This window comes from Salmo salar, chromosome ssa14 (assembly GCF_905237065.1).
Source record: "Salmo salar chromosome ssa14, Ssal_v3.1, whole genome shotgun sequence".
NCBI lineage: Eukaryota > Metazoa > Chordata > Actinopteri > Salmoniformes > Salmonidae > Salmo > Salmo salar.
In genome coordinates this window covers 19,050,265-19,194,443 of record NC_059455.1, presented here as the reverse complement: position 1 = coordinate 19,194,443, position 144,179 = coordinate 19,050,265, and the positions used below count along the sequence as shown (strand labels likewise).

Here is a 144,179-nt window from a genome sequence, read left to right as displayed (position 1 = left end):
GTTGAATGACACAGGAGAAGTAAAGCAAGAGCTGTCATGTAATCTATAATAGGCTACATCATGCAATTCTGTTCAAATCCACTCATGTTTAAGAGGCGAAACGACATACGGTAATGAGAGACACTTTGCTGAAACCATCATCAGTATACAGTATCCATGCACATAACTCAATTCCGGGTTAGCCTAACCTCTCAACTTTATGTCTGCCCTATGACAGTGGACCAAAGAAATAGTCAATGGCTCTCAGATAAGCAAGACCCTTCACCAACGTCACAAGACTACCGTCAAGGCCTCTGCTTCATAAGAGGGTCTTGGCTCTACTCTCAGTATAAACCACTGAAGAGAGCTGGGTAAAAACATCTGTGACATGGAAATGAAATGAAAGGAGATGGATGTAAACAACCTTTCCCTGCTGATGACTGCAGATCAAAATCTTCTCCAAAATAGCAATGTGGGAAAACACACATGAAAGAGTTGGTTAGAGAGGGGGATAGAAAAACTGATCTCACTTCACTTATCTTCCCTTTAGTTCCTCTGGTGCATCATAGCAATATTTCTCCAATTCGCAAAATAAATTAAAAAAAAGCTCTAAATAGCAAATATCAACCCACACTGAATGTTGACGCTTCAACAATGGCAGAATAAACAACTAGCTCTTTAAATGATATAGTGGAGGGTAAAAGCCTAACTAAAATGAGACTAGATGATTACTCTGTAGATAGACAGATATACATACTATATAACCTAGACAGATTTCTCAATACAGTCAATTCGATTGTATTTATTTACAAATGTGGTTAATTGTATGGATTAACATGCTACTGTAAAACAAGCATATATTTTCCCCATCAAATGTTTATATATTCATCGTCATATTTGAGTATTCATAAATTCCGGCCACAGGCACTACACGAACTTAAACCTTTGTTGCCTGCATATATTTAAAGGCATTTGCATAATCCACTTCATAATCCATAGCAGCACTTTCCCCATACAAAGATAAGGAGGGGTAGACAGTGTTTCTCATGGGAATGCAACGGAGATAAAACTACACTTTCTGCTCATATTATGTGATTAAAAAGGATTTTTTAAGTTTTATGTTACAGGGTATTTCCCTTTTAGGTTTGATGTACGGAATATCCCTATTTGTATTTCTGTTCATTATATACATGGGGTGTGAAGGTTATGTGAAGGCTACATCACTAGAAAGAGGGAAGGCATGTTAATCAAAACAGTAATTTAGCTGTTGAGATAAAATAGACATAGGATGTTACAATGAATGAATATGCTTCGACAACAAATATTGAACAAAGTCCCAAGAGTACGCCAAAGACAATCACCGAAAGAACGACAAATGAGCAGTAACTGACGGACTGAAAGAACCTACTGTGTAACGCATTGTATTAACCAGCTACTAATGAGGGGGTCTGTGTCTTTGTCAAAGCCACATTCAAGAGACATGGTGGTGGACGGAAATGGCAGGAAGTTTGACTAAGGCAGTGAAAAGCTCTTTAAGTCCACATCTCTCCATCCAATGGCCCTTAAATGGAGGCACCCACCACCCAACACCCGCCCCTACCGTGTCTCTATACACATTCCTTGTGTTTTTGGACAATGGCAACACTTCCCTTTTGGCCTAATGGGCAGGAAGCCCCAGCCACTGTGGCCTGATTAAGTTGGCCCATTCAGGGCTCAGCCTTTCTAATTGCTGTGGCCTTGTGTGGCTCTCCTTCCACTACTGTAAGAATGAATGAGACATAATTACGCACCCTACGAGTCCCGGGCCTCAGCCAATCCCTGAGTACCTACCCCCCATGAATAGCAGAGAGTGGAGGGAGAGAGCGGCGGGGGGGATAGGAGGGAAGAGAGGAGGGGAGAGGAGGAGAGAGAAGGGAAGAGGAGTAGACGTTGGAGGGAAGAGGAGGGGAGGGGGAGAGGAGGAGAGAGAGGAGGGGATGGGATGGAGGAGGGGAGAGGAGGAGAGAGAAGGGGAGGAGATGAGAGGGGGAGAGGAGGAGAGATGAGGAGAGAGAGGAGAGGATGGGATGGGATGGAGGCGGGGAGAGTTGAGGGGAGACGTTGAGTGATGTGTATTCTGAGAGGGAAAGAAAGGCTGAAGTATACAGCATGTTAAAGGGACCTTTGAGACCGGCCCGTAGTCTGACTCAAGAGGGAAACGTTCCTGTGTTCTCCAGGCAGGAGCACAGTGTGGGAAGCAAGCTAGATCGGTTCTGAGGAGGTGTTGGAGCTATGAGCAATAATGAAGGGAAAGTCTCTCAGAGTACATCCCAATGGCACCCCTATTCCCTAATTAGTGCACTACTTTTGACCAGGGCCCATAGAGATCTGGTCAAAACTAGTGCCCTTGGGAATAAGGTACCATTTGGGACACACTCTCGCATCTTTACAGAGGAGCTCTGACTAGGACAACTCACAGAATTGTTCCCCTGGCTGGAATAGTAATGTTATTATTCTCTTTCATTCAGGACTGGTGATTTTGAACAGTTCTCATGTGAAATAACATAGCTCTTCCTCTGTCTGGTGGCAGACAGACTTCTCCTGAGAATGACACCTCCCATTGTTAGACTTTCTGTCTATCAATTCATAGGCAAAATGTCTCTGCTTGCAAACTTATCCAGTCTCACATGCATTCTTCATCTGTGTGGACAGCAAACCAAAATATATATATAGTAGGCCTTAAGTTCTTTAGGGGTAATGATGACAAAATATTCTAGTCTATGATGGGTATCAATATCAAATCAATCCAGATTCTCTACTGTCCTTTACCTCATCATTAATTACCACAGGATATAGCTAGCTATTAGATTGTAATTATTTTAGAATGACTAGAAACTTCTAATAACTCCAAAGCCTGAGGTGAAGAGCTGAAGATTTTCAGGTTGGTTTCCAGCATTTGTTTTTATAGATTGGCGCTTGAGTAGAGTATAGTAATTTATTATTCTCTATGTTAATCCTAAGACATTCAGGAAAGTAATTTCAGTCTTCTGGCTGTTATTTTATCTCAAACCCTCTCAGTCATATCTCTTGCCTTTGGCAGATCGCAACAGTGAACGAGACAACGATCTCAGTGAAATTTCAGTCTGTCTGCAGCTCTCTCAAAAACACACTGCTCTCACTCTCTCTCTCACACACACACACACACACACACACACACACACACACACACACACACACACACACACACACACACACACACACACACACACACACACAATAGTTGCGTCCCAAATTGCACCCTATTCTTTATATACGGAATAGGTTGCCATTTGAGATGTAGTGTCTGGCCCTATGTTCTTTTAGTGTGTGCTGCCTCTCAACTCCTGACTGAACCCCCTTTGTTTCCCCCGTGACCCTCTTTAGCACAGGTTGCAGCCTGCAGCCATTCCACTTTGGATTTGGACCCTATCGTGTATCATACTGCTAAGTAGACCAGGCCTGGGCCTCACTCCATTCAGCCAGCCAGGATGGCCAGTCAGTGCTGTTCGTCTGTCCAGTCCTACACATACCTGTCCAAAGGGAAGGGAACACTGCCTTGTACTACCTCTCTCTCCAACCAAGGTGCATGAAATTCAGCAACTCTTAGAGGGCAGTGGAAGTTACATTTAACGGCTTCTTTATTGTTAAAAGATTTAAACGATAAAGAAGCAGTTTTATCCACTGTTCTCCAAGAGTTGCTGAATTTCCACTCCGCATACCTGTCATCTTATTACTGCAGCCTGCCTGCCTGCCTGCCTGCCTGCCTGCTTGCCTGCCTGCTTGCCTGCCTGCCTGCTTGCATGCCTTTCTGCCTGCCTGCCTTTCTGCCTGCCTGCAGCACACGTCTCTCTGTGTCTCTATTTCCTAGCGTAGGGCCGTCAACACAGCATTCTATTCACACCAGATCCTCCTAGTTATGTTGTTTGAGTGGTACTATTGCTTTACTATAGTTGTGTGTCTCGTTGCATTTACATGGAGGACAAAGTGTTATTGGTCACATGGACTCTCCTGTGTTATTGGCAACTACAGTATGATACAACAGCAGTGCAGTAAATATGGCCATAGAACATCATGGCTTTTCTATGTGTGAAATGATAACCGTTCCACTCTGCATGATGCTGTAATCATTAACTAACATAAAAACATCATCTGACATTCAAGTCTATGGATAACGTCATCTGTCACTTTCCCTGGCTGACAATGATGTCCCATTTAAAAATGTGTAAACATTTACAGTTCTGTTGTTGCTTGCTGCAAACCAGTTCTGCATCCCAAATGGCACCATGTTCCCTACGTACTGTAGTGCACTATTTTTGACCAGAGCCCTGTGAGTCCTGGTCAAAAGTAGTGCACTAAATAGAGAATAGGTTGCCATTTGCGACGCAGACCCAGTTAGTGATAAATAGGGTCGATTTATATTATGACGCACTTGCATCAAAATCCAGCCACTCCATTGGACAGATACAGATTTACTGCAGTGTCTGGAATTTTTATTAAAGAATTCTTAATGGTTTTATTACCAGGTATTTCATATCTTTATATCCTTGATGAAGTGTTGCAAAGCTTGAAGAGCTCGACAGGTCTATCTCTATAACAAAGTGCATTGTACAAAACCTCCCTCAAAGACTATGGTGTGAATGTGTATTTGCTTGTATTATTATTATTTTTATTTTTTTTACCTTTATTTAACCAGGTAGGCTGTGTGTGTGTACACACTGCATACATTATGTATCCAAGCAAATATATTTGCATATGTCAGACTGTTGGAGATGCCTATGTGGTAAAACATGAATTATCTCAGCAGTAGCATGCGTGTGACACTCAGGAGTGTGGCGTGCCTTACAGATAGACCCAGAGGGTCCACTATGTGGCTGAAAAACATAATCGATAAGAACGGAGAACGGAGTAGAGTTCTTACTACTAGCTCTACTACTACTAGTACTATGCCCAGGGACTACAGAAAGTAGCTATTAGCTAAATCAGGTGTGACGCATAATTTCTCAGTGCTCTGGGACTGTCACGACTTCCGCCAAAGTCGGTCCCTCTCCTTGTTCGGGCGGCGTTCGGCGGTCGACGTGACCGGTCTTCTAGCCATCGCCGATCCACCTTTAATTTTCCATTTGTTTTGTCTTTGTTTTCTACACACCTGGTTTCATTCTCCAATTACATGTTCATGTATTTAACCCTCTGTTTCCCCCATGTTTTTGTGCGTGATTGTGTTTCTATGTTCATTCGGTACGTTATGGCTGGTATTTCGACGGGTGCTGTTTCCACTTGTGCGTAATTGATTACCGTTTATTGTTGGTCAAGTGTATTGTTACCTTGTGCCTTTATTTTGAGTAAAGTATGTTGCTCACTCATTCTGCTCTCCTGCGCCTGACTTCATGCACCAGCTACACCCACCGACTGACAGGGACTTGTCCATGCAATTAAGTTATTCAGCATTTTGACATGTCCCTGTGTGACGTATAGGAAGAGTTTAACCCACTTAACCCTAAAATGTAGTTTTCACCACCATTGTTAAGCCGTAGTCATATTGTTGCTTGACAAAGTCATTTCTGAAGATTATTCTTTATTTCATGTGATTAGTAAATCATGTACATCTGTCCTACATTTTAAGATCAACCGTGTTACATGAACTGAACTCTCATGTTATTATGGTGAAACTATTCGTTTAGTAAAAATGTACATTGAACTTCTAATTGTCAAATCCTAGTGTGAAAGCAGGTGAGCTGATTCTACTATTTTTGGCCATTTTCTTGTGTTTGGTGGGTCGAGCATAACGGGACTGACCAAGATGGCGCCGACAGATATGGTCACCCTGTTGCTAGCTCCTAGACAAATTTGCAGTATTTAGCTTTTTTGTGCCATTTCGTACATTATTTGCTCAAAAAAATTCTAGTAGTATTATCTGCTACAGACAAAAATAACTTTTAGACATTAGATCGGCGTTCACTCACCAGAAATTCAACTTCCCTGATCTGGATCCATTGTTTGGACTTCCCGAGGCAGACCCATTCATCCCGGGTGCTACACCAAAACATTGATGCCGTCTAGTCAGGCGGTGAGCAAACCAGCCACAGCTCCCAAGTATATTACTAGCTAACGTTCAATCCCTGGACATTAAAGTAGACGAGCTCAGGGCGAGGATATCCTTTTAGAGAGACATAAGGGACTGTAACTCTGTTTTACGGAATCATAGCTCTCTTCGGATATATTGTCCCTGTCCATACAGCCAGCGGGGGTTCTTCATTCATCGCATGGACAGAAATAAAGAACTCTCCGGGAAAAACAAAAGTTGAAGGGGCTCATGATTAGCAACTCATAGTGTGATTGTGGAAATGTACATGAAGTCAAGTCCGTTTGTTCTCCTCATCTGGAATATCTCACCATCAAATGCCGACCACATCCCTTCCTGAGAGAATTTTCTTCGGATATTGTCACTGCCATGTATATTCTTCCCCAAGACGACACCGCAACGGCTCATCAGGAAGTGCATAGAGGATGTTGTTCCTACTGTGATGATCCAAACCAAAACGCATTTAGCAAAATGCATTTAACCAAAATGCATTTAACCAAAATGCATTTAACCATGGCAAGGTGACTGGGAACATGGACGTTTACAAACAGATCAGCTATGACCTCCGTAACGCAATCAAAGAGGCAAAACAACACTACAGGGACAAAGTGGAGTCACAGTTGAATTGCTCAAACACAAGAGGCATGTGGTAGGGACTTCAGACAATTATAAAGGGTAAGCCAGCCACGTCACTGACACCAATGCTTCACTTCCGGACAAGCTAAACACCTTCCTTGCCTGCTTCTAGGAATACAACACAAGCCGCCGACGTGGGCCCCCACCACTCACGAGGACTGTGTGCTCCCAATCTCCATGGCCGACGTAAAACATTCAAGCATGTTAACCTTCGTAAGGCCCAGACGGCATCCCAAGCCGTGCCCTCAGAGCAAGTGCAGTCCAGCTGGAGTGTTTACGGACATATACAATCTCTCCCTATCCCATTCTGCTATCCCCACTTGCTTCAAGATGTCCAACATTGTTCCTGTACACAAGAAAGGGAAGGTAACTGAACTAAATGACTATCGCCCCGTAGCACTCACTTCTGTCATCATGAAGTGCTTTGAGAGGCTAGTTAAGGATCATATCACCTTACCCAACACCCTAGAGCCACTACAATTTGCATACAGCCCCAACAGATCCACAAATTGCACAATCGTCATTGCACTGCACACTGCCCTATCCAACCTGGTCAAGAAGAATACCTATGTGAGAATGCTGTTGATCGACTACAGCTCAGCCTTCAACACCATAGTACTCTCCAAGCTCATCACAAAGCTCAGGGCCCTGGGTCTGAGCCCCTCCATGTGCAACTGGGTCCTGAACTTCCTTGACGGGCCAACCCCAGGTGGTGTAGGTAGGCAACAACACCTCTGCTACGCTGATCCTCAACCCTTGGGGCCCCACTGGGGTGCGTGCTCAGCCACCTCCTGTATTCCCTGTTCACCCATGACTGTGTGGCTATGCACATTTCCAACTCAATCATCAAGTTTGCTGAGGACACAATAGTGGTAGGCCTGATTACCAAAAATGACGAGACAGCCTATAGGGATGAGGAGAGAGCCCTGGCGGTATGGTGCCAGGAAAATAACCTCTCCCTCAACGTCAACCAAAGGAAAGAGCTGATCAGGGACTACAGGAGACTGAAGAAATTCGGCTTGGCCCCAAAGACCCTCACTATGCACCATCAGGAGCATTCTGTCGGGCTATATCACCACTTATTAGGGCAACTGCATCGCCCACAACCGCAGGGCTCTCCAGAGAGTGGGTGATCGGGCTCACGCATCACCAGGTACACACTGCCTGCCCTCCAGGACATCTACAGCACCCAGTGTCACAGGAAGGCCGAGAAGATCACCAAGGACCTCAGACACCCGAGCCACAACCTGCTTACCCTGCTACACGTGCATTAAAGTTGGTACCAAGAGACTGAAAAACAGTTTCCATCTCCAGGTCATTAGACTGTTAAACATTCATCACTAGCCGGTCTCCGCCCGGTACCTTGCCCTGAACCTTAGACACTGTCACTAGCCGGCTACCACCAGGTTCTCTACCCTGCTCCTTAGCTACTGCTACACAGAGTCATTGTACACTGGTCATAATAATATTTACATACTGTTTACCCACTTTATATCTATATACTCCATCCTGTAAAACAACTAATGTACACACCTTATCTATTCATATAATGTCCATACTGTCTACTTCTCCTTGTTTTTTGTTGTTGAATACACTATATATATATAGGGATGTAGGTCTGGTTTGCAGCAAGCAACAACAGAACGGTAAATGTTTACACATTATCAAATGGGACATCATTATATTTCATGATGCTGTAATCATTAATTAAGTTAAAAACATCTGACATTCAAGTCTATGGAAACGTCATCTGTCACTTTCCCTGGCTGACAATGATGTCCCATTTGATAATGTGTAAACATTTACCGTTCTGTTGTTGCTTGCTGCAAACCAGGCCTACATCCCAAATGGCACCATGTTCCCTACATACTGTAGTGCACTACTTTTGACCAGAGTCCTATGAGTCCTGGTCAAAAGTTGTGCACTAAATAGGGAATAGAGTACCAATTGGGATGCAACCCCAGCAGTTCATGAGAAATTGGGGCGATTTATCATATGATGCACTCCATTGGACAGATAAAGATTTATTGCAGTGTCTGGAATTTTTATTAAAGAATTCTTAATGGTTTTATTAGCAGGTATATCTTTATATCCTTGATAAAGTGTTGCAAATCTTGAAGAGCTCGACAGGTCTATCTCTATAACAAAGTGCATTATACAAAACCTCCCTCAAAGACCATGTGTTTGTACAGTATGCCAGCTAATATATTAGCATGTGTCGGACTGCAGGAGATGCATATGTTGTAAAATATGGAGGGATGTATCACACTTTCTCAGCTGCACACGTATGACACTCAGGAGTGTGGCCACAGACAGTCATGTGCACAACTTTTATGGGTGTACCTTCCAGACACAGACCCAAAAGTATGGACATGGGTCAGCATGGGGGATACAATGAGTGCAAAGTTGAGTTCGTACTACTGCCTTGCTCAAAGGTTCTATCAATGTCATCAACAAATATGGTGGTGTTAATAAGCCCTCCAATTAAAATGCACACAAGGACAAAGACATGTTGGGTATGGTTGAATATTTGGGTTTTACAAAAATGGGTGTCAGGCCAAAATCAGTGTGAGTGACTCTAAAAAATAACTAAGATGACATCTCATAAAAGATCCCATGCAGGTAGTAATTGTATAATTACCACACTGTACAGTAGGTTTCAACCACAGGCAGTCCAAGTCATTAGGTGTTTCTGTCAGAGGCCTGAAAAGGTATACCCTACCTACATCTCTCTCTCTCTCTCTCTCTCTCTCTCTCTCTCTCTCTCTCTGCTGGAGCTAAATCACTTGCACGAGATAACATCACAGAAGGAAATTCCGTCTGTGTTGCCAAACTGCTCGGTTTTCTCCCTGGGGCTGACAACAATGTGTGTCGTTCATAAGCACCTCTACTTCAGCAGCGCTTCTGCTCTCCACTCCCTGTGGGCATCGCAAATGGCACCCTACATCCAGTGGAGGCTGCTGAGGGGATCATAATAACGGCTGGAACGGAGCAAATGGAATGGCATCAAACACATGAAAACCTTGTGTATAATGTATTTGATACCATTCCACCTATTGTAGGGCTCTGCTCAAAAGTAGTGCACTGTATAGGGAATAGGGTACCATCTCAGAGCCAGCCACAGACTCCAAAGGAAACTCATCTGCTTTTAGTCCAGTTACTTTTCTAAAAACAACCTAAAGAGTCAGAGGTCTGTGCATTTAATACCCATTACAATTGAATATACATTTTACATTTATCTAAACATATCATTTATATATAAGATAAAGGGATTTTCTCCATCTTCACCGTAGTGCATTATCCTGTGTACGTCCTTTATGTCCTTCATTGTTCTATGTTCTGGGATCAGGTCTTATCTGGTCTGTGGTTTGTTGTTTAGATGGGTTCTGTTGTTTTTTTCTTTATCCATATATGATGTCCATTTGGTCCAGGTATTTATAAAGGGTTCCAGTTTCAAGCAGATTGTAGCTGTTATTTTTTCCATATTTTGGATGTTGTTGGTTATGTCGGTTGATAATATGATGTTGTATAGCATTTTTTCCGTATTGTTTCATTTCATTTTCAAACTATTTGTTGATATACAGTAGTTTCATGGACATCGCATATGCTACTAAACATACGTAGCCTATGTGGAACCAGCCATAACATCAACATGACCAGATGGATTCTCTCTCATTCACGAAGGGCAACAAGCCTCTATATCACTTTAAGAGTGCCTGTCAAACATATATCCCTGAACAGTAAACACCACTTTGCTTCCTTATGTCAAGGCTAAATATAGCACCCACTAAAGAGTAACAGAAACAAAATATCCATGGTAACTAAACACAGCATACAGACAGGGCTTCTCGGATTAGTAGGTAGCAGTCTGGACTCAGACCGGACTGTGTATCTTTGCTATATAATAGTTGCTTGAACTGTATATAGAATTGTTTCCAAAATGAGAGTGAACACGGACTCTGACCTTTGGAACCTTGCGTTGGGAGCAGACTCCTCATACCTTATCTCAATGCCTGTATTGTCTAAAGAAGTCTAAAGCCATCTCCTTCTCTCTTGGTTATCCTTTGGCAACACTATCTCACTAATGCAGGGTCTGGCAACTGCACCCCTTATTGACACTTTAACATTAACAATGAGATAGTAAAGCATATTCTGGGGTGAGCAGTGGTGGAAAAAGTAGTCAAAAGTCATACTTGAGTAAAGGTAAAGAAACCTTAATATAAAATGACTCAAGTAAAAGTGAAAGTCACCCAGTAAAGTACTACTTGAGTAAAAATCTAAAAGTATTTGGTTTTAAATATTATTAAGTGTCAAAAGTAAATGGAATTGCTAAAATGTACTTAAGTATCAAAAGTAAAAGTAAAAGTATTCATAATTTCAAATTCCTTATATTATGCAAATCAGACAGCACAATTTTCTTTTTTTTTATGTACGGATAGCCAGGGGCACACTACAACACTCTGACATTCATTTACAAACAAAGCCAGATCAGAGGCAGTAGGGATGAACAGGGATGTTCTCTTGATAAGTGTGTGAATTGGACCATTTTCCTGACAAAATGTAACAAGTACTTTTGGGAGTCAGGGCAAATGTTTGGAGTTAAAAAGCACATTATTTTCTTTAGGAATGTAGTGAAGTAAAAGTAGAAGTTGTGAAAAAATATAAATAGTAAAGTACAGTACACATACCCCCAAAAACGTAATAAGTAGTACTTTAAAGTATTTTTACTTAAGTACTTTACACCACTGGGGATGAGATAGCCTTAATGACTCTCTCTCTCTCTCAGCTATAGCCTCAGCCATGCTGTCTCAGGCTGGCTAAGCAGGTGTGCATAACAATACATTTTCCAGGTTATACTCAGACTATTTCATGATAGGCAGTGATAACCCCCTCTCCCTCTCTTTCTCTCTCTCCCCCAGACCTGTCTATCTTCTCCATAACTCATTCTCGTCTGGGGAGGTGGTTCTGGAGCTCTCAGTTTAATGTGAAGCTATCAGTGTGTCAGTCAGTGGTTGCGTCCTAAATAACGCCCTATTCTCATATTGTTCACTACTTTTGATCAGAGCCCCATAAGGCTCTGTCACAGTAATGCACTATATAAGGAATAGGGTGCCATTTGGGACTTAACCAGTGTGTCAGGATTATTTATCCTGTGGACCAAGGGGCTTAGCCCACAGCCGGGGCTGTCCGGTGCCGTCTGGCCTGGATGGCTTGTCACGGCCGTGTGAAATGTGTCGAGCGGGTGCACCCCATAGGTCCCTGCACCGTGTACATGCTGAAGTAGGGCTGCTGTTAGGCTGCTGTTGGAGACACTGACATGGGCAAACATAGCAGGGCATTGCTGAAGGTTAAGCTAGTCAGTCAACGCAATGGTGATTGTTTGTGTGAACATGTGTGATTGTGTGTGTGTGTGAGCATGTGTGTGTGCGTGTGTGCGTGTGTGCGTGTTCCAAGATGGGTGAAATGAGGAAACATGACTATTTAAAAGTACAAGAAAATTATATTGGCCATAGATTTCCATGCTTCTTATTCTAAAGGGTCAGACACACTGAGAAATCTGACTGCCGGTACTTAGCACCTCTTCACAGAGTGTTGGCAGTTAACTTTTTATTGTTGACACAGAACCGTTTGACCTCCAATTTGCTTCATTTAAATCCTCCAGGACACAAGGTGGCAGTAGCTTGTTTGACCTGTGCCTGCTGCAGCTAGTGTAAGCTAACTAGCATACACTAGCTAGCTAGATCAAATTTGAAGTAAGCCCTTGTTGATACTAACCAGATGGCCACAACTAGATCACTAACTTAACTAGTAACATTATAAATAAATGACAATGAATAGCGTAGCTAGCGACATTATAATTCAATATAATTATAATAACGTTATAATTCAATCATAATCTTTTTTAATGAAGTAGCTGCCTGTTAGCTTCCAAGAGTCGGTGGAGCAGCTAGGTAGATGTCTTATGCAGCTTTATTGTTTAAGTTAGAAAAATTCTGATGAAAAGGGGGTGGATTACACTGGGAAAAGGGCCCTCTTTTTCCCTTTTTGTTGTCATGTCCATCAGCTCCCCCACATGGAGGCTCGTGCTCTCTGACTGGCTCAAAGTCAAAATTCTCGGCCACTGACGAGCGTTGCGATTGTACAAGTAGAAACAGCAGGTTTTCTAGGTATCAGGTCGGTGCGCTGTACCATTAGTGCGTGTTACATGTGATCTGATAACCATCAGCATTAGTTTCCCAGCCTTGCTGCATGGAAACCAGGAGTGGCATCCCAAATGACACCCTATTCCCAATATATTGCACTACTTTAGGCTCTGGTCAAAAGTAGTACACTACACTACATAGCCAATAGTATGTGGACACCTCGTCAAATTAGTGGATTCGGCTATTTCAGCCACACCCGTTGCTGACAGGTGTGGTGGAAGCTTACAGCCATTCAATCTCCATAGACTGAAGAGCTCAGTGACTTTCAACGTGGCACCATCATAGAATGCCACCTTTCCAACAAGTCAGTTTGTCAAATTTCTGCCCTGCTAGAACTGCCCCGGTCAACTATAAGTGCTGTTATTGTGAAGTGGAAAAATCTAGGAGCAACAACGGCTCAGCCGCAAAGTGGTAGGACACACAAGCTCACAGAACGGGACTGCTGAGTGCTGAAGCTGTTTTTCATGGTTCGGGCTAGGCCCCTTAGTTCCAGTGAAGGGAAATCTTAACGCTACAATATACAGTGACATTCTAGATGATTCTGGGCTTCCAACTTTGTGGCAACAGTTTGGGGAAGGCCCTTTCCTGTTTCAGCATGACAATGCCCCAGTGCACAAAGCGAGATCCATACAGAAATGGTTAGTTGAGATCGGTGTGGAAGAACTTAACTGGCCTGCACAGAGCCCTGACCTCAACCCCATCGAACACCTTTGGGATTAATATGGAACGCCGACTGCGAGCCAGGCCTAATCGCCCAATATCAGTGCCCGACCTCAATAACGCTCGTGGCTGGAAGCAAGTCCCTGCAACAATGTTCCAACATCTAGTGGAAAGCCTTCCCAGAAGAGTGGAGGCTGATATAGCAGCAAAGGGGGGAGGGGGGACCAACTCCATATTAATGCCCATGATTTTGGAATAAGATGTTCGACAAGCAGGTGTTCTCATACTTTTGGCCATGTATTGTATATAAGGAATATGGTTTCATTTGGGATGCAGACCAGAGGTAGAAGGGGCAACAGGTTCACTAGTGCTAAACCAAAGTCTGGCGTGTACACAGAGGGCACAATGCCAACTCCACACTCCTCTAAGAGGATGAGGACAAGGTGAGTACTAAAGTGATGGGATGCTACAGATCTCTGAAAGTTTGTGTGACCACTGCGCTCAGAACAGGTGTGTCGACCAAAATGCAATAGAATTCCAAAATTGTGTAGCTGGTCCTTACTCAAAGGAGATTCAAGATTTATTTTTAGTATTTGTTTTATTCAGGTGTAGGTAGATAGACAAACGTTTAAAATTAAATAAATACTAAAAAGAAACCTTGAATCTCCTTTTTTGAGTGTGGACCAGCAACCTGGGGCGGCAGGTAGCCTAGTGGTTAGAGCGTTGGACTAGTAACCAGAAGGTTGCAAGATTGAATCCCCGAGCTGACTAGGTAAAAATCTGTTGTTCTGCCCCTGAACAAGGCAGTTAACCCACTGTTCCTAGGCTGTCATTGAAAATAAGAATTTGTTAGTAACTAGATTTGTCAGACATGCACTTTAATACTTGAAATAAATCTGCTGGGGATCATTATCTCTGAGGTCACTACTGTTAAATCAGGACAAGATATAGCGGAGGACAGAAGCCCTCCATTACGGAACTGCTAGTCTCGCTTAGCCATCCTTCCAAATCTCGTCTCGTTGACCTGACTATTGGACTATTGGACAGTTTCAAATAGAACGTGAAAAGCCTGGACTTTCCGAGGCTTTTATTTACATTTTTTAACTAACCTTTATTTAACTAGGCAAGTCAGTTAAGAACAAATTCTTATTTACAATGACGTCCTACAAAACGGCAAAAGCCCTCCTGCGGGAACAGGGGCCTGGAATTAAATAAAATTATTTAATACAATATAACTATAGGACAAAACACACATCACAACAAGAGAGACCTAAGACAACAACATAGCAAGGCAGCACACATGACAACACAGCATGGTAGCAACACAACATAACAACATGGTAGCAGCACAAAACATGGTACAAACATTATTGGGCACAGTCAACAGCACAAAGGCAAGAAGGTAGAGACAACAATACATCACACAAAGCAGCCACAACTGTTAGTAAGAGTGTCCATGATTGAGTCTTTGAATGAAGAGATTGAGATAAAACTGTCCAGTTTGAGTGTTTGTTGCAGCTCGTTCCAGTCGGAAGCTGCAGCGAACTGAAAAGAGGAGCGACCCAGGGATGTGTGTGCTTTGGGGACTATTGAAATGCAAACATGTATAGACATTGTGTGACATAACTTTATTACTTTCCCGAACATTTTTAATTCCATTCCAAGTTGGCTGAAGTGTGGTATTTCTGCCATGCAGGTAAAGGGGAAAAACATCTTCACGGTACATTACAACATTTCCTCCTTTTCCACAAGGACTTTGCCTAATTATTCAGAGAAATTATCTCTGTGAGCAGTCTGACCACCTCCCAAATGTCACCCTATTCCCTATATAGTACACTACCTTTGACCAGGGTCTGGTCAAAAGCAGTGCACTATATTGTGAACTAGGGTGCCATTTGGGACTCAACCACTGATTAGCCTAGTCCCGGCATTCCCTCAGATGAGAGGTTAGTAAGTGCTCTAGCTGGTTTCCAGCTTGTCATTACGGTTCTAATGAATCCCTGTTTGTGTGAAGCCGATACGGCCCTGTTTCCCTTACTGAGGACGTAATAGCAGCAGAAGAAAGAACATAATTATAAAAATGCCATGAATGTTTCCAGTTGTTCCCTTTAAAATAGCCCCATCCTTCAGGGACTGATGACGTGAAGAGAACAAGTTGCAAGTTAGAAGGGAACACAGAGCACCCTAGGTGTGGGGCTCACATGGTACTAAATTAACTATGAATATAGAAACGTATAAAAAATGTATTTTGCAGAATCATGAATGTATGAAGATGATTTTAACAGCTTCAACTCTGTTCTAAAAAAACACAACCTCTTGAGTTACTTTAGCTTTCTTGGGAACAGGAACAATGGTGGCCCTCTTGAAGCATGTGGGAACAGCAGACTGGGATAGGGATTGATTGAATATGTCCGTAAACACACCAGCCAGTTGGTTGCGCATGTCCTTGAGGATGCGGCTAGGGATGCCATCTAGCCTTGCGAGGGTTAACACGTTTAAATGTTTTACTCACGTTGGCTGCGGTGAAGAAGAGCCCGCAAGTTTTGGTAGCGGTGGCACTGTATTGTCCTCAAAGCGACCAAAGAAGTTGTTTAGTTTGTCTGGAAGCAAGACGTCGGTGTCCGCGACGGGGCTGGTTTTCTTTTTGTAATCCGTGATTGACTGTAGACCCTGCCACATACCCAACACAGCCTGGAGGTGTGTTGGGTCATTGTCCTGTTGAAAACCAGATGGGATGGCATATCACTGCAGAATGCTGTGGTAGCCATGCTGGTTAACATTTACATTTAAGTCATTTAGCAGACGCTCTTATCCAGAGCGACTTGAATTCTAAATAAATCACCAACAGTGTCACTATCAAAGCACCGCCACACCACCACACCTCCTCCTCCATGCTTCACAGTGGGAAACAAACATGAGGAGATCATCCGTTCACCTACTCTGCGTCTCACAATGACACCCCAGGTTGGAACCAAAAATCTCAAATTTGTACTCATCAGACCAAAGGACAGATTTACACCGGTCTAATATCCATTGCTCGGGGTTCTTAGTCCAAGCAATTCTCTTCTTCTTATTGGTGTCCTTTAGTAATGTTTTCTTTGCCCCAATTCGACCATGAAGGCCTGATTCACGCAATCTCCTCTGAACAGTTGATGTTGAGATGTGTCTGTTACTTGAACTCTGTGAAGCATTTCTTTGGGCTGCCATTTCTGAGGCAGGTAACTCTATTGAACTTATCCTCTGCAGCAGAGGCAATTCTGGGTCTTCCATTCCTGTTGCGGTCCTCATGAGAGCCATTTTCATCATAGCGCTTCATGGTTTTTGCAACTGCACTTGAAGAAACTTTTAAAGCTCTTGAAACTTTCCGGATTGACTGACTTTTATGTCTTAAAGTAATTATGGACTGTCGTTTCTCTTTGCTTATTTGAGCTGTTCTTGCCATAATATGGACTTGGTCTTTTACCAAATAGGGCTATCTTCTGTATACCACCCCTACCTTATCACAACACAACTGATTGACTCAATTGATTGGCACGCCTGTTAATTGAAATGCATTCCAGGTGACTACCTCGTGAAGCTGGTTGAGAGAATTCCAAGAGTGTGCAAAGCTGTCATCAAGGCAAAGGATGGCTACTTTGAAGAATATAAAATACTTTGAAAAATATAAAATATATCTTGATTTGTTTCACACTTTTTAGGTTACTACATGATTCCTTATGTGTTATTTCATAGTTTATGTTTTCACTATTATTCTACAATGTAGAAAATAGTAATAATAAAGAATAACCCTCCAAACTTTTGACTGGTACTGTACCTGTTACATTGTGTTTATCATTATATTCTTCATTGTCGTACTTATCACCAAGATGGTTGTGTGTGGTGAGAGGTGTGGGGAATGTGGAGAGGGGTTGGGGGCAGACACACCTGAAACTGTTTAGCAGCAAATCTCTGGGTAAACAAAACAGACAGGGGGGTCTGCTACAACTACAGACTGGGGAGTGAATCACACATGGAGAGTGTTGGTGCTGGGGGTGTAAGGTGAAGTTAACCCTAGACGCTGATCTTGGGTCAGTTTTCCATTTTCCCCACTAATGGTTAGGTTTTGGGGGAAGGAAAGCTGATCCTAGATCTGTACCTAGGGAGAATTCACCCTGAAGCGTGGTGGGCAGTACTGACAGATATAACTAGGCTATATTTGTATATTGGATATTCATTGGATGCTTAGAACTCAGTAACAGGACCATATTCCTTCAGAGACTAAAGGTGGCATCCTAAAGACTGTCTTCAAACTCTAAAGTAAACATCATTTTGAGAGAGAGGGGGCCCAATCTCTTTTCTGGAGTCATAAATGAGACCTAATTACCCTCAGCCCTATCTCCTAATACACACATACGGTTTCAAATCAAATAAATTATTCCTTTTTACCTTGGGACTAAAATAACATGTTTATTTACTTTTCAGACATTCTGAAACCTGATTTAGTTAGACAAATAGGCCAGTATGCCCAGTTGGAATATCCCGAGAAAAGGCCAGACTAAGTGCTAAAGAAATCAATCATAAGTTGCTAATGATGGCGCCGGAGGGTAGGGCTGCCGTCTTATCGGCTGTCAACCAATCATGCTATTTTGTTTGTTTTTTCGCATTGTTTGTAACTTGTTTTGTACATCATGTTGCTGCTACCGTCTCTTATGACCGAAAAGAGCTTCTGGACAACAGAACTGGGATTATTCACCTCAAACTGGACAAGGAGTTCTTCTTCAATGAGTCAGACGCGAGGGATATACTGGAGACACCCGACCATGCCCCAATCCCCGTGATTCGCTGGAGAAGGAAACTGCAATTTCGAGGCAAAAGATCAGTATGCCTTGCGAGGGTCAGGCGATGAGTGGCTAATCTGCCCTTACCTTCCATTCCGCTAGCTAACGTTCAATCGCTGGAAAATAAATGGGATGAACTGAAAGCACGTATATCCTACCAACGGGACATTAAAAACTGTGATATCTTATGTTTCACTGAGTCGTGGCTGGACGACAACATTAAGAACATACAGATGGTGGGTTATACACTCTATCGGCAAGATAGAACACTCAATTCCACCATAAGCAAACAGGGAAACACTCATCCAGAGGCGGCGCTCCTAGTGGCCGGTGACTTTAATGCAGGGAAACTTAAATCAGTTGTACCGAATTTCTATCAGCATGTTAAATGTGCAAACAGAATGAAAATAATTCTAGACCACTGTCAGGGTATGCGTGAAGGGCTGTAGGAAGTCAGGTGCAGGAGAGCAGATAGTTGGTAGCAAAACGGAGCCTTTTATTTGGCGACCCAAAAGCACACGGCACAATCTAACACAAAATACAAATAAGGGTTTAACATAACCCAGCTTAACCAGCCTAATGTGTGCATACATGAACAGATAAACAATACCACACAAAGACATGGGGAAACAGAGGGTTAAATACACAACACATAATGAGGGAAATGAGAACCAGGTGTGTGGAAAAACGAGACAAAACAAATGGAAAATGAAAAATGGATTGGTGATGGCTAGAAGACCGGCGACTTCGACCGCCGAACACCGCTCGAACAAGGAGAGGCCTCCACCTTTACTCCGCACACAGAGACGCATATAAAGCTCTCCCTCGCCCTCTATTTGGCAAATCTGACCATAGCTCTATCCTCCTGATTCCTACTTACAAGCAAACATTTAAGCAGGAAGCATCAGTGACTCGGTATATAAAAAGGTAGACAGATGAAGCAGATGCTAAACTGCAGGACTGTTTTGCTAGCAGACTGGAATATGTTTTGGGATTCTTCCGATGGCATTGAGGAGTACACCACATCAGTCACTGGCTTCATCAATAAGTGCATCGAGGACGTCGTCCCCACAGTGACTGTACGTACATACCCCAACCAGAAGCCATGGATGACAGGTAACATTCACACTAAGCTAAAGGGTAGAGCTTCCCACTTTTAAGGAGTGGGACTCTAACCCAGAAGCGTATAAGAAATCCCGCTATGCCCTCCAATGAACCATCCAACAGGCAAAACGTCAATACAGGACTAAGATTGAATCGACGCTCGTTGGATGTGGCAGGGCTTGAAAGCTATTACATACTACAAAAGGAAAGCACAGCCGAGAGCTGCCCAGTGACACGAGCCTACCAGATGAGGTAAATCACTTCTATGCTCGCTTCGAGGCAAGTAACACTGAAACATGAATGAGAGCATCAGCTGTTCCGGGTGACTGTTTGATCACACTCTCCTCAGTCGATGTGAGAAAGACCTTTAAACGGGTCAATATTCACAAGGCCACTGGGCCAGACGGATTACCAGGACATGTACTCCGAGCATGCGCTGACCAACTGGCAAGTGTCTTCACTGACATTTTCAACCTCTCCCTGTCTGAGTCTGTAATACCAACATGTTCCAAGCAGACCACCATAGTCCCTGTGCCCAAGAACATTAAGGTTACCTGCCTAAATGACTACTGACCCGTAGAACTCACATCTGTAGCCATGAAATTATTTGAAAGGCTGGTCATGACTCACATCAACACCATTATCCCAGAAACCCTAGACCCACTCCAATTTGCATACCGCACCAACAGATCCACAGATGATGCAATCTCTATTGCACTCCACACTGCCCTTTCCCACCTGGACAAAAGGAACACCTATGTGAGAATGCTATTCATTGACTACAGCTCAGCGTTCAACACCATAGTGCCCTCAAAGCTCATCACTAAGCTAAGGACCCTGAGAGTAAACAACTCCCTCTGCAACTGGATCCTAGACTTCCTGACGGCCTGCCCCCAGGTGGTAAGGGTAGGTAACAACACATCCGCCAAACAGTGGTAGGCCTGATCAACAACAACAATGAGACAGCCTATAGGGAGGAGGTCAGAGACCTGACTGTGTGGTGCAAGGACATAACCTCTCCCTCAATGTGATCAAGACAAAGGACATGATTGTGGACTACAGGAAATGGAGGACCAGGCACGCCACCATTCTCATCGACGGGGCTGTAGTGGTGCAGGTTGAGAGCTTCAAGTTTCTTGGCATCCACATCACTAACAAACGAACATGGTCCAAGCACACAAAGACAGTCGTGAAGAGGGAATGACAAAACCTATTCCAACTCAGGAGACTGAAAAGATTTGGCATGGGTCCTCAGATCCTCAAAAGGTTTAACAGCTGCACCATCGAGAGCATCCTGATGGGTTGCATCACTGCCTGGTATGGCAACTGCTCGGCCTCCGACCGCAAGGCACTACAGAGGGTAGTGCATACAGCTCAGTACATCACCGGGGCCAAGCTTCCTGCCATCCAGGACCTCTATACCAAGCGGTGTCAGAGGAAGGCCCTACAAATTGTCAAAGACTCCAGCCACCCTAGTCATAGACTGTTCTCTCTGCTACCGCATCGCAAGTGGTACTATAGCACCAAGTCTAGGTCCAAGAGGCTTCTAAACAGATTCTACCCCCAAGCCATAAGACTCCTGAACAGCTAATCAAATGGCTACCCAGACTATTTGCACCCCCCACACTGCTGCTACTCTCTGTTATCATCTATGCATAGCCACTTTAATAACCCTACCTGCATGTACATATTACCTCAACACCGGTGCTGTCGCACATTGACACATTGATTCTGAACTGGTACCCCTGTATATAGCCCAGCTATTGTTATTTACTGCTGCTCTTTAATTATTTGTTTTTCTTATCTCTTACTTTTTAAAACATTTTTTTGTTGGTATTTTCTTTAAACTGCATTGTTGGTTAAGGGCTTGTAAGTAAGCATTTCACTGTAAGGTCTACACCTGTTGTATTCGGCGCATGTGACAAATACAATTTGATTTGATTTCTATTTATAAATCATTCGTAACATAACAATCGTAAACAAGTATCATTATTTTAAGTTGTTGAAATGGTTCATACAAATATGCAATATGTTTCAAATAACTGTGTTGTTGATTTTAATGATAAACTCAACAAGCTCAGAAAGAAACTCAAAATCGACCATCACTCAGTGTCACGTCCTGACCAGTAAAAGGGGTTGTTTGTTATTATAGTTTGGTCAGGGCGTGGCAGGGGGTGTTTGTTTTATGTGTTTCGGAGTTTTTTGGTTAATGTTCTATGTTAGAATATTTCTATGTTCGTTCTAGTTTTTCTATTTCTATGTTTAGTTTATTGGGTTGACCTTCAATTGGAGGCAGCTGTTCCTCGTTGCCTCTAATTGAAGGTCCTATTTAGTAGGGGTATTTTTACATGGGTTTTGGTGGGTAGTTGTTCCGTGTGTAAGCTGTGTGCCTTACAGGACTGTTTTTCGTCGTTGTTTTTGTTCAAGTGTTTTGTTTCGTTTCTTTAATAAATAAGAAGATGAGCATACACATTCCCGCTGCGTTTTGGTCCACTCAATACGACGAACGTGACACTCAAACGAAGCAGAACCACTCAATTCTGCTGTTAATACCTATCATTTGACTGTTTCAATTGGGGTCAACTTGCCCACAAGGGAATTACATGGCTGCCATGTTTCATGTGGTGGGAGCATAGAGAAAATACATGAGAGTTGGTCCACAACCATGAGTCTTTACAAACCTACACGTGTGTCTCAAATGAGTCTCTCTCCTTCCCCTCTCTCACTTTCTCTCTCTCTCTTTCTTTATTTCTTTATTTCTTTCTGTGTGTCTCTCCCTCCCTCTGGCATCATGAACTGTGAGAGCCCTGGGAGCATAACGAGAGAGAAGGGGGGGGGGGGGGGGGTCCCACTCTGGCCAGAGAATGTAGGCCTAGAAATGTAGTTTTAAACAGATGCAGTAATTCCATTTCCACCCTTTTAAATTTGGAAAGCAGGGGGCCCATATGTAATCCAACACCTGCTATCACAGTTACACACAGGGAGCGTTTCAACAGTTGGTTGCTGGACTGCTGCTCTATCTGTCTGTTAATCAATACGGGTCCCTATAGATTCTGATAGACACAGGCTGTGTCCCAAACGGCACCCTATTTCCAGGGCCCACAGTGCACTGTTATAGGGAATAGGGTGCCATTTGAGACGCACACACAATCAGGGTAACTGATGCAGATCCTCATCTGCTGGTCTCCATTATATTGGCCTATGACCCTGAGACTGGACACCTGTTCTTTTCTGCAACTTTCACCTGCGGTTCAAAGCTTGTGTGCATCCTAAATGGCACCCTCTTTCCTGTATAGTGCACTACTTTTGAATAAGGCACATAAGGCTCTGATTAAAATTAGTGCACTATGTAGGCAATAGAGTACCACTTGGGCACAAACCCCTCTGATGGGGGCAGGGAGAGGAGAGGGGAGGGGAAGCACTCACGAAAATCTATTTAAAATGTCAATGCAGTAGACACAGGCTGGCTTTGGAAGCATGGATCTGCCAGATTTGCTCGAAACAAAATGCAAGACAGGCCACATAAGCAGCATACCTCAATATTTTAAATGATGTGCATGTCACACTGAAAAAAAAACATCCACAGATCTAGTTGTTTCAATTAATTGATATTAAATAACTGGTTCCAAGCCTTTTTTTTTTACTCAACTTTTCGGTCTAAGTATTACCTGCCATTTTTAGTTGGCCCAAACTTAGCTCCAACATGAAAAAAACGTAGGCAAAATTCAGTCAACTTAAAAATTTTCTCATATGTTCATTCAACTAGAAATGATTATTTTGGCATCTTACCTAAAAAAAAAAGGCTGTGGAACTATTTGAGACTTGGTTTATTGAGTTTTTACCTGAAATTGCAGTAACAGCCTGAAATTGTCGCAGTCGCTGCATGGCTGCACTGAGCCACATACAACTATGGAAGCTCATCCCCACCACCAAAAACATGTCAACTGTAGATCCTACAAATGGGATATGTTGTTTAATTTGTAACATTGTGTGTGGATTTGAATTGTGGGGGGAAATAGTTATCTTGGGGACCAGAGTTTTCCCTGATCTCGTAGTAGGCTAACCTAACTAACTCAGGACCCTAGTTGTAGCATATGACATAGTAATACATCAGCTGTAAAAAGCAGTTTTATATGGGCTGTGATGGGACCAGATTATTTTTCTAATCAGGTCATAATTATGGCCCTAGGGAGGATGAAAACATTAAAACCCTTTACACAGACAAAGAGACAACAACTGCGATCGGACAAAAATGAACAGGGCTGAGCTCGCTGTTTGCTGGGTTGCATTGTGTAGGCCCTTCAAACTCAACTCTGGACCTCGAAGCCAGTTCCACTGCTTTTTTTTTTCATTGTTACCCTCTAAGCAGGGACTGATTTAGATCTGGGACACCAGGTGTGTGCAATTAATGATCAGGTAGAACAGAAAACAAGCAGGCTCTGGACCTCGTAGGGTAAGAGTTGAATACACCTGATGTAGGCCTTTGCATCTGTCATTACAAATATACTAGTAGTATGTCAATACTATTGTGTGTCAATCATTTTGGATTAAAAAGGACTAGGTAGCCGAGCCACCCACAGTGTAAATATAAATCAAATTTGCTCACATTCCCATTTTCTCAGAACACAAATAAATGGGCCTATTTTAGGCTATAAATACGTAGCTTAGGATATAAAAACATGACATTACGTTTCCCCTGGCCAGGCCCAGATGGGACAGAGCGCATAGGCTTCTCTAGACTACCTGCAGCTGTGGTTGTTATCTGTAGGCTACAGTTGATCAGACTGAAGCACTAACTAATTCTTCACCTTAACAAACCATGAGGCATTTTATTGAATTTTTGGGGTGGTGGGTATGGGCTTCTAAATACGGTGCCTTCAGAAAGTATTCATACCTCTTGACTTATTCCACATTTTGTTGTTTTGTTACAGCCTGAATTCAACGTGGATTAAATAAAACAAATTGTCTGCCCCATCTACACACAATACCCCATAATGGCAAAATGAAAACATGTTTTTAGAAATGCTTGCTAATTTATTTCAAATTAAATACATAAATATCTAATTTACATAAGTATTCACACCACTGAGTCAATACTTTGTAGAAGCATCTTTGGCGACGATTACAGCTTTGAGTCGTCTTGGGTGTCTGTATCAGCTTTTCTCATCTGGATTTAGGGATTTTCTCCCATTCTTCCTTGCAGATTTTCTCAAGCTCTGTTAAGTTAGATGGGGAGTGGTGGTGAACAGCAATCTTCAAGTCTTTCCACAGATTTTCAATGGGATTCAAGTCTGGGCTTTGGCTGGGCCACTCAAGGGCTTTCACATTCTTGTTCTGAAGCCAGCATTGCTTTGGCTGTATGCTTCGGGTCATTGTCCTTTTGGAACGTAAATCTTCACCCCCAGTCTAAGGTCATTTGCACTCTGAAGAGGGTTCTCATTAAGGATCTGCCTGTATTTGGCTTCATTCATTGTTCTCTCTATCCTTACCAGTCTCCCAGTCCCTGCCTCTGAAAAGCATCCCCATAGCATGATGCTGCCACCACCATGCTTCACAGTAGGGATGGTGTTAAATAGGTAATGAGCTGTGCCTGGTTTTCTCCAGACATAGAGCTTTGCATTCAGGCCAAAGAGTAACATTTTTCTCTCATCAAACCACAGAATATTTTGCCTTATGCTCTCATATTCATTCACGTGGCTTTGAAGCAAACACCAGGCATGCTGTCATGTGCCTTTTTCTCAGGTGTGGCTTCCCTTTGGCCACTCTCCCATTAAGTCCAGATTGGTGAAGTGCTGTAGAGACTGTTGTCCTTCTGGCAGGTTCTCCCATCTCAGCCAAGGAACTATGTAGTTCTGTCAGAGTGGTCATTGGGTTCTTGGTCTCCTGCCTGATCAAGGTCCTTCTTGCCCGGTTGCTCAGTTTGGTCGAATGGCCAGCTCTAGACAAAGTCTGGGTAGTTCCATATTTTTTTTATTTCCCAATGATGGAGACCACTGTGTTCTTGGAAACTTTCATCACTCTAGAAATAGTTTTATACCCTTCCCTCGATATATGGCTTATAACAATTTAATCTCAGAGATCTATGGACAGTTCCTTGGACTTCATGGTATAGTTTCTGCTCTGACATGCACTGTCAACTGTTATATAGACAGGTGTGTTTCTTTCTAAATCATGTCCAAACAATTGAATTGGCCACAGGTGGACTCCAATCAAGTTGTAGTGAAATCTCAAGGATGTTCAAAGGAAATTCAGTGCACCTGAACTCAATTTGGAGTGTCATAGCAAAGGGGTGTGAATACTTATGTAAATGAGATATTTCTGCTTTTGTCTAAAAACATGTTTTCACTTTGTCATTATGGGATATTGTGTGTAGATGGGTGAGAAAATATATATTTCATCTGTTTTGTATTCAGGCTATAACACAAGAAAATGTGGACTAAGTCAAAGGATATGAATGCTTTCTGAAGGCACTGTAAAACCGCACTTATTGGTGAATTCCCTTATACCCACGTTTTCAGTCACAATTTGCTTTTACCACATGTAATGATTTGCATGATATTGATCAAAAATTAAGCCTGGTTTGTTGTAATGTAATTTAGGCCTACTGTATTTTATATTCTATTCTATGAGAGGGTTAATCATTCATTACCTGATGATGACATGCTGCTATAGCAAATCTGTGATTTTGTCTTGAAGCTAAAATGTAATGAGTGCAGCCTATAGACGAGAAAATAAACTCTTTAATTGTCTGCACATACTGGACATGCTTGTGAATTGTTGATTTATTCAAGAGTGCTATTTGGTTTGGTTGCATTATTCAATAGTGTAATAATGTTTTAGAAGAAAAGTTTCTGTCATTGTTGAATAGTATGTGCTTACTGGCTCGTGGCTACTGTGATATTTACGGTCAATTTGGGCTGCGGACCAAGAATGTCGCGTTGCCAACCTCAACGAAAGGTAAGGCAAGGATGTAGTGTGAATTGAAAAGTAGAATTCTCTTTTGCCACCCCACTCAGCAGAATGAATCTCCTTCATATCTCCTAGTGGGAATAGGGTCTTAGACTATTGACACACCTCCTCGGCATGTTTGTTAGCCATTGGCAGACATTTCACTAATCACCTCCTCAGCATGGGGCTTATACAAGCACTAAATGAAACAATGGCACCTCAATTAAGATGAAAACCTTTTTCTTTAGTTTAGGACAACCCCCTGGGGTCTCCTAACTATCTCACTTTAACCCCCAGGGTCTCCACCCTGCCCTAAAGTTTGAATATTTATCTTGGGTCTATGCCTACTACAGTGTTAAAGGTTTACAATTAATGTGTTCCATTAAAATCACAGATAAACCTTCCAATCACAGATAAACCGGTCTTTCTCAAATCATTGTATCCATGATTGACTGAAATGTAAATATCATGTTGAATGTGAAAATGCATACACTGTAGTCTAATAAGGACCCTGTCAAATAGGCCTAACGTTACCCAAGGAGTGCAATGCAACGAATCAAATGGAAACAATGTTCTCAGAAGCGTATGTTAGTTAATTTAGCCACAATTTAATGTAAAAGTCCAATACAATTCACTCAATAAACTCCTCCCCCTCATTTAATAACTCGTTATGCATCGCTTTGTACGGGGAGGAAGAATAAACAAAGACCAAGCAATTAAAAATCTTCTATATAGGGGAAAATGTAAACAATCACCTTTGAAAAACACTTGATTGACTTTCCTAGTTCCCCGCCCCTGTCGCTCTGTGATTAGACGCTCCGATAGGGGGAGTGACTTCGCTGCGCCTCCCTCCAGATATATGCCATTAAATGCATTCGCCAACAACTGTTAACATGCAGAGCGAGCGATTAACGGTGGTGCCAAATGGAGATATCGGTGCGTAAATTATATTCTGTCAGTCAACAGTCCACAGCAGACGGAGAAGAGTGGTAGTATTTTACAAAATAACGTAAACATAGAATATGTGGTGTGATGTGTGAATTCCCTAACATTTTACCAGCCAGAAGACACCCGAAGGCTTGCTTATCCCCAAAAACACCGTATGCGCCAAGGATGAGTTTACTCGCATCTCTGGAATAATCGGACTCTACAGCCTACTTGCAAGCGCAAGTTCGCTGGCACTTTGAAGCAGACGAATTCAACAGTGAATGAGGATGGAGTGTCAGTTGCTGGGGTGGTGCATGCTTTTTGCACTCGTTCTACACAAGTCGAGCTGCGCTGCGGCGAAGGAGCTACAATGCCAGGAGATATCCGTGCCTCTATGCAAAGGAATCGGCTACAACTACACCTACATGCCCAACCAGTTCAATCACGACACACAGGACGAGGCAGGGCTGGAGGTGCACCAATTTTGGCCCCTGGTGGAAATCAAGTGTTCTCCGGACCTGAAGTTCTTTCTCTGTAGCATGTACACTCCTATTTGCCTGGAGGACTACAAGAAGCCCCTGCCGCCGTGTCGGAGTGTCTGCGAGAGAGCCAAGGCAGGCTGCGCGCCTCTTATGAGGCAGTACGGATTCCCATGGCCAGACAGAATGAGATGCGATGTATTACCAGTGCAGGGTAACCAAGATACATTGTGCATGGACTATAACAGAAGCGAGACAACGACTGTTTCTCCAGTTGTTGCAAAGCCCACAAACCGCCCCGTTAAACCAGTAATCCCACGAAAGAAGAATGGACACGGGCTTTCGAATGTTCCTAGTAAACACAAACCTCCGAGTTCTCCCTGCGAACCTCGGTGTCACTGCCGCGCGCCCATGGTTCAAGTCAACAGTGACAGTCATCCTCTATATAACAGAGTTAAAACGGGACAGACTCTGAACTGTGCCATGCCCTGCCACAATCCTTACTTCTCCCAAGACGAAAGGACATTTACTGCATTCTGGATAGGACTATGGTCCGTGTTATGTTTTATCTCCACTTTTGCTACAGTGGCAACTTTTTTAATCGACATGGAGCGGTTCAAATACCCGGAGCGACCCATTATTTTCCTCTCTGCGTGTTACATGTTTGTCTCCGTCGGTTACATTGTCAGACTAATTGCCGGACATGAACAAGTGGCTTGTAACATGGAGCATGATACCGAACACATTCACTACGAGACTACCGGCCCTGCTCTTTGTACTATTGTATTTCTACTCATCTACTTCTTCGGCATGGCAAGTTCTATTTGGTGGGTTATTCTGTCCCTTACTTGGTTTCTGGCTGCGGGGATGAAGTGGGGGAATGAGGCCATAGCCAGTTACTCACAGTATTTTCATTTAGCTGCCTGGCTGATACCCAGCATGAAATCGATAGCTGTGTTGGCGTTGAGTTCAGTGGACGGGGACCCTGTGGCTGGAATATGCTACGTTGGCAATCAGAACTTGGATAACCTCCGGGGCTTTGTTTTGGCGCCGTTGGTTATCTATCTGTTCATTGGGACTATGTTTCTCCTGGCAGGGTTTGTGTCACTGTTCCGGATCCGGAGTGTTATAAAGCAAGGAGGGACGAAAACAGACAAGTTGGAGAGACTGATGATCAGGATAGGTGTTTTTACAGTGCTTTACACTGTCCCAGCCACGATTATAGTAGCCTGTTACTTCTATGAGCAGCACAACAGACAGACTTGGGAAATAACCAATAACTGTTCATGCTTGTCGGAGCATGAAATGCAGAAGCCAGACTACGCTGTGTTCATGCTCAAATATTTCATGTGCCTTTTGGTTGGCATCACGTCCGGCGCGTGGGTCTGGTCGGGTAAAACTCTAGAATCCTGGAGGAAATTTTGCACCCGCTGCTGTTGGGCCAGCAAGACCACGAGCGGGTCAATGTACAGTGACGTTAGCACAGGACTGACGTGGAGGTCTGGCACTGCGAGCTCTGTCTCTTGTCCCAAACAGATGCCATTGTCTCGGGTTTGAAAAGGAAGAATGGACATCTAATTATGTTGGGATTGTCCATCAGCGTGTTCAAATTAACACATTAACGAGCACCTAATGATTTCTCTTCTTACACAATGAGACCCGCAGCCAGTTTAGAACCATATACATATAATGAGATGTGTTTCTATGCTTACTGTTGAGGACCAGTTCAATGACACACACAATACAGTGAGATTTTTTGATAGGCAGAAATTCAAGGGTATATCTACTGTTCCCTTCCTTATTACAAATAACCATATTGTCTTAAACACACCATTTATTAATTCGAAAGAGAGACTTGGGTTTGTCTCATTTTAACCTATAAAATTAGTTTAGCAAAGATGGTTTGAAGTATGCTGTCTCATACGGGTTTTGTTGGTGCTTAATGTATTTATATAATTATTCATGTAAAAACATTGTACATTTGTATATAAAATGTAGGCCTATACGAGATTGTAAATGTGTATAATTAACTTTGATAGAAGATCTTTATTTTGAGAATAAAACCATTTTTATAAAATTTTAACCTGTGCGTCTTGGTAGTCATTCTGTGCCAAAGCTGTAGGCTACATTTAGCAAATTATCTTTTTGCTTTTGTTGTCTTCCTGCCATGAGAATAGATTTTTGGCTAAGTTAGAAAGCCTATTCATAAATTGTCAAACAGTTATAATTCATAGAAACGGATGCCTACTTGTGTATGGATATTGGGTTCCTTTTGGGTAGCATTGGTGAAAACAGTACACTTTTACGTATTGTAGATGCGACCACGGGAAGGATTCGGAATAACATTGAAATGGCAATGAAAGCCTTACAGGTGGTCTGTTTGAGTAATCCTCTCTCGAGGGAACCCCTCTGTGCAACAATTATGTTACAAGCCTTGCGTCTTCTGCCCCCAATTAATACTGACGACCCAGTGAAACGTCAAATACCGCCTAGGCCTCGCTTGAATAAAGTGTAGGCAGGCTATCAGACTCTGCATGGACGTGGCACTGACCTCGTATGAATATGAAATTATAAAGATTCTACTATTCTTATTGAAGTTTGTGGGGGGCAGAGTTCAGGATACCCACTGGTGTGCATAATTGGTTGGGTGCCCCATCTTACTGTCAAGATGCCCTAGGCCTGATAATTAAGATGTCAGACAGTGAGGGAGTGGGACAGTAGAACTGGTTCCCAAAGGGCAACCTATTCCCTACAGTGCACTACTTTTGACCAAAGCCATATGGGCCCTGCTCAAAGTAGTGCACTATATGGGGAATCGGGTGCCATTTCGGACGCACGTACAAACAAGCTAGGCCCACTAGGCCGACCCTCTGCCTTCCCCGTTAGAGGGTAATTACGTCCCAGTGTGTGGTCGGTTTACTCTGAAAGCGCTTAAACAGCTTGCTTATCTTCTTAAACAAGCATAGAGACACTGTTGCATGTGAAAACTGTAAATAGTACCCCTGCTTGTGGCGAAAACACTCGTTTTTAGAGCGAGACCTGGGTGTAAAGAATCCCAAGCCTTAAAAAATGAGGCCCGTGTTCACTTTTACGCAGAGGGGCATGTTTGTGTTTATCCAATATCCATATATATAATAATACAAAATAAAAATATATTTGCAAATACATACAACTGTTTTTGTTAATTTGGACATTCAGGAGAAGAAGTGTTCATCACAAACAATTGACTTATCTATTTTTAAAAACTGTCCACCCAAACCGGGATTTTACAGCATGAAGTCATTGGGACCCAGTGGTCATGCCTCTCATTCTACTTGATAAACTGCATCCTGACTTTAGTTAAAGTTGTATCTGCAACTTCATTAAGCCAAGGCAGCTTCATGAGAGCAGGAGCAACGCTTCAGGTAGGCTACTGCGGTTCAATAATATCATACCGCCACCTTGTGGAGAAATAATTCAAATAAAATTGCATTTGTCACATGCGCCAAATACAACATGTGTAGCATGCTTACTTACAACCCCTAATCAACAATGCAGTTAAAAAAAAAAGTTATGAAAATATTTACAAAATAAACGAAACTTAAAAAAAAAAGTAACACAATAAAGTAACTATAACAAGGCTATCTACAGGGGGGTACCGGTACTGAGTCAATGTGCGGGGGTACAGGTTAGTCGAGGTCATTTGTACATGTAGGTTGGGGTAAAATGACTATGCGGGGGTCAATGTAAATAGTCCGGGTAGCTATTTGATTAAATGTTCAGCAGTCTTATGGCTTGGGGGTAAAAGCTGTTAAGGAGCCTTTTGGACCTAGAATTGGCTCTCCGGTCCCGCTTGCGGTGTGGTAGCAGAGAGAACCGTCAATGACTTGGGTGACTGGAGTGTTTGAAAAATTTTGGGGCCTTCCTGTGTTACAAGCTTTTTGGGGGACCTTCCTCTGTGTTACAAGCTTTCAACAAGCCTGTAATGAGCACTCAATAAATGTTAATGTTAATAAATAACACATTTTTTCCCGATACCAATTATAAGTCATTCATATTCCAATAAAATGTTAAACAGTTGGTAGGCCTATAGCCTATTCGGAACAATATAATGTATGGTAGACAAACAGGTGGCCACAACTAGGATTCAGCTCAGAGACAAAGTTAGAGGTTGGTAGGGTGCCATCGTCCCAAATGGCACCCTATTATACTGCAGCCCCCAGTAAATATCAACAGAGGAAATGAGGTCATGGAGGTCACACCGGATCCACCTCCTGCCAAGATAAACAGGAGGCCGTCCTTAGAAGGCGTCCCAAATGGCACCCTATTCCCTATAGTTCACTACTTTTGACCAGAGCCCAATGGCCTTGGTCAAAAGTAGAGCAATACGTAGGGAATAAGGTGCCATTTAGGACGAAAACATGGTATCCCATTTAACCCCCCATCCCCCTGAACTGGTAAAGCACATTGAATGGTGTCTTTGTCTACTGATTCAATTGGTTTTCTGTCATTGATTGAGATACATCTGTTTTAAATTGAATACAGAAGTAAGATGACGCCCACAGTTAAACACGCAGTGGCGGAAAATCCAAACGTATACAGAGCATTGTATATAAATGTATATACAGTAGATTTGCCAATATCGATACAATTCCATAAGGATGCTGCAACAAAAACATTAAAGCAAGTGTTTTATTCAGTTCTCACCTACTCATTGGCCAGCTGATCACCCTCTGTTGTTTTGTAATCAACCAGCAGAAAAGCAGGCTCTCTAACTCCTTCCCCACTATATTTTCAAACAGAGTCGTACATCATTCATGCTGCCTCTACTCTGATAAAGTGTTACTAGCTCAATGTACAATTCCTCAATACAGTCTCCACTTATTTCCCTTACACAACAGTCATATTCACGAGGCACTAAACTGAAGAAAACGTACTGAAACATGGAGGGACCACCTGACTTTGTCCTATACGAATCGCTGTTTTCGTTTTCTTTTGGAAAATGGTTTGCTATGTTTTGATATGGTGTGCACTAATGACTACTACCCAGTAGGCTTGCTGGGAATGGTCCATTGTATGTAGTGATATTTGTTTCATGTACATTTAGTCTGACAACATCAAAGGAATGAGGAATGGATTTTTTTCTGTCGCCAAGGACAACAAGCATATAATCCTACTGATCTGTCTAAACGTGAAAAGTAAGTTCAGCATTGGCAGTCAATATTTTTGATGTTCTATTATGTTCATGTCTATCACCAGTTTCATTCACCCATGAGATCTGAGTGCTCTAGGTACAGCATGTACCATTGATGGTTGTAGCATTTTTACATAAGGAATTCTTCCAAAATGGCACCCTGTTCCATTTATAGTGCACTTTCAACCAAGGCCCAAAGGGACTATATGGAATAGGGTTCCATTTGGGATGCAAATGAACAGTGGATCAATCAGGGGAATAGGAGCCAATGACCGGAAGGAGCTGATTTGTTATTTTCACTGTTTTCCCTTTCCCCTGGACACTGAACATTTTGTTTACAAAACGAATTAATAGAAAATGTAATGATTTTACATATTGTAAGAATAATGTTAGAATTTACTATTTAACTAAGGAAAAGTATGCACATGTACACATATAGAAATGTCCATAGATTTTGCCTTTCTCATCTCTGGCAAGGTGGTTCTTCTTTTCCTCTGCACTTTCATACATCTACCAGAGGAGGTCAGTATGGCTTACACTTACATATTCAGACATTATTACACCCTCAGTTGTTTAAATGGATTTCAAACATGGCTGTAACTATTATGTGTGAGGACACCAATGTCCGGCGGTAATTTTTTGTAAAAAATAAAAATTATAATATATATATATATATATATATATATATATATATATAGTACACTCAGCAAATTGGATGCAGTCTATCACAGTGCCATCTGTTTTGTCACCAAAGCCCCATATACTACCCACCACTGCAACCTGTATGCTCTTGTTGGCTGGCCCTCGATTCATATTCGTCGCCAAACCCACTGGCTCCAGGTCATCTATAAGTCTTTGCTAGGTAAAGCCCCGACTTATCTCAGCTCCCTGGTCACCATAGCAGCACCCACCCATAGCACGCGCTCCAGCATTTATATTTCACTGGTCATCCCCAAAGCCAATTCCTACTTCGGCCGCCTTTACTTCCAGTTCTCTGCTGCCAATGACTGGAACGAACTGTAAAAATCACTGAAGCTGGAGACTCATATCTCCCTCACTAGCTTTAAGCACCAGCTGTCAGAGCAGCTCACTAATCACTGCACCTGTACATAGCTCATCTGTAAATAGCCCATCTGTAAATAGCCCATCCAACTACCTCATCCCCATACTGTTATTTATTTTGCTCCTTTACACCCCAGTATCTCTACTTGCACACTCATCTTCTGCACTTCTATCACTCCAGTGTTTAATTGCTATGTTTAATTGCTATATTTGTAATAATTTCACCACCATGGCCTATTTGTTGCCTTCCCTTATCCTACCTCATCTGCACACATTGTATATAGACTTTTTCTATTGTATTATTGACTTTATGTTTCTTTATTCCATGTGTAACTCTGTGTTGTTGTTTGTGTTGCACTGCTTTGCTTTATTTTGGCCAGGTCGCAGTTGTAAATGAGAACTTGTTCTCAACTAGCCTACCTGGTTAAATAAAGGTGACATAAAATAAATAAAAACAAAATCAATTATGGGTCAACATTAAATATTGCTCCCAGCGTAATTAACTCAGAATGCTTATATTCTTGATCTGACAGATTTTTAATTGCGCCTGCCTCTTTGTGATGGAGTGGAATCACAAACAGTGATTTGTTCGTTATGTTCGCCTTCTCCACCGGATTTGCCTTTTTTTGCAACAAATTCGCCACTCTCTCAAACGGCAGTGACTCCGCCCTCTCGAGGCACAGGCCGAGGGCCTGAGACGTGAAACGAACTACCCCAGTTCACAGTCAGATCAATAGGTAACTACTGCTGACAGCGTATTTGGGAGATGCCGGGCAAAAAGCTATTTAAAAAAATATCCCTCGACTCCAATGTCTACAGACATCCCCTAAAGAAACAAAGAAACAAAAACCAACTCTTGGAGAATGAGTGCACAACTGGTAAATAGTCGCTTATAGATACACTATACACAAAAGTATATGAAGACCCCTTCAAATAAGTAAATTTGGCTATTTCAGCCACACCAGTTGCATAAAATAGAGCACACAGTCATGGCCTTACTAAAAAGCTCAGTGACTTTCAAAGTGGCAACGCCATCTTTCCAACAAGTCAGTTTGTCAGATTCAAATTTCTGCCCTGCTAGAGCTGCCCTCATCAACTGTAAAAGCTGTTATTGTGAAGTGGGAACTTCTAGGCGCAACAACGGCTCAGCCACGAAGTGGTAGGCCACACAAAAGTGATAGGCCACACAAGCTCACAGAACGGGACTGCCGAGTGGCCGAGCAGCCACACACAAGCCTAAGATCACCATGCGCAATGTCACTGGGCTGCAGTGGTGCAAAGTTAGCCGCCATTGGACTCTGAAGCAATGGAAATGCATACTTCTAGAGTGATGAATCACGCTTCACCATCTGGCAGTCCCACGGACGAATTCCAGGAGAACGCTACCTGCCCCAATGCAAAATGCCAACTGTAATTTTTGGTGGAGGAGGAATAACAGTCTGGGGCTGTTGTGCATGGTTCGGGCTAGGCCCCTTAGTTCCAGTGAAGGGAAATCTTAACGCTACAGCATACAATGACATTCTAGAAGATTCTGTGCTTCCAACTTTGTGGCAGCAGTTGGGGGAAGGCCCTTTCCTGTTAAGGCATGACAATGCCCCAGTGCACAAAGCGAGGTCCATACAGAAATGGTTTGTCAAGATCGGTGTGGAAGAACTTGACTAGCGTGCACAGAGCCTTGACCTCGACTCCATTGAGCACCTTTGGGATGATTTGGAACGCCAACTGCGAGCCAGGCCTAATCGCCCAACATCAGTGCCCGACCTCACTTATGCTCGTGGCTGAATGGAAGCAAGTCCATGCAGCAATGTTCCAACATCTAGTGGAAAGCTTTCCCAGAAGAGTAGAGGCTGCTATATCAGCAAAGGGGGGGAACCAACTCCATATTAATGCCCATGATTTTGAATGACATTTTCGACGAGCAGGTGTCCACATACTTTTGGGCATGTAGTGCATGTCAGTCAGTCAAGTGGCTAGCTGCTGGCAGAGACTTATATTGCATTGAGGTTGAAGGGCTCTGGTAGGTCTATTACTTAGCCAGCTAGAAGGATGAAGTAAGAAGCTAACGCTAAACAGTACCTCAGCAGGAGCAAAAAACAGCTCACAATAACTTTGCTTTACAGAGAGTTGGCTAATGAGACTGACTGTGACGTGGCGCTCAATGGTGAGACTGACGCAGGCTGCAATGCAAGCAGGCAGAAGCAGAGACAGAGAGTGGTTCGTACAATAGTTCTCAAACTTGGGGTCAGGGCCCCATGTGTGGTCCACTGAGAAAATGTGGACTAATCTGATCAAAGTTAGTAACTTAAAAAAATATATGTTTCAATATGAACATCTCCACATGGCCTATCCACCCAATAGGCCTACATTAAAATGCAAACATTACAGTTCTACAAATGTAATACGTTTTTGATTTGTCGCTGATGCTACGTGTCAGTGTGAATCATTTCCTCGTATTTCCTCCCTTTTCAGGGGTATAACATTACAATTGTATAGCTAATAGGCTATGTGTTTGTAGATCGACTGACGTGAATGAACCTACATCAGCCCAAGTGATAATGGCTGGAATCATTTTTACTTGTGTTTGCTGTTCTCCAAATAGCATTTTAAAGTTTTTTTAAATTCCGGACCTCACTAAAACTCAAACCCTGGTTACAGCCCTGATTTCAATGAAGGTAATAATTATGGCAGCCCCATGTGTACTAAAATGTTTAATATAGTCTGTTCAATCACTTAAAAAACAGAACACATAAATCCCTATGGTAGTTGAAATATTTTATGTAAAAAAAAAAAAAAAAAAGCGCAATAAATAAATCAAGATAGTTTGAAATCCTACACTACTGCTATTCTGTATGAAGGCTTTGGCAAGGATTCAACCCGAAGCGCACTGCATAAAGCGCATTGTGCTCGACTTTTAATTTAAGGTAATGTATGCTTGAGCAGTCATCCACGGTATTTACTGTGAACTTGATCTCCGCAAACGTCGGGAACAGTGTTGACAGTACAGTGCACTTCACTGCAACGCACCTTGGATTGAATCTCTGCCCTTGTGTATTTGTCTAGGAGTCAGGTGCTCTTCCATTCACCTCAACCCTAAGTCTTCCATCACTGGCCTCCTTTAAGGCCATTGACCTCTCCTGAGATCTCTTTTGGGTCTATGGTTTCCTTGGATGCCAGAGCAGAGTAATGTTCCTTTGTTACCCTCAGTTCTCCAGGTGACGTTGGCTTTGGTTGGGTCGGAGCATGTCAGTCTTGTCTGACTGTTGTTGGTGAAGCCAATGAACAAACATTTGAGCTGAACAACAGCTGTGTGCTGCCACCATTGTTCTTCAAGGTCAACTGGCATTGTTTAAATCACTCATTCTAATTCTGTAAGCCAACACAAACAGCTCTATAGACAGTGAACACATTCTAAGTATAAAGTCACAACAGCAAAATGAAATGTATAGCCCATTATTACATTTAGGGGGAAAATGAATTCAACTGTAAGTAATGAGTAAATCATCAACGTTGTTTAAAAAAAAAAGAGAAAAAAAAGAAAGTCACATTGTTGTTTCGCCCTTGCATAGAATTACGTACATTTAAACAAAAACACTAACTTTATTGAGCATCTGATGAGGAAGAAGAACCACTGGAGGAGCTTGAGGTGCCCCTTACCCCCACTTCCTGCAGGATGACTTCCTCCTGGAGCCTATCACGGGACTCTGCACTATCATAATGCTGCTCCAGGAGTGTTGTGTCTACCACGTTGTAGCAGCCGTGACTCCGGCCACTGTTAATGGGCGAGGGGGTAGACTGGCGTGAGACTACCACTGGGTTTCTCTCTAACCGCCGGGAGAGGGGGACTGGAGATGAATGGGAGATGTGGTTTGGATGAACAAAGCGACCGTTCGATGGAGCACCCATAGGGATGGGCTGAAATGGCGGCGGAGGCTCCATCCGTGCAGCTCTCCGTGGCGGCCTTCTCCCCTGCAGGGGTGGGGCAGCCACCCTAACCTGTGTCTCATTGTTTATTCTCACTCGTCCGTGTGAAAGGTCACTGTTTGGGATACACCTTGAGGTCGGTTTGTCAATGTGACTTTGTCCTCTCTTTAGGACAGTTTTGAGAGTGTTCTGGGCGTACAGGACTTCAATATCCTCCCCAACTCCTCCATTCATGAACAGTCCGCCCTCCTTCAGCCCCTTTCTCCTCCCCTGTGTCACCATGCGCTGCACTGAGCACATCAAGTCTGCCAGACTCAGTAGCAGAGACAGGGAGGCAGCCCCCAGCATGAAGTTGAGCATGATGGTCTTCTCTGTGGGGCTGGATACGTAGCACTCCACCATGGACGTACAGGGGGACTCATAGCACTGGAAGCGCCTGGGGACAGAGAAGCCATAGAGGTAGTACTGGCCGGCACTGAATGCTGCCTCCAGTAAGATACGTAGTATCAGGTCCAGGAGGTAGGCGCTTAGAAAGTTAGGCGTCCCTTTTGGTAGGGAATGTTGATGGGTGCACAGAGCCCCTGCCGGACTTCTGCTGCCGGGGAAATAGTTCCCTCCGATACGAAGAGCTGACGATACTTTGTGGACTATATACAAAATGAACATCATGTGAGGGAGACAGAGCAGGATCAGTTGGAACAGCCAGAAGCGGAAGAGGGAGAGGGGAGCGAAGCCGTCGAAGCAGACGTTGGTGCAGCCCGGCTGGATGGTGTTGCACACAAAGCGCTCCTGCTCGTCCCGGAAGAGGGGATAGCCAGAGAACAGGAGGATGAGTAGTCGCAGGACCACCATTATGATCAACCACGTCTTCCCTGCATAAAGAGCCAATCAATTAAATAATCACTTACACACACACACACTATTTTAACGTTAGACACCAATATTGAAAACAAAGCTATTTGCTAGTAACATTAACTATCAAAAGAAGACCATCGCGCTCTCCCCGAAACATTTTGTTGGTGCGGAAAACCTGTGACTCTAGATAAGCAATTTAATGGTCTGACTGCACTCAAAAAGATGTTGCATAAAGGCCCGAGTAACAACAACTATCCCATACATATACCATGTACATTATGTCCACCTACCCAGGAAAGTGACATTGTGATTGAAAGTAATAAAGAGCATTTCCATTAGGCGTGTCTTCTCCATGGTGTAAACAAGCAGCTCATCCCACAGTGTGTATACCTTCCTCCAATCCAGGTTACTCAGCGAGCGAGGGTCTATTTCAGTCTGATCAATCCAATCCAGTTCAATTCAACCAATTCACTTCGATTCAATTCAGTCCAATTCAAATCCAACGGTCTCATTGAGTCATAGACAAGTGGCTCCAGCGTAAGTTCCCTAGCTGTTCCCCAGTGTGTGTGTGTGTGGGTGTCCACTAGACTGTAGATCTCTCTCAAGTGTTATAAACAGCTTAGTGACAAGACGCCAGGGACCTCTCTGGGCTATTATTATCATCACGCCAAAATCATGTTACCATCAAAGCATTGCTAGGATATTTCAACAAAATACACTGAGCTCAGACAACTGGTTGGGTCTACATGAACTCAGAGTAGCATAGTGACTATAATGTTATTCAAATTGAAGGTTACCAGGTTAAATATTATAGGACAATAATGAGAATGTAGCTCTGTGCCCAAATGGTGGTGGTCTTAGCCATGAGCCTCAATATCCATGAACCTCCTGACCACGAACGTCAAGTTTCGTGCTTAAATAGCTGAGTGATTAATGACAGTTGGTGTGCATCCTAAATGGCACCCCATTCCCTGTATAGTGCACTACTTTTGACCAGAGCCTATGGTCCCTGGTCAAAAGTAGTGCACTATATAGGGATTAGGGTGCCATTTGGGACACAACCCTGCTACTCCATGCTGGATATGTAACAGTATAGCTTCTGTCCCTCTACTAGAGCACAGCTAACTAGCTAGCATTTCCATTGGTTACAGATACACTGGTAACAGGGTGATTTAGTGATTAGCATTCACAGTCTTTAACAAGTTCTCCACATATAAAGATAAATTAATACAACTGTCGGACAACCAGATTAGAAATAAGTGTTTTTAACACTAATGTGTTATCCTCTGAGATTTATTTGTAGCTTAACTGTACAAAAAAAATAACAAAATAAGAATACAAGGGAATTTTCTTTTAGTATAAACATGGATCAACACCTCCATATAAATATTTAACAATTAAGTTAATGATCTCATCACCACTTTAATACTTGTTTACACACTGTACAAAGTTGATTAGCAAAATAATTCAATTCTAGTGCTTCAGTTGTCAGTAGGGTCTTCTTGACAAATGATAAAACACAAATAAAAGTTCATCATGAATTTAACAATATTAATATTTGAATCAAAAATAATTGTTGAAAAGACAAAATCAAACTGTATAAAGTTTGAAGGAGCTACGTTATATATAAGTTGGCTCAGGGTTCAGGTTTTTGTTCTAAAAAAAAACAAAAAAACATCGTAGCTTAAAACATCCAGAGTTCTGAGACAAAAAACACAAGTCATGCTCTACAGTGTATGACAACCCATTTCTATCCTTTCATTGGTTGCTTTCTTGTCAACATAACCTACTTTGAATCCTGTGGATGACACATTCACAGTAGCTAAACATCACTCACATATCTCCAAAAGCTTTCAATTAGGATTTTAGCTGCAGATTTGAATACAACATTCTAGGTATTGGGAGGTACAGTAACTACACTAGTGGAAAGGTATTAAATATGGCCAACTTGTTTGAACATTAACAAAATAATTGTGTTCATTAAGAACTAAATGATTCTGGAATGTGTATGTAGATCTCAAGTAGAAACGCCTGCACAGCTAGAAGGCTATTTTATCTGATCAAATATTGTACCTGGGTTTGGTTGGCTGTAGCACTTAGTAGTAAAAACAACTATGAATACAAAATAAATAAAAACCTGTTCACCAAAAGCCACAGAACTGTCTTTAAAAGGCAACCATCTGTCCTGTCATGCCAGGTTGGATAGTCCAGACCCATGGTCATATTCATTAGTGGACACTGTAGCAAAACGTTTTGCAATGGCAACGAAAACGCATGTTTCTTATTGGACAATTTCAGGTCGTCCCTCCTCGTTTCAGTCCGTTTTCGTTTGGCATGATCCAGGATAAGAGGTCAAATGACATTGACATTTTGTTTTCTGACCACTTCTCTCTTGATTTGCTGCTACAACGCATAAAGCTCATGTTGCCACGGTGATCATCTAGCTACTTCTGTCCACAGGAAGCTGTGATGTCATGAGCTCTCTGAACAGTCAAATCTTTATGTTATATCACAAAGAAGCTTTCTTTTTCTTAACAGTCAGTGAAGTACCAGTCCTGTAGGGAGTTCTTCCTTCTGTGTTACAGGAGCAGCGGCACTGCAAAGGCATCTATCTGTGATGAGGACAAAGTCAGTCTGTCTAGGTTAAGGTTGCAGAATTCCGATAACTTTCCCCAAATTCTCAGGTTTTCCAAAAATCCAGATTGGAGGATTCTAGATTTCCTGCTGAGTCCGGGAATCTTCCAAGCAGGATTTCTAGAAAATCTGGGAATTTTCGGAAAGTTACCAAAATGTTGCTAGGTAAAAGACTGGATGTCCCCATGCTGGCCTGAGGCCCAGTCTCAGGTCTGGTCTATGTTCTTGGTTGTTAGGAGAGGATGGCAGGGACCCATCGCACTCCGACCAGGTTGTCCACGCTCGCAGAGCGCTTCTTGCCAGCTCTCCTAGCATCCTTGTATTTGTCGTCACACAACCTCGAGATCGCCTGCAGGAACAAAAAAAACATGAATCGCAAAACAAACTCAGATGTATCGCCTGAACTGAATTGTTATTGACCTTCTGGCATGGACTACATCTTCAGGTCCAAGTGTTAAACTGTTGCTATTAAGAGGACCAGCTGCCATCAATCAATCTATCAAATGTATTACTAAAGCCATTTTTCAGATCAGCAGTTGTCAGAAAGTGCTCTACTATAAAATCACTTTGTGACAGCTGCTGATGTAAAAAAGGGCTTTAGAAATAAATGTGATCATTGATAAAGTGAAATTGAGTGGTGGCTCACCTCTAGTCTCTGGGCTTTGTCCTGGCTCAGGGGCTCCAGAGGGAAGCTCAAGTTGTTGGTCTCTGACAGTGAGCGCAGGTCAAAGTAATACTTGGCATAAACACTCGACGGAACGTTGATGTTGAACTGAAGAAGCTCCAGAAACTGACGCTCTAGCTCGTTCCTGTTCAGAAAAAAAGTGAGAAATTATGTTTATTTTCACAACAATTGGTAGCACTGTTTTGTAGACAGCTCACTGTCCTAGAGATCAAAACCAACATATTAGGGGCATGTATCCAAAACGTTGGTGTAAAAACATGAATGTACACTACCGGTCAAAAGTTTTATAACACCTACTCATTGTATTATGTATTAACCAAAAAAAAAAGTGTTAAAACAAATCAAAATATATTTTATATTTGAGATTCTTCAAATAGCCACCCTTCGCCTTGATGACAACTTTGCACACTCTTGGCATTCTCTCAACCAGCTTCACCTGGAATGCTTTTCCAACAGTCTTGAAGGAGTTCCCACATATGCTGAGCACTTGTTGGCTGCTTTTCCTTCACTCTGCAGTCCAACTCATCCCAAACTATCCCACCCCTACCTTGTCACAACTCATTAAGGAGGAAAGAAATGTCATATATTAACTTTTAAGAAGCCACACCTGTTAATTTAAATGCATTCCAGGGGACTACCTCATGAAGCTGGTTGAGAGAAAGCCCAAGAGTGTGCAAAGCTGTCTTCAAGGCAAAAGGTTGTCTACTTTGAAGAATCTCAAATATATTTTGATTTATTTAACACTACTTTGGTTACTACATGACTCCATATGTGTTATTTCATAGTTTGGATGTCTTCACTATTATTCTACAATGTAGAAAATAGTAAAAATAATGAAAAACCCTTGAATGAGTAGGTGTTCTAAAACTTTTGACAGCCAGTGTTTATATATGCTTCTGATTTCAAAATGTAGTCCAGTGTCAGTCATAAGTCAGTAAAGCTTTAAGTTTGAGCCTTTATCCAGAAAAGTGTGTACTTTAAAATGCAAGCAGCAAAACAGATCAGCTACAATTAGCCGGCAGAAGAGAAAAGTCCCTGTTGAAAATAACATCCTGAAAATAAAATGTATCATGTTCCCATTCCAGTCATGGACATACACTCTAGACATGTGACATACTTCAGTGTCTCACATGTTTGTATCACACACACACACACACACACACACACACACACACACACACACACACACACACACACACACACACACACACACACACACACACACACACACACACACACACACACACACCTGAGGATCTGACAGTAGTCTATGTTCCATATATTGATTAACTCACATGTCCTCCACGGTGATGTCTTTGAGGATCTGGCAGTAGTCTACGTTCCACACAGCCTGATCGTCCCAGACTTTAGATGCCAGCAGGATGGCTCCCAGCAACATACGCTTCCAGTTCCCTGGGCCAATGTCTATGTCTGCATACGTCAGCAGCCTCTCAACGTACACCTAAAAAACACAATGGGAAAATGAATACTAAAGTCAAGAGGTAATTGACGCCACTACCTTTGTGATATTGGTTGCATCCCAAATGGCACCCTATTCCCTAAATAGTATGTTAATCTCCTGATAATGCACAGACAGAGCCATGTTCAAAATCTGACCCGTATCTCAAGCTTGAATCATACAGTGACCTCCCCCTCAACCCCACTGATCCTCACCCGAGGCACACAACACACCCCCATCCCTACTCCCTCTCTCACATCTCCCTTCAGCCCCCAGGGCGCTCTCAGGATGATCTCAGGAGACAAGCCAAGGATGTGTGTAAATTGAAGACAAGGTCACAACATTGGTGCACCGAAATGTCACGTGGTGTGTGGAAAATGTGTTTCTCTGATCCTGACATTAGCCCTTCTCTGCTCTGGTTGCAGACCGACTGTGTATTCCACAGGCAGTAGAGTAGTAGCCGCAGGCCTTGTACTGTACATTGATGACTCAGTGGCTTACTGGCTTTGGCCGCTGGCGGTTGGCCTAGTTTTCCTCCACTGCTGCTCGACAGTCTCTGAATCTGCCTGCCAGCAGCCTACAGACACAGGTTAGTTAGGAGGCTTCTTCTGGCAACCTATTCCCTATATAGACCTATGGGCCCTGGTCAAAAGTAGTGCACTAAATAGGGAATAGGGTGCAATTTGGGATGCACACACAGGCTAGTTAGGCAGCCTCTGGCAGACTGACTCACATGGTGATCAGCCTGAGACAGGAACACTCCAAGCCTGTGTCTGACCGGGGATAGACATACTGAGACAGGAACACTCCAAGCCTGAGTCTGACCGGGGATAGACATACTGAGACAGGAACACTCCAAGCCTGTGTCTGACCGGGGATAGACATACTGAGACAGGAACACTCCAAGCCTGAGTCTGACTGGGGATAGACATACTGAGAGAGTAACACTCCAAGCCTGTGTCTGACCGGGGATAGACATACTGAGACAGTAACCAACAGGACACCAGACGATCAAACATGTCGCTAAAGGGGATAAAATAACTTGGTGGAGAGGACTTCTGTCTGCCCAGTCTGAGAAGGTATCTGATGAGCAGTGGTGTAAAGTACTTAAGTAAAAAAATACATTAAAGTACTACTTAAGTCGTTTTTACTCCATACATTTTCCCTGACAACCAAAAGTACTCATTACATTTTGAATGCTTAGCAGGACAGGAAAATAGTGAAGTTCATGCACTTATCAAGAGAACACGTGGTCATCCCTACTGACTCTGGTCTGGCAGACTCACTAAACAAATGCATATTTTGTCAAAAATGTCTGAGTGCTGGAGTGTGCCCCTGGCCATCTGAAAATAAAGAAAACAATTAAATTGTGCCATATGTTTCCCTAAATAAATGTTTAATGTTTTATACTTATTTTTCTCCCCAATTTCATGGTATCCAATTGGTAGTTACGGTCTTGTCTCATCGCTGCAACTCCCGTAAGGCCTCGGGAGAGGCGAATGTCGAGAGCCGTGCATAACACAACCCAACCAAGCTTGCTTCTTGACCCAATGCCCACTTAACCCAGAAGCCAGCCGCACCAATGTGTCGGAGGAAACACCGTACACCTGACTACCGTGTCAGCGTGTAGTGCACCCGGCCTGCCACAGGAGTCGCTAGTGCGCGATGGGACAAGGACATCCCTGTCGGCCAAACCCTCCCCTAACCTGGACGATGCTGGGCCAAATGTGCACCGCCCCACGGGTCTCCCGGTCGCAGCCGGCTGAGACAAAGCCTGGACTCGAACTCAGAATCTCTAGTGGCACAGCTAGCACTGTGATGCAGTGCTTTAGACTACTGCGCCACTCAGGAGGCCCTATGATTTATTTTTTAATAATAAAGTATTCTTTAGTAATTACATTTACTTTTGATACTTAAGTATATTTAAAACCAAATACTATTATACTTTTACTCAAGTAGTATTTTACTGGATGACTTTCACTTGAGTCATTTTCTATTAAGGCAACTATACTTTTACTCAAGTATGACAATTGGGTTATTTTTACACCACTGCTGATGAGTTGAGAATGAACTTTTCGAAAAAGATACAGGCCTACTGCATGAAACATTGAGTATCCCATTGGTAAGCTTCCTGGTAAAAAGTAGTGCACTATATAGGTTATAGGGTGCCATTTGGGACACAAACAAGGGAGTCAACCATCCCCCTCCTTTACCAGTGTAACAATGGCACATTCTGCAGTGAGCTGAGCAGCGCTGAACAGCGTCCGGACGAAGCGGTAGATCTGCTTCTGCTCTGGGTCGTGTTTGTCATAGTCAGACGGCACTTCTGATTTCTGAGTAGAAGAACATGAAGGCTTTATGAACAGAGTCGCTATATAAAAACGACATTTATAGAGTCATACACGCATAAACACAGTGGGTCAATATGAACACACGCACGGATTGCTCCGGCTATTACCGAGAGAGGGTGAAGCTTCTCATCAAAAATGTCTTGCTGCATTCCTCCATCTGTGTCCCTGAAACAGGCCATTCAGGAAAGGTCAAATGTTTTACTGAACTGTTACACTAGCTTGCTAAACTCTCCATTCAAGGCATTGCTTGCTCAAAGTGATAGGGTATTCTTACCTGTTCTTTATATGGTAATATATTGCCAGGGATACACTGTAGAGAAGGAAAAACAGGTCGTGGTTGAGGCATGTGTCATAACAAGGACTTTCTGTACTGTCCCATAGGTCAACTCATGAAAATGCAACTGGGACATACACTCACCATTTGATGGTGAATTTAAGGTTGGGCTGACTGACAGTGTTGTCATCCAGGAAGATGGTGGAACAGGAGCTGTGTTTTCGTCTCCTTGATCCACGCTACGATAACGAAATAGAATTACAAATACACATATATGGCTACAAATATAAAAGCTGACGGTTAGAGGGCATGCTGTTATTAGAGGGCATATTGATACATGAAATAAGGTTTTTACAGTAGGCTACTTCGTCAAACGGAGCACGCGATGGACATGCATGACAAATGAAGACATGAAACGCAATAATGTATCGGCTATCTAAAGACTGTTAAGCATTTACATAATGCAGAGATTTCTTCCCTCCTAACACGTTACCATGAAGGATGCAAGCCGGCACTAACTATATTAATTTAACAGGATGTCACATGAGTTGCAACTGAATGGATCCATGGAGGACAATGTTGTACATTACCTTTGACTCGTCAATGTGTGTTAACTTGTAAAACAACACAAGGCATTATCATGGGCAATTCATACATTATGAATCAGCTACAAAGACTAACTTTCCAACATCATGAAATAATATAGAAGCCTATATTTAATAAGCATTTAATACTCACATGATTGATGAAGAGGCTCTTTCTTTTTTCACGCACTTAACAGAGAGATAAAAAGAGAAAGAGCGAGAAAGGCTTTGATCCTTGGTTATCAGCATTGCCCTAGAAATTACGTAAAGCAATAGAAAAAAAAGCATCATGGTAGATTTGCCAGCATGATCAGCAAGACATTCTGCACTGAAACAGCAAGGCTTCTATGAATCCTACCTGGAATATCTGCAACAAACTTGTACAGAGAGAAGCATTTCAAAGTGTGCACAAAGATGACAACACGGTTAATACCACATTATCAGAGCTGGTTAGTCATAAAGGCAAGTCCTAACTTCCACATACGCATTGATGTCAAGTTACATTTTGACCTAACTATTAAAGTAAAACATTCACTTAAGTGGAAGCTAGGATTCCCCCGAATGCTGGTTAGACACAGAACATTCTAGACAGACTGCACTCTGCAGCTAGGGAGAAGCAGAAGCACTCTGTGACATACAGCAGCCTAAGCTTATACTCACCATTCTTGCTAGACAATTCCACTGAAAGAGAACCAAAATCCATCTACTTCATTTACCTGTCCAACTCAAAAACACACAACTATCATTGGCTCTAACTTTAACACATGGGTATGTGTCAAATGTCACCTTTTTCTTAGATGCAGCTTCGATTCTGGACAATGTTGTCACTTAACCTGCTCTGCTGCCAGTACTGTCTTGTTACAGTATAACATAACTAAGCATGACTCAAAAGTTCTTCAAATCAGTCATAAGCATGCGTTGTTCCTAGAAAAATGCTCAAATTTATCAGAGAAAAACACAGCAATAGTGTGATAGGATGAGAATCCACAGAGGCTGCTGGTATTGCTAGTGAAACACCCCAGGGCAAGGCATACATTACCACAGAGGCTGCTGGTATTGCTAGTGAAACACCCCAGGGCAAGGCATACATTACCACAGAGGCTGCTGGTATTGCTAGTGAAACACCCCAGGGCAAGGCATACATTACCACAGAGGCTGCTGGTACTGCTAGTGAAACACCCCAGGGCAAGGCATACATTACCACAGAGATCAAAGCTGACTGTGTTCAATGGAAGCTGTGTGATCTGTGATTGTAATAGCATATTTTGTATTGTATTGTGTTAGAGGTTATACTGTACTGCCGTTTGTATCAAGCGTCTCAGAGTAGGTGTGCTGATCTAGGATCAGGTCCCCCGTCCATGATGTAATCTTATTCATTGTGAGCTAAAAGGCAAAACGGATCCCTACACTGAGATGCTTTATGAATACTGGGCCACGAGTTTTCACTAATAAACCTGGGGTTTTTTCTTTATCAAGTCACATGATCAGGAAAACCCTTGGTCTTCCCTAAAGGCCTTAGGTAAAGCCCATGTTAAATGCACCTGTTGAGGGATTCCAAAGATTGAGATTCATTGATTTATTGAGACCAACTCACCATCCGGCTGAGATTTACTGAGGAATATTGTGCTGGCCCGAGGATGGTCAGAGGGGTTGTACTCCATGTTCAACTCTGTGAAAACAAAATCACTGTCAGTTACTGGATGTCATTGTAAGCAATATCAACTATGTTATAAGTCCCAAATGGCACCCAATTTCCTTTATAGAGCACTGCACTTTAGGTTCCTGGTCAAAAGTAGTGCAATAACTAAATCTAAATGTATTTGTCACATGCTTCATAGACAACAGGTGTAGACTAACAATGAAATGCTTACTTACAGGTAATTTTCCAACAATGCAGAGTTAAAATCAAAATAGTGACATGAGGAGCAACTACACAGTGAATAACGAATAACATTTACATTTTAGTCATTTAGCAGACGCTCTTATCCGGAGCGACTTACAGTAGTGAATACATACATTTCATAATTTTTTTCCCCCCTACTGGCCCCCCGTGGGAATCAAACCCACAACCCTGGCGTTGCAAACACCATGCTCTACCAACTGAGCCACAGGGAAGGCAAGCGAGCTAGCTAGCTTTTTATTATATTTTTTATGACCAGCACTGTAGGTGCGTTAGACAACTTTACCAGCATCATAGCATACGTATCGATGAATCGTTGTGACATATGAAATACGTGACATATGAAATACGAGTGAGTGTAATCAATGTGTAATAACTAGGTAAAAAATTAAGGAACGTGTTAAATTATTATGTGACGTGCTGTCATATTCAGGTCCTGATTGGTCAACAAGCTTATTTGACGTGTATCTTTTTTGACACGCAAAGACCCAAAAAGTGTCCCATAGAAATCCTGGTTGAGAATGAAACGACTGAACAAATGAACAACGAAACAGCACAGTAAGTGAAAGAAATAGGTTTTGATTATGGTAATGAGACATACATAAATGGCAACAAAATAACTTTTTGGTCAGTGTTGTGTGTGTAACCTTTATTTAACTAGGCAAGTCAGTTGGCCGTCATTTACAATGACGACCTACCCCGGCCAAACCCGGACGACGCTGGGCCAAATTGTGCGCCGCCCTATGGGACCCCCAATCACGGCCAGATGTAATACAGCCTGGATTCGAACCAGGCACTGTAGAGACACCTCTTGCACTGAGATGCAGTGCCTTAGACTGCTGCATCCATGTGTGTGTGTGTTAACTATTTAACTGTACTAGAATGCTTAAAAGGCAGCAAAAAAAATTACTATCGGTATTGGGGTTTTTTTTGGCAAGGAAAATATTGGAATCGGCCCCAAATTTTTTTCGGTGCATCACTAGTTACAACCTGATTCTAAAACATCTCAATCTTCACACAATACCCCATACTGACAAAGCAAAAAATTGGTTTAGACATTTTAGAAATGTTGATAAAAACTGAAATACCTTATTTATATAAGTATTGCTTTGCTATGAGACACAAAATTGAGCTCAGGTGCCTCCTGTTTCCATTAATCCTCCTTGAGATGTTTCTACAACTTGGAGTCCACCTGTGGTCAATTAAATTGATTGGACATGATTTGGAAAGGCACACACTTGTTTATATAAGGTCCCACAGTTGACAGTGCATATCAGAGCAAAAACCAAGCCATGAGGTCAAAGGAATTGCCCGTAGAGCTCAGAGACAGGGTTGTGTTGAGGCAAAGACCTGGGGAAGGGTACCAAAACATTTCTGCAGCATTGAAGTTCCCTAAGAACACAGTGACCTCCATCATTCTTAAATGGAAGTAGTTTGGAACCACCAAGACTCTTCCTAGAGCTGGCCGCCCGGCCAAACTGAGCAATCGGGGGAGAAGGGCCTTGGTCAGGGAGGTGACCAAACACCCAATGGTCACTGACAGAGCTCCAGAGTTCCTCTGTGGATATGGTTGTCCTTCTGGAAGATCCTCCCATCTCTGCAACACTCCACCAATTAGGCCTTTATGGTAGTGGCCAGACAGAAGCCACTCCTCAGTAAAAAGGCACAGCAGACCGCTTGGAGTTTGCCAAAAGGCTCCTAAAGGACTCTGACCATGAGAAACAAGATTCTCCGGTCTGATGGAACCAAGATTGATCTCATTGGCCTGAATGCCAAGCGTCACCTCTGGAGGAAACCGGGCACCACTCGTCTCCTGACCAATACCATCCCTACGGTGAAGCATGGTGGTGGCAGCATCATGCTGTGGGGATGTTGTTCAGCGGCAGGGACTGGGAGAGTAGTCAGGATGAATGGAAAGATGTACTGAGCAAAGTATAGAGAGATCCTTGATGAAAACCTGCTCCAGAGCACTCAGGACCTAAGACTGGGGCAAAGGTTCACATTCCAACAGGACAACGACCCTAATCACACAGCCAAGACAAATATACACAGGCAGTTAGGAAAGCTAAGACCAGCTTTTTCAAGCAGAAATTTGCATCCTGTAGCACAAACTCAAAAAAGCTCTGGGACACTAAAGTCCATGGAGAATAAGAGCACCTCCTCCCTACTGCCCACTGCACTGAGGCTAGGAAACAGTCACCACCAATAAATCCACTATAATTGAGAATTTCAATAAGCATTTTTCTACAGCTGGCCATGCTTTCCACCTGGCTACCCTTACCCCGATCAACAGCCCTCCACTCCCCACAGCAACTCGCTCAAGCCTCCCCCATTTCTCCGTCACCCAAAACCAGATAGCTGATGTTCTGAAAGAGCTGCAAAATCTGGACCCCTACAAATCAGCCGGACTAGACAATCTGGACCCTTTCTTTCTAAAATTATCTGCCAAAATTGTTACAACCCCTATTACTAGCCTGTTCAACCTCTTTCGTACCGTCTCAGATTCCCATAGATTGGAAGGCTGCCGCGGTCATCCCCCTCTTCAAAGGGGGAGACACTCTAGACCCAAACTGCTACAGACCTATATCTATCTTACCCTGCCTTTCTAAGGTCTTCGAAAGCCAAGTTAACAAACAGATTACCGACCATTTCGAATCCCACCGTACCTTCTCCGCTACGCAATCTGGTTTCAGTGCTGGTCATGGTTGCACCTCAGCCACGCTCAAGGTCCTAAACGATATCATAACCGGCATCAATAAGAGACATTACTGTGCAGCCGTATTCATCGACCTGGCTAAGGCTTTCAACTCTGTCAATCACAACATTCTTATTGGCAGACTCAACAGCCTTGGTTTCTCAAATGATTGCCGCGCCTGGTTCACCAACTACTTCTCTGATCGAGTTCAGTGTGTCAAATTCGGAGGGCCTGTTGTCCGGTCCTCTGGCAGTCTCTATTGGGGTGCCACAGGGTTCAATTCTCAGGCCGACTCTCTTCTCTGTATACATCAATGATGTCGCTCTTGCTGCTGGTGAGTCTTTGATCCACCTCTACGCAGACGACACCATTCTGTATACCTCTGGCCCTTCTTTGGACACTGTGTTGACTAACCTCCAGACTAGCTTCAATGCCATACAACTCTCCTTCCGTGGCCTCCAACTGCTCTTAAATGCAAGTAAAACTAAATGCATGCTCTTCAACCGATCGCTGCCCGCACCCGCCCGGCCGTCCAGCATCACTACTCTGGACGGTTCTGACTTAGAATATGTGGACAACTACAAATACCTAGGTGTCTGGTTAGACTGTAACTCTCCTTCCAGACTCACATTAAACATCTCCAATCCAAAATTAAATCTAGAATCGGCTTCCTATTCGCAACAAAGCATTCTTCACTCATGCTGCCAAACATACCCTCGGAAAACTGACCAACCTACCGATCCTCGACTTCGGCGATGTCATTTCCAAAATAGCCTCCAACACTCTACTCAACACACTGGATGCAGTCTATCACAGTGCCATCCGTTTTGTCACCAAAGCCCCATATACTACCCACCACCACGACCTGTACACTCTCGTTGGCTGGCCCTCGGTTCATACTCGTCGCCAAACCCACTGACTCCAGGTCATCTACAAGTCTCTGCTAGGTAAAGCCCCGCCTTATCTCAGCTCCCTGGTCACCATAGCAGCACCCACTCGTAGCACACGCTCCAGCAGTTATATCACACTGGTCAACCCCAAAGCCAATTCTTCCTTTGACCACCTCTCCTTCCAGTTATTTACTGCCAATGACTGGAACAAACTGCAAAAATCACTAAAGCTGGAGACTCTTACCTCCCTCAAGCTTTAAGCACCAACTGTCAGAGCAGCTCACAGATCACTGCACATAGCACATCTGTAAATAGCCCATCCAACTACCTCATCCCCATACTGTATTTATTTATCTTGCTCCTTTGCACCCCAGTATCTCTACTTGCACATTCATCTTCTGCACATTCTACCATTCCAGTGTTTAATTGCTATATTGTAATTACTTCACCACCATGGCATATTTATTGCCTTACCTCCCTTATCCTACCTCATTTGCACATGCTGTATATATAGACTTTTTCTACTGTATTATTGACTGTATGTTTGTTTATTCCATGTGTAACTCTGTGTTGTTGTATGTGTCGAACTGCTTTGCTTTATCTTGGCCAGGTCGCAGTTGCAAATGAGAACTTGTTCTCAACTAGCCTACCTGGTTAAATAACGGTTAAATAAACAAATAAATACAAATAAAAACACAGGAATGGCTTCCGGACAAGTCTCTGAATGTCCTTGAGTGGCCCAGCCAAAGGCCGGACTGGAAGCTGATAGAACATCTATGGAAAGACCTGAAAATAGCTGTGCAACGACGCTCCCCATCCAACCTGACAGAGCTTGAGAGGATCTGCAGAGAAGAATAGGAGAAACTCCCCAAGTACAGGTGTGCCAAGCTTGTAGCGTCATACCCAAATGTGTTTCAAAGTACTGAGTATAGGGTCTGAATACTTATGTAAATGTAATATTTGCATTTATTTATTTTTAATAGACATTTTTACAGATGTCTAAAACCTATTTTTGCGTTGTCATTATGGGGTATTGTGTGTAGATTGAGGATTATTATTTTATTTAATCCATTTTAGATTAAGGCTGTAACATAACAAAATGTGGAAAAAAATCAAGGGGTCTGAATACTTTCCGAATGCACTGTAATAGACTGATCTGTAGCAGCAGCGTATGTAGAGCAGCAGCAGCAGCACATGTGGTGTGTGTGAAAGTGTGTGTGTGGCATTAGTATGCATGTGTAATGTATGTGTGTGTGTGTGTGTGTGTGTGTGTGTGTGTGTGTGTGTGTATGTGTATAGAGTCAGTGTAAGAAAGTTACTTAAAAAAAGAGGGTCAACGCAGGTAGTCTGGGTAGCCATTTGACTAACTATTTTGCAGCTTTGTTTAGCAGTCTTATGGCTTGGGGGTAGAAGCTGTTCAGGGTCCTGTTGTTTCCAGAGTTGGTGCACTGGTACCGCTTGCAGAGCGGTAGCAGAGAAAACAGTCTATGGCTTGGGTGGCTGGAATCTAAAAAACTACCTGGTACAGAGGTCCTGGATGGCAGGGAGCTCGGCCCCAGTGATGTAATTGGCCGTACTCACCACCCTCTGTAGGGCCTTTGCGGTCGGGTGCCTTGCAGTTGCCGTACAAAGCGGTGATGCAGCCAGTCAACATGCTCTCTGTATCGTTTTTGGAGAATCTGAGGGCCCATGCCAAATCTTTTCAGCGGCCTGAGGGGGATGAGAAGTTGTTGTGCCTTCATCACAACTGTGGGGGTGTGTGTGGACCATGTTAATTCCTTAGTGATGTGGACACCGAGGTCTACTAAAGTCCCATCGATGTGAATATGGGTGTGCTCGCCCCTCTGTTTACTGTAGTCCACGATCAGCTCATTTGTCTTGCTGACATTGAGGGTGAGGTTGTTGTCCTGGTACCACACTGCCAGGTCTCTGACCTCCTCCCTATAGGCTGCCTCATGGGGAATAGCGTGTCATTTTAAATGCAAACTAAAATATAATCTGTCAAGTAGAACTCAGAAGTGGTATATTCCTAAAGTTACAACAAAAAACACACCCTATTGCTGAATATGAAAACATTTAATTGTAGACAATTTTTTATTTGACCTTTATTTAACTAGGCAGGTCAGTTAAGAACAAATTCTTATTTACAACGACGGTCAAACCCGAACGATGCTGGGCCAAATTGTGCACCGCCCTACGGGACCTCAATCACAGCCGGATGTGACACAGCCTGGATTCCAACCAGGCACTGCAGTAATGCCTCTAACACTGAGATGCTGTGTCTTAGACCACTGTGCCACTCGGGAGCCCAGACAAACACATGCAACTGACAACTGACCCCGAAAATGTAGGGGTGAGATGACAGCATTTCAAAAAAGGTTACATTTCTACCCTACATTTTTCTCTCATCTGTGCATTGGCCTCACTCAGCCACAAGGACAGACCATAAACATGCCCTATTCAATATTAGGGTCAAATCAAGCCGAGCTGTACTGGCCTGGCCAGATTATACATCTACGATAGTTCCTGAAAGCGTGCTGGAAAGGACAATGTGAAAAGAAAATATCCAAGCCAGCACAGTACGGGTCGGCTCTATAGACAGGAGGCCATATGTGTTGTACACACAGTGTAAAGGCAGAGGGCAGCAGCTCACATGCTAGCACTGAGAAGGATTACCCGCTGGCAGTGATTAAAATGCTAATTCATAGATTTCCTAGAAAACACAGGGGACAGTCACACAAGCAGCCTTAACAGTGAAGGACCACAGGTTGCAGCCTGTCCTACATAGTGCATTACTTTGTCCAGAGCACTGTGTTTGTTGCATGCTGTTCGCCCTAGTCCTCTTTCATCTATTTGTGTTTTTTTCCCTCTTCACTGTCACAGAGACATTGGAGCATGATTCATGCTTTGTGATTCAGAGCAAATCTACATCACAGCCTAGGGATATGAGCTACGGATTGGCGTGCACATGTGTACATGTACATCAAATAGATTGTTACGCTCATATGCTATGGTATCAAATCAAAAGTGTATTGGTCACGTACACAGATTTGTAGAGGTTATTGCAGGTGCATCAAAAAAGTTGGCTAGGAGATAAGAAACAGGGTGACCGCTTGTCGGCGCAATCTTTTTGTACATTATCCTGATTGAGGATAAGGTACTGAAGGATAGTAAGTTAAAAGATATTAGTAGCTACTCTGATTCGTAAAGAAAGAAAGAAGTCTTGGCCTCACTGCAATGTGTCAAAAATATGCATTTTATACCATTGAACATGGACTCAGGCCCTCACGGCGTCACCATTCCAGAGGCAAAAACACCTCAACACACCTGCTGAACCAGGAAAAGGGGACCTTCGGACTAAAGATGCTAACTTAAATAAAAGAATCCAATCAAACCACAAAGCTAGGCCAACTTCATACTTAAAAGTGGGAAAAGTTCCTCGAAGATGCTTACGTTTCTTTTTGATCGAGAATCTTTTTGTGGAAGGTACTACACTGCATAAAGATCCCACCCCCCCCCCCAACTGGGAGCCTATTGATGCCGATCACTAAATCAGGTCTTTCCACCTCAAAAAGCTTGATTCCGACACCCACCTTCTCAGATTGTTCCGAAATCGTTTCGCTTGTTAGAAAGAGATACAATTAGCATTCCGGCAACATTACTAATAATAAAATATAATTTGATATCTGAGAAATTAAGCTAATTGATTGCATCCAAATTGTTCATTATAATTTATCAGATTAATATAATAGTTAATAAATAGTGGCTAACATCCAATTGGACCAAAACTTTTTTCTATCAATGATTAACACATGAGGAATCCAAAGGAATGGCCAAAAGCTATCCACAGACACCCCAAGCCATTTCCATCCCAAAATTGAGAATATAGGATCAGTTCTCCATGTCAGACAAGTAGCTACGGCTCAGAGTATTGTTTCTTCATCCTATGTCATCTATTCCTTGTGAATTTTACCCTGTTCAGAGACATTAGCCATTGAAGTTGTTAGGATTATGTAACATCCTACATCCTGAAAGTGTTCAGTTCTGACCACTAGATAGTGCTGTTCCTGCTATTATGTGAAAAAAGTAAGACACCCCCACCACCCAAATGTTAACCTTTTCACAGGTGAGTTCCGAATCTCTAACGGTCACCCTAGCGGGAGTTTTTTATTTTTTTTCACAGGACAGTTAACCCGTGCTGTCCTCAAACCAAGGCACACAGCCTATAGATAATTAGCAGGCAATGTTTCAACTTAAAGTAATGATGGACTGTCATTTCTCTTTGCTTATTTGAGCTGTTCTTGCCAGAATATGGAATTGGTATTTTACCAAATAGTGGGTGGTTACTTAGAAGAATCTCAAATATAAAATATATTTGGATTTGTTTAACACTTTTTGGTTACTACATGATTCAATGTGTTATTTCATAGTTTTGATGCCGTCACTATTCTACAATGTAGAAAATAGTAAAAATAATGAAAAACCCTTGAATGAGTAGGTGTGTCCAAACTTGACTGGTACTGTATGTGCGTGCCAATCAAAGTAAGTGCCTTATTTTTTGTAAATTTTGTTGTCGTTTCTACTGTTGTGTAACGTATATGTATAGTTAAAGTCGGAAGTTTACATACACCTTAGCCAAATAGATTTAAACTCAGTTTCACAATTCCTGACATTTAATCCTCATAAAAATTCCCTGTCTTAGGTCAGTTAGGATCACCACTTTATTTTAAGAATGTGAAATGGCAGAATAATAGTAGAGAGAATTATTTATTTCAGCTTTTATTTCTTTCAGTACATTCCCAGTGGGTCAGAAATTTAAATACACTCAATTAGTATTTGGTAGCATTGCCTTTAATTTGTTTAACTTGGGTCAAACATTTCAGGTAGCCTTCCACAATAAGTTGGGTGAATTCTGGCCCATTCCTCCCGGGGAAGGTCTGCCCGTTCCATGATCTCGCCATCACGGTTGACAACTCCATTGTGTCCTCCCAGAGTGCTAAGAGCCTTGGCATGACCCTGGACAACACCCTGTCGTTCTCCGCTAACATCAAGGCGGTGACCCGATCCTGTAGGTTCATGCTCTACATTCGCAGAGTACGACCCTGTCTTACACAGGAAGCGGCGCAGGTCCTAGTCCAGGCACTTGCCATCTCCCGTCTGGATTACTGCAACTCGCTGCTGGCGGGGCTCCCTGCCTGTGCCATCAAACCCCTACAACTCATCCAGAACGCCGCAGTCCGTCTGGTGTTCAACCTTCCCAAGTTCTCTCACGTCACCCCGCTCCTCCACACGCTCCACTGGCTTCCAGTTGAAGCTCGCATCTGCTACAAAACCATGGTGCTTGCCTACGGAGCTGTGAGGGGAACGGCACCTCCATACCTTCAGGCTCTGATCAGTCCCTACACACAAAGGGCACTGCTTTCATCCACCTCTGGCCTGCTCGCCTCCCTCCCTCTGCGGAAGCACAGTTCCCGCTCAGCCCAGTCAAAACTGTTCGCTGCTCTGGCACCCCAATGGTGGAACAAGCTCCCTCACGATGCCAGGACAGCGGAGTCAATCACCACCTTCCGGAGACACCTGAAACCCCACCTCTTTAAAGAATACCTGGAATAGGATAAAGTAATCCTTCTAAACCCCCCCCCAAAAAAAAGATTTAGATGTACTACTGTAAAGTGGTTGTTCCACTGGATATCATAAGGTGAATGCAACAATTTGTAAGTCGCTCTGGAGAAGAGCGTCTGCTAAATTACGTAAATGTAATGCAAATGTAAATTCCTCCTGACAGAGCTGGTGTAACTGAGTCAGGCTTGTAGGCCTCCTTGCTCGCACACGCTTTTTCAGTTCTGCCCACAAATTTTCTATAGGATTGAGGTCAGGGCTTTGTGATGGCCACTCCAATACCTTGACTGTTGTCCTTAAGCCATTTTGCAACAACTTCGGAAGTATGCTTGGGGTCATTGTCCATTTGGAAGACCCATTTGCAACCAAACTTTACTTCCTGACTGATGTCTTTTACATTTACATTTGTCATTTAGCAGGCGCTCTTATCCAGAGCGACTTACAGTAGTGAATGCATACATTTTCATACATTTTGTTTTTCCTCCGTACTGGCCCCCCGTGGGAATCGAACCCACAACCCTGGCGTTGCAAACACCATGCTCTACCAACTGAGCCACAGGGAGTCTTGAGATGTTGCTTCAATATATCCACAATTTTCCTACCTCATGATGCCATCTATTTTATGAAGAGCACCAGTCCCTCCTGCAGCAAAGCACCCCCACAACATGATGCTGCCACCCTTGTGCTTCACAGTTGGGATGGTGTTCTTTGGCTTGCAAGCATCCCCCTTTTTCCTCCTTTCACAACGATGGTCATTATGGCCAAACAGTTCTATTTTTGTTTCATCAGACCAGAGGGCATTTCTCCAAAAAGTACGATCTTTGTCCCCATGTGCGGTTGCAAACCGTTGTCTGGCTTTTTTAATATTGGTTTTGGAGCAGTGGCTTCTTCCTTACTGAGCGGCCTTTCAGGTTATGTCGATACAGGACTTGTTTTACTGTGGATATAGTTACTTTTGTACCCGTTTCCTCCAGCATCTTCACAAGGTCCTTTGCTCTTGTTCTGGGATTGATTTGCACTTTTCGCACCAAAGTACGTTCATCTCTAGGAGACAGAATGCGTCTCCTTCCTGAGCGGTATGACGGCTGCATGGTCCCATGGTGTTCATACTTGCGTACTATTGTTTGTTCAGATGAACGTGGTACATTCAGACATTTGGAAATTGCTCCCAAGGATGAACCAGACTTGTGGAGGTCTTGCCTGATTTCTTTCAATTTTCCCTTGATGTCAAGCAAAGAGGCACTGAGTTTGAAGGTAAGCCTTGAAATAAATCCACAGGTACACCACCAATTGACTCAAATTATGTCAATTACCCTATCAGAAGCTTCTAAAGCCATGACATAATTTCATGGAATTTTCCAAGCTGTTTAAAGGCACTGTCAACTTAGTGCATGTAAACTTCTGACCCACTGGAATTGTGATACAGTGAATTATAAGTGAAATTATCTGTCTGTAAACCATTGTTGGGAAAATTACTTGTGTCATGCACAAAGTAGATGTCCAAACTGACTTGCCAAAACTATAGGTTTGTTAACCTGTTAGGGCTAGGGGGCAGTATTTGCACGGCTGGATAAAAAAAATGTACCCGATTTAATCTGGTTACTAATCCTACCCAGTAACTAGAATATGCATATACTTATTATATATGGATAGAAAACACTCTAAAGTTTCTAAAACTGTTTGAATGGTGTCTGTGAGTATAACAGAACTCATTTGGCAGGCAAAACCCTGAGACATTTTCTGACAGGAAGTGGATACCTGATGTGTTGTATTACCTTTAAACCTATGCCATTGAAAAACACAGGGGCTGAGGAATATTTTGGCACTTCCTATTGCTTCCACTAGATGTCACCAGCCTTTACAAAGTGTTTTGAGTCTTCTGGAGGGAGATCTGACCGAACAAGAGCCATGGAACGATGATGGCCCATTAGACACCTGGCGCGAGTTCATGTTGGGTACCCTCGTTCCAATACGTTATAAAAGAGTATGCATCGTCCACCTTGAATATTATTCATGTTCTGGTTAAAAAGGCCCTAATGATTTATGCTATACAACGTTTGACATGTTTGAACGAACGTAAATATATTTTTTCCCCCTCGTTCATGAAGTGAAGTCCGGCGGGCTTAGATCATGTGCTAACAAGACGGAGATTTTTGGACATAAATGATGAGCTTTTTTGAACAAAACTACATTCGTTATGGACCTGTGATACCTGGAAGTGACATCTGATGAAGAGAATCAAAGGTAATGGATTATTTACATAGTATTTTCGATTTTAGATCTCCCCAACATGACGACTAGTCTGTATCGCAACGCGTATTTTTCTGGGCGCAGTGCTCAGATTATTGCAAAGTGTGATTTCCCAGTAAGGTTATTTTTAAATCTGGCAAGTTGATTGCGTTCAAGAGATGTAAATATATAATTCTTTAAATGACAATATAATATTTTACCAATGTTTTCTAATTTGAATTATTTAATTTGTGATGCTGACTTGACTGCCGGTTATTGGAGGGAAACGATTTCCTCAACATCAATGCCATAGTAAAACGCTGTTTTTGGATATAAATATGAACTTGATAGAACTAAAAATGCATGCATTGTCTAACATAATGTCCTAGGAGTGTCATCTGATGGAGATTGTAAAAGGTTAGTGCATCATTTTAGCTGGTTTTATGGTTTTGGTGACCCTGTCTTTGAATTGACAAAACATTACACACAACTCTTGTAAATGTACTGTCCTAACATACTCTAAATTTATGCTTTCGCCGTAAATCCTTTTTGAAATCGTAAAACGTGGTTAGATTACCTCTCTGGAATTCGTCCCACCTACGTAACAGCCACTTGCAGCCTGTGGCGCGATTTTCAAAACCTTAAAAATCATATTACTTCAATTTCTCAAACATATGACTATTTTACAGCTATTTAAAGACAAGACTCTCGTTAATCTAACCACACTGTCCAATTTCAAAAAGGCTTTACAACGAAAGCAAAACATTAGATTATGTCAGCAGAGTACCAAGCCAGAAATAATCAGACACCCATTTTTCAAGCCAGCATATAATGTCACCAAAACCCAGAAGACAGCTAAATGCAGCACTCACCTTTGATGATCTTCATCAGATGACAACCCTAGGACATTATGTTATACAATACATGCATGTTTTGTTCAATCAAGTTCATATTTATATCAAAAACCAGCTTTTTACATTAGCATGTGACGTTCAGAACTAGCATACCCCCCGCAAACTTCCGGGGAATTCGGTAACATTTTACTAAATTACTCACGATAAACGTTCACAAAAAGCATAACAATTATTTTAAGAATTATAGATACAGACCTCCTCTATGCACTCGATATGTCCGATTTTAAAATAGCTTTTTGGTGAAAGCACATTTTGCAATATTCTAAGTACATAGCCCAGGCATCACGGGCTCGCTATTTAGACACCCGGCAAGTTTAGCACTCACCATAATCATATTTACTATTATAAAAGTTTGATTACCTTTTGTTGTCTTCGTCAGAATGCACACCCAGGACTGCTACTTCAATAACAAATGTTGGTTTGGTCCAAAATAATCCATCGTTATATCCGAATAGCGGCGTTTAGTTCGTGCGTTCCAGACACTATCCGAAATAGTAAAGAAGTGTCGCGCGCATGGCGCAATTCGTGACAATAAAATTCTAAATATTCCATTACCGTACTTCGAAGCATGTCAACCGCTGTTTAAAACCAATTTTTATGCCATTTATCTCGTAGAAAAGCGATAATATTCCGACCCGGAATCTGCAATAAACTAAACAGCCGAATTAAAATACTCCACTGGGGCTAATCGCGCACGCGCCTCACTCCATTGTCACCTAATGGGACACTTGAATAAGATGATAATCTGTTTCAGCCTGAGGCTGCCTCGTCAACCTTCATGATTTTCCCGCGTCCTGAGAGCCTATTGGAGCCCTGGGAATTGTCACGTTACAGCTAAGATCCTTACTTTTCAATAAACAGATGCAAGACGCACGACTCCTTGTCAGACAGGCCACTTCCTGCATGAAACCTTGTCAGGTTTTTGCCTGCCATAGGAGTTCTGTTATACTCACAGACACCATTCAAACAGTTTTAGAAACTTCAGGGTGTTTTCTATCCAAACCTGAACAATAATATGCATATTCTAGCTTCTGAGTTGGTGTAGGAGGCAGTTAAAAATGGGCGCATATTTTTTCCAAAATTCTCAATACTGCCCCCTAGCCCAAACAGGTTAAGGAGATGTTTATCTTTCAAAGGGTGTAAAATAGTTGTATGTTTGAAAAATTTGAATTTTGACATTTATTTGGATTCAAATTTGCCGCTCTTGAAATGCACCTGCTGTTGATGGAGTGCACCACGGGGGGGACGCCTGCGTCCCACCTAGCCCATAGAGGTTAACAAGAAATTTATGGAGTGGTTGAAAAACGAGTTTTAATGACTCCAACCTAAGTGTATGTAAACTTCCGACAACTGTATGTATTTATGGAGCATAATGCATTTAAAAATGGTTTAATCACGTTTCAAGTACTGGTGACAAATCATGCATTCCGATTCTTGCATAGATTGTAACGGGCACAATATTTATGTAACATACTTTTTTGAAGGCTGTACTGATTATGATGAGCTAATGCTAAGCTATTTGCCAAGCTGTGTGTGGCAGCATGTTTGTTGACATCATGCAATGCATTCTGGGTATCACGTAAACTTCTGTCTGACCATAATTTTATTTAAAAAATTAAGTGAAGGGATGATTCACAAATTGAGTACATTTCCCCAAAGTGAATGATGGTAGACAGCACACCCCCTTTAACATGCCTACTGAAAACAGACGAAACTCACTTGTCTCTTCTTATCTTTGGTTGACCCCGCAAAAAATGTAATAAATGGTGGCATGAACAAACTACCTACTGTCGGATTACTTTAGATTTTTAGAAAGTGTTTTACTCAATTATTTTGATCGATGGTGAGCTCACCCGCAATGTGATGAATTGTAAATAGTAACTGCTAATAGCTAATTCATATTATGGTTTCTGTCAGCCGAGAGTTAGCTAAATATGACCGCTTGTGTTACGTCAATCTTTTCTCAGTTAGCGCTAGAACTAACCTAGCCTACATTTTCCATTTTTGTCATAACATTTTAACAGAATCTACATAATGAATAAACCCCTGATCACACGCAATCCCAGTTCACTTTCATAGCAGCCACATACAAACAGCATGATCAGTTTGATCGTTGTAAAATTTCTTCTCGCATCTAAGCGCTCTCCTCCTCTCCCTTTTCTTCTGGACTTTAGTGCCCAACACATCAGCTGTCTGACCAGGCAAAAAAAATCAAAATCAAAAAAATAAAGAACTTGCCAAGCCTTCATGTCATAACCGCTAACTGCTACACATAGCCTACATTGTTGTTCACACATTAAACATCATAGTCAACCTGTTAGTAAACCCGCTACAATCATGCAGTGTACAGTCAGCAGCAAGCTGTTACACCAGCAGGCCCCGGTGGCAATAAATTTAACACAACCAAAAGTTTACCTTGATTTGGAAGATTTCCAGTGTTGGATAGCCAGCAAGCTATCCAGCAAACATAGCATCCCTCTCTGTTTCAGCCGGGTGTTTGAGTAGGCTAAAAACTAGCTATCTGCATTCGCTAGCTAAGTGAAAGAAAAAAAAATATATCTAGCTCTTTCGCGTCGCCTTAATTTTTAGAGAAATGTATTTGTTTAAAACTATTCAACCATTGTGTCTCTCTCCCTCTCTCGCCCTCTCTCTCTCGCCCTCTCTCTCTCTGAGTCAACTTCTAACCACATGTTATGCACTGCAGTGCTAGCTTGCTGTAGCTTATGCATTTAGTACTAGATTAATTCTCTGATCCTTTGGGTAGACAACATGTTAGTTCATGCTGCAAGAGCTTTGATAGGTTGGAGGACATCCTCCAGAAGTTGTCATAATTACGGTGCAAGTCTATGGAAGGGGGTGAGAACTAAGGTTGAATGGCAGGATCCCGGTTACCAAGAGTTATCGCCCAATATCATTCCTTTTTCCCGGGATAAATAACTGCAAGAAACCAATAATTTACAATAAATTATTTTTATGAACAGCATGGCTTGAAATGGAACTTTTAAATTATATTCAATGTCTAAATCTGGCTTCTCTATGGCCTCTGCATGATGAATCAACACTCAGGGTGGGGACAGACAGCCCATCTCAGTATGGACCACGGTTCACAATGCATGTAGCCCCATCATCTCATCATGGTAACTTTTTGTCTTGTGACAGGTAGGCCTACATTTGCTGCAGCATAGCCTATGCTACAGTAATATAAAGACCGAATGGGCGTCTTTACACATCTCCACCTGGCTTTCGGGGGTCACATTGTTTTTTTTTTATTTGTAAAGATTATTACAAAAACGTAATGCAGCTGCAGAGTTTTAAAAACAGCCCATCACTCATGAATATTGTTGCTTTAAAACATTTTTAAAAAATCTGTGGACGTGTGAGCACTATCAACTCCATTCAAATTGTATCCAAAATAGATAATCCTGTTCGAGATATATCCTAGCCTACCTCTTTCAGGTAATACATTCAATGCAGTAGTAGCCTCATATTTAGCTAATGAATGATGGATTATGCATAATAAGCTTCTAACTTGCACAATACACAAGCACCTGTTCTCTGCTGGCCTCCGGTTTCTCGGTTCCTTATATTGAATAGCTGCATGTTTTTTTATTTACGAATTAAAATTAATTCAATTAAATGTATTAGTAGGCTTACATTTTTCAAATGATTGGCCCAACCCAGTTTTATTTATTCTGTCTAAAAGAAAGGCAACGAATGCAGCCCATGTGAAATATCAATAATAAGGCTAAGGCTGTTTTTAGCCTTCACATCAGCCTTCAGACAGGTTTCGGTGAGAGCGCGTGCGCAGGCACGTGGACAAAAGACTTGGTTCCACGATGGAGCAGCGTTCACTCTAAAATATAACAAGTTGTAGCACTGCGTCGCTGGAAGATAGCCTTGTACTGACACAAAAATTAACGAGTGGAATGGCAGCTAACATGAGTGGTTCCCTGGCTACCTCAAAGAGACTTTTTTGGTGAATTCAGAATAAATAAAATAATTCCAGGAATGCAGGGAGGTCCTCTAACTCCTACTGTGTCCCAAACAGCATCCTATTCCCTTTACCAAATGGAATAGCGTGCCATTTGGTATGCACACAGCCCTACTGAATCACTTCCTCTTGTAGGCAGACCCAGACCCAGCCAGTGGATTACAGAGCAATACATAACAGAACAGCCACTCATTAATCTCAATGACAAGCTCCAAAAGGAGTTGGAATGAGGGGTGTTAAAAGGAAAAACATGGTGGGATGGATGGAGGGATGGATGGAGAGACCTGGGGGTGCCGATCATGAGGATGAAGGTATTTGTCAGCAGCAGAGGGATATGACCTGGCAGCAACCCAGACAGAGAGCATGCGGGGCTGGCTATAGGCCAACTGACCAGGAAGGATGGGCCAGAGCTGAGAAAGTGAGTTACATTCGAACCAAATGGGTCTGAGACAAAGACTAGGGATTAGCTCAAGGAACTGATGCAAATCTTCAGGTCTCAGGCAAAGTTACTTGCCCATCTCAGGCTTCATTCCATGTTGTTGTGGGTGAGAAGCAACAGCACATTACAAAACTTTGGCTGGAAACCAACCTGGGCCAACTAAATGGACTGACAGTGTAGATTAGCCTTGCATAAAACACGGCCATTTCGTAGATTTAGAACACTTATGCAACATAAACCCAGATTGTCTGAAATGGCATTCTATTCAATGTGTAGTGCACTACTTTTGACCAGGGCCAATAGGGCTAAGGTCAACAATAGCACACTAAATAGGGAACAGGGTCTTATTTCAGACACAGCCTTAGTATCACACTGCGGGAGGATTCCACAAATTCACATATTAGGACCAAGAGGTATTCAAAGGGTGCGGTCACTTGAACAGAATTAGCCTGCAGTTCTGAAGCATGGACAATGTACCAACAGAGGTCTATTTTCTGTACAGCAAAACTGTTAACACATAATACAGTAAATCAATTTGCCTAGATACTGTAAGATTCTATACGTAACCAATGAATTTCAATAAAAGATCATTCACACCTAATTTCCCCCTATCAAACATGAACTCACTTTGCAGTACAGTGGGTTCCATCCCAAATGGCATCCTATATAGTGCAATACTTTTAACCAGAGCCCTAGGTGCCATTTGGGACACATAGCAGTGTAGATTAATTGGCATCATCCCTGACAGCATGCAAACAGGAAGGATATGAGAGCGCAGCCTTTTAATCCATGCTTGCAGGGATGCCCTGCCCACTCATACTGCAGGAGGAACTACCACAGAGCACACTACCAGAGGGAGGGGAGAAATTCCACAGGAACAGAATGATGCGGAGACTCAGATTTGTGTATGTCAAACAAAAACCAATGACTACAAAGTTAAAACAACAAGGACGACGTTTAACAATTTCCACATGTAATAATTGAATTGGATTTATATAGCGCTTTTCTAAATGAACTATTAAGAAGGCACACCTGTTAATTGAAATGCATTCCAGGTTACTACCTCATGAAGCTAGTTGACAAAATGCCAAGTGTGCAAAGCTGTCATCAAGTAGAAGGAATAAGCAGGTACAACTATTTTGCTAAAATAATTACATCTTATGGTTGTGGAAGGCATATATTCAGGTTAGGTATAGTTTACCAAGCTCGGAATTCATTAGTTAATTGCTGACTGTTTTAAATGCAGTGGATTTGACCTTTAACTGTACAACAAAGCTTATTTAGAGAAAACATTTAATATCGAGAATCGCCCATCAGTTAGACATTTTTTATTTGATTATTTATTTTAGATATGAGTTTTAGGCCATATCACCCAGCCCTACCACTAACAAAGACACGACACATAACTAATTGATGAGGCCATGTGTCTGAACCACCGGAACCAGAGTACAGAAACCTCCATAGCAATATCCTTGTAAGGCTGTCATACTGCTATCTGCCAAGACTACCTTCAATCCAGTCCACATCGATCTGCCACTTCAGATCCATTTGCAAATTACTGGTTGTTAAATAATGGTCTGGCAATGGACCAGAAACACAGCCCTGAATATGAAACGTCCCAATGATGAGGTAGTCAGTGAATCACACCCACACCAAATCCCATTATAGTGCATTTAATATGTCCAGTAAGTTCTCACACTCCAGACATTTTCTGCACACACAGGTCTATTCCCTATATGGTATACTGCTTTTAACCAAGGCCCATTGGGCTTATGCCCATAAGATTCTGGTCAAAAGTAGTGCTCTTTATAGGGAATAGAGAGACATTTGGGATGCACAAGCAGGCTGTAGACAGGACTGGACTTTTCTGGTGCCAGGTAGAACATATTTGGATTCCTGTATGCATGCCTGTGAGTGAGTGTTCAATGTAAGGACCAATGAGAAAGATGTATACACACAATGACTGACAGGGGGCGCTGTTTTGAAGCCACCTCACCATCTTGGAAGCTGTAGAAATGCATTTAATGTTTAAAAAGAAAATTGCCACGTTTATTCTATTACAGACCCAATGCAGGGTGCAATTTCAAAATTTGGTTCTGCATCAGATGTTTCTCTTGTTATGTCAGTCAATGAGTCACTCCGTTAACCCACGTCAGCAATTTTTTTTTTTAGATTGTTAGAAAGCTGGCTAGACTAATTTAAACATGTAGTAACCATGGTCAAATTAACAACCGGGGGGGTCCCCATTGATTTATACTGAACAAAAATATCAAAACGCAACAATTAACAATTTTACTGAGTTACAGTTCGTATAAAGGAAATCCGTCAATTGAAATGAATTCATTAGACCCTAATCTATGGATTTCACGACAGGGCAGGGGCGTGGCCATGAGTGGGCCTGGGAGGGCATAGACCCACTTGGGAGGCTGGCCCACCCACTGGGGAGCAAGGCCCAGCCAATCAGAATGAGCTTTTCCCCACAAAAAGGGCTTTATTACAGAGAAATACTCCTGAGTTTCATCAGCTGTCTGGGTGGATGATCTCAGACGATCCCGTAGGTGAAGAAGCCGGATGTGGAGGTCCTGGGCTGGCGTGGTTACACGTGGTCTGTGGTTGTGAGTCAGTTTGAAAATGCTTAAGGGTACAAAACAGTACATATCTGGCTGTGTTGGCAAAATCACTACATATCCCAGCAATTATTGACTGTAAAAAAATAAACATTTCTCACAAAAGTAGTGCACTGGGCCTTTACAACCTCTGTATTAGCGGATGGATAGAAGCCACCTGCAGCGCAGAAATTATATATATTTTTCTCACAAAAGTAGTGCACTGGGCCTTTACAACCCGTATTAGAGGATCGATACAGCTGTCTGCAGCACAGGGGAAAATATTTCCGGCCAAAGAAAAATTTGTACTAAGTGCCAGGGCGAACCACTGTAAAATAATGTATTTAATTGCTTTCATGGTGAAATACACTGAGTGTAGAAAACATTAAGGACACCTGCTCTTTCCATGACATAGACTGACCAGGTGAACCCAGGTAAAAACTATGATCCTATGATGTCACTTGTTAAATCCACTTCAATCAATCAGTGTAGATGAAGGGGAGGAGACAGGTTAAAGAAGGATTGTTAAGCCTTGAGAAATGGATTGTCTACGTGTGCCATTCAGAGGCTGAATGAGCAAGACAAAAGATTGAATGCCTTTGAACAGGGTATGGTAGTAGGTGCCAGGCACACTGGTTTGTGTCAAGAACTGCAACGCTGCTGGGTTTTTCCACGCTCAACAGTTTGTTGTGTGTATCAAGAATGGTCCACCACCCAAAGGACATCCAGCCGACTTGACAACTGTGGGAAGCATTGGAGTCAACATGGGCCAGCATCCCTGTAGAACACTTGACACCTTGTAGAGTCCATGTCCCAACGAACTGAGGCTGTTGGGCAAAAGATCATACAACTCAATATTAGGAAGATGTTCCTAATGTTTGGTATACTCAGTTACATTTTATTTATATAAATAGGTAATTAATTAAATGGATTAGACTAGAAAAGTAGTGCACATGGCCCAGACATTAGGAGAGTATCTCCACAGATTCAGCCTAGTTCTAGACTAAATCATTTGTGTGTTGGATTAAAAAAAATGTTTTATTGGCCCTGAAAGTGTTGACAAATTAGCCCATGTTAATCCTTAAAACAAGTATTGTGACATATTGAAATGGGTTGGCTTGAACAGTATGTTTCAATTGGTTTCAGTAATCCGTTTTCTTTCTGTGCAATATCTAGGATAAACATGGGAGAGGTGGGCTTGAAAGGAAAGTGCTTTAAGTGAGTAATTTACCCCGTGTTCTCTTTGACGTTCCAAGCATTCATAAAAACACATGTACAGTGACCACAAGCTTACAGCTTACTGTAAAACTGGTTTGTTTACAGGGATTTTTCTGCCATTGAAATCCCTGGGCGGGCCACCTAAGCATTTTTCTGGTTGCATTCCAGCTCCTGCCGTTGTGCCCTTGATCAAGGCACTTAATCTACTTTGTATAGGGTTAACTGCACTGTTAAGCTACTGTATGTGGTCAACCCTCCATCTGCAGAGCTGCTGGGTGTGCAGGCTTTTGATTCAACCCGGAAACACACCCAAGTAGCTGATGTTTAGGCTACAATGTGGTGTATTAGAGCAGGGCTCAGACAAAAGCCTGCACACCCAGTATCTCTCCTGGAGGATGGTTGACCACCCTTGATATAAAATATTGCAACATTACAACCAAATAGGCCTACTTTTATGTCTTTATACAATTATTCCCCCATTCAATGAATCAGGGATAAAATGGATATGGTAGGCTACTTCAAAGCAAGGTAGCTAACAAAGACATGTTTATCTCTTATCTTAAAGGCTAAAAGGATAATGTTTCCGGGGAGGTCTAGGCACAGCATGGAAGTCATTTGTTAATTAGTCAATTCTTCTAATATTTTTAACGTTGGTCGGAATTACATGGCTAGCCTAGTGTTTAAAGAGCAAATGCCTTTAAAAAGCAACAAATCCCTTTGAAAACGGCCTAGGTGGCATCGATATTAGTCAAAACCCGTTATTCTAGTGTCAAAATTGAATACTTTGGTCATAAAGTCAGTCATGTCTAAAACAGAGTAAATGCAGGTTGGGTTTTGCACATTTCTTTACTTGAGAAATACTGCACCAAACACCCTAGTTAGATGTAATATTTCGCAACTAAAAACTTCCTCTGTGAAAAACTCAAAACTCAAGAAATCTGTAATTAGTCATCTTAGATTCATTCTGGGGATTTTGAGAAAGTGAAATAGGCTTCCGTGTCTACAGTGTCTCATGGTGACAAACATCATTAACCAAATGCGAAACCGGTCAGGAAACACTTCAAGACTGAAATCAAATGTTCATGTAATGAGCAATAGAAAAACATGTGCCAACCAGTGCTTTCAGGGGCTCTTTAATAGAGGGGAATCCCAGCTTTCCAATAATGGTGTCAGATTTATTTCTCAATAGTGCCGGTGGAAAGGCGACAACGAGTCAACACCATTAATGCTTAGAGCTAATTTGTTAACTAGCGAGGTAGTATGGCTAGTTATGTTTTGGCTATATAGTTAGTCTATAATTCTTTTATAGGCTACCTGCTGCTGAAATCTCCCCCTCCCCTCAGGCAACACCACTGGCACACACGCGCAGATGATGCACATACAGAGAGGCCTAATTCTGATCATGGCTGATATCGATTTTTAAGTGATTGATAATATATTTTAAAAAGGATAACAATATTAAAATTCCATGACTTTTCCAGGATTTTCATGACCGTAAGAACCCTTATTTGACAACTTCAGGCTGGCGCACTCTCAATCTGCACACAAAAATCCCACTCTCCATTGCTAGTCAATGCAGATCCCACCTTCATTCCGCTTTGATCAATCTTTTTACACTGTGTGTGAATCTGGGACAGCGATTGACCACTTTGCTTTTTAAAGGAGCTGGTACGCAATTTCCCCAAAATTGGAGGTGCCAGTATGGTGCTCTGGCCCAAGTCAAGCACTGCTTGTATGTCCAACAATGAAAATAAAAAATAAAATAAAAAATGTAACAAAAATTGCTCAGAAAACTTAGGGGGCCAAATAAAATCAACGAGGGCCAAATTCGTCCCGCAAGCCACCAGTTGTGAAACCCTGTTATAGAACATGTATTTGAGACTGAACTTCAGCACACTTATCAGAAGTCAACTGTAAAATGGAATAGTGCCAAAGCCAGCACTGCTGATATTGAATATCTAGCGCAGCAGGTGAACTTTATCAAAGATTCAGAGGCTGTGTCCCAAATGGCACACTATTCCTACATAAACTAAGGCCCATAGGGCTCTGGTCAAAAGTCCGTGGTCAAAAGTAGTGCACGATGGAGGAAATAGGGGGCCATTTGAGGACGCAGCCTGTGCAAGAGGAGAGCTATCGGCTAGCAGCCCGTAGTGTAGGCCTGCTGTTCTCTGATAGGCTTCATGAATTGACAATAGGGCTGTTAAATACATTGCTGTGAACTTAAACACACACACAGAGAGAGACCGACAGACAGAGAGCACAGAGCCGGCTGGGGCTACCGCAACAAGAGCATATAATCCCAGTCACATGGTTGTTCGGAAACCCTGGAGGCCTGTGGGTGACTGGGCAGGCAGGAGGGAGGGGTCTAAGGAGGATGGTCACAGTAGCAAACTTATTTTTCACCAGCTCTCTTGTCTGTTGACATATGGAACTGGCCATTTTGATTTAACGTATTGTTAGACTTAACAATAGGGATTAAATGGATTTAATGAGTCATTACAGAAACACATTTTGATTTGAGCCATTGCCAAAACAAATGTTATCTGTCTGATAATGTTGCCATTAAGATAAATGGGAGATTGATAGAGCAGTCACTAATAAAATAAATAGCTGCTGTTTAATGCTTGTAAAGCTTTAACTTTTACATCTGATCTGCAACATGTCTTAAGTGTGAGGCAATGATAGAAAATCCCTCAAGAAATAACACATTTGCTTCCACTGCCCTCTGTCTGTGTGAACTGTTCCCTTTCAAAATCACATTACAAGGGAAGTCCTAAGAATCTAGTATGGTGATGTCAGCATTAGTCTTTAGTTACTGCCATTCTTTTGTGTGGCTCTCACTATGCTGAAAAGCTTCTCCTAATATTACTGACTCTTACTTGCTGTAAACTACTTTGCACATTAATTGATCTTTGTGTCAACTGTCAACAGAATCACACTTTCTTTATAAACTCCCAACCCAAAGCATAACACACAAATGTCAGAAGAGAGAGAAATAACAAAAACCACTCCCAAACTCCCGTCTGTAGCATCCATCATGTCACTTAGCAAACACCATCTGCGTCCCAAATGGCACCCTGTCCCCTATATAGTGCACTACTCTTAAACAGGACCCATAGGACTTTGGTCAAAAGTAGTGCACTATATAAGGGTAGGGTGTTATTTGGGATGTAGACCCCATCATCCAATCCCCTAATACCATTTCAACAGACACACCATTGTTGGGCTACAAATGCTGACTGTAAGAGTATGGTGGATGGGTCCAGTTAAAACCCTGAGCTACTGAGCTCTGTCTGGTAAAGAAAGGGTCCCAAATGGCACCCCATTCCCTATATAGTGCACTGTATAGGGAATAGGGTCCCTTTGGGACACAAACTGCTCAGCTGTGGCATCATTTGAGGAATCCTCTGTCCAGAAGAATACAGTAGAAACACCATGAGCTCAACAAATCAACGAGAGGTGAGACAACTTGAGCTGATGGGGCTGGACTGAGGCCAAAGCAACCTCAGTCAGTCTGATATCGGACAGGGGAGCCCAAGGCGTCAGAGACGGGGAGATTCACACACAAGCGCACATAATAAAATGTCAGAGTGGGGAACACCAGTGTGTGTTCTCAGGCAAAGCCACAGTGCATATGAAGAGGAATTAATTCATAGCCACCCCATTCAATTCTCATATGGTATATTCTGTGTTCCAAAATTGCAAAGACCTCATCCACTTGAGTGCCTGTGTATATCAAGACAAAGTAAATGAAAAGATCTGTACTATAGACCAGACCTAGCCACATCATATTTAGCTTACGTTGATTGGACTAAATCGTTTTTGGTATGTTTTAATTGTCACTGTATTAGACTAAGCATAGGTGAATTGATGATGTTGAAGTTGAAAGAGTGCAGGAAGCTCCTGATCGCTTTCTACTTGCTCTCCGTGGTTCAAAATTAAGTTGTTTAGTAGTTTTTTTGCATTGGATATATTTACCATATGGAGACAAACAAACATTTTACCTTATCATAAGTAGACAATTGCAAATGATGAAATCCTTCCAATAGAAAAAAAACAAAAAACAATTTAGTTACAAATTGAACTTTAATTAAATGAGTTGACTCTTCACATGGGATGATTTCACTGAACAACAAAATAAAGGGAATATTGAATGATCCCCAATGATCCATCGCATCTCCCAAAAACGTTTTCAACATACATCTGTAAAATGATAGTCTAGAAACTAAAGCTTTAGTTGTCTTCCTCTCAGGTTTCCCATGTCTTCTCCCTGGACGACCTCAATGTCCACCTCCTGAACATCAGACTGAGGCCTCATTTTCACTGTCACTTTCCAACCTTGTTGAGGATGGCTCGTTGTCAGGCTCAAAAAGCCTCAAATTTGCCCGGATGGCCACCAATTTCTCAGCCATTGTATTGGTCAGCCTGTTGCGTGCTTTGGTGTGTGTGTTCCCAAACAAGGACCAGGTGGCTGATGTTGGTGGGATTTGGAGGATGATGGAGGCAACAGGGGAAAGAGCCTCAGATGCACAAACTCCCTTCCACCAGGTGGCTGATGAGATATGTTGGCACGACTGCCATATTGCATCTCCATCCCAAAGCCCTTGCTTGGAAGTGTACAGACCCCCTAGAACCTTGCCCTCATCCAGGCCAAGGTGGCGAGACATGGTAGTGATGACACCATAGGCCTCGTTGATCTCTGCACCAGACAGGATGCTCTTGCCAGCATACTTGGGGTCCAACATGTGCGCTGCGGCGTGTATGGGCTTCAGGCAGACGTCTTCATGCTTTTTGATGCATTTCAGAACTGCAGTTTCCTCTGCTTGGAACAACAGTGAAGTGGGCAGGGCAGTACAGATTTCTTAACTTACATCTGCAAGCAGAGTCTGAACATCAGACAGGATGCCATTGTCTCCCTCAATCCGTGCAATGGCTACTGCTGTAGGTTTCAGGAGTTTCAGGCTGCTTACCACTCTCTCCCAAAATACATAATGCAGGAGGATCCTCTTGATGGGGCTGTCCACATCGGCAGACTGATATGGCCATTTCTTGGAGATACTCCTTCCCCTCCAGGAGACTGTCAAACATGATGACAACACCACCCCAACGGGTGTTGCTGGGCAGCTTCAATGTGGTGCTCTTATTCTTCTCACTTTGCTTGGTGAGATAGATTGCTGCTATAACTTGATGACCCTTCACATAGCTAACCATTTCATTGGCTCTCTTGTAGAGTGTATCCATTGTTTTCAGTGCCATGATATCCTTGAGGACCAGATTCAATGCATGAGCAGCACAGCCAATGGGACTCCTCTACTTTATACCAAGAAGCCTTCATGTTCGCAGTGTTGTCTGTCACCTGTGCAAATACCTTCTGTTGTCCAAGGTCATTGATGACTGCCTTCAGCTCATCTGCAATGTAGAGACCGGTGTGTCTGTTGTCCCTTGTGTCTGTGCTCTTGTAGAATAGTGGTTGAGGGGTGGAGATGTAGTTAATTATTCCTTGCCCACGAACATTCGACCACCCATCAGCGATGATTGCAATACAGTCTGGTTTCTCTATGATTTGCTTGACCTTCACTTGAACTCGGTTGAACTCTGCATCCAGCAAATTAGTAGATAAAGCATGTCTGGTTGGAGAGGTGTATGCTGGGTGAAGAACATTCAGAAATCTCTTCCAATACACATTGCCTGTGAGCATCAGAAGTGAAACAGTTGCATACACAGCTCGAGCAAGACATTCATCAGCATTTCTCTGACTACGTTCCTCCATTGAGTCAAAAAAAACTTCTGATTCCAGGAGGACCATGAGCGGTTGCTATCGATAAGGTGTCTGGTTCATCATTTTAACCTGGAATAGAAGTAGAGGGACTTTTTTCCAGAGGTTGGTTGTTGTGAGCGCTGAGGGAATTTTATTCACTTTGTCAGATTATTGAGGATCTTTGTTGCATTCTTCACATATGATTTGGCACAGTATTTGCAAATGTACACAGATTTTCCTTCTACATTAGCTACAGTGAAATGTCTCCACACATTCGATAGTGCCCGTGGCATTTCCCTGTAAAGATTAGGGGAAAAATTGAGTAAAAAATTCCATGTACAGATAAATAGTTAAGCAGTTAGATTAAAACAACTCCTTTGTAAGACAAATGTTTTAAAATGAAACGTGTATGGAAACATGTGAATTAACATTCAGTTAGCAGGCTCAAGCAAGCTAAAGCCCACATGGTAGCAACAACTAACTAGCAGAAATTGTTAACAAGTTAGAAATTATTTAAAAACACACTTTGTTGTGGGCTACTATTTACTAGTTAACAAAAAAATTATGTATGTCATAAAATATATTCACCCCACCCAGTATTGTAATCAAAACTTACCAGAAAGCATGTCGTCCTTGGCTCAGACAGTATAGTATTGTGGGCTCAATAGCATCTCATTAGTGTGCAAGATATTGAGAATCAGCTGTACATGTGATGGAAGAGTGCACTGTACATGTGATGGAAGAATGCACTGTGCATACAGAGGGTTGCAATTCCTTTGAATTGGGGATAGTTTAACCAAAATATGCCACAAGACCTAGAATTGCCTTATTTGTATCCCACAAAAAAAGGTTCACTGTTCTAAGCTAACTTTTTTGATGAATTTAAGAACAATTCCCCAAATTCCAGGGCTTAACTTCCCATGGAAAATGTTCTGAAAATACCAGAAAGTTTGACCCTTTGCAACCCTAGTTATAATATGGCATTTCCCCCCCTGGCCTGGCTTCTGAGGCATAGACCAAATGGCACAGTTCTCAGCAATCTTGTATTCCATTTCAAGCAAACACCATGGCTACATCACATGGCTACATCATATACAGGGTTACCTACTGATCATGGCATGTTTGTTAGACCCCATCTGATCTGATATCCTGCAGCTGTGGCCTTGGAATGATTCATGTAAATGTCACAAGTTTGATTTTGAGAATTGAGCTTATTGCAAAGTCAACATCATTTTTGAATAGTGTATCTGTGAGTGGTGGAAATCCAGCTAAATTCTGGAACGTGATCCAATCTTGGCTTTACATCAACCTAGGTTGATCTTGCAAAAATATTATAAAATCACTGGCAAACTCTCAGCTAAGAACTTTAACTTCAAATTATACCAGTCTGGTTTTTGACCTGGACATAGCATCGTTTCAGCAGCTATGCTAGTCTTAAATTATATATTAAATTGCTTCAAATCATAGGAATCACTGTGCTGCCATATTTACAGACCTGTCCAAGGCCTTTGATAGTGTCGACCATCCCCTACTCATTCAAAGGTTGTCTGAAATGGGACTTGAAACTACAGCATCTGTCCGACTGGACACAATGTGTGCTTTCTGATGGTGTCAAGTCAAGTTACCGCGATCTTACTAAAGGTGTCCCACAGGGGTCAATTTTGGGGCCTGTCCTCTTTACATAAATAATATTGTTCTATCTGCAAAAACCTGTAACACTCATATACAGATGACACTTACAGTGTACAGTATGTACACCATTGCCCCTATGGCTGACCAGGCTATTTTGTCGCCTTGCAGAAAGTCCTTGTTGATTTCAAATTGGTACTTAACGCTGGAAAAAAACTCAATGTATACGGTTTTCTAATTCTCATATAAATATTTCAGATGGCTCACACATTTCTGCATTGGATGGTTCTTTCATCGAGCAGGTTCCCGCCTATAAATATCTGGACTTTTAAATTGGACAGCATTTTAAGTTTTTAAAAACAACATACAGATGAGCAAGTTAAGCTGATATTTAAAGTAGGCTTATTTTATAGAAATAGATCATGCCTCTCCCTAAACAGCAGGATGCAGATTGTACAATCAACTTTATTGCCAGTTCTTGACTCTGGTGACACCCTTTATCAGAATGCGGCAGCCACTATTCTTAAACCATTTGATGAAGTGTACCATAGCACCCTTCACTTTATCGCAGGTGACAGTTTTAATACAACACTGCATCCAATTTCAAAAGGTTGGCTGGTTGGCTTTAAAAGTTCCGTAGATCAGTTCATTACACCCTTTCTGTTTACAAAGCTCTACTACACAAGATTCTGATCTACCTCACTTCACTGTTAAAATATGAGACGCCAAACCCATTCACAGGGATGGTTAAATGCCTCTAGGGCAGTTTAGGACTTTAATGTTGAATGAATTTAAATGAGAATTGCAACTGTTTGGATTAAGTGTGAATAATTGTATTTGTGGTGTTTGATGGTGTTTGTTCATCTTTAGTGATGATTCTGTCATTTGTAGTTTATTTTATTGAACATTTAGAATTAGTTGTGTTGTTGTCCTCAGGGTACCATTGTAAATGAGACCCTGGTCTCAATGGGTTCCCCTGAATAAATAAAATGACCCGAGAATGGCGTGGGGCCGCCTCCCAAATAGCACCCTATTCTCTATATACTGCACTACTTTAGACCAGAGCCCTATGGACCCAGGTTAAAAGTAGTGCAGAGCCCTATGGGCCCTGGCCAAAAGTAGTGCACTATATTAGGGAATAATGTGCCATTTGGGACAGAAACTAGTACAAACCAGGGGACCTGGAGCAAATTCCCCTGCAAAAGGGAGGCATAATCAATGGACTAGACAATCAATGTCTCTCAGATCAATATGGGCTCTTCTTGAAGAGGTACAGTATCAATGAAATCCCCTCAGTGAAAAGGATAAATCAGGGAAATGCTGGGACTCAAGACTATGTAATGTGTAATCTGGCGTTGCTTTTGTACATTACCTCAGTATAATAGTATGGGCGTATGTAAACAGATACAGTGAGTTCGGAAAGTATTCAGACCCATTGACTTTTTCCACAATTTGTTACGTTACAGCCGTATTCTAAAGTGGATAAATAAATACATCTCAAGAATCTACACACAATACCCCATAAAGCCAAAGTGGAAACAGGTTTTTCGTAATTTTTGCAAATGTATTAAAATAAAAACGTAAATACCTTCCTTACATAAGTATTCAGACCCTTTGCTATGAGACTCGAAATTGAGCTCAGGTGCATCTTGTTTTCATTGATCATCCTTGAGATGTTCCTACAACTTCATTGGAGTCCACCTGTGGTCAAGTAAATTGATTGGACATTATTTGGAATGGCACACACACACATCTATATAAAAAGGTTCCACAGTTGACAGTTCATGTCAGAGCAAAAACCAAGCCATGGGGTCGAAGGAATTGTCCGGAAAGCTCAGAGACAGGATTGTGTCGAGGCACAGATCTGGGGAAGGGTACCAAAAAATGTCTGCAGCATTGAAGGTCCCCAAGAACACAGTGGCCTCCATCATTCTTAAATGGAAGAAGTTCGGAACCACCAAGACTCTTCCTAGAGCTAGCCGCCCAGCAATCGGGGGAGAAGGGCCTTGGTCAGGAAGGTGACCAAGAACCCTGGGGTCACTCTGAAAGAGCTCCAGAGTTTCTCTGTGGAGATGGTTGTCCTTCTGGAAGGTTCTACCATCTCTGCAGCACTCTACCAAATCAGGCCTTTATTGTAGAGATGTGTTTCAGCAGCAGGGACTGGGAGACTTGTCAGGATCGAGGGAAAGACAAACGGAGAAAAGTACAGAGAGATCCTTAATGAAAACCTGCTCCAAAGCGCTCAGGACATCTGACTGGGGTGAAGGTTCACCTTCCAACAGGACAACAACCCTAAGCACACAGCCAAGACAAGACAGGAGTGGCTTCGGGACAAGTCTCTGAATGTCCTTGAGTGGCCCAGCCAGAGCCCGGACTTGAACCCGATCGAACATCTCTGGAGAGACCTGAAAATAGCTGTGCAGCAACACTCCCCGTCCAACCTGACAGAGGCTGAGAGGATCTGCAGAGCAAAATGTAAGAAACTCCTCAAATACAGGTGTGCCAAGCTTGTAGCGTCATACCCAAAAAGACTGCCAAAAGGTGCTTCAACAAAGTACTGAGTAAAGGGTCTGAATACTTATGTAAATGTGATTTATTTCTGTTATTTTTTCTTGCTTTGTCATTATGGGGTATTGTGTGTAGATTGATGAGAGAAACAAACTATTTAATACATTTTAGAATAAGGCTGTAACGTAACAAAATGTGGAAGAAGTCAAGGGGTCTGAACACTTTCCGAATGCACTGTATGTAACCGATTGCTTCAGAGTTCCCCTGAGAAGACCATTTCTCTGAATAAAGATTCCAAAAATCTTACCCAACATCACACAGGTATGTCAACTCAGATATGTATAATAGCGCTTGACTACAGATCATTGAGCAGTGAAAATCAGATTTCCAGTAAATTACTTCCTACGAGCACGTTATTTAAGACCAATGAGACCGATGCTTCTAAAAGGGGTTATTAAAGTGATGAGATGCTCACTGATGCTAGTAAATAACAGTCAATTAATCAAACACACCTCTAGTACGGGGACAAAGGCTTAATCTGCTTGAAATAATTCATTAGCAGTAAAGGGAGAGACCGTAAAAGTGGGAATTGAACTGCTCTCCATCCCATAAACTTCGGCATTTATTATTTTTAGACAGATATCCTCAATGGATAAGGACTAGAGGTTGACCGATTATGATTTTTCAACGCCGATACCGATTATTGGAGGACCAAAAAAAGACAATACCAATTAAAATATATATAAAATAATGGCAATTACAACAGTACTGAATTAACACTTATTTTAACTTAATATAATACATAGATTTTATTTAGTCTCAAATAAAATAATGAAACCTGTTCAATTTGGTTTAAACAATGCAAAAGCACAGTGTTGGAGAAAAAAGTAAAAGTGCAATATGTGCCACGTAAAAAAGCTAATGTTTAAGTTCCTTGCTCAGAACATGAGAACATATGAAAGCTGGTGGTTCAATATTCCCAGTTAGGAAGTTTTAGGCTGTAGTTATATGAATTATGATGCGTCGACTATTTCTCTCTATACCATTGGATGTTCTTATAGGCACTTTAGTATTGACAGCCTAATCTCAGGAGTTGATAGGCTTGAAGTAATAACTTGGCGTAGCAGTCAGACGTCTTTGTCTTTTCTCGTCCCATGTATATATCTTTTTATACATTTTTCTTCGCATTCTTTTAAATATTTTTTCCTAAACCTCAACTTCAAAATACTCTCCTGCAACCCGCCTCACCCAATGTGGTGGGGATCTGTTTTTGTTTCTAAAGTATTTCTATTTACCTCCGAACTGGAATACCTCAACTGAAGCTAGCAAGCTAACTAGCTATCAGTCAGCTAACCACTGCTAGCAGTCATCAGCTAACATTTACCTCGGAAAGCTTTCGCCAGTTCGTACAACGCGTTTCAAACCAGAGCATACTGGACCTATTTGTCTAGCCATATTCCCTGGATTCCTACCGCAAACTCTGAACCTTTTCATCTGGATCATGGCAGCTAGCTAACCGCAACCCGGGTTGACTACTCCTGGCTAACGATTCCGTCCCGGAGCAAGCACCAACTAGCCTGGAGCTAGCCCATGCTAGACCCATCTCCCGGCTAGGGCTCCTGGGCTATTCCTGAAGCCCACTCCTCGGCTACATTATCCGGCTACGTTACCCAAACACTCTGAAGTTTCTAAAACTGTTTGAGTGATGTCTGTGAATATAACAGGACTCATATGGCAGGCAAAAACCTGAGAAAAAAATCCAACCAGGAAGTGTGGAAATCTGAGGTTTGTCGTTTTTCAAGTGATTCCCTATCCAGTATACAGTGTCAATGGGGTCATTTTGCACTTCCTAAGGCTTCCACTAGATGTCAACAGTCTTTAGAACGTTGTTTCATGCTTCTACTGTGAATGGGGAGAGAATAATTGGAATCAGATGACTGAGAAACTGACATGAGCTCAATCGCGCGCACTCACATGGGAGTTAGCTGTGTTCCTTTTCATTTCTGAAGACAAAGGAATCGTCCGGTTGGAATATTATGGAAGATTTATGATAACATCCTAAAGATTTATTCTATACATCGTTTGACATGTTTCTACAAACTGTAATATAACTTTTGACTTTTATTCTGAACTCACTGCGCGAGCACAGTGGATTTGGATTACTCGACTGAACAAAATGGAGGTATTTGGACATAAAGATTAACTTTATCAAACAAAACAAACATTTATTCTGCAACTGGGATTCCTGGGAGTGCATTCCGATGAAGATCAAAGGTAAGTGAATATTTATAATGTAATTTTTGTCATTTCTGTTGACTCCAAAATGGCAGGTATCTGTATGGCTTGTTTTGATATCTGAGCGCTGTACTCAAGATTATTGCAAAATGTGCTTTCTCCGTAAAGCTTTTTTGAAATCTGACACAGCGGTTGCATTAAGGAGAAGTGTATCTATAATTCTTTGAATAACCGTTGAATATTTTATCAACGTTTATGATGAGTATTTCTGTAAATTGATGTGCTCATTCACCCGAAGTTTTGGGAGGCAAAACATTTCTGGACATTACACGCCAATGTAAAATGGGGATTTTGGATATAAATATGAACTTTATCGAGCAAAACATACATGTATTGTGTAACATGAAGTCCTATGAGTGCCATCTGATGAAGATAATCAAAGGTTAGTGATTCATTTTAGCTGTATTTCTGGTTTTTGTGACACCTCTCCTTGCTTGGAAAATGCTGTGTGGTTTTTCTTGTCTCGGCGCTGTCCTAACATAATCTTATGCTATGCTTTCGCCGTAAAGCCTTTTTGAAATCGGACAATGTGGTTGGATTAACGAGAAGTGTATCTATAAAATGGGATATAATAGTTGTATGTTTGAGAAATTTGAATTATGAGATTTTTGTTGTTTTGAATTTGCCGCCCTGCTATTTCACTGGCTGTTGAATAGCGTCCCACATACCCCAGAGAGGTTAAGGTCTTTGAAAGCCAAGTTAACAAACAGATTACCGACCATTTCGAATCTCACCGTACCTTCTCCGCTACGCAATCTGTTTTCAGAGCTGATCATGGGTGCACCTCAGCCACGCTCAAGGTCCAAAACGATATCATAACCGCCATCGATAAGAGACATTACTGTGCAGCCGTATTCGTCGACCTGGCTAAGGCTTTCGACTCTGTCAATCACAACATTCTTATTGGCAGACTCAACAGCCTTGGTTTCTCAAATGATTGCCTCGCCTGGTTCACCAACTACTTCTCCGATAGAGTTCAGTGTGTCAAATCGGAGGGCCTGTTGTCCGGACCTCTGGCAGTCTCTATGGGTGTGCCACAGGGTTCAATTCTCGGTCCGACTCTCTTCTCTGTATACATCAATGATGTCGCTCTCGCTGCTGGTGATTCTTTGATCCACCTCGCCGCAGACGACACCATTCTGTATACCTCTGGACCTTCGTTGGACACTGTGTTAACTAACCTCCAGATGAGCTTCAATGCCATACAACTCTCCTTCTGTAGCCTCCAACTGCTCTTAAATGCAAGTAAAACTAAATGCATGCTCTTCAACCAATCGCTGCCCGCACCTGCCCGCCCGTCCAGCATCACTAATCTGGACAGTTCTGACTTAGCATATGTGGACAACTACAAACACCTAGGTGTCCTGTAAACTCTCCTTCCAGACTCACATTAAACATCTCCAATCCAAAATGTAATCTAGAATCGGCTTCCTATTTCGCAACAAAGCATTCTTCACTCATGCTGCCAAACATACCCTCGTAAAACTGACTATCCTACCAATCCTCGACTTCGGCAATGTCATTTACAAAATGGCCTCCAACACTCAACTCAACACATTGGATGCAGTCTATCACAGTGCCATCCGTTTTGTCACCAAAGCCCCATATACTACCCACCACTGCGACCTGTATGCTCTCGTTGGCTGGCCCTCGCCTCATAATCGTCGCCAAACCCACTGACTCCAGGTCATCTACACGTCTCTGCTAATTAACCTGTTGGGGGTAGGGGGCAGTATTGACACGGCCGGATAAAAAACATACCCGATTTAATCTGGTTACTACTCCTGCCCAGTAACTAGAATATGCATATAATTATTGGCTTTGGATAGAAAACACCCTAAAGTTTCTAAAACTGTTTGAATGGTGTCTGTGAGTATAACAGAACTCATATGGCAGGCAAAAACCTGAGAAGATTCCTTACAGGAAGTGCCCTCTCTGACAAGATCTTGTTCTTCTTGTCTCTGTTTATTGAAGACTGAGGATCTTTGCTGTAACGTGACACTTCCTACGGCTCCCATAGGCTCTCAGAGCCCGGGAAAAAGCTGAATGATATCGAGGCAGCCTCTGGCTGAAACACATTTGCGCTTTTGGCAAGTGGCCGATCAGAGGACAATGGGCTTAGGCGCGTGCACGAGTCGACCCCATGCTTTATTTTCTTTCGTCTTTTTACCTAAACGCAGATTCCCGGTCGGAATATTATCGCTTAGTTACGAGAAAAATGGCATAAAAATTGATTTTAAACAGCGGTTGACATGCTTCGAAGTACGGTAATGGAATATTTAGAATTTTTTTGTCACGAAATGCGTCGTGCTCGTCACCCTTCTTTACCCTTTCGGATAGTGTCTTGAACGCACGAACAAAACGCCGCTATTTGGATATAACAATGGATTATTTGGGACCAAACCAACATTTGTTATTGAAGTAGAAGTCCTGGGAGTGCATTCTGACGAAGAACACCAAAGGTAATAACATTTTTCTTATAGTAAATCTGACTTTGGTGAGTGCTAAACTTGCTGGGTGTCTAAATAGCTAGCCCTGTGATGCCGGGCTATCTACTGAGAATATTGTGCTTTCACCGAAAAGCTATTTTAAAATCGGACATATCGAGTGCATAGAGGAGTTCTGTATCTATAATTCTTAAAATAATTGTTATGCTTTTTGTGAACGTTTATCGTGAGTAATTTAGTAAATTTTTTGTAAATTCACCGGAAGTTTGCTAGTTCTGAACGTCACATGCTAATGTAAAAAGCTGGTTTTTGATATAAATATGAACTTCATGCTATACAATACATGCATGTTTTGTTCAATCATGTCCTAGGTGTGTCATCTGATGAAGATTATCAAAGGTTAGTGCTGCATTTAGCTGTCTTCTGGGTTTTTGTGACATTATATGCTAGCTTGAAAAAAGGGTGTCTGATTATTTCTGGCTGGGTACTCTGCTGACATAATCTAATGTTTTGCTTTCGTTGTAAAGCCTTTTTGAAATCGGACAGTGTGGTTAGATTAACGAGAGTCTTGTCTTTAAAATGGTGTAAAATAGTCATATGTTTGAGAAATTGAAGTAATAGCATTTCTAAGGTATTTGAATAACGCGCCACAGGATTCCACTGGCTGTTACGTAGGTGGGACGATTTCGTCCCTCCGGCCCTAGAGAGGTTAAAGCCCTGCCTTCTCAGCTCACTGGTCACCATAGCAGCACCCACCCGTAGCATGCGCTCCAGCAGGTATATCTCACTGGTCACCCCCAAAGCCAATTCTTCCTTTGGCCACCTCTCCTTCCAGTTCTCTGCTGCCAATGACTGGAACAAACTGCAAAAATCTCTGAAGCTGGAGACTCTTACCTCCCTCACTAGCTTTAAGCACCAGCTGTCAGAGCAGCTCACAGATCACTGCACCTAGCTCATCCAATCGACCTCATCCCCATACAATATTTATTTACCTTGCTCATTTGCACCCCAGTATCTCAACTTGCACATCCTATCATTCCAGTGTTTAATTGCTATATTGTAATTACTTTGCCACCATGGCCTTTTTATTGCCTTACCTCTATGTCATAATCATGTAAAAGTCTGGCAAATTAATTACGGTCTTTGTTAGGAAGAAATGGTTTTCACACAGTTCGCTACGAGCCAGGTGGCCCAAACGGTTGCATATACCCGGACTCTGCTTGCACTGAACGCAAGAGAAGTGACAATGTCCCTAGTTAATATTGCCTGCTAACATGAATTTCTTTTAACTAAATATGCAGGTTTAAAAAATATATACTTGTGTATTGATTTTAAGAAAGGCATTGATGTTTATGGTTAGGTACATTCGTGCAACGATTGTGCTTTTGTTAAATCCTCACCCGTTTGGCGAAGTAGGCTGTGATTCGATAAATTAACAGGCACCGCATTGATTATATGCAATGCAGGACATGCTAGTTAACCTAGTAATATCAACAACCATGTGTAGTTAACTAGTGATTATGTGAAGATTTGTTTTTTTATGAGATAAGTTTAATGCTAGCTAGCAACTTACCTTGGCTCCTGCACTCACTCACTTACGTGCTGCACTCATGTAACAGGTGGTCAGCCTGCGACGCAGTGGCATCCAAAATGGCGGATTTTTCAAGTTTTCATAACATCGTCATTGTGTGGAGTGAATAGAACTGAAGACTGAAGCGATGGGTGTGGGGGTGAGGAAGGGAGAATATTATTATTTAGGGGGGGTCTGTAGAGGTAAAGGAGCACCATTGGGGATAAACATGCCCATTTAAGTCCAACTCTCTGGAGAGGGGGTATTAAAAGGAAATACGCTCAGACGCTGTCCTATCTCGACCCCTCTCATTTGCATAATTACAGACGAGACCAGTGTATGCAGACAGAAAAGGAGGGAAGGAATAGAAATGGAGTTCAAAGTGGTGGAAAAGAACAGAAAGCGTCATACAGTAGAAGGAACAGGGGCTAGGCAGACTACCTTAACAGCTTCACATCAGCATAAATTTAAACATACATACATACATTACATTACATACATTACATACATACATACATACATACATACATCTCAATAGGCCTGACAGACACATAGCTTGTGATGTGTCTACCTTGTCTCAGACATTTGCCTCAAGGCATGAGCAGTAAGCACCATCTTATATCTGAAACTGTATTTGAGATAATAGGCAGTGATGTACAGTGCCTTCAGAAAGTATTCACACCCCTTGACTTTGTCCACATTTGTTGTGTTACAGCCAGATTTAAAATGGATTAAATTGAGATTGTGTCACTGGCTTACACACACACACAAAATTACAAATGAATACAAAATTAAATGCTTAAATGTCTTGAATCAATAAGTATTCAACCCCTTAGTAATGGCAAGCCTAAATAAGTTCAGGAGTAAACATTTGCTTAATAACCTCTAATGGACAGGCATTCCGCCAATGGTAGCGCCTGGCGCGAAATACGAAAAACCTTAAAAATGCTATAATTTCAATTTCTCAAACATATGACTATTTTACGCCATTTGAAAGATAAGACTCTCCTTTATCTAACCACACTGTCCGATTTCAAAAAGGCTTTACAGCGAAAGCAAAACATTAGATTATGTCAGGAGAGTACCCAGTCAGAAATAATCACACCCATTTTTCAAGCTAGCATATATGTCACAAAAACCAAAACCACAGCTAAATGCAGCACTAACCTTTGATGATCTTCATCAGATGACACTCCTAGTACATTATGTTATACAATACATGCATGTTTTGTTCAATCACGTTCATATTTATATCAAAAAACAGCTTTTTACATTAGCATGTGATGTTCAGAACTAGCATACCCACCGCAAACTTCCGGTGAATTTACTCACAATAAACGTTGACAAAAAACATAATTATTTTAAGAATTATAGATACAGAACTCCTTTATGCAATCGCGGTGTCCGATTTTAAAATAGCTTTTCGGTGAAAGCACATTTTGCAATATTCTGAGTACATAGCCCGGCCATCACGGCTAGCTATTTTGACACCCACCAAGTTTGGCACTCACCAAACTCAGATTTACTATAAGAAAAATTGGATTACCTTTGCTGTTCTTCGTCAGAATGCACTCCAGGACTTCTACTTCAACAACAAATGTTGTTTTGGTTCGAAATAATCCATAGTTATATCCAAATAGCTCCGTTTTGTTTGTGCGTTCAAGTCACTATCCGAAGGGTGACGCGCCGGCGCGTTTCGTGACCAAAAAATTCAAAATATACCATTACCATACTTTGAAGCATGTCAAACGCTGTTTAAAATCAATTTTTATGCGATTTTTCTTGTAAAATAGCGATAATATTCCAACCGGGCGATGACGTATTCGTTCAAAGAGAGAAAGAAAAACATGGAGTCGTCACATGCACGCGCGCTCCAGTGTCATTGTCCTCAGAAGGACCACTCTCCAAAACCCCTGCTCTTTTTCGCCCAGAGACTGCAGAGCTATCATTCCACGTTCTGGCGCCTTCCTAGAGCCAATGGAAGCCTTAGAAAATGTCACGTTACAGCAGAGATCCTGTATTTTCGATAGAGAGGCTAAAGAAGGACAAGAAATGGTCAGACAGGGCACTTCCCGTATTGAATCTTCTCAGGTTTTGGCCTGCAATATGAGTTCTGTTATACTCACAGACACCATTCAAACAGTTTTAGAAACTTTAGGGTGTTTTCTATCCAAATCCAATAATTATATGCATATTCTAGTTACTGGGCAGGAGTAGTAACCAGATTAAATCGGGTACGTTTTTTATCCGGCCGTGAAAATACTGCCCCCTATCCCAAACAGGTTTTAACAAGTCTCATAATAAGTTGCATGGAGTCACTGTACGCAATAACGGTATTTAACAGGATTTGTGAATGACTACCTCATCGCTGTACCCCACATGTAATGAATTACCTTTAATATCCTTCAGTCGAGCACTGAATTTGAAAACAGATTCAACCACAAAGACGAGGGAGGTTTTCCAATGCCTTACAAAAGGGCACCTATTGGTAGATGGGTAATTGAATATTGCTTATGAGCATGGTGAAGTTATTAATTACACTTTGGATGGTTTATCAATACACCCAGACTACAAAGATAGGTGTCCTACCTAACTCAGTTGCCGGTGAGGAAGGAAACCGCTCAGAAATGTCACTATGAGGCCAACGGCGACGTTAAAAGAAACAAGAGTTTAATGGCTGTGATTGAAGAAAACTGAGGATGGACTAACACTGTACTTACTCCACAATACTAACTTAAATGGCAGAGGGAAAAGAAGGAAGCCTGTACCGAATAAAAATATTCCAAAAACATTCATCCTGTTTGCAACAAGGGACTGAAGTAAATCAGCAAAGAATGTGCAAAGAAATGAACTTTGACCTGAATACAAAGTGTTATGTTTGGGGCAAATCCAACAACACATCACCGAGTACCCCTCTTCATATTTTCAAGCATGGTGGTGACTGCATCGTGTTATTGGTATGCTTGTCTTCGGCAAAGGACTATAGAGTTTTTCCTTCTATAAAAATAAACTGAATAGAACTAAGCACAGACAAAACCCTAGAGGAAAACCTGGTTCAGCCTGCTTTCCAACAGACACTGGGAGAAAGATTCCCCTTTCAGCAGCACAATAACCTAAAACACAAGGCCAAATATACACTAGAGTTGCTTACCAAGATGACATTGTAACTAGGCCACTCAGAAACATTCATTTTTGACTTAAATCTGCTTGAAAATCTATGGCAAGACTTGAAAATGTCTGTATAGCAATTGTCAACAACCAACTTGACAGTGCTTGAAGAATATTAAAAATAAATGTGCAAATGTTGTACAATCCTGGTATGCAAACCTGTCTTCAACCTCAACCTGTCTTCATCATAAGGGAGGTTTCTGAGTCAAAGGTGAACAAGGTGATTAGCTCACTAAAGAACTCTAAAGCCAAAGATGTGTTTGGGCTGGACTCCACCTTTCTTAAAAACTACAAAGAGTCACTCATTGGCCCTATTACTAAAGGTCACCAACACATCTATTGATCTGGGGGTGTTTCTAATGGTATGGAAGTCGGCTATAATAACGGCCATCTTTAAATCGGGCGACCCTGCTGACGTGAGTAACTACAGGGCCATTAGTATACTACCTGTCGTGTCGAAGGTTGTTGAAAAGTGTGTAGCAGAACAACTGATTGCCCACCTCAACAACAGCCCCTTCACATTACACTCCATGCAGTTTGGCTTCAGAGCGAAACACTCCACAGAAACGGCCAACTGCTTTCTTCTGGAAAATGTGAAGTCCAAGATGGACAAAGGGGGCATTGTTGGGGCTGTGTTTCTGGACCTAAGGAAGGCTTTTGATACTGTTAACCATGAGATTCTCATCACAAAATTGTCCAAGTTCAACTTTTCCCCCGATGCCTTGAGATGGATGAAATCATACCTTGAAGGCAGAACTCAGTGTGTCAGAGTGAGCAATGAGCTGTCGCCCACTCTTAGCTATGATGTGGGCGTGCCCCAAGGGTCAATACTGGGGCCCCTCCTGTTCAGCCTGTACATTAATGATCTGCCTTCTGTCTGAAGTTCAAATGTATATAGTGATATATGTGCATGCAAAGAGCAAACAACAAGCTCCACAAGAACTCACTACTGTGATGGTCCAGGTTACAAAGTGGCTCAGTGACTCGTGTTTGCATCTCAATGTGAAAAAACTGTCTGCATGTTCTTCACAAAGAGGGCAACAGATGCTACTGAGCCAGATGTCTATGTGTCAGGGGAGAAGCTCCAGGTGGTATCTGATTTTAAGTACCTTGGCATCATACTTGATTCCAACCTCTCTTTTAAAAAGCATGTGAAAAAGGTAATTCATATAACCAAATTCAACCTAGCTAATTTCCGATTTATACGAAACTGTTTGACTACAGAGGTCAAAACTGTACAAAACTGTACTTCAAATCTATGATACTCCCCCACTTAACATACTGCTTGACTAGTTGGGCCCAAGCTTGCTGTACAACATTAAAACCTATTCAGTCTGTCTACAAACAGGCTCTCAAAGTGCTTGATAGGAAGCCCAATAGCCATCATCACTGTTACATCCTCAGAAAGCATGAGCTCCTGAGTTGGGAAAATCTTGTGCAATACACCGACGCATGTCTTGTATTCAAGATCCTTAATGGCTTGGCTCCCCCTCCACTCAATATTTTTGTTAAACAGAAAACCCAAACATATGGCAGCAGATCCACAAGGTCTGCCATGAGAGGTGACTGTATAGTTCCCTTAACTTCTCTAGGGTAGGGGGCAGTATTTTGACGTCCGGATGAAAGGCGTGCCCGTAGTAAACTGCCTGCTACTCAGGCTCAGAAGGTAGAATATGCATATTATTAGTAGATTTGGATAGAAAACACTGACGTTTCTAAAACTGTTTGAATGACGTCTGTGAGTATAACCGAACTCATATGGCAGGCAAAAACCTGAGAAAAATCCAAGCAGGAAGTGTGGAAATCTGAGGTTTGTAGTTTTTCATGTGATTGCCTATACAGTATACAGTGACTTAGGGTTCATTTTGCACTTCCTAAGGCTTCCACTAGATGTAAACTGTCTTTAGAATGTTGTTTCATGCTTCTACTGTGACTGGGGAGAGAATAAGAGGTCCTGGAGTCAGATGACTGAGAGAATGACATGAGTTCAGTGGCGCGGGCTCACAGAGTTAGCTGTGTTCCTTTTCTTTTTTGAAGACATTGGAATTGTCCAGTTGGAATATTACTGAAGATTTATGATAAAAACATCCTAAAGATTGATGCTATACATCGTTTGGCATGTTTCTACGAACGTAAATAGAACTTTTTTAGACTTTTCATCGTGACATTTTGCGCGCGCTTCCTGCATTTGGAGTAGTGGACATTTATTCTGCAACTGGGATTCCTGGGAGTGCATTCCGATGAAGATCAAAGGTAAGTGAATATTTATAATGTAATTTTTGTCATTTCTGTTGACTCCAAAATGGCGGGTATCTGTATGGCTTGTTTTGATATCTGAGCGCTGTACTCAGATTATTGCAAAATGTGCTTTCTCCGTAAAGCTTTTTTGAAATCTGACACAGCGGTTGCATTAAGGAGAAGTGTATCTATAATTCTTTGAATAACCGTTGAATATTTTATCAACGTTTATGATGAGTATTTCTGTAAATTGATGTGCTCATTCACCCGAAGTTTTGGGAGGCAAAACATTTCTGGACATTACACGCCAATGTAAAAATGGGGATTTTGGATATAAATATGAACTTTATCGAGCAAAACATACATGTATTGTGTAACATGAAGTCCTATGAGTGCCATCTGATGAAGATCAAAGGTTAGTGATTCATTTTAGCTGTATTTCTGGTTTTTGTGACGCCTCTCCTTCCTTGGAAAATGGCTGTGTGTTTTTTCTTGTCTAGGTGCTGTCCTAACATAATCTAATGTTATGTTTTCGCCGTAAAGCCTTTTTCAAATCGGACAATGTGGTTGGATTAACGAGAAGGGCATCTTTAAAATGGGATATAATAGTTGTATGTTTGAGAAATTTGAATTATGAGATTTTTGTTGTTTTGAATTTGCCGCCCTGCTATTTCACTGGCTGTTGAATAGTGTGTCCCGTGGGTGGGACGCTAGCGAAAATTAGCCGGCTGGCTAAAACCGGCACTTTTACTGAAATGTTGATTAATGTGCACTGTCCCTGTAAAAAAAAAAAAAATATATATATATAAAAATTATAAGCTCTTAGAGAGACTTACCCAGAAAGAGTAATAGCTGTAATCACTGCCAAAGGTGATTCTAACATGTGAATACTTATGTAAATGAGATATTTCATTTTAGGAATTTGCAACAATTTCTAAAAACATGTGAGGTATTGTGTGTAGATGGGGGGGGAGAATTTTTTTTTTATATTTACACTGAACAAAAAATATGAAACAACATATAAAAGTGTTGGTCCCATGTTTCATGAGCTGAAAGATTCCAGAAATGTTCCATACATACAAAAAGCTTATTTCTCTCAAAAGTTGTTGACAAATTAGTTTACTACCCATTTAGCTAGCATTTCTCCTTTGCCAAGATATTTCATCCACCTGACAGAAGCTGAATAAAACATCACAATTACACAGGTGCACCTTGTGCTGGGGACCACAAAATGTGCTGTTTTGTTACAACAATGCAAAAGATGTCTCAAGTTGAGGGTGTGCAATTGGAATGCTGACTGCTGGAATGTCCACCAGAGCTGTTGTCAGACAATTGAATGTAAATGTCTACCATAAGCCACCTCCAACGTCGTATAAGATAATTTGGCAGTACATCCAACCGGCCTCACAACCGCAGACCCCGTGTAACCACGCCAGCCCAGGACCTCCGCATCCAGCTTCTTCCCCTGCGGGATTGTCTGAGACCAGCCACCCAGACAGCTGATGAAACTGTCAGAAACTGTCTCAGGGAAGCTTGTCTGTGTGCTCATCATCCTCACCAGGGTCTTGACCTGACTGCAGTTCGGCGTCGTAACTGACTTCAGTGGGCAAAGGCTCACCTTCGATGGCCACTGGCATGCTGGAGAAGTGTGCTCTTCACAGCTGACTCCTGGTTTCAACTCTACTGGGAAGATGGCGTGTATGTCAAAGTTGTGAACAGAGTGCCCCATGGTGGCAGTGGGGTTATGGTATGGGCAGGCATAAGCTGCGGACAATGAACACAATTGCATTTTATCGATTGCAATTTGAAGGCACAGAGATACCGTGACAAGATCCTGAGGCCCATTGATTGTCCTGCCATTAATCTGCCACCATCACCTCATGTTTCAGAATGATAATGCAGAGCCCCCATGTCGCAAGGATCTGTAGACAATTCCTGGAAGCTAAAAATGTCCCAGTTCTTCTATGGCCTGCATACTCACCAGACATGTCACCAATTGAACATGTTTAGGATGCACTGGATCGTCGTGTACAACAGCGTGTTCCTGTTCCCGCCAATATCCAGCAATTTCTGGATTGGTTCTCTGATCCATGGCGCTTCTTTTTCTTTTTAAGGTATCTGTATTCCCAGTCATGTAAAATCCATAGATTATGGCCTAATTCATTCATTTCAATTGACGGATTTCCTTATATGAACTGTAACTCAGTAAAATGCTTGTATGTTGTGTTTATATTTTTGTTCAGTGTAATTACATGGAGGGAAAAAAGTATTTGATCCCCTGCTGATTTTGTACGTTTGCCCACTGACAAAGAAATGATCAGTCTAATTTTAATGGTAGGTTTATTTGAACAGTGAGAGACAGAATAACAACAAAACAAAAATCTGAAAAACACATGTCAAAAATGTTATAAATTGATTTGCATTTTAATGGTGTCATAATCGACTTCAGTGGGCAAATTGACAAAATGGCCATCAATACATAGCAATTGTGTTCATTGTGTGTAGCTTATGCATGCCCATACCATAACCCCACCATGGGGCTCTCTTTTCAGAAAACCACCTGCCAACACAATGTCATACATGCTGTCTGCAATCTGCCCGGTACAGCTGAAACCGGGATTCAACCGTGAAGGGCAAACTTCTCCAGCGTCCCAGTGGCCATCGAAAGTGTGCATTTGCCCACTGAAGTCGATTATGACACCAAACTGAAATCACGTCAAGACCCTGGTAAGGACGACGAGCACACAGATGAGCTTCCCTGAGACGGTTTATGACAGTTTGTGCAGAAATTCTTTGGTTGTGCAATCCCAGTTTCATCAGCTGTCCAGGTGGCTGGTCTCAGATGATCCAACATAAAAAGTATCCAGTATAAAAAACAAGATGTGGAGGTCCTGGGCTGGCGTGGTTACACATGGTCTGCGGTTGAGGCCGGTTGGACGTACTGCCAAATTCTCTAAACTGACGTTGGAGGCGGCTTATGGTAGAGAAATGAGCATTCAATGCTCCAGCAACAGCTCTGGTGGACTTCCCTGCAGTCAGCATGCCAATTGCACGCTCCCTCAAAACATGAGACATGTATGGCATTGTGTTGTGACAAAACTGCACATTTTAGAGTGGCCTTTTATTGTCCCCAGCACAAGGTTCACCTGTTTAATGATCATGCTGTTTAAATCTGCTTCTTGATATGTCTCACCTGTCAGCAGGGGCGGAAATCCCGGGGGGGACGGGGGGGACACGACCCCCCCATCCTGGGAAAAATATGATTTGTCCCCCCCAATATAATCACTGAAACATAACTATGTAATTTAAATAATATTAATAATACGCAATGAAAGCAATTGTGCTGATTATAGACACTTAATAGCGCGTTTAAGTTTCAAAAGATTGCGACCCCCCGCCCTTTGCCTCACAATGGTTTGATCCACTGCCAGTTCCTTAGCTTGCTACGTAACTGCCGTGAGGTTCATCCAGTCAATCGCGCACACACACACTAGCTGAATATGCAGAGCTAGCGCGCAAATATTAACTATTAAGCTAGCTAGTACCTATTCCATTTATGTGGCGTCGTCAAAGATGGAATCAGCATGCAGATGATGTAAGTTAGTGCTTCAAAGTCCCTGTGATAAGGTTAGCGATAAACTGAAGTCCAAACTGAACAGAACTACACTCTCATCTACCATTGTCTTAAATATATTTAATGGTCTTGTTGCAAAAGGTAAATTGTCACAAGGGAACTTTTATTTATTTAATTTCACCTTTATTTAACCCGGGTAGCAAAGATTATAGCAAACACCACTGAAACGGAATTGGTGCTCGCTAGCTTTGCAAATTCAGCTATTGTTGGAAGCCAGCCAATATGAAACAAACTATTAAAATTACAAAAGGTTGCAGCATATGTTGTGTAAATGGTGAACTCATACAGCTGTCAACTCTTGTCATTTTAATCCGTTTCACATTTGCTAGCTACCTTTTAGATCGAAGCCCATATAGAATGATTGAAGATGATAGAAGCCCATCTCCTACTGTAAATAACCTACACACTGTGTGTGTAGCCAGCCAGGTAGAAAAATGGCAGAAAAATAAAAGACGGACATCAGAGTATTTTTCAATACACCAAAACGCATAGTAAGGAGCCTAGTAGCCTAATATCGCAAAGACTAGTTGATAAAATGTTCATAAGAAAGAAATGAAATTCTAATGGAAATGTTTCACAATGATGTCATTAGGCAGAGCAGGCAACAGATGGCACACAGACAGCAGAGTTGGGGACAGATATGCAGGGACAGACTGGCAGAGACAGGGAGTCTCAGGTAAGTTTGTTGAGTCTTTGTTTGGCAACATTATGAAAGGTTCTCAATTTTTTTGACTTGTAAAATAGGAACAGAATTGGAAAATGCCATGGATACCCCCACTCTCAACTTAAACTGGTGACTGAACTAAGATTTGTTAAAGGCAATGGTATTGCTGTTGTGATTAGTTGTGTAGTTTTGGGTACCGGTAGTTTGGAGTACGGCAAACACCTTATTTCTTTGGTTCCTCAATATACATTTACCATATTACAATGTAGGCTATGTGTTACAGCACTACTTTTGGTGTCCCCTTCAGGAATTGCTCTTGAGAAAATTTCATGTAATTGTCCCCTCCAAAGTGGATATCAGATTTTCGCCCCTGCCTGTCAGGTGGATGGATTATCTTGACAAAAGGAGAAATGCTCACTAATAGGGATGTAAACACGTGTGCACAATATTTTAGAGAAATAAGCTGTGTATGGAACATTTCTGGGATCTTTTATTTCAGCTCATGAAACATGGGACCAACACTTTACATGTTGCGTTTATATTTTTGTTCTGTCATCGTCTATTAAGTTTTCATTATGTCATGTTTCATGTTGTGTGGACCACAGGAAGAGTAGCTGATGCTTTCGCAAAAGCTAATGGAGATCCTAATAAAATACCCAAATTACACACAATACCACATAATGATAAAGTCAAAACATGTTTAGGTATTTGAGAATTTATTGAAAATGAAATACACCCTGAATCAAAACAAGTTATAATCACTGCTGAGAGTATTTTTAGATAAATCTTAACAGCTTTGCACACCTGGAATATACAATATTTGCCCATTATTCTTTTCAGATTTCTTCAAGCTCTGGCAAATTGGTTGTTGATCATTGCTAGACAAACATTTAAGTCTTGCCATAGACATTCAAGCAGATTTAAGTCAAAACTAACTAGGCCACTCAGGAACATTCACTGTCATCTTGGTAAGCAACTCCAGTGTATATTTGGCCTTGTGTTTTAGGTTATTGTTCTGCTGAAATGTGATTTAATCTCCCAGTGTCGGTTGGAAAGCAGGTTTTCCTCTAGGATTTTGCCTGTGCTTAGCTCCATTCAGTTTCTTTTTTTATCCTGAAAAACTCCACAGTCCTTAAAGATTACAAGCATACTCATAACATGATGCAGCCACCACTACGTTTGAAAATATGTGTTCCAAACTTAGCACGGTGTTCAGGACAAAGTGAATTGCTTTGCCACATTGTTTGCAGTATTACTTCAGTGCCTTGTTGCAAACAGGATGTGTGTTTTGTAATATATTTTTTACAGGCTTCCTTTTTTTGTGTCAAATTAGGTTAGTATTGTGGAGTAACTACAATGTAGTCGATCCATCCTCAGTTCTCTTATCAAAGTCATTAAACTCTAACAGTTTTAAAGTCACCATTAGTAAAAAAATATTAACAAAATTCCACTTTGACATTATGGAGTATTGTGTGTAGGCCAGTGACAAAAAAAAGAAAAGTAAAGTAGGCTGTAACACAACATGTGGAAAAAGTCAGAACTAATATCCCGATATGCAACTATCGGTCCCCCCCACCGTATCACTACTGTAAAGGGAATAGGGTGCCATTTGGGTCTCAAACCTGTGAGAGGCAGTTCTACCTAGGAGCCATCTCTGCCCAAAGTAAGCCTTGCTCTAAATTTCTTCAAAAGCAGCCTGCCTGGCATGTCCAACCTGAAGGCGACTGAGTATCAGCCAAGGGGCGACAGGTAGACTGGCTGGGTAGGAGCGTTGGGCCAGCAACCGTCAGGTCGCTGGAGCAAGGTAAAAATCTGTCGTTATGCCTCTGAGCAAGGCAGTTAACCCACTGTTCCCCGAGCGCCGAAGACGTGGATGTTGATGAAGGCAGCCCCCCCCCACCTCTCTGATTCATAGCGGTCGGGTTAAAATGTGGAAGACATTTCAGTTGAATGCATTGTTGTACAACTGACAAGGTATCCCCCTTTCCCCAAGACATCAGTTCATACAGGACAAGTATGAGACTTGATGGAATGCCATGATGATCTCTGCTTAAGAACACAAGATGGAGAATCACTTTAGGACAGGGCCACAAAGCCCTAAATGGATTGTGAAATAACATAACTCAGGCTGGCTGGGTCAGACTCAAGGCTTCTCAAACAGAACTAGATCCCACTTTAAATAAACTGCAACTTTCAATGCTTAGTGAAGCCTTCTAAACAATTTATACTGCTTATATAGATGGTTCCAAAATTGTAGTTTGTTTATGTGATTCAGAACTATTTTGACAAGAGTATCGTAATGGTGATAGTCCATGAGAGGAGTGTTAAGCTTAACAGTCCATCCTTTCTAAAGGAGAATAACCCTCTTTATATTTGTCATACGAGTCACCATAGAGGCATCAGTTTCTCTCTCTCAGCAGTGATTTGTCATTACCTATCTGCCTCTACAGGCCTGCTGCTGTGGTAGGACAGCAACAGACAGCCCCCCGATAAGTCTTCCGATCAGCAGCCCATCTTCATACTGTCTGACCTCACTCACATCCTCTGTCCCAAATGGATCCATATTCCGTTCATAGTGCACTACTTTGACCAGGGCCTTATGGCTGGCATTTGAACGACACCCAACACATTCACCTACACGCTCCTTTCCAATCATACTATGAGCAGTCCCCAGTGCTCTCACTCCCTTCTTTAACATCCCTCCCTATACATACAGTACCAGTCAAAAGTTTGGACACACCTACTCATTCAAGGGTTTTTCCTTTATTCTTACTATTTTCTACATTGTAAAATAATAGTGAAGACATCAAAACTATGAAATAACACATATGGAATCACGTAAGCAAAAAAAAGTTAAATCAAAATATATTTGAAATTCGTCAAGGTAGGCAGCCTTTGCCTTGATGACAGCTTTGCACACTCTTGGCATTCTCTTATCCAGCTTCATGAGGTAGTCACCTGGAATGCATTTCAGTTAACAGGTGTGCCTTGTTAAAAAGTTAATTTGTGGAATTTCTTTCCATCTTAATGTGTTTGAGCCAGTCAGTTGTGTTGTGACAAGGTAGGGCAGAAGATAGCCCTATTTGGTAAAAGACCAAGTCCATATTATGGCAAGAACAGCTCAAATATGCAAAGAGAAATGACAGTCGATCATTACTTTAAGACATGAAGGTCAGTCAATGCGGACAATCTCAAAAACGTTGAAAGTTTCTTCAAGTGCAGTCCCAAAACCCATCAAGCGCTATGATGAAACTGGCTCTCATGAGGACCACCACAGGAAAGGAAGACCCAGAGTTACCTCTGCTGCAGAGGATAAGCTCATTAGAGTTACCAGCCTCAGAAATTGCAGCCCAAATAAACACGTCAGAGCTCAAGTAAGACATCAACATCAACTGTTCAGAAGAGACTGAGTGAATCAGGCCTTCATGTCGAATTGCTACAAAGAAACCACCACTAAAAGGACACCAATAAGAAGAGACTGGTAGAAATCTGACCTTTGGTCTGATGAGTCCAAATTTTAGATTTTTGGTTTCCAACCGCCGCGTCTTTGTGAGACGCTGAGTAGGTGAACATATGATCTCCGCATGTGTGGTTTCCACCGTGAAGCATGTGTGGTTTCCACCGTGAAGCATGGAGGTGGTGGTGTGATGGTGCTTCGCTGGTGACACTGTCGGTGATGCATTTAGAATTCAAGGCACGCTTAACCAGCATGTCTTCCACAGCATTCTGCAGCTATACACCAACCCATCTGGTTCGCACTTAGTGGGACTATCATTTGTTTTTCAACAGGACAATGACTCAACACACCTCCAGCCTGTGTAAGGGTTATTTGACCTAGAAGGAGAGTGATGAGTGCTGCATCAGATGACCTGGCCTCCAATCACCTGACCTAAACCCAATTGAGATGGTTTGGGATGAGTTGGACTGCAGAGTGAAGGAAAAGCAGTCAACAAGTGCTCCGCATATGTGGGAACTCCTTCAAGACTGTTGGGAAAGCATTCCAGGTGAAGCTGGTTGAGAGAATGCCAAGAGGGTGCAAAGCTGTCATCAAGGCAAAGGGTGTCTGCTTTGAAGAATCTCAAATATATTTAGTTTTTTTTAACACTTTTTTGCTTACATGATATGTGTTATTTGATAGTTGACGTCTTCACTATTATTCTATAATGTAAAAAATAGTAAAAAATAATGAAAAACCCTTGAATGAGTAGGTGTGTCCAAACTTTGACTGGTACTGTACTTGTAGGAGAGATATGCGCCTGTCTTCCAGCTAAATGTCAAATGCAGAAGGGTTATTGGTAGTGGTCGACCGATTAATCGGAATGGACGAATAATTAGGGCCGATTTCAAGTTTTCATAACAAATCGGTAATCTGCATTTTTGGCCGATTACATTGCACTCCACGAGGAGACTGCGTGTCACTTCTCTTGCGTTCTGTGCGGGCAGAGTCAGGGTATATGCAGCAGTTTGGCCCGCCTGGCTTGTTGCGAACTGTGTGAAGTCCATTTCTTCCTAACAAAGACCGTAATTAATTTGCCAGAATTGTACATAATTATGACATAACATTGATGGTTGTGCAATGTAACAGCAATATTTAGACTTAGGGATGCCACCCGTTCGATAAAATACGGAACGGTTCCGTATTTCACTGAAAGAATAAACGTTTTGTTTTCGAAATGATAGTTTCCGGATTTGACCATATTAATGACCTAAGGCTCGTATTTCTGTGTGTTATTATATTATAATTAAGTCTATGATTTGATAGAGCAGTCTGACTGAGCAGAGGTAGACAGCAGCAGGCTCGCAATCATTCAAACAGCCCTTTACTGCGTTTGCCAGCAGCTCTTCGCAATGCTTCAAGCATTGCGCTGTTTATGACTTCAAGCCTATCAACTCCCGAGATTAGGCTGGCAATACTAAAGTACCTATTAGAACATCCAATAGGCAAAGGTATATGAAATACAAATGGTATAGAGAGAAATAGTCCTATAATAACTACAACCTAAAACTTCTTACCTGGGAATATTGAAGACTCATGTGTTCAGAGCAAGGAACTTAAACTTTCGATTTAAAAAAAAAAAAAAAAAATTTACTTGCCACATATTGCACTTTTACTTTCTTCTCCAACACTTTGTTTTTGCATTATTTAAACCAAATTGAACATGTTTCATTATTTATTTGAGACTAAATTGATTTTATTGATGCATTATATTAACTTAAAATAAGTGTTCATTCAGTATTGCTGTAATTGTCATTATTACATATATAAAGCGACCGATTAATCGGTAATGGATTTTTTTGGTCCTCCAATAACATTTTACATTTACATTTTTGTCATTTAGCAGACGCTCTTATCCAGAGCGACTTACAGTAGTGAATGCATACATTTCATAAATTTTTTTTTTGCTGGCCCCCCGTGGGAATCGAACCCACAACCCTGGTGTTGCAAACACCACGCTCGACCAACTGAGCTACAGGGAATCGGTGTTGAAAAATCATAAAATCGGTCAACTTCTAGTTATTGGTATTGTTTCCAGAGACATGCAAGGCTGCCTGAGAAAAACATGCTGGGCATATTGAACCCACACTACCTGATCATGCCGTCCCATTCCAGCACTCAGAAGTAACTTGGAGAGGAGAGCCAAGGTAGAATGAGACACTGAGCCTGTATTGTACAGACAGTCACAGCCTCTATCCACCACTGTAGGTTCTAGTGGCTTGGACATACCCAGTGTTTGAATTAGGCTGGTACACACCGGTACCAGCACCTGAAATGTTCCACTGCTTTAGAACCAGCACCTCATAGAATATTGGCTTTAAAATATTGTGGAATAATGTCACCTAAATATATACAATGCCGGGCAACCAAAATGAGTACCAGAACCTTTTTCAGTCAGCGGACACATCCACAAGAAATACTGATGAGAAATGGGGAAAACACCAAAAGTGGTTGATGTAAAACGTACAGACTTTGCCAATCATAGATATTCAGACATGCATGTTGCAGAGCAGACCACTCAATATTTCTGAGATTTGCATCTCTACATGAGACATTCAGCTTGAATAGGCTATACCCATTTAGTCGACACTTTGAATGGATCAATTGTAATGCATAGTAGCGTGTGTCAGAGTGCTATACCATGTCACCATTGGTGTGTCTTTCATGCTGAAATTGAAAACAAAGAGAAGCACAAAGGAGTCTTTCTTTATGAAGAGGATGCGGTCTGCTCTGTTGCACCATGGGGGTATCCCAAATGGCACCCTATTCCTTATATATTATACTACTTTTGACCAGGACAAATAAGACTCTGGTTAAAAGTAGTGATCTTTATTGGGAATAGGGTGCTATTTGGGGCACAATCCCATATTTCAACATGTCACATGGGACTGAGAGGCAGACTGGATTGCCATGTTGCCTGCCCCCATGTACAGTAATAACAGCACACGTTCAGATAAACAGGCCTATTAGAAAGATTATATGTCAATAACACAGATCCACTGCCAGGGAGAGAGGACAGAAACCCTAGCTAAGTGGAATATGCTTAGTAATGATTTATGCATGGCATTTGGAAAGAGTCTCAAAGGGAATAAAGAATACTTAAAATAAATCCAATGTCGGCCTATAATAGTTAAGAGAAAATTAAGCAATCATTACAATGTTGCCAGTAAATTGTTACCGAAATGTTATCGCTATAGTCTACTTGGCAAACCAAAGCAATACAATTGTGTGTGAACTTCAAAATGGTTAAGTCGTGTTATTTATCAAAACACTCACCACCAGCACACAGAAACATTTAACTGCAGGCTAATATTCTTATACGTTAGGCTATTATTAAGATATGGGCTGCCTAAAATACTTCACCGTCGACATTCTCTCGGTCGCTGATATGCTGCAGGTTGCAGCCCGTATCCTCCCTACTCAACTCCGGCTCCGGGTTGTGCGACTCCAGCCTCGAATGGGCATTTCTCCGGAGCTTCGGGCTCGAAGACACACAGCAAGAGCTCGTGCTTCCCATCTTTCCAATCCGTTACAATATTGCTCTCTTCGAAGAATGATATTAGTCGGTTCAAATTGATCCTGAAGAGGGCAGGGGGATCAGAGCACCAAGGGTGAAACCGCCGCTGCGACCAGCACGTAAATGCACTGTCATTGATAAATCCTCGCACAATCAACGAGATAATGAATAGACGCAGCAGAGAAAAATAACAGATTTTACACTGTAAACCGTTGCAGCCAGCCCACCTTCCTCTTAATTTCCACAGTCTGCCAAGCCCACGCATTAACCACTCTATTGACTGTTATTTAAATCAGACGTGCCAGGGGTGTAATCATTAGTCCAAACAGTTGCAAAACGATTTGCAACAGAATCGGCATAATAAACAGCTTGCCAGGGCCGTATTCATTACACCAATTCTGTTGCAAAACGTTTCTTAAACGGAAGCAAACGAAATGAAACGGGGAGTTAGCTACCTGAATTTGTCCAATAGAAACTTTAGTTTTTCTCTGTGTGCTTCCGTATAGTTGTAAAACGTAAACGGTTTCCGTAATGAATACGCCTCTGTCGGAGACGTCGTCGTTTTAACCGAGGGGAAGAAGTGAAGCGAGAGGTTTTACTACTCCCAAAATCTGTCCACGAAAATAAGCGTTTTTTGGATCGAGGTCAATGAATAAGAATTGTTGTATCGAGGTCAGTGAGAGAGTGTAGCATTTGGTAAACAAAACATTTGAATTGCTAATTTGCTACTTAAGGCTTATTTGATCTAATCGAATTTTCATAATGGTTAGGTTTTCACGAATGCACTGATATAAGTGGACGCACGTGACATTTCGACAACTTTGAAAATATTTCGCGTTTTGCCGGATTTTATAGAGATAGAGGACACATCATGGCTAAAACCTGTTTTAGCATGGATATTGCCATTGAGGGCTTCCACCAAGTTGTCAACTGGGTATGGTTTCCTATGAGTTGGGAGCAGGGTTGGGTAGTTTACTTTCTAAATGTAATCCATTACAGTTACTAGTTACCTGTCCAAAACTGCAATCAGTAATGTAACTTTTGGATTACCCAAACTCAGTAACATAATCTGATTACATTCAGTTACATTTAGATTACTTTCCCCTTAAGAGGCATTAGAAGAAGACAAAAATGTATGTTACCAATTGAATGACATCTACTGCAGGATAAATCAATGTTAAAGTTTACATTCCTGGACATATATGGATGTTAACTTTTACATTATGGGTTGGTTATGAAGGCTTCTTCTAACCCATCGCTTTCTACTACATATAATAATATGATTAAATTCTATCTTTACATTAAAAACCAAAGTTTATCAGAATTCCAGTCATTCCAATAAATGTAATACCCCTTATTCTTCAAGAATAAGACTTGTAAATATGGATGTTTAGATTAGCCAAATCAAATGTTATTGGTCACACACATGTTTAGCAGATGTTATTGGGGGTGTAGCGAAATGTTTGTGCTTCTAACTCCGACAGTGCAGTAAAATCTAACAAGTAATATCTAACAATTTCACAACATACACCCAATACACACAAATCTAAGTAAAGGAATGATGAATTAAGAATATATAAATATATGGACGAGCAATGTCAGAGCAGCATAGACTAAGATAAAATAGTATAGAATACAGTATATACATGAGATGAGTAATGCAAGCTATGTAAACATTATTAAAATGTAAAATAGTGTTCCATTTATTAAAGTGTCCAGTGATTTCAAGTCTATGTATGTAGGCAACAGCCTCTATGTGCTAGTGATTGCTGTTTAACAGTCTGATGGCCTTGAGATAGAAGCTGTTTTTCAGTCTCTCAGTCCCAGCTTTGATGCACCTGTACTGACCTGGCCTTCAAGATGATTGCAGGGTGAACAGGCAGTGGCTCGGGTGGTTGTTGTCCTTGATTATCTTTTTGGCCTTCCTGTGACATCGGGTGCTGTATGTGTCGTGGAGGGCAGGCAGTTTGCCACCGGTGATGCGTTGGGCAGACGACACCACCCTCTGGAGAGCCCTGCGGTTGCGGGCAGAACAGTTGCCGTACCAGCCGGTAATACTGCCAAGACAAATTTTTTCAGCCTCCTGAGGTTGAAGAGGCTCTATTGCGCCTTCTTCATCACTGTCTGTGTGGGTGGACCATTTCAGTTTGTCAGTGGTGTACGCTGAGGAACTTGAAGATTTCCACCTTCTCCACTGCGGTCCCGTCGATGTGGATAGGGGGGTGCTCCCTCTGCTGTTTCCTGAATTCCACGATCATCTCCTTTGTTTTGTTGACGTTGAGTGAAAGGTTATTTTCCTGGCACCACACTCCGAGGGCCCTCACCCCCTCACTGTAGGCTGTCTCGTCATTGTTGGTAATCATGCCTACTACTGTTATGTCATCTGCAAACATGACGATTGAGTTGGAGGCGTGCTCGGCCACGCAGTCATGGGTGAACAGGAAGTACAGGAGGGGGCTGAGCATGCACCCTTGTGGGGCCCCAGTGTTGAGGATCAGCGGAGTGGAGGTGATGTTTTACCTGAGAATGACCCCAAAACTAAGGACTTATTAGCCGGTCCTTCTCTGTTGATTATGATTTTGTTGTCATGGAGGACTGATTGGGCTCATTAATTCGAGTTAAAAAATAAATGCTGCACTCAAGGAATGGCATGCTTTGAGCACTACTGAAAAATAAATGCCATATGCTGCATTTTCTATAGGCCTATTGTTTACATTTTTGTTGGTGACACTTTGATATCTTGATAATATGCAGCTGTTTAAAGGGGAAATCCACAGATGAAACAATAACAAAGCGGTTGCCCTGCCTCTGTTTTGGTAAAAAAGTTGAGGGATGGGCTTTGAGAAATGTTTCCACTCTCAGATTAATAGACAGAGTTAAGGATACAAGGACTGACCATCCATGACATAAAACATATTGTTTTAACCATGTTGAGGCTATACAGTGTTTGTTTACAGTTAATGTTTACAAACATTGGAGTAAAACAAGCTTATATATTTGGGTTCTCATGTGGGACAGTTGAACTGACCTCATGAAGCGTTTATAAGTTATATTCTTCAAGAATCAATATATTATATATAAGTCCAAAAATGGATGTATAAACTACAGATTAAAGGGGACATCTGTACTTTTATTTAATTTGATTTAAGTCTATCAAAAGTGTGAAAGTTTGAGCATGTGTCCATTAGGCCTATGGATTTATTAGTAATTTTTTTTATCAGCATGAATTAGATTGAACAATAAAGCCCCACTTCCATAGGCTTGGATCCGAACTATGCAGCTGTTGCAAGAGTGCATTTTTCACTGGCTGTCCACTGGTTTCAAAAACAAAAAGCTAAATGAGAGGGCAGCATTGTGATTCACATCCATGTGCTATGTAGATATCAATAATAAGTGATATCCATATCGCCGTAGACTGCACCATACACCACTGCTGTCATCCTACCTCCAAGTGTTTATTCCAGTTGGATAATCTTTGAATGCCGACAGTAGTCGCACCATTGAAAGATATATCTTGGACTGTAGCCTACAAAAGCCTATTCCTGCTCTTTTCCCGTGATCCATCAAACACATTTGGTGTGTCATCAGAGTGGTCTCTGACTTGTGGTCAGACTCACTCAGGTGGAACAAACTTAAATGTACGCCTTTTTTCAATGCTGATTTGAATGTCATTGAGAAAACAGAGAACTGTCAAATATTTTTTATCGTAAACATCCTTTCTGATTTTAAAAGTAATCCTCGAAGTAACCATATAGTTTTTTAAAAGAATCTGTAATCCGATTACAATATTTTTGCTGGTAACATAACGGATTACATAAGATACAAAGATGAGTCCTATATCTATCACTATGGCCTGTTATTCACACACATATCTGCCCTCTCATTGACTACAATGGTGCCACCTGATCTCGCCTCCTCCTGCCTGCATTCCATCTTTGAGGGCATTTATTTTCATTGTTAGAATGGTCACTTGACTATCTTGTCAATATAATAAACAATCTTTGTTTTTATCAGTTATAACAAAAATGGAAATAGGGCTCTACTATGGCACATATGATGGCACATAAAATGGGTGCTCCTGGTGTCACAATGACAGAGGCAACACAGTTAATCAAGTTAGTGGTTACAAATTAGCTCAGCGCAAGACAGCGAGAGTGTGTGTGTACAGTGGTGTAATGAGTTCAGACAGGCACAGTTATCAAGATCAATGTGACATGGCTAGACAAGGCTTTGACTGTGCAATGGGCTCTAGAGAGAGCAAGAGACTGTGACGAATGGGATCTGTCTGACTGTAAGCCACAGAACACACACCTATGGTGCTTTTCCATCTAGACTTACCCCCCCACACCAGGGTGTCACCAGTGTTTCATGTTAATGTAAGCTAGTGTTATTGTGTTTCCATCAGGAGTGTAACACTAAAGACTTGTGGCGAGCAGAATCAACAACCTTTGCATCATTCAAGACTGTTGCTTTGTGAGGCGTTAAAGTTCACAGGTAGTCATTGTTATGTAAATGCTAGCGTAAAAGTACGCAGCGCCTTGGCAAGTCAGGGCAGGTCTGCCGGAGCCATGGCACAGTGAGACACGGGTAGATGGAAACAGAAAAGCCTTAGCCTTTTGGGTAAACGCTGGGGTAAATCCTTAGTGGAAATGAACCACAAGCCTACTGTAAGAGGCCTGCTGCGAGGCTGGAGGCCTATGATATGACCTTATCTGTTAATGCCAGACAGACGGATGGACAGGACAGACAGGCAGACGGACAGATGGACAGGACAGACATGTTCACACCATTCCAAACAAAGACATGACAGATCAAATTCTCACAAAAGGTTTACAGATTCCTGGTGTGAATTGGTGGTGCTTTGACAGATCAGATGAGGCTTTACATCACATATACTTTAGAATACCATAGCAGGAGCAGGAGTATGGAGACTAAACATGAAGCCAACACCCATGAGGACTCTCTCTCTCTCCCCTCCTGTCTCAACCTCTGAATCCTAGGCTATGAAGAGCCAACTGACATTTACTCCAGAGGTGCTAACCTGTTGCACCCTCTACAACCACTGTGATTATTATTATTATTTGACCCTGCTGTTTTATTTAACTAGGCAAATCAGTTAAGAACAAATTCTTATTTAGAATGACGGCCTACCAAAACCCGGATGACGCTGGGACAATTGTGCGCCGCCCTATGGGACTCCAAATCACAGTCGGTTGTAATACAGCCTGAAATCGAACCAGGGTCTGTAGTGACGCCTCTAGCACTGAGATGTAGTGCCTTAGACTGCTGCGCCACTCGGGAGCCCATTGCTCCTCTCTAGGTTTCTTCCATGGTTCCTGCCTTTCTAGTGAGTTTTTCCAAGCCACCGTGCTTCTACATCTGCATTGCTTGCTGTTTTAGGCTTGATTTCTGTGTAAGCACTTTGTGACATCTGCGGACATAAAAAGTACTTTATATACGTTTAGTTTTCTAAATGTAGTAATACCCTCTGGCCTCAAGATGTCAGTGTTGAACTATTAGCGACGGGAGAGGCTTCAAGATTTGACCAGTGTACTACTTACTACATTACCGATCGATGGCGCCTTGTCCTGAGGTGGAAATTTCCACTTCAACCAAACAGGATGACCTTCAGGAAGATGTTGCAATGCTGCTAATAAAATATTAAATATACACCCGCCTCCAGTTGTTCAACTTCTAAGTTTTGATAGGTCCTATCTGACGGGTGCAATCCTCATGTACTAAGCATTTTAGGCAAACTGCTAAATGTACAGTAGTAGTAGTAAAATCATTTGCCATATAACATGACCACGAAACCCTCATCGATGCGTTGGACATACACTCTGAGAGAAGCGAACACATTATATTACGTAGGAGATGTTCACAGATTGGCTTTACAAAAACACAACAGTAAGGAAAAACACCATTGTTTCAAGGTTTCATTCCAAGGCCTCTGTTTACTGTACCAAGCCATCCACTTTGCAGTGTCCTGAAACAGAGAGAGAATGGTGTACTGCACTCTTTCAGAGGAATGCAAAACACTTTAAGAGAAATGAGAAATTCAAGGCTTAAAAATAACAAATGAAACTTGAGGGCAGTTTGTAGAGCAGAAACCAGTTATTAATAAACAGCATTGCTGCTCTATAAAGCACTACACCGTTATTGTCCTTTAGATCATATACAGTAGAAACAGTGAAATAATTCTATAAGTGACTGATATTCCTTGGGACGTCAAGGGTAGTAAATCCTTCTCTTATATGGAGTCCTGCTGATTATAGATCACAATATGATGCCTGGACTATGATAATGAATTTGTCTCAGCATGACTCTCTGTTCAAATAAAGTTTAAATAAAAAACTGAATGTTGGAACATCATGAGGTTTTTAGGTTATTTGCTCTAGGCAACGTTTAAGTTTTGTGTAACAGCCTTCTGTTTTCTGTTGAGTAGTTTGTTGTACAATGTTGTGATGCCAGAGTTAAGGTATTTAAGGTGAAGATAAATTAGATGTGGGTTAGTATTTGTGTTCATAATTGTGCTTGTTATTTCTGCAACCTAGACTCAGGATAGACATAACATAGTAAATGTATATCTGTCTCCCTCCATTTGGTATGATATATGTTACTTTTCATATGGTTTGTGTTAATTTGTGGATGTCCACCATCCATTTCGTATGATACGTTACAAATTACAATATGTTATGAATTTGCAATACATATAAACTCAGCAAAAAAAGAAATGCCCCTTTTTCAGGACCCTGTCTTTCAAAGATAATTCGTAAAAATCCAAATAACTTCAACAGATCTTCATTGTAAAGGGTTTAAATACTGTTTCACCATGCTTGTTCAATGAACCATAAACAACCAATGAACATGCACCTGTGGAACGGTTGTTAAGACACTAACAGCTTACAGACTACCAGAATACCACAATTGATGTCACAGTTATGAAAACTTGGGACACTAAAAGAGGCCTTTCTACTGACTGAAAAACACCAAGAGAAAGATGCCCAGGGTTCCTGCTCATCTGTGTGAACGTGCCTTAGACATGCTGCAAGCAGACATGAGGACTGCAGATGTGGCCAGGGCAATAAATTGCGATGTCCGTACCAAGAGACGCCTAAGACAGCACTACAGGGAGACAGGACGGACAGCTGATCGTCCACGCAGTGGCAGACCACGTGTAACAACACCTGCACAGGATCGGTACATCCAAACATCACACCTGCGGGACAGGTACAGGATGGCAACAACAACTGACTGAGTTACAACAGGAATGCACAATCCCTCCCTCAGTGCTCAGACTGTCCGCAATAGGCCGAGAGAGGCTGGACTGAGGGCTTGTAGGCCTGTTGTAAGGCAGGTCCTCACCGGCAACGTCACCTATGGCACAAACCCACTGTCACTGGACCAGACAGGACTGGCAAAAAGTGCTCTTCACTGACGAGTTGCGGTTTTGTCTCACCAGGGGTGATGGTCGGATTCGCGTTTATCGTCGAAGGAATGAATGTTACACCGAGGCCTGTACTCTGGAGCAGGATCGATTTGGAGGTGGAGGGTCCGTCATGGTCTGGGGCGGTGTGTTACAGCATCATCGGACTGAGCTTGTTGTCATTGCAGGCAATCTCAACGCTGTGCATTACAGGGAAGACATCCTCCTCCCTCATGTGGTATCCTTCCTGCAGGCTCATCCTGACATGACCCTCCAGCATGTCAATGCCACCAGCCATACTGCTCGTTCAGTGCGTGATTTCCTGCAAGACAGGAACGTCAGTGTTCTGCCATGGCCAGCGAAGAGCCCGGATCTCAATACCATTGAGCACATCTGGGACCTGTTGGATCTGAGGGTGAGGGCTAGGGTCATTCCCCCCAGAAATGTCCGGGAACTTGCAGGTGCCTTCGTGGAAGAGTGGGGTAACATCTCACAGCAAGAACTGGCAAATCTGGTGCAGTCTATGAGGAGATGCACTGCAGTACTTAATGCAGCTGGTGGCCACACCAGATACTCACTGTTACCTTTGATTTTGACCCCCCCCTTTGTTCAAGGACACATTATTCCATTTCTGTTAGTCACATGTCTGTGGAACTTGTTCAGTTTGTCTCAGTTGTTGAATCTTATGTCCATACAAATATTTACACATGCTAAGTTTGCTGAAAATAAACACAGTTGACAGTGAGAGGAGTTTTTTTTGTTGCCGAGTTTAATTTTGGTCATGTAGTGTATGATAATAATTTGAGTCTCCAATTTACATTTACCATGTTACGTCTTTGAGACCAGGCTGATTTCAGTGGTAAGGCATTGTGTTGAACAGACTTCAGTCCATATAGGGTATAGTTTGACTATGAATCTTACAAACAATTTCACTGTAAATTCATACTCTGGTATGAACTTTAGGAAATTTTATTAGAAATAGTATATTTTTTTACAATTTTCAAACATAGCAGGATCAATACGAGCTGAACAACTGGTTAAGAGCTAACCTGTTTGACATACTCTTCAATTCTATCCAACAACATTTACTGAGATCAATTTTCTTTTTCATCTTATTTGACATCTCACCTGAAATGTATAACCACTGGCATGACAACATACAAAGGACATACGTGTAAAACGGAAAGAAAGGTTATCACAAAATTCAAAGCACGCGAGAGGGTGCAAAATCATGCAAGCAGAACTGGTGTGAGGAAAGAAAATGAAGCTGCATCATCAGTCAAGTCTGTGCTCTCATGGACATTCATTAGCAATACCCTTTAAACAGAGCAGTCATGAACTCTATGCATGTCCCACTATTCCTTATTTAGTGCACTACTTTTGACCAGGGCCCATAAGACTCTGGTCAACAGTAGTGCTCTATAAAGGGAACAGGGGGCCATTTGGGACACAGACTACCTGTTATTAGCAAGTAATTCACATACATTTTTTATAAAGACAGTCAAAATACCCAAGCATTAGCTCATCAGTACTTTCCGTGGTTGTATTTTGTTTTTTTTAAACATGTGTACAGTATACTGGCACAGCACAGTAATGTTCCAAGACAGACAAAGTGGAGAACGATTGGTGAGCTATTCAGTAAACGGAAAATGTAGCCATTTTGAAAGAGTAGCATAGCAATAGTCATTTCAACATGGTCTTGGTAAGATAAGATTCCTCAGATGGCTATAAATATATAATTATTTAATTTAAATTCCTCTGAGGGGCATGTCATGTTTATTTTCTTATTTGAACTGTGCCATTTGAAAAGAGCACATCAAGTAAAAGGCATACATGCTGACCACACCACTCGCGTCGCGTGCGATGCAAAATAGAACTTGGTTCTATTTGTGACGCTCAACGTGCTGCAAGTCCTGCCTCTCAAATCTCATTGGATTTTAGGAGCAAATACCGACGTCCCATCTCCTCATTGGTTTTAAGGAGCATATACCCATGTGGGTGATTGAAAGATGAACTGAGGTCCACACTCTGGTCGGTTGTAGTAATGCTGTAAAGTCGGTTTCCAACCTCCATATGAAGTCCAAAGAAGAAAAAGAAGCCTGAAGGAAGGAGGAGAGATGAGGAGAAACAAATTTGGTTTACCATTTTATCTGTGGATTAAATTGTCAGAGTAGAGGACCTTGTGCATTTCAGGTAAAATATCAACCCAATGTTTATATCCCAGGACAAATAAGCTAGCAACAGCAAGCTGGCGCGCTAAATTGCCATAAAATGTTTAATGCTTTTTGACCGCACGAGTGCGGTTTGGTCAGCATGTTAGATAGATCCTTGACACTGGGTCTTACACATTAATTCAAGTAAAACATTAAAAGGCCCAGTGCGGTCAAAAACTAGATTTGCCTGTGTTTTAAAATCATTTCAAAACTATGAGGTTGGAATTATACTGTGAAATTGTAAAAAAAATGACAATGCCCTTTTTGTGGAAGAGCTGTTTGAAAAGACCCCCTGAAATTTCAGCCCGTTTTGGTGGGATGGTGTTTTGGTCTTAAATGAGTTAATAGACCTGTAAGAAAGAGCGTTCCAAACCTCTCTGCCAATAACAGCTCAGACCACTCCCAGACAGCCCAAGCTAAATTTTTGCTTGAGAAATACCTCTTTGCTAAGAAGCAAATTTTATTTAATTTTTTACCACTAATTGAAAACAATCACAGTAAGGTACGTCATTGTAACCCAGGAATTAGTTGCTATGGAGATAAAAACAGTTGCATTGGACCTTTAAGTCAAACATTTTTGAATTGACTCATATGGCCAAATACAGCATTCCAAAACTTCAATGATTCAGAAAGTGTATTTACTCATCACACTTCGTCCTGAAAGAAGGGGTTAATCTAATTTCACAAAGGAATGTTGACTACAGCCAAGGTGAGAAGAGAAGTATAGTAATATAAGAACAACTCTAGCTAGCAGTGAAAAGTAAAGATAGGTTTAGCCTGGTCCTAGATCTGTTGGTGCTCTTGCCAACTTGATTGGTTTCATTGTCAAGCCAAACATGACAAGAAGTAACAAGGAGTTGGCATGATAGCATAAACAGACTGGCACTTAGGCTAAGGTAGGTTGGCTTGCTGGTGAGTCTGCTTGCACAAACTTGCTGGCTGATAATGAGGCTCTATCGCAGGTCTTTAGCTTTTGCTTCTCCACTGTGGTGAGTCAGTGGTGGTGAGCAGTGTGCCTTCAGGAAGCACATGTACTTCCTCTTCCTCTGCAGGCTGGCTTCTCATTGGTTGCCTCCCTGAAAATAGCAAAAGCAAAACGCGGCTGGGCGAGACTTGTGTATTCACTTGCAAGCGCATGAGTGAGGACAGACAGGGGCCCTGGGCCAGAGCAAGACTTGACTTGTGCCCGGAGAGCACAAGCCTATGGCCGCCTGACAACCTCTGATGCAGTATCAAAGTGACTGGGCCTGAAAAAGCAGAGTAGACAGTGAAAGTAGTTTTTGTTCCAGTCTTTTAGAGCAGTCAGTCTGTAAACGGAACTATATGAGCCTTTTCAGTAGGATCTCTCTCTCATGGCACAAGGCTGAGTACAGCTACTGAGCTACTCGTTCTTGTGGCAGTAAATGTCCTTTAATGCTCGGAGTTCCTCGATGAGGGTCTTGTTTTGGTTTTCCAGCACACCCACGCGGTTCTCCAGACACCGGACATACTCTTTCTTTTTCCTGCGGCACTCCCGTGCAGCCTCCCTGGAGAAGACGGGGGAAAAGAGATGGTCAGTGTGAGAAATTCCAGCACTAAGCACCAATCAAAAGTTAACAAATACACCTCAGACGATTCACATAACATCCACTCAACCTTTACAGCTAACCAATTATCAAAAAAAATAAAAATAAAAGAAAAGAGTGCTTTAAAAATCTACAGGAAAGTGAGGAAACCAAAAGATGAGTATGAATGATTTCAAAATCTATTCCCCTTTCTCAGTTGTTAGCCAAATTCAGAGCAATTCAAGTCAAATCTGTGTCTGCGTCCCAAAAGGCACCCTACTCTCTATAGTGTACTACTTTTGATCAGGGCCTCTGGTCAAATGTAGTGCACTATAAAAGGGAACAGGGTGCCATTTGGGACGCTAACTGCGTCCGTCTCACCTGTTCTTCATGAGGCGGACCTCCCTCTTGCGTGTGACCTCCTCAGTGTGCACCGGGGGGCTGTGCATGGACAGGGAGCCTGGGGACGCAGCCATCACCAGGCCCTGGGGCAGGCCCGAGGTGGGCGAACGCAGCTGGTACGCTGGCATATCTCCAGTGGCAGCTAGAGAACACAGACAGAACATCAGGGTTAGTTTTGATAGTAATTTACTTAAATCAAGTTCATCACTTGCACAGAGAGACAGACAGGACATCAGAATACAAATTCTCACTTGTAATGACAACTGTATTTAGCTTGCTGGGTGAAAATCAAGTACTGCATTTTTTTTTTTTCAAATCACAAAGATTACTCATCTATCTATAATAAGCAACTGTAAATTAGACAAACACAAAATACAAATATAGTAGATGGGAATCCTTAACGGCGAAACAACAACTGACCACTTTCTATTAAAACGACCAGACAAGCCCAGATTCCAACAGACACAAGTGAATTAAGCAAAACAAACCTAATTTAAATTGTTATTTTTCTACAGACAGATTTAAGATCACAGCACAGCTGCCAAATTAGGGAGAGTACCGTAGGTTTGAGTAGTTCTGTCAAATCTGGACTGGGAGAGTGAGAATTCATCCCAAATGGCACCCTATTCCCTCTGGGCCCTGGTCAAAAGTAGTGCACTATAAAAAGGAATATGGTGCCATTTGGGATGCATTCAGAGCGTGATCCATGACGAGAGCCAGGAACCCTCACTTTTGACCCCTCTGTTAAAAGATTAACCAATGGCCTGTGACTTAACACCAGGATTGATAGACAATCACCTTGCCCAACACAGTAGGCCTAACTCAATTAAAAACCATTTCACTGATTGGTTGATGTCATAAAAAACCTCTGAATAAGCAGCTTATGTAACCAGTGTTCTTGTCTTTATCAGATTATCAATGTGCACATTGACATTAAAGAATAGAGGATATTAGCTTTATAGGCGATGGGGGGGGGGGGATTAATTACTACAATTATGTGAAGACAATTGTCATTATCTGGTTACTGGGTGGATAACTGCCATCAAAAGTGAAAGAGACAGCATCACTGATAGCAGCCTACATTATTTGGTGATGATTAATTAAAAAAAACAATTTAAAAGTACAAAGAAATCCCCGAGGTTGCCAGGGGGTAGTCTAGTGGTAGTGCTGCCGCCCCTGAACCACATATGGCCCTAGAGAGCGGTTCAATCCCCCATTCCTCGACTCACTTTCTATACTGTATACCTCTAAATCTAGTTCCCAATCTACCATACCAGTCAAAAGTCATCAAGGCAAAGGGTGGCTACTTTGAAGAATCTCAAATATAAAACACATTTATTTGTTGTACACTTTTTTGGTTAATACATCATTCCATATGTGTTATTTCATAGTTTTGATGTCTTCACTATTATTCTACAACGTAGTGAAAATAAAGAAATACCCTGGAATGAGTAGGTGTGTTTTGACTGTTACTGTACATTTCTGACCCGTTTCGGCATTTAAATTATTTTTTTTGAATACCTCCATATTTTTTTTTAAATCTGAGGATAACACATAAAAGCGTAAAATACACTTATTTCCAATGTGCTCCTCGGTTTAGAAATTGAGATTGTCATCCGATCGCTGGTATTTTGATAAATACCTTTCTAATCTCTTCTAATAGTAACTGCAAAGTAACTACAGGAGTGAAAAAACTAAAGATGTTTGTCACAAACTATCATCATGCTTACAGTGCCTTCAGAAAGTATTCACAACCCTTGACTTTTTCCACATTTTGTGTTACAGCTCGATTTAAAATTGATTAAATTGAGATTGTGTGTCACTGGCCTACACATAATAGCCCATAATGTCAAAGTGTAATTATGTTTTCAGAAATGTTTACAAATGCGTCGCAGTGCTTGAGCCGTCACTACAGACCCGGGTTCGATCCCAGGCTGTGCCACTGCCTGCCGTGACTGGGAGACCCATGAGGCGGTGCACAATTGGCCCAGCGTTGTCTGGGTTAGGGGAAGGTTTGGCCGGCCAGGATTTCCTTGTCCCATCGCGCTCTAGTGACTCCCTGTGGCAGGCTGGGCGCCTGCAAGCTGACTTCGGTCGGTGTTTCCTCCGACACATTGGTGTGGCTGGCTTCCGAGTTAAGCGAGCAGTGTTTCAAGACGCAGTGCGGCTTGGCATGGTCGTGTTTCGGAGGACGCATGGCTCTCAACCGTCGCCCCTCCCGAGTCTGTAGGGGTTGCAGCGATGGGACAAGACTGTAACTACCAATTGGGTATCACAAAATTGGGGAGAAAAAGGGCAAGAAAAAAATGTAAAACTAAACGCTGAAATGTCTTAAGTCAATAAGTATTCAACCCCTTTGTTATGGCAAAACGAAGTAAGTTCAGGTGTAAAAATTTGCTTAACAAGTCACAAGTTGCATGGACTCATTCTGTGTGCAATAATAGTGTTTAACATTATTTTTGAATGATTTCCTCATCGCTATACTCCACATACAGATAATTGTAAGGTCCCTCAGTCGAGCAATGAATTTCAAACAGATTCAACCACAAAGACCAGGGAGGTTTTTCCAATGCCTCGCAAAGACCGGCACCTATTGGTAGATGGTTAAAAATAGCAAAAAGCTGACATTGAATATCCCTTTGAGCATGGGGAAGTTATTAATTACACTTTGGATGGTGTATCGATACACCCAGTCACTACAAAGAGACAGGTGTCCTTTCTAATTTAGTTGCAAGAGAGGAAGAAAACCACTCAGGGATTTCACCATGAGGCCAATGGTGACTTTAAAACAGCTACACAGTTTAATGGCTATGATATGTGAAAACTGAGGATGGATTAACAACATTGTAGTTACTCCACAATACTAACCTCCACAATTCTTTCCACAGAGTGAAAAGAAGGAAGCCTGTACAGAATAAAAATATTCCAAAACAATAATCCTGTTTGCAAGGCACTAAAGTAAAACTGCAAAAAATGTGGCAAAGAAATTAACTTTGACCTGAATACAAAGTGTTATGTTTGGGGCAAATCCAACAACACACAGAGTACCACTCTTCATATTTTCAAGCATGGGTTCTGTCATAGACTAGGGATTTTTGCATCAGGCGTGTGAATACTTATGTAAATTAGATATTTCAGTATTTAATTTAATACATTTTAAAAAATGTCTAAAAACATGTTTTTACTTTGTCATTGGATATTGTGTGTAGATTGGTGAGAAAATATATTTAATCCATTTTGAATTCAGGCTGTAACAACGTGGAATATGTTGAATAAATCAAGGGGTATGAATACTTTCTGAAGGCACCTATGGCAAGAACAAACAATTATACAAAACAACTATGCTTTCACAAAAATGTTTAAAAAAAATAAAACATTTTGGTAACATTTATGAATTGATAATAGCCCAAATGCTACCACTGCACTCGTGTTTTAACGCATGAGTGAGCAAGCATCAGCCTGCAGATGTGAGGGGCTACACCAGGCTGAGCTCTTCTCTCTCTGTCGTCATCTGAGTGGATTACTAAAACTGGCATCGCCGACGCTGTGCTCACTGCTCTCAGAGGGCTCTGTTCTGTCTGTAGCCTAATCACAGCATGACACCCTGCTGACGTCAATCTGGGTCTCACTCGACGCATTTTCATTTCCCTGCCCAGATCTGCTTCCAGGAAACCGGATTGACGTCAACACACATCCACCACCCCTCTCCCTCGCTGATCCAGAGAAGCGTTCTGTTTGAGCATTTCAGGGGGCAGGCAGACCGGTACCGGCGGATTGAGTAAGCTAACCAAACACTTACCGCCTTGTTCGGTCAACAGTTATGTCTAGCTTTTCACTACAGGAATGCTGAATGGCAATTATACAGTACTCTTGCAAGGTGTTCAAGTCTCAGAAAGAACTGTGGGCAAGATGCCTCTGTGGTAGCTAGCTATTAACCCTCAGTCAGTGCACGTCTCAGTTTGCTATTGGTTTCCTCTGTTCCCTTAAAAACATTCAGTATCTTGAAAAAAATACTCTGAAGACGCCAAGCGAACTGGCACCTTTGGTAGACTACATAAATCTTTTTATCAATGCTTAAAAGTTCTGTAAAGACATTTAACCAACCCAACTTTAAAGTCATTCCTCACAAAAACAAAATGTATAAAGATTTATTTTGCCGTCGAAATATAGACGATGCAGATTGATATCTGACTTGTACAACAATGCAGCTATACATTTTCAATTACTGCCAGCATGCAACATTTCATTTTCTATGAAAATCTAAGTCTGAGAAACACTTAGAGAGAAACTTAAAAAAAACAGTTACATACCTGATTCAGTCTCATCTCCAGTAACAGCCATATATTCTACTCTAACACAGGCTCCACAGAACCACACTTTTTCTGTCTTTATCAGACTGTCTTTCTATCTGCCTGTGTGTGTCTCGCTCTGTCTGCATGGAGAGGTCACCCATCAACTTTGCACAAAATTACAATTAGGGACATTGACATCACAATGACATCACTGGCCCTGCTGAAGTCAATAAGACATTCCACCTCTAGGCCCCTCCCCCTGCTCCTCTCCTGGATCAAATGCTAAAGTGGAGCTACACAATGCAGCGAGGCAGGGGGGAGGGAGGGAAAGACGCAGGGAGGGCTAGCTGGATATTTTTAGACCCTATGACGCAACTAGGCAACGGAGATCAAACAGGAGGTTAGTGTGCCCAAATAACAGCAGTAGTAGTACTAATGTGAGCACCCTGATTGAAGCAGTCCCTGAGGATTGGCTTTTACTACTTGTTAGGATATGATTTAAGGTTTTTCATCAGTTTCTCTGGAAAATAAGTCCAGCTGTAAAGAAGTACCATTGAAATACAGGGAAACTGACTGTTAAGGGAAACCATTACAATGCTCTGATGAACTAATCTAAAACCATTCATATACACCACCGTTCAAAATTTTGGGGTCACTTAGAAATGTCCTTGTTTTTGAAAGAAAAGCACATTTTTCATCCATTAATATAATATCAAATTGATCAGAAATACAGTGCAGACATTGTTAATGTTGTAAATGACTATTGTAGCTGGAAATGGCAGATTTTTTTATGGAATATCTACATAGGCGTACAGAAGCCCATTATCAGCAAACATCACTCCTGTGTTCCAATGGCACGTTGTGTTAGCTAATCCAAGTTTATAATTTTAAAAGGCTAATTGATCATTAGAAAACCCTTTTGCAATTATGTTAGCACAGCTGAAAACTGTTGTTCTGATTAAAGAAGCAATAAAACTGGCCTTCTTTAGACTAGTTGAGTATCTGGAGCAGCATTTGTGGGTTCGATTACAGGCTCAAAATGGCCAGAAACAAATAACTTCCTTCTGAAACTCGTCAGTCTATTCTTGTTCTGAGAAATGAAGGCTATTCCATGCAAAAAATTGCCAAGAAACTGAACATCTCGTACAACGCTGTGTACTACTCCCTTCACAGAACAGCGCAAACGGGCTCTAACCAGAATAGAAAGATGAGTGGGAGGCCCTGGTGCACAACTGAGCAAGAGGACAAGTACATTAGAGGGTCTAGTTTGAGAAACAGACACCTCACAAGTCCTCAACTGGCAGCTTCATTAAATAGTACCCGCAAAACACCAGTCTCAGCGTCAACAGTGAAGAGGCGACTCCGGGCTGCTGGCCTTTTAAAATGGACAGAAATGTTTTTTCTTTCAAAAACAACGACATTTCTAAGTGACCCCAAACTTTTGAACGGTAGTGTATACTCTATTGTTAAATCATGACACTGGTTGCATGGTACTGTAAGTAACATTACAGGGTCAACCAACCATGATTGACATTTCTTTGAGAAAAACTAGTCATGCTCCAGCCACTTAGAGAGCCTTCTTCTGTTCTTCTGCTAAATGAATGCAAACCCATGACTTAATGAATCACACCATTTCAATGTAATCTAATGAAATAACTAGGAAGCCTAAGGACAGAAAGACCAGATGATTATAAAGTACAGACTGTATCCAAAATGTGAACCCTATTACCCATGGGTCCTGGTCCGAAAGTATTGCATTATATAGGGCAGTGTTCCCCAACTGGGGGCCCACAGGCCGAATTTGGCTTTCAGGTGATTTTATTTGGCCACCTAAGTTCTGAGCATTTATTTTTTTATTGATATTTTAATAAAAAAAACATTTAGTTGCTGGACATACAACTGAAAACACCAGCAAATCAGCTCCAAGTTACTTTAATTTTGGAAATCTGTTCCAAAGTATTCCCACACATGAGAGATACACATTCACCGGCCAGTTTATTAGGTAAACAACCCCGTTCACGAAAATGGATCGCTCCTACAGACAGTGAGTCACGTGGCCGTGGCTTGCTATATAAATACGTCAGACAGTCATTGAGGCATTCAGTTACTGTTCGATTGAACATTAGAATGGGCAAAATGAGTGACCTAAGCAACTTTGAGTGTGGTATGATCGTCGGTGCCAGGTAAGGCGGATCCAGTATCTCAGAAACAGCTGCCCTCCTAGTGCTTTTCACACACAACAGTGTTGAGGGTTTTCCGCAAACTGTGCGACAAACAAAAATCATCCAGTCAGCGGCAGTCCTGTGGGCCAAAACAGCTCGTTGACGAGAGAGGTCGAGGTAGATTGGCAAGAATCATGCAAGTTAACAGGCGGGCCACAAACAGACAAATAACGCCGCAGTACAACGGTGGTGTGCAGAACAGCATCTCGGACAACTAGTCGGTCCTTGTCACGGATGGGCTAGTCGGTCCTTGTCACGGATGGGCTAGTCGGTCCTTGTCACGGATGGGCTAGTCGGTCCTCGTCACGGATGGGCTAGTCGGTCCTCGTCACGGATGGGCTAGTCGGTCCTCGTCACGGATGGGCTAGTCGGTCCTCGTCACGGATGGGCTAGTCGGTCCTCGTCACGGATGGGCTAGTCGGTCCTCGTCACGGATGGGCTAGTCGGTCCTCGTCACGGATGGGCTAGTCGGTCCTCGTCACGGATGGGCTAGTGCAGCAGATGACCACACACACACCGGGTTCCACTACTATCAGCGATCACTAACACTGGACAATAAAAGAAAAACATCCTGATTTAGGGAAGAGCATGCCATTTGGGACATAAAGAGATAGGAGTTCATGTAGCTCTTTACACTCATACCTGTGTTCTGGTTGAAAAAGGCAGATTTGGGCACTGATAAGCGCCTAAATTGAAACGCAGTGGCTTTACAGTAACATACTATAAATGATATCAGAGCTCAGGCTCTGTGCTTCACAGTGCTGTATGGGTTTTGACTGACAGCCGTTCTGAACTTGAGCACTGCACGGGTCAAGAAGTTGCACCATCCCTCCTGCTAATTGGGCAACTTTTGCAGATTTTGGGTTGTCTGAGTGAGGGAAATCCTGTAAATGAAAAGGGCTCTATGTACTTTGGAAGATGAGACATTGAGGATTATAATAAATACCACTTTGATGTCATACAAGCGAGCCAAACACTGAGTCAAAATGTGCATTTCACATTTCCATGTCATGTACAGTATTAATGTTTATGATCACTATGTTTGATGTAGTTACAAGATGACATGGCGTCAAACCCTGGGTTGTTCTGAACAGAATGAGCCTGTTTGTCTGTTGTAAAGAGAATTCACTGAGGAACGCACACATGAAAGCACTCATGACTCCTTTCTATGCACACCAAAATAATCTGTTTCTCTGAATTACCTTGTGAAAGCCTAACACTAAGATTTATTTGATAATAAAGCTAGCCATGTTGGCAATAGATTCATTTTAAATAATTCCTACCTGACCCAGATTGTGTTTTTGGATTGAGTAAACAGCGACAGTAATTGTGTGATGGTGGGGATGCAGGGTTGTGTTCCAAACAAAACAACAAGTGTGCTTGCTCTAGTCCCTCAACGGCACAGCTAAAAGAGCTCAAAAAAGTACCTTAGTGTTGAAGACTTCTTTGAGTCATAAAAGTGCATTGAAATGACTTAGGAACTGTGCACTTTGGAGAGATACGTGTCCCCTTGGAGACACCAGTTAGTCCTCTCACTCAAACCCTTATGTTGCACCTACCCCACATGTTCCAAGAATATTCTTATCATATTACTGAATGCATCCACAGTATTTTCAGATTTCGTTATCAACAAATATGGTGAAAAGTACAGTAAACGTAAAATGCACATAAAATCAACATTGTAGTGTTTGGATTCAGTCTTGTCAGATGAACTGTTGTGTCCTCAACTTTAGTCTAATAATTTTCCCATGATCCCCAAACTGTTCCCTTTCAATTGCCACCATGCGTATGTATATGCTTTCCATATTTCCTCTAAGAAACATTTTAATTTAGACGTATCCACATAAGCCAATTCCCACGAGTGTAAAGGGTTCAGTACAGTTCTTACCTTGTATCACCACCTGGCCACCTTGCACAGAGAATAACTGCTGTCCAGAGTCCCCTGCCTGGGCTGCGTACTGCAGGATCTGGGTACCAGAGTTGGACATGGCCAGTGACTGTACACCCTGGAGGCCCTCACTGCCTGGGCTGGCTATCTGGATGGCTCCCCCCTGGGTGATGGCAACTGAAGAGGGACACACGTTTTTAGAAGTAAAGGGTTACTCAGAGGTATATATGGATGTTAGTGTGAATCTAAAAAAGGTCTCTGACCAAAACATGAATAATCAATGTGCAGAAGTAAAAGGGTGTGGGAGTTTATTTTGTCAACGAGTGACAATTGTCACATGCAGTTCTGCATTTTTGAACACTGCGACAAATAGCTCATTACTGTTATCTGCCGTTTCTAAGCAGCACCTTTCGATCTATTAGATTAGATGTTTTCTTCAAATATAAAAAAGAACTGTACTTTATGGATGGTAAGGTTGGGTCACTAGCTTATTGATGCACTACTGTAAAATGGAGAATTTAGCCTCCTCAATGAATCCTCAGTTTAAGATCTCTTACACAATAACACAAATTGGATATAGAACTTGTCACAATAGTGAGTGCAAGTCAACATTTACACCATAGTTGCGTCCCAACTATGGCAACCTATTCCTTGTATAGTGCACCACTTTTGACCAGAGCCTAATGAAACTCACTGTATTGGCCACAGCTGGTCTGATAGATTGAAGTTGGAACTTGAACTGAAGAAACACTGGAGGGTGGAACCTCATCTTCAGGTTTCTCCTCCTCAATTCTCGGAATTGAGGAGGAATCCGATGATAGTTCATTGAGGATTTTTCTGAAGGAAAGAGGAAAGCACGTAATAAACTACTCTGCTTATATTGCTTTGAAATGTCAATGGTTATACAGTGCCTTCGGAAAGCATTCAGACCCCTTGACTTTCTCCATATTTTGTTACATTACATCCTTATTCTAAAATTTATTCCTTTTTTTTCAAATCCTCAGCAATATACACACAATACCCCATAATGACAAAGCGAAAACGCACCTTTAGAAATGTTTGCAAAAGTATTAAAAATGAAAACAGAAATACCTTATTTACATAAGTATTCAGACCCTTTGCTATGAGACTTGAAATTGTGCTCTGGTGCATCCTGTTTCCATTGATCATCCTTGAGATGTTTCTACAACTTGGAGTCCACCTGCGGCTCCCGAATGGCGCAGCGGTCTAAGGCACTGCATCTCAGTTCAAGAGGCGTCACTACAGTCCCTGGTTCGAATCCAGGTCTGTATCCGGCCGTGATTGGGAGTCCCATAGGCCAGCGCACAATTGGCCCAGCATTGTCCGGGTTTGGCCAGGGTAGGCCATCATTGTAAATAAGAATTAGTTCTTAACTGACTAGTTAAAAAAATATATAATAATAATAATAATAATAATAATAAATTGATTGGACATGATTAGGAAAGGCACACACACACCTGTCCATATAAGGTCCCACAGTTGACAGCGCATGTCAGAGCAAAAACCAAGCTCAGAGACAGGATTGTGTTGAGGCACAGATCTGGGGAAGGGTACCAAAACATTTCTGCAGCATTGAAGGTCCCCAGGAACACAGTGGCCTCCATCATTCTTAAAATCAAATAAGTCTGGAACCACCAAGACCTAGAGCTAGCTGCCTGGCCAAACTGAGCAATCGGAGGAGAACGGCCTTGGTCAGGGAGGTGACCAAGAATCCGATGGTCACTCTGACAGAGCTCTAGAGTTCCTTTGTGGAGATGGAAGAACCTTTCCAGAAGGACAACCATCTCTGCAGCACTCCACCTTTATGGTAGAGTGGCCAGACGGAAGCCACTCCTCAGTAACAGGCACATGACAGCCAGCTTGGAGTTTGCCAAAAGGCACCTAAAGACTCTCAGACCATGAGAAACAAGATTCCATGGTCTGATGAAACCAAGATTCAACTCTTTGGCATGAATGCCGAGTGTCACGTCTGGAGGAAACCTAGCACCATCCACACGGTGAAGAATAGTGGTGGCAGCATCACGCTGTGGGGATTTCCTTCAGCGGCATGGACTGGGAGACTAGTCAGGATCGAGGCATAGATGAACGGAGCAAAGTACAGAGAGATCCTCCTCCAGAGCGCTCAGGACCTCAAAATGGGGCGAAGGTTCACCTTCTAACAGGACAACGACCCTAAGCACACAGCCAAGACAACGCACGAGTGGCTTCGGGACAAGTCTCTGAACGTCATTGAGTGGCCCAGCCAGAGCCCGAACTTGAACCTGATCGAACATCTCTGGAGAGACCTGAAAATAGCTGTACAGCGATTATCCCCATCCAACCTGACAGAGCTTGAGAGGATCTGCAGAGGGGAATGGGAGAAACCCCAAATACAGGTGTGCCAAGCTTGTAGCATCATACCCAAGAAGACTCTAGACTGTAATCACTGACAAAGGTGCTTCATCAAAGTACTGAGTAAAGAGTCTGAATACTTATGTAAATGTAATTACATTTTTTAATTTTTTCAAATTTGCTAAAATATCTTTTTACTTTGTCATTATGGGGTATTGTGAGTAGATTGAGGATATTTTTTGTTTTTAATCAATTTTAGAATAAGGCTGTAACATATCAAAATGTGGAAAAAGTCAAGCGGTCTGAATACTTTCCGAATGCACTGTATATCAAAATGGTGTCATTTAGCAGATGCTCTTATCCAGAGCGACTTATAGGAGCAATTAGGATTAAGTGCCTTGTACAAGAGCACAGACATTATTCACCTAGTCGGATCGGGTATTCGAACCAGTGACCTTTCGGTTACTGGCCCAACACTCCTAACCGCTACACTACGTGCTGCCCCAAATATATAAACTTACATCTTGTTCCATTTATAGTGCACTACTTTTAACCAGGGCCCATAGGTCTCTGGTCAAAAGTAGTGCACTATATAGGGAATAAGGTGTCCTTTGGGATACATACAATTTGTATATTTGCAATGTTTTCATATCTGCCTACCGATAAGATGGGCGTCTTGAGAGAATCTCTCTTCTTTTCTGTGTGTCTGTGACTGCCGACTCCCCACCTTCAAGCCCAGCTATAGAGGTAATCTGGAGCAAAAAAAAGTCTGAAAGTAATGCATAGACACGGTCCCTGTGTAGGGCCACCTCCCTCCATTTTAAAATATCTTACTGAATACTGAAAAATAACTCATTCCCAAACAGTATAAATCTCAGGTTGTGTTCCAAATAACACCCTATTGCCCTATTCACAGGGCTCTAGTCAAAGGTAGTGCACTATATGGAATAGAGTGACATTTGTGACTCATTCTTTGTTGGGGAGTGTGATTTAGAGAAAAAAATAGGAAAATGAGCGTGACATGTGCTGATTTGTCTAATGCAAGCAGACAGTGTGTTTTCTAAGAGACTGCCAGACACAATACAACATCCGGTGCATGAAGGTCAAACTGATTAGCTTAAATCACAGACAAGGCTAAACCCATTTCTCAGACAAGGCCAATTAAGTGAGATTGCTACATTAGAATCAGAACACCCACACCTGTAGATGTGAAGATAGCCTTTGTTACATCCTTGGGATCACTGATACACAACATCAGAAACTACTAGCCTGGCCCCAGATATGTCTGTACTCTTCCTAACTCCATTGCTGTCATTGTCAACGACATGACAAAGAGTGACAAGAATTTGACATGATGGGACAAACAGACTGGCACTCAGGCTAACAAAATACAGCTACAAGTACTCAAAACCATTCTGGAATTGTTCTATGGGGGGAAAAAACAAACTACTGAATTACTGTATTGAGCCAAGACGAGTGACCCTTGAGGCTGCATCCCCAATGACACCTATAGACCACTACTTTCAAAAGTAGTGAACTATAGGGAAGGAGGTGCAAGTTGGGACTCAACCTGAGGGTATAAGGAAGGGATGGAGCTCTAGTAGCTACCTGTACAGTCTGCATCTGTGGTGACTGGATGACAGAGGCCTGAGGAGCCTGGATGACAGCCTGGACCTGAACTGTCTGCTCAACAGGTAACTGCACCACTGTCATGCCAGCGGAGTCTCCTGTTCCGGAAACCTGGAGAAAAACAAGACGTTCAATTGATTTTACAACCCATTAACAATATTTCAGAAAAGGATACTACAGCATCAGTGTGTCTAAATGTGCTTGTTTGTGCCATCATGCCAACTCCTTGTCATTTATTGTTGCGTTTGGCTTGACAATGAGAAACGGAGTTGGCAAGAACACCAACAGATTTGGGACCAGGCTTTAGATCCTGATGCATCTCTGAATATAAGAGTGATGAGTGATAGTGGCCACAACACACACTACACAAAAGCGCTACCTGAGTATGTACAGCAGTCGGTGAGTTGGAGTCGCTCTGACTTGGTTCTTCATCAGAGAGAGAGTAATCAACACTTCCATCCTGCTGTGATGACGCAACCGCTGTGTCCATGGTCATCGGACTAGAAATGTCAGGAAATTGAGCACAATTGAAGGGGAAGTTAATCATTTTTTTCTATGTGTCCTTATTTTCACTCTTCCTGTAGCTTGTAGTTGATCCCCCAAACCATAATTTTTTATATTTTGTATCATGACAAAGGAAATTGGTTGTCACATTTTTCTGAATGATCACTTGCAATTGACTATAAAGCATATAAGAAAACACTCCACACCAACTCATATTACATCAAAATCTCATCCTAAATGTTGTGTCTGCACTCAAAAATTCCACTGTGCCATGAATCCATATTTGAATGAAAAACATGAATAAAACTACAACAAAAATGTAAATATGGATTAATGGGACAGTGGAAAAACGAATCCAAGATTGAGTGCAGGGTAGTACTGAGCAATTAACCGAAATTTTGGTTATTTTTCTGTTTTTAAACAACTAATCGAGCAATGTAGGTTCAATTACTTTAATTGAATATATATATATATATATATATTTTTTTTTATCTGTGCGCTCGCTGCACAGTTTCTTTAGAGATAATCAGATCAAGCCTGAACTGTGCGATGTAGTACAGAGTTGTAGTTTCCAACAGGCCAATTTTCTAAATAGATGAGCGCAGAAAACGTGGTAATTAACTACAATGACCATAATCCATTGTCCGCCCGCCTACTTGTCCAGTCTGTGGAGCAGACACGGAGAGAGAATGTGCGATCGAGAGGGATAGAAAGCAGTTGCTTCGCGAGGTCTTTACCTTAAAAATAGATGATCTAAGTGATTGATAGTTGGTATTCAGCAGTCATAAAAGTATGCCTTATTTACTTTGAAGAACTACTAAAACAGTGATTTTGTCAGACATCATAGGCAGCAGCGCTATAGAGATGATGACTTGGAATGAAATAAAACAAATGTGATATACACAACTGAAACATTTTATTAAAGTAAAGTGATTAAAATGGTTAATAAGTGATAAGCAGTAATGGACAGTCACTACAAAGGTTGTTGGATCGAATCCCCGAGCTGACAAGGTAAAAATCTGTCGTTCTGCCCCTTAGCAAGGCAGTTAACCCACTGTTGCCCGGGCGCCGAAAACGTGGATGTTGATTAAGGCAGCCCCCCGCGCCTCTCTGATTCAGAGGGGTTGGGTTAAATACGGAAGACACATTTCAGTTGAAGACATTCAGTTGTACAACTGACTAGGTATCCCCCTTTCCCATCATGGGACTTTTATTCTGAGTTGTTACAGCATTCAATCCACAAAAACAAAAAAAATCTAAACCCAAAACTGTGATGACTTTTTGTAATCGAATCAACCCAAAAAAAGCACTAATCACTTTTCACTTGTGCAGAGACATCATTAAGAATGGGATTCTGTAATATGAGTTGGTTTGGAGTGTTTTGGAACATTGCCAAAACATGTAGCACCCACCTGGGTGATGCCATGGCTGCTGAAAAGCGCACAAAAAAAAACCACCCCAATAGATTATTAGATAAGAACAAATGATGCTCCCTTTGGGAAATGTAAGTCTAAGACTATTTCAATATTATATCATTAGATTAAAGCAATTCATGTTGTCATTTGTACAGAACAACTGCCTGATTACAAAAACAGTGCTGGTTGATTGGGCTGCCATCAAAATCAAATAACATTTTATTGGTCACATACACATGGTTAGCAGATGTTAATGCGAGTGTAGCAAAATGCTTGTGCTTCTAGTTCCGACCATGCAGTAGTATCTAACAAGTAATCTAACAATTTCACATCAACTACCTTATACACACACAAGTTTAAAGGAATGAATAAGAATATGTAACAGAACTGTTTGCACATTTGTTTTATTTAACTAGGCAAGTCAGTTAAGAAGAAATTCTTATTTACAATGACGGCCTACCCCGGTCAAAACCTAACCCAGACAACGCTGGGTCAATTGTGCGCAGCCCTATGGGACTCCCAATCACAGCCAGTTGTGATACAGCCTGGAATCGAACAAGGGTCTGCAGTGACGCCTCTTGCACTGAGATGCAGTACCTTAGATCGCTGCGCCACTTGGGAGCCCATTAGTTAAAGTATTGTGTTAGGGTCCTCCTGTGCTGTAAACCAATTGATTAAACTGGGATACACACTTTAAAGAAATGCAAGGAATGCCTAGTGGCTTTGCATGTTGGAGAACAAATGCCATCAATTCGAGGGCTTTTGAATAAGTTACAAGTGGCCTACTGTCACTACAGAACAAACCCCTTCAGTGACAATGCATTACATGAAACACATTTCAAACGTTTGATTTAATTAAAATATTGAATTAAACATTGTGTGAAACGTGATTGTTGCGTTGGCTTGGTTCATGTTTTCCCATTTTCAAATGGTGCTTTGAGGGGGGGGCGACGAGGTCAAAACATGAAGTCAGTGATCTTCAGGTCGGAGCGCTATAAAGAAACCAGAGTTTCCGATTTCGAATTCCGAGTTGGATAACCGTCCCAAAAGATTTTCCCCCGTCAGAGCTGTGCCCCCCGGCATAACTCCCATATAGCAAAGACAGCCGCATGTCTGTCTGAACACAAAAGGGGAGGATCCAGAGTTTCGAAGCTGTCACTCTGAAATTGTTCATTTGTAGCGAGCTAGCTTATAACATCTGTAGCCATATTCAGCACCTAAACAAGATAGACTTTGGGTACATTTATTAACAGGGTATTTTTTTCGTTAGCAGGCCAACTACCTTTCCAAAAATTGAACGCGAATGGAGTAGCGTAATTTATGCAGCTGTAGACAAACGCTCGAGAGAAACTGCGACTTAACACCGAAAAGCATGAAAGGTGGATAGCTAACGTTATTTCTCATGTAACTAACGTTAGCTAGTAGCAGACAGCTGCTAGTTTTTAAAAAGTAATACGGACGCTGGCTGGCAAGCCAATTCACTCTGTCTATGCCAGTTAGCAAGCGAGCAAACTGTTCCATTCGTGTCTGTGCATAAAGTACTTCAGCTGGCTAACACACAGGAAGGAGATTGTCCACGTAACCAGAGCTAGCAACTAGCTTTAGCTAACATTGTCATTAGCCTGTAGATTCGACTGACAAAACTGGAAGTTTGTCCATGCGTCATTGTAAACGGTGATCTTTCTGTTTTGTTTTCTCTACTTTTTTTTTCTTTCAGAACGAGTCCCACGACTAGTCTACCGTGTAATAACTTACCAAAGTTTTACGTAGTCAGACTCGTCACTAATTATGGTAGGAGTGGATGGCTCGAGCCTCTGCCCACGTAGTCCCCACGTCAGTCTTGATGATGCAGTGCTAAAATGTCGACCAAGCACTCGTCCTCTCCAACTGAACACTACAGGGGAAAAACTACACATGGGAGGAGCTTTACACGTTACTGTAGATTGAGGACAAATATAATTTCTCTACAATTGTATGACTCTAGACAGCAATGTACGTCACAAAACGACTCGTAAAAACATGTTATAATTAACTTATATTTAGCCTTTTTGATAAAAAAAAATCAATAGGTTACTGACAAAGTGAAAAATACGTTTAAAAAGTAGACCAAACATTCTGTAATTATCTCAACCATCCCATATGCACAGCACACACTAAATAGTTTGACATGTATATTTTGGAGGCCTAACCTGTAACGTACAGTATTTAAATATGACCTAAATGTGCCATCTAGTGGTTGTAAAGGAGAAGAAAAACACTGCATTGGAAATGTAAACTACTATTTACATAGCGAATTAGTAATAGCGTCTTTTTACAGGTACTAACTCCGCCATTCGTTGGTCAAAGCCTATGGGGAGAATTAATGGCGTTTTTGGATAAACGCCGAAAATAAGGTTTCGTATTATGAGATCATTTATCAGCTAACGTCACTTTTTGTGAATTTTGAATTATTTAATGTGTAACCTTTAACTAGGCAAGCCAGTTAAGAACACATTCTTATTTACAATGGACGGCCAAACCCGGACGACGCTGGGACAATTGTGGGACTCCCAATCACGGCCGATTGTGAAACAGCCTGGACTCGAACTAGGGTGTCTGGTGTGACGCCTCAAGCACTGAGATGCAGTGCCTTATACACCGCTGCGCTACTCGGGAGTCCAAAAACAGGTTTCTTAAGGGTCATGTTAACTGACTGCTATTATCTTATAGAGCAAAACCTATTTCCGGGTTTTAGGACTACACGCTGGCGAGCTCTATGGCAATATTTTACAGAAAACTAAATAGAACGTTTGGATACATCTGATTTTGACCTCCAAAGTAGGCCCACAGTTAATTGACTAACAGCTATTATTTACATGAATGGCTCTGGATTGAACTGTTGCTCTCATTCACTCAAGGCTTCTTATGTATTGACAGTCATAACAAATGGGCTAGATTGAACTAGACACGTTTTCATTGGTAGCACTGGTGCTCCCAACTTTTAAAAGTTAGCACCACCAAACAGAATAGGAGCACCAGAAAAAGTGATTAGCCTTTAATGAATCCTACCTTAGTTTGAAAACACCTCTCCAGCCTCTCCTTTCTTCCAGTGCCAACTTAAACCATATGGGTAAGGTACCAGTTTCAATGGTGTAGCCAGAAATGTGTTGGTGGGTGGCCTTGAAGACATTTTGGTGGATGTACACTACACAAAAATATAAACAAACAATTTCAAAGATTTTACTGAGTTACAGTTCATATAATGAAATCAGTCAATTTCAATAAATCATTTAGGCTCTAAATCTATGGATTTCATATGACTGGGAATACAGATCCTTTTTAAAAAAGTAGCGGCGGCGATCAGAAAACCAGTCAGTATCTGATGTGACCACCATTTTCCGCATGCAGCGTAACACATCTCCTTCGCAGAGTTGATCAGGCTGTTAATTGTGGCCTGTGGAATGTTGTCCCACTCCTCTTCAATGGCTTTGCGAAGTTGTTGGATATTGGAACACAGTCGTACAAGTCAATCCAGAGCATCCCGAACATGCTCAACGGGTGATACATGCAGCGCTTGACTTGGACTGAAATAGGTGGCTGTACTCATTTTGGGTGCCATTACTGTTTATACTAAGGCGTAGGAGCTCCACAATACTTTTGAGCTAATATTCTACAAGAGGAACAAGAGCTCAAGCAGTAGAACATTTTAAGGTGCCGCGACTCAGATCCAGTGAGCTACTGCCCAAGGCAAGCACTGGTGACATGTCTGGTTGTATGCAAGCCATGGAAGAACTCAGACATTTTCAGCTTCCAAGAATTGTGTACAGATCCTTGCAACATTGGGCCGTGCATTATCATGCTGAAACATGAGGTGATGGCGGCAGATGAATGGCATGACAATTATTATATACATTTTTGTTCACCTTTATTTAACCAGGTAGGCTAGTTTAGAACAAGTTGTCATTTGCAACTGCGACCTGGCCAAGATAAAGCAAAGCCGTTCGACACATACAACACAGTTACACATGGAATAAACAAACATACAATCAATAATACGGTAGAAAAAGTCTATATACAGCATGTGCAAATGAGGTAGGATAAGTGAGGTAAGGCAATAGGCCATGGTGGCGAAGTAATTACAATATAGCAATTCAACACTGGAATGGTAGAATGTGCAGAAGAGGAGTGTGCAAGTAGGTGCTGCTATGGTGACCAGTGAGCTGAGATAAGGCGGGGCTTTACCAAGCAGAGACTTGTAGATGACTTGGAGCCAGTGGGTTTGGCGATGAGTATGAGGGCCAGCCAACGAGAGCGTACAGGTCGCACTAGTGGGTAGTATATGGGGCTTTGGTGACAAAACGGATGGCACTGTGATAGACTGCATCCAGTTTGTTGAGTAGAGTGTTTGAGGCTATTTTATAGATGACATCACCGAAGTCGAGGATCGGTAGGATGGTCATTTTTACGAGGGTATGTTTGGCAGCATGAGTGAAGGATGCTTTGTTGCGAAATAGGAAGCCGATTCTAGATTTAATTTTGGATTGGAGATGTTTAATATGAGTCTGGAGGGAGAGTTTAGTCTAACCAGACACCTAGGTATTTGTAGTTGTCCACATATTCTAAGTCAGAACCGTCCAGAGTAGTGATGCTGGGCGGGCGGGTGCGGGGAGCAATCGGTTTAAGATCATGCATTTAGTTTTACTTGCATTTAAAAGCAGTTGGAGGCCATGGAAGGAGAGTTGTATGGCATTGAAGCTCATCTGGCGGTTAGTTAACACAGTGTCCAAAGGGCCAGAGGTATACAGAATGGTGTCGTCAGCGTAGAGGTGGATCAAAGACTCACCAGCAGCAAAAGCAACATCATTGATGTATACAGAGAAAAGAGTCAGCCCGAGAATTGAACCCTGTGGCACCCCAGAGGTCCGGACAACAGGCCCTCCGATTTGACACACTGAACTCTATCAGAGAAGTAGTTGGTGAACCAGGCGAGGCAATCATTTTAGAAACCAAGGCTGAGTCTGCCAATAAGAATGTTGTGATTGACAGAGTCAAAAGCCTTAGCCAGGTCGATGAATACGGCTGCACAGTAATGTCTCTTATCGATGGCTGTTATGATATCGTTTAGAACCTTGAGCGTGGCTGAGGTGCACCCATGACCAGCTCTGAAACCAGATTGCGTAGCGGAGAAGGTACGGTGGGATTCGAAATGGTCGGTAATCTGTTAACTTGGCTTTCGAAGACCTTAGGTAGAATAGATATAGGTCTGTAGCAGTCTGGGTCTAGAGTGTCACCCCCTTTGAAGAGGGGGATGACCGCGGCAGCTTTCCAATCTTTGGGAATCTCAGACGATACGAGAGTCTGAACAGGCTAGTAATAGGGGTTGCAACAATTTCGGCATATCATTTTAGAAAGAGAGGGTCCAGATTGTCTAGCTCGGCTGATTTGTAGGGGTCCAGATTTTGCAGCTCTTTCAGAACATCAGCTATCTGGATTTGGGTGAAGGAGAAATGGGGGAGGCTTGGGCAAGTTGCTGTGGGGGGTGGAGGGCTGTTGATCAGGGTAGGGATAGCCAGGTGGAAAGCATGGCTAGCCGTAGAAAAATACTTATTGAAATTCTCAATTATAGTGGATTTATCGGTGGTGACAGTGTTTCCTAGCCTCAGTGCAGTGGGCAGCTGGGAGCAGGTGCTCTTATTCTCCATGGACTTTAGTGTCTCAGAACTTTGAGTTTGTGCTACAGGATGCACATTTCTGCTTTAAAAAGCTAGCCTTAGCTTTCCTAACTGCCTGTGTATATTTGTTCCTAACTTCCCTGAAATGTTGAATATCATGGGGGCTGTTCGATGCTAATGCAGAACGCCACAGGATGTTTTTGTGCTGGTCAAGGGCAGTCAGGTCTGGAGAGAACCAAGAGCTATATCTTTTCCTGGTTCCATTTTTTTGAATGGGGCATGCTTATTTAAGATGGTGAGGAAGGCACTTTTAAAGAATAATCAGGCATCCTCTACTGACGGGATGAGGTCAATATCCTTCCAGGATACCCGGGCCAGGTCGATTAGAAAGGCCTGCTCGCAGAAGTGTTTTAGGGAGCGTTTGACAGTGATGAGGGGTGGTCCTTTGATCGCAGACCCATTACGGATGCAGGCAATGAGGCTGAGATCTTGGTTGAAAACAGCAGAGGTGTATTTGGAGGGCAGGTTGGTTAGGATGATATCTATGAGGGTGCCCGTGTTCACAGATTTGGGGTTGTACCTGGTGGGTTCATTGATAATTTGTGTGAGATTGAGGGCATCAAGCTTAGATTGTAGGATGGCCGGGGTGTTAAGCATGTCACAGTTTAGGTCACCTAGCAGCACGAGCTCTGAAGATAGATGGGGGGGCAATCAATTCACATATGGTGTCCAGGGCACAGCTGGGGGCAGAGGGTGGTCTATAGCAAGCGGCAACGGTGAGAGACTCGTTTCTGGAAGGTGGATTTTTAAAAGTAGAAGCTCAAATTGTTTGGGTACAGACCTGGATAGTAAGACAGAACTCTGCAGGCTAACACCGCCCCCTTTCGCAGTTCTGTCTTGGCGGGAAATGTTATAGTTAGGGATGGAAATTTCAGGGTTTTTGGTGGTCTTCCTAAGCCAGGATTCAGACACAGCTAGGACATCCGGGTTGGCAGAGTGTGCTAAAGCAGTGAATAAAACTAATTTAGGAGTAGGCTTCTAATGTTAACATGCATGAAACCAAGGCTTTTATGGTTACAGAAGTCAACAAATGAGAGCACCTGGGGAGTAGAAGTGGAGCTAGGCACTGCAAGGCCTGGATTAACCTCTACATCACCAGAGGAGAAGTAGGATAAGGGTACGGCTAAAGGCTATCAGAACTGGTCGTCTAGTGCGTTCAGAGTAGAGAGTAAAAGGAGCAGGTTTCTGGGTGTGATAGAATAGATTCAAGGCATAATGTACAGACAGAGGTATGGTAGGATGTGAGTACATTGGAGGTAAACCTAGGCATTGAGTAATGGGGCTAGCAGACCGGGGGTAGCAGGCCAGCAGACCGGGGCTAGCAGGCCAGCAGACCGGGGCTAGCAGGCCAGCAGACCGGGGCTAGCAGGCCAGCAGACCGGGGCTAGTAGAAGGGCCTTAGAGGGACGTCTCGATGGAGGAAAGTCTGTTTTAGCCTCGGCGTGCGGTGACGTCGATAGACCCGTCGTAATGGATTAGTAGGGTTCCGAGTAGCAGAGGGGTCCAAGTCCAATTGGCAAAACAGGTATAGTGGCCCGAGAAATTGGCCGATGGATCTATACAGCTAACAGTCCAATATGCTTTAGACAGCTAGCGGGCCGCGGCTAGCGGATGGGCATTCAGGGGACATCGCGATGTAGAGGCCAGTTGAGTACCCCCTCGAGCAGATTACGTCGTAGTCCAGTCGTGAAGGATCGGCGGGGTTCCGTGCCCCATACCGGCAGTAGAAGGGGTCCGGGTATTGTAGCCCAGGAGTGGCTGATGGGCCTCTTTAGCTAGCCAGGAGAAAGGGCCTAGCATGGGCTAGCTCCAGGCTAATTGGTGCTTGCTCCGGGACCGACGTTAGCCAGTAGTCACTCGGATAGCAGCTAGCTAGCTGCGATGATATTGTTGAAAATATCCAGAGCTTGCGGTAGGAATCCGGGGATATGGAGAGAAAATGGGTCCAGTATGCTTTGGTTTGAGTCGCGTTGTACAAACTGGCGAGAGCTTTCCGAGCTAATGGTTAGCTGATGACCGCTAGCAGTGGTTAGCTGACTACTAGCTAGTGAGCTGGCTAGCCTCTGTTGGGGGATTCCGGATTCGAGGTTAATAAAAATATTTTAAAACAGATCCGCACCACATTGGGTGAGGCGGGTTGCAGGAGAGTGTTTTGAAGTTGAGGTTTAGAAAAAAAATAGGTGAAGAAAAAGGTATATACATGGGACACGATGAAGGACAAAATACATCTGACTGCTACGCCATCTTGGAAATGGGCCTCAGGATCTCATTACGGTATCTCTTTGCAATCAAATTGCCATTGATAAAATGCAATTGTGTTCATTGTCCGTAGCTTATGCCTGTCAATAACATAACCCCAACGTCACCACGGTCCACTCTGTTGACAACATTGACATCCGGAAACCACTCGCCCACTCAAACACCATACACGCTGTCTGCCATCTGCCCGGTACAGTTGAAACCAAGATTCTTCCGTGAAGAGCACACTTCTCCAGCGTGCCAATGGCTATCGAAGGTGAGCATTTGGCCACTGAAGTCGGTTACGATGCCGAACTACAGTCAGGTCAAGACCCTGGTAAGGATGACGAGCATGCAGATGAGCTTCCCTGAGATGGTTTCAGACAGTTTGTTGAGAAATTCTGCGGTTGTGCAAACACAGTTTCATCAGCTTTCCGGGTGGCTGGGCTCCGACGATCCCGCAGGTGATGAAGACAGATGTGGAGGTCCTGGGCTGGGGTGGTTACATGTGGTCTGCGGTTGTGAGGCCAGTTGGACGTACTGCCAAATTCTCTAAAATGACATTGGAGATGGCTTTAAATTAACATTAAATTCTCTGGCAACAGCTCTGGTGGACATTCCTGCAGTCAGCATGCCAATTGCACACTCCCTCAAAACATGAGAGGCATTGTGTTGTGACAAAACTGCACATTTTAGAGAGTGACCTTTTATTGTCTACAGCACAAGGTGCACCTGTGTAATGATCATGCTGTTTAATCAGCTTCTTGATATACCACACTTGTCAGGTGGATGGATTTTCTTGGCAAAGGAGAAACACTCATAAACGGGGATGTACAGAAATTTGTGCACAAAATTAGAGAAATAAGCTTTTTGTGTTTATGGAAAATGTCTGGGATATTTTATTTCAGGTCAGGAAACATGCGACACTTTTACATGTTACATTTATATTTTTGTTCAGTAGTTATACTGCATCTAAAGTCAATCTAATGACATCACAATGATGACAAAAGCTTTCCTACTAATTATTTGTTTCCTTCTGAAATGTCATCGTGTTTCCAAGCCACTATAATCCACTTTAGACAATCTTCATTAGTTTCAATCAAATAGAATTAAGTACAATGTTTAATCGAGTACCAGTGCTCAAGAGAATCTTCATAAACAATGTGGTGCAACCCATGTTTGTAAAAAATAATAAATTATATCAATTTTTAAATTGGACACCCGGGAAGAATTAATGCTGAGGGTGCTGCAAATGAGAATATTTTTTTTTGTATACAGTGTGTCAAAAGTTAGAAGACCTCATTCCATGGTTTTTTATTTTTACTATATTGTAGAATAATAGTGAAGACATCAAAACTAAGAAATAACACATAAGGAATAATGTAGTAACCAGAAAAGTGTTAAAGTACCCACCTTTGCCTTGACAGCTCTGCACGCTCTTGGAATTCTTTCAACAAGCTTCATTAGGTAGTCACCTGGGATGCATTTCAATTAACAGGTGTGCCTTGTCAAAAAGTTAATTGGTGGAATTTCTTTCCTTCATGCGTTTAAGCCAATCAGTTGGGTTGTATACAGAAGATAGCCATATTTGGTAAAAGACCAAGTACATATTATGGCAAGAACAGCTGCAAATAAGCAAAGAGAAATGACAGGCGATCATTACTTTAAGACATGAAGGTCAGTCAATGCGGACAATTTCAAGAACTTTGAAATTTTCTTCAAGTGCAGTCGCAAAAACCATCAAGCGCTATGATGAAACTGGCTCTTATGAGAACCGCCACAGGAAAGGAAGACTAAGAATTTCATCTGCTGCAAAGGATAAATTCATTAGAGTTAAGAGCCTCAGAAATTGCCGCCCAAATAAATGCTTCACAGAGTTCAAGTAACAGACACATCAACTGTTCAGAGGAGACTTCGTGAATCAGGCCTTCATGTCAAATTGCTGCAAAGAAACTACTACTAAAGGACACCGATAACAAGAGACTTACTTGGGGCAAGAAACAAGAGCAATGGACATTAGACTGATGGAAATCTGTCCTTTGGTTTGATGAGTCAATTTGAGATTTTTGGTCCCAACCGCTGTGTCTTTGTCATACCCATTGTGAATCACTAACCCAAGTGGCGGATCAGACAGTGAGGAGACAGACAGAATGTTCTGGTGTTTACCTCTCTTAAAAGCTTTTATTTACAATATTAACAGGTGCAGGACTAATTAGCCTATAAACTATGTACAGAAAACAAAGACTTGAATAAATCAGTATAGACTATTCGGGCAGCTACTCTTTGCCTATAACTCTACTCTAGCCAGCCTGCTCTCCCCCAAAGGCAAAAACCCAACTGAGCACCTAAGTACTCTTTCCAGGAAGTCCCTTCAGCTAGGAATGTTCTATCACGATAGTCCCAAAACACATTTCTACCATAAATGCATCATTTCCCATGGACATATAACATCATAAACAACGGTTTTACATAAAGACACCTACTTCAATAACTTGTGCCATAACTTATATTTTAAGTCACACAATACACATTCATTAAATAATTCACAACCATGATAATTCATCACTTTGGTTATTCCCGTCAATCAATACATGTGCCTCGATGACTTGTAGACTAATTTGCCTCATGCACATCAGCACTTCAACAAGGAAACAGCGCGGCGCTTCAGACAAACACAGAGAAAGGTTAAATGATATGATTATACTCTACCAATACTTTGATTGTTATTCTAATAATATATATTCACATTGCTAGAGCATGTATTTTGAAATGGGCAGCTTTATACACGGTAGAAACATTGTTAACAAGTTACGTTGTTTTAGTAACTGGCGTGTGCAACAAACACTCGACTTTGGCGCCTTATGTCAAAGTATTGTTGGTAAACGGAATACACTACTCAATCCAACATTCTCTTTGGTTTCAGGATTCTTGACTTTACCTTGAAGAGATACAATAAAGAGTCTTTCTTCAAACAATCATTTATTTCAGTGTCATTGTCTACAAGTCATGGACATAGGCTCCATGACACGCAGAGTAGGTGAACAGATGATCTCTGCATGTGTGGTTACCACCATGAAGCATGGAGGTGTGATGGGGTGCTTTGCTGGTGACACTGATTTATTTAGAATCCAAGGCACACTTAACCAGCATGGCTACCACAGCATTCTGCAGTGATACACCATCCCATCTGGTGGGACTATCATTTGTTTTTCAACAGGACAATGACCCAACACACCTCAAGGCTGGGTAAGGTCTATTTGACCAAAAAGGAGAGTGATGGAGTGCTGCATCAGATGACCTGGCTTCCACAATCACCCGACCTCAATCCAATTGACTTGGTTTGGGATGAGTTGGATCACAGAGTGAAGGAAAAGCATCCAACAAGTACTCAGCATAAGTGGGATTTCCTTCAAGACTGTTGGAAAAGCATTCCAGGTGAAGCTGGTAGTTATTCCATATCGGTATGGCCATGTTTGAAGTTTGAATGGCGTTTAAATCTGGAATCCTTAATGGTGACCCATCCGTTTGCGACATACAACATAAGTTACTGCTATTTTTTGTTTGTTTTAACCATGTTGCGCGACGCAATTCAACGGCTGGAACGATGAATCATGTGGAAAGAGCTATCCCTCCGTGTGCTCCATAAGAACCTGTTTAATCCCTCAAACTATCAATTGAAAGCAGAAATGTTGCTCCGGTGTCAGCATCCTAACTGCAAATGTTTCATGTTATAGTGAATTACTTTGAAGGTATTTGTTGCTGTAAAATATGTTTGACTTGTTGTGTAATTATTGTAGCTTGTTGTCAATAAAACGGGTGTACGTATTTAATCTCATGAGTCGTTATTAAACATTGATTCACTTTGTTTCTTGAAGATGCGGTCTGGGTGTCCAGTGGGCATTTAAATTCTTTGATATTGTTTCTTGAAGAATATAATTCTTTTAGGACCCAGAAAGTAGTCTCACTGTCAACTGTGTTAATTTTCAGTAAACGTGTTTAAATATTTCTGAACATAACAGACATTAAGTCAGTATCTGGTGTGGCCACCAGCTGCATAAAGTACTGCAGTTCTTGCTGTGAGATGTTACCCCACTCTTCCACGAATCGAATGAAATGTATTTATATAGCCCTTCTTACATCAGCTATCTCAAAGTGCTGTACAGAAACCCAGCCTAAAACCCCAAACAGCAAGCAATGCAGGTGTAGAAGCACGGTGGCTAGGAAAAACTCCCTAGAAAGGCCGAAACCTAGAGGAACCAGGCTATGAGGGGTGGCCAGTCCTCTTCTGGCTGTGCCGGGTGGAGATTATAACAGCACATGGCCAAGATGTTTAAATGACCAGCATGGTCAAATAATATTCATAGTAGTTGTCGAGGGTGCAACAAGTCAGTAACACAAGAGTAAGTGTCAGTTGGCTTTTTCATAGCTGATCTGAGAGTATCTCTACCGCTCCTGCTGTCTCTAGAGAGTTGAAAACAGCAGGTCTGGGACAGGTAGCACGTCCGGTGAACAGGTCAGGGTTCCATAGCCACAGTTGGAACTGGAGCAGCAGCACGGCCAGGTGAACTGGGGACAGCAAGGAGTCATCAAGCCAGGTAGTCCTGAGGAATGGTCCTAGGGCTCAGGTCCTCGGAGAGAAAGAATTAGAGAGCATATTTAAATTCACACAGAACGCCGGAAAAGACGAGAAATACTCCAGATGTGACAGACTGACCCTAGCCCCCCGACACAAACTACTGGAGGCTGAGACAGGAGGGTTCAGGAGACACTGTGGCCCCATCCGATGAAACCCCCGGACAGGGCCAACCCAGACAGGAAGACCACGTCAGTGACTCAACCCACTCAAGTGACGCACCCCTCCCAGGGACGGCATGGAAGAAGGCACCTGCAAGTTCCTGGACAATTCTGGGGGGGAATGGCCCTAGCCCTCACCCGCCAATCCAACAGGTCCCAGACGTGCTCAATGGGTTGAGATCCGGGCTCTTCGCTGAACACTGGCATTCCTGTCTTGCAGGAAATCACCCACAGAACTAGCAGTATGGCTGGTGGGGTTGTCATGTCAGGATGAGCCTGCAGGAAGGGTACCACATGAGGGAGGAGGATGTCTTCCCTGTATTGCACAGCGTTGATTGCCTGCTATGACGACAACCTCAGTCCGACGATGCTGTGACACACCGCCCCAGACCATGACGGACCTCGGAGTAACGCTCATTCCTTAGACGATAAATGCAATTCTGACCATCACCCCTGGTGAGACAAATCCGCGACTAGTCAGTGAAGAGCTTTTTATTTTCAGTCCTGTCTGGTCCAGCGAGGGTGGGTTTGTGCCCGTAGGTGATGTCTGGTGAGGAACTGCCTTACAACAGGCCTACAAGACCTCAGTCCAGCCTTTTGCGGACTGTCGGAGGGTTTGTGCCTTCCTAGTGTAGCTCGGGCAGTTGCCATCCTGTACCTGTCCCGCAGGTGTGATGTTCCGATCCTGTGCAGGTGTTACCCGTGGTCTGCCACTGCGAGGTCGGTCCTGTCTCACTGCACGGACAATGCAATTTATTGCCCTGGCCACATCTGCAGTTCTCATGCCTCCTTGCAGCATGCTTAAGGCAGTATTAGACTTAAAATGAATCATCCAGCGATCATACACTGTTTACCAGGGGGTAGGGCTACCGACGTTAAGGCTAATCTGAAGATAGTGCTGGCTAAAGCTAAAACTGGCGAGTATAGAGATTGTTATCCACGTCGTCACCAACAATGTTAGGATGAAACAGTCAGAGATCACCAACCGCAACATAGCTTCAGCGTGTAAATCAGCTAGAAAGATGTGTTGGCATCGCGTAATTGTCTCTGGCCCCCTCCCAGTTAGGGGGAGTGATGAGCTCTACAGCAGAGTCTTAACTCAATCGCTGGTTAAACTGTTTTCTGCCCCTCCCAAAAGAGAATTTGTAGATAATTGGCCCTCTTTCTGGGACTCACCCACAAACGGGACCAAGCCTGGCCTGCTGAGTGACGGACTCCATCCTAGCTGGAGGGGCGCTCTCATCTTATCTACGAACATAGACAGGGCTCTAACTCCTCTAGCTCCACAATGAAATAGGGTGCAGGCTAGGCAGCAGGCTGTTAGCCAGCCTGCCAGCTTAGTGGAGTCTGCCACTAGCACAGTCAGTGTAGTCAGCTCAGCTATCCCCATTGAGACCGTGTCTGTGCCTCGACCTAGGTTGGGCAAAACTAAACATGGCGGTGTTCGCCTTCGCAATCTCACTAGAATAAAGACCTCCATTCCTGCCATTATTGGAAGAGATCGTGATACCTCACATCTCAAAATAGGGCTACCTAATGTTAGATCCCTCACTTCAAAGGCAGTTATAGTCAATGAACTAATCACTGATCATAATCTTGATGTGATTGGCCTGACTGAAACATGGCTTAAGCCTGATGAATTTACTGTGTTAAATGAGGCCTCACCTCCTGGTTACACTAGTGACCATATTCCTCGTGCATCCCGCAAAGGCAGAGGTGTTGCTAACATTGACAAAATGAAGTTTTCGTCTTTTGAGCTTCTAGTCAGGAAATCTATGCAGCCTACTCAGTCACTTTTTATAGCTACTGTTTACAGGCCTCCTGGGCCATATACAGCGTTCCTCACTGAGTTCCCTGAATTCCTATCGGTCATTGTGGTCACAGCAGATAATATTCACATTTTTGGTGACTTTAATATTCACATGGAAAAGTCCACAGACCCACTCCAAAAGGCTTTCGGAGCCATCGACTCAGTGGGTTTTGTCCAACATGTCTCTGGACCTACTCACTGCCACAGTCATACTCTGGACCTAGTTTTGTCCCGTGGAATAAGTGTTGTGGATCTTAATGTTTTTCCTCATAATCCTGGACTATCGGACCACCATTTTATTATGTTTGCAATTGCAACAAATAATCTGCTCAGACCCCAAACAGGGAGCATCAAAAGTCATGCTATAAATTCTCAGGCAACCTGAAGATTTCTTGATGCCCTTCCAGACTCTCTCTGCCTACCCAAGGACATCAGAGGACAAATATCAGTTAACCACCTAACTGAGGAACTCAATTTAACTTTGCGCAATACCCTAGATGGAGTTGCACCCATAAAAACTAAAAACATTTGTCATAAGAAACTAGCTCCCTGGTATACAGAAAATACACGAGCTCTGAAGCAAGCTTCCAGAAAATTGGAACGGAAATGGCGCCACACCAAACTGGAAGTCTTCCGACTAGCTTGGAAAGACAGTACCGTGCATTATCGAAGAGCCCTCACTGCTGCTTGATCATCCTATTTTTCCAACTTAATTGAGGAAAATAAGAACAATCCAACATTTATTTTTGATACTGTCGCAAAGCTAACTAAAAAGCAGCATTCCCCAAGAGAGGACGGCTTTCACTTCAGCAGTAATAAATTCATGAACTTCTTTGAGGAAAAGATCATGATCATTAGAAAGCAAATTACGGATTCCTCTTTAAATCTGCGTGTTCCTCCAAAGCTCCGTTTTCCTGAGTCTGCACAACTCTGCCAGGACCTAGGATCAAGGGAGACACTAAAGTGTTTTAGTACTATATCTCTTGACACAATGATGAAAATAATCATGGCCTCTAAACCTTCAAGCTGCATACTGGACCCTATTCCAACTAAACTACTGAAAGAGCTGCTTCCTGTGCTTGGCCCTCCTATGTTGAACATAATAAAACGGCTCTCTATCCACCGGATGTGTACCAAACTCGCTAAAAGTGGCAGTAATAAAGCCTCTCTTGAAAAAGCCAAACCTTGACCCAGAAAATATAAAAACTATCGGCCTATATTGAATCTCCCATTCCTCTCAATTTTTTGGGAAAAAGCTGTTAGGCAGCAACTCACTGCCTTCCTGAAGACAAACAATGTATACGAAACGCTTCAATCTGGTTTTAGACCCCATCATAGCACTGAGACTGCACTTGTGAAGGTGGTAAATTACCTTTTAATGATGTCAGACCGAGGCTCTGCACCTGTCCTCGTGCTCCTAGTGCTGCTTTTGATACCATCGATCACCACATTCTTTTGGAGAGATC

The 144,179-nt window shown here is 42.2% G+C and overlaps 4 protein-coding genes across 14 annotated transcripts; 1 reads left to right on the top strand and 3 right to left on the bottom strand.

Moving 5' to 3' along the window:
* Positions 1-27,334: 27,334 nt before the first annotated feature.
* LOC106568833 (frizzled-8) lies at positions 27,335-29,933 on the top strand. The gene has a single exon (XM_014139536.2). It carries the CDS (start codon positions 27,653-27,655, stop codon positions 29,405-29,407), a length of 1,755 nt encoding a protein of 584 aa, XP_013995011.1. The 5' UTR covers positions 27,335-27,652; the 3' UTR covers positions 29,408-29,933.
* A 6,847-nt stretch (positions 29,934-36,780) lies between these two features.
* LOC106568834 (gap junction delta-4 protein-like) lies at positions 36,781-39,818 on the bottom strand. Its single transcript, XM_014139537.2, has 2 exons — positions 39,152-39,818; positions 36,781-38,878 (listed from the first exon to the last, which is right to left on the bottom strand). The coding sequence occupies exons 1-2, from the start codon at positions 39,213-39,215 to the stop codon at positions 37,683-37,685; spliced, it is 1,260 nt and encodes a 419-aa protein (XP_013995012.1). The 5' UTR covers positions 39,216-39,818; the 3' UTR covers positions 36,781-37,682.
* Positions 39,819-40,138: 320 nt separating this feature from the next.
* LOC106568835 (cyclin-Y) lies at positions 40,139-102,788 on the bottom strand. Of its 10 annotated transcripts, none has more exons than XM_014139544.2 (12): positions 102,729-102,788; positions 48,443-48,517; positions 47,509-47,529; positions 47,003-47,037; positions 46,855-46,878; positions 46,409-46,503; positions 46,265-46,300; positions 46,098-46,155; positions 45,853-45,972; positions 43,476-43,642; positions 42,142-42,304; positions 40,139-41,844 (listed from the first exon to the last, which is right to left on the bottom strand). In XM_014139544.2, the coding sequence occupies exons 2-12, from the start codon at positions 48,507-48,509 to the stop codon at positions 41,728-41,730; spliced, it is 903 nt and encodes a 300-aa protein (XP_013995019.1). In that variant the 5' UTR covers positions 48,510-48,517; positions 102,729-102,788; the 3' UTR covers positions 40,139-41,727. The 10 variants fall into 10 exon arrangements, with proteins under 10 accessions (XP_013995019.1, XP_045549989.1, XP_013995016.1 ...); XM_045694033.1 differs by lacking the exon at positions 102,729-102,788 and adding an exon at positions 102,120-102,657; XM_014139541.2 differs by lacking the exons at positions 47,509-47,529; positions 102,729-102,788 and adding an exon at positions 102,120-102,657.
* Positions 102,789-110,446: 7,658 nt separating this feature from the next.
* Positions 110,447-129,977, bottom strand: crem (cAMP-responsive element modulator). 2 transcript variants are annotated; one of them, NM_001173566.1, is given in 8 exon segments: positions 110,451-113,438; positions 113,838-114,000; positions 122,261-122,437; positions 122,955-123,097; positions 125,273-125,364; positions 126,221-126,352; positions 126,621-126,741; positions 129,916-129,977. In NM_001173566.1, coding segments are annotated over 7 exon segments (969 nt in total). In that variant the 5' UTR covers positions 126,738-126,741; positions 129,916-129,977; the 3' UTR covers positions 110,451-113,293.
* Between the last annotated feature and the right edge of the window lie 14,202 nt (positions 129,978-144,179).

Bases quoted from the DNA above. Each gene is read 5' to 3' on its own strand.
- LOC106568834 (XM_014139537.2), bottom strand. From the start codon at position 39,215: ATGGAGAAGACACGCCTAATGGAAATGCTCTTTATTACTTTCAATCAC. The intron at 38,879-39,151 runs GTAGGTGGACAT...CTCTTTATGCAG, and splicing joins TCACAATGTCACTTTCCTGG to GGAAGACGTGGTTGATCATA.
- LOC106568835 (XM_045694033.1), bottom strand. From the start codon at position 102,273: ATGGGAAGCACGAGCTCTTGCTGTGTGTCTTCGAGCCCGAAGCTCCGG. The intron at 47,038-47,508 runs GTGAGTATAAGC...CTCTCTGTTAAG, and splicing joins GGAATTGTCTAGCAAGAATG to TGCGTGAAAAAAGAAAGAGC. The intron at 41,845-42,141 runs GTGAGCCACCAC...TTGTTCCTGCAG, and splicing joins ACAAAGCCCAGAGACTAGAG to GCGATCTCGAGGTTGTGTGA.
- LOC106568833 (XM_014139536.2), top strand. From the start codon at position 27,653: ATGAGGATGGAGTGTCAGTTGCTGGGGTGGTGCATGCTTTTTGCACTC.
- crem (XM_014139502.2), bottom strand. From the start codon at position 118,199: ATGGCTGTTACTGGAGATGAGACTGAATCAG. The intron at 114,001-118,168 runs GTATGTAACTGT...TGTGTTCTCTAG, and splicing joins TGGAGATGAGACTGAATCAG to CTGCCACTGGAGATATGCCA. The intron at 113,439-113,837 runs GTGAGACGGACG...CGTCTTCTCCAG, and splicing joins GTCCGCCTCATGAAGAACAG to GGAGGCTGCACGGGAGTGCC.